Source organism: Bos indicus, chromosome 16 (assembly GCF_029378745.1).
Source record: "Bos indicus isolate NIAB-ARS_2022 breed Sahiwal x Tharparkar chromosome 16, NIAB-ARS_B.indTharparkar_mat_pri_1.0, whole genome shotgun sequence".
NCBI lineage: Eukaryota > Metazoa > Chordata > Mammalia > Artiodactyla > Bovidae > Bos > Bos indicus.
This window is the reverse complement of record NC_091775.1, coordinates 79986485-80128606: the sequence shown is the minus strand read 5'-3', so window position 1 is coordinate 80128606 and position 142122 is coordinate 79986485. Positions and strand designations below refer to the sequence as shown.

General features: G+C 47.8%; 2 protein-coding genes, 1 long non-coding RNA gene and 1 other non-coding gene across 9 annotated transcripts; 2 read left to right on the top strand and 2 right to left on the bottom strand.

Moving 5' to 3' along the window:
- Positions 1-22162: 22162 nt before the first annotated feature.
- LOC139176467 (uncharacterized) lies at positions 22163-37367 on the bottom strand. 3 transcript variants are annotated; one of them, XR_011560977.1, is made up of 4 exons: positions 37263-37367; positions 26029-26261; positions 23071-23985; positions 22163-22953 (listed from the first exon to the last, which is right to left on the bottom strand). It is a non-coding gene; the product is annotated as an uncharacterized lncRNA (long non-coding RNA). The 3 variants fall into 3 exon arrangements; XR_011560978.1 differs by lacking the exon at positions 37263-37367 and adding an exon at positions 24985-25145 and having other exon boundaries at positions 26029-36937; XR_011560976.1 differs by lacking the exon at positions 37263-37367 and having other exon boundaries at positions 26029-36937.
- Positions 37368-37497: 130 nt separating this feature from the next.
- On the top strand, positions 37498-54928 carry DDX59 (DEAD-box helicase 59). 4 transcript variants are annotated; one of them, XM_070768743.1, is made up of 8 exons: positions 37498-37626; positions 38690-39507; positions 40655-40822; positions 44662-44751; positions 49102-49353; positions 50261-50413; positions 50949-51077; positions 54463-54928. In XM_070768743.1, exons 2-8 carry the CDS (start codon positions 38701-38703, stop codon positions 54724-54726), a joined length of 1863 nt encoding a protein of 620 aa, XP_070624844.1. In that variant the 5' UTR covers positions 37498-37626; positions 38690-38700; the 3' UTR covers positions 54727-54928. The 4 variants fall into 4 exon arrangements, with proteins under 4 accessions (XP_070624844.1, XP_070624846.1, XP_070624845.1 ...); XM_070768745.1 differs by lacking the exon at positions 37498-37626 and adding an exon at positions 37859-38009; XM_070768744.1 differs by lacking the exon at positions 37498-37626 and adding an exon at positions 37900-38073.
- A 15633-nt stretch (positions 54929-70561) lies between these two features.
- On the top strand, positions 70562-120127 carry KIF14 (kinesin family member 14). Its single transcript, XM_070768742.1, has 30 exons — positions 70562-70604; positions 76675-77863; positions 82089-82343; positions 82868-82955; positions 84620-84718; positions 88814-88866; positions 89993-90023; positions 90445-90552; positions 91681-91797; positions 92646-92761; positions 94634-94806; positions 95528-95675; positions 95926-95989; positions 97326-97510; positions 99551-99653; positions 101217-101377; positions 101628-101775; positions 102406-102558; positions 103905-104031; positions 105704-105797; positions 106312-106444; positions 107600-107700; positions 109581-109675; positions 112507-112731; positions 112902-113083; positions 114858-115016; positions 115684-115806; positions 116719-116793; positions 117788-117926; positions 118272-120127. Exons 2-30 carry the CDS (start codon positions 76788-76790, stop codon positions 118661-118663), a joined length of 4923 nt encoding a protein of 1640 aa, XP_070624843.1. The 5' UTR covers positions 70562-70604; positions 76675-76787; the 3' UTR covers positions 118664-120127.
- Positions 117485-117591, bottom strand: LOC139176581 (U6 spliceosomal RNA). The gene has a single exon (XR_011561038.1). It is a non-coding gene; the product is annotated as a U6 spliceosomal RNA (small nuclear RNA).
- Positions 120128-142122: the final 21995 nt, after the last annotated feature.

The following is a 142122-nucleotide window of genomic DNA, read 5'->3' as shown; positions in this document are numbered from 1 at the left end:
GTGCGGATCGGGGTGTGTGAGACAGTGCAGAGGCAGAATCACCACATCCAGGGGCCCTGGGCTTCGAGTCCTTCCAGCTCTGCACTTACCTGCAGGGCGACTCACCTCTCTGGGACTCGGTTTCCCCATTTTGAAGTAGGGTGTTGAAGAAGGCGTTAGGAATGGCCTACACTAAATTAAATCACATTTGGCACCTAAGTCTGCCTTCTAACACGGTCTCTATAATTCCATAAAGATTTCCCCAGTCTATATAGACAATGGAATACTACCCAGCTACAAAAAGAGTGAAATAATGCCATTTGCAGCAACATGGATGCAACTAGCGGTTACCATATTAGGTAAACAAATCAGACAGAGAGACAAATACATGCTGTCACATGTATGTGGAATTTAAAATGAGCCTATTCTGTAAAACAGATCCCTGGACATAGAGAGCAGACTTGTGGGTGCCAAGGGGGAGGCATTGGAAGACAGGTGGGATGGAGATTTGGGGTTAGCAGGCCCAGGATATTACATGTAGAATTAGAACAAGGTCCCGCTGTACAGCCCAGGGAACTGTATTCCATAGCCTGTGATAAAGCAAAATGGAAAAGGATATTTTTAAAAAGAACATGTACAGACACACAACTGAACCACTCAGCTGCCCAGCAGAAATTAACACGACATTGTAAATCAACCATACTTCAATGGCTCACTTTTTTGCTTCATCGTTCCCCCAGTTTTATGAAATACTACTGTGTCTTCAGTCTTTCAACCTAGTGAAGTAATTTCAGAAAACACTGCTTGCTTTTAAATGATTTATTCATGGGCCGTGTTGTTAGTAGAAAATGCTGGTACTAAATCAATGTATCATAAGACACTCCTGCTCAAGTTCAAAATGTTAGAATAACAGGACTTGTCTTCAGCAACCACTGCAAATATTTGCGGGTGTAAATCAGGCAGGACTGGTTTTACTTTGGTTTAAAATATTGCTTGTCTGGTGGCTCAGCACTAAAGAATCTACCTGCAATGCGGGAGATGCTGGTTTGATACCTGGGTCCAAAATATCCCCTGGAGAAGGATAAAGCAACCCACTCCAGTATTCTTGCCTGGAGAATCCCATGGACAGAGGACCCTGGCGGGCTACAGTCCATGGGGTCACAGAAAGTCAGACATGACTGAGTGACTAAACCACCTAGGAAACTTAGAATATTTCAATAACTTTACAGAACATTACAGAAAATAACATAAGGTACAGACCTCTGATCTTTGTCAAATCTGAATATTTGGCTGTATTTGCTTCAAGTTTTTTAAAATAAAATGTTACAGGTGCAGTTAAAGCCTTCTATCTACTTTCCCCATCTTGTTTCTCACCTCTGCCTCCCACGTATGAATTATTATGCAACGAATGTTTTCTCCTTTGCATATTTTTGTAATTGTAATACATGTGAATATATAACAAATAAAGCACATTACTGACACATACTTGTAAACTTTATGTAGATGATAACAGACCATCTTTCAGTGTTGACCTTTACCCGTGGTAGCCCACTTACGTTCATGCATTCTGATTGTTGTGCAGCATGCTTTTATGCGCGTGTACTTCAGTTTATGTACCTAATGGCAGAAAGTGAAGAGAAACTAAAGAGCCTCTTGATAGAGATGAGAGAGGAGAGTGGAAAAGCTGACTTAAAACTCAACATTCAAAAACTTAAGATCATGGCATCCAGTCTCATCACCTCATGGCAAATAGATGGGAAAAAAATGGAAACAGTGACAGACTTTATTTTCTTGGACTCCAAAATTACTGTAGATGGTGACTGCAGCCATGAAATTAAAAGATGCTTGTTCCTTGGAAGGAAAGCTAGAACAAACCTAGATCAAACCAGTCCACCCTAAAGGAAATCAACCCTGAATATTCATTGGAAGGACTGATGCTGAAGCTGAAGTTCTAATACTTTGGCCACCTGATGTGAAGAGCCGACTCACTGGAAAAGCCCCTGATCCTGGAAAAGATTAAGGGCAGGAGGAGAAGGGGACGATAGAGGGTGAGATGGTTGGATGGCATCACTGATTCAATGGACATGAGTTTGAGCAAACTCCTGGATATAGTGAAAGACAAGGAAGCCTGGGGTGCTGCAATCCATGGGATGGAAAAGAGTCGGACACGACTGAGCTACTGAACAAAAACAATCTCAGTTTATGAATCCATTTTACTATTAGTGGATATTTAAATGGTTTCTAATTGCTTGCCGTTGCAAACAGTGTTATTAACACAATGTTCTCATACTTATTTACTCGGGCACCTGTGTGAGAGTTGCTGAGATGAAGATGCACCTTTTCAACCTAAATACGTATTTCTCAACGTTCTCCAAAGTGTGGGTTTCTCTGCTTCCCATCCTTACCAGCACTTGACATCATCTGATGTTCACATTTTTTCTGATCCAACTATGTAAATGCTACTTCATTTTCATTATAATTTGTGTTTCTCTGATTGCAAGTGAGTTGGAGTGCTTTTGTTTCACGTTAATTGAATTTCTTCTGTGACCTATTTGTATCCTCTGCCCATTTGGCTTTTGAGTTGTCTTTGCTTAGATTTTTCCTTTGTGCCTTGCATGAGGTAGGTATGTAATTTTTTCCCCACATGATTAATCAGACTTTACACCATCATTTATTGAAGCATTTGTCCCTTCCACCTCCCCACCAAATTTGTAATGTCATATACAGTTTCCATGTAGGAATGGTTTCATTTTGTAAACCTTTGTTTGCTGTTACTGGTCTATTTTCCTATTACTGAACCAATATTGATTGTAATAGCCGCACTTAATTATCATAGCTTATAACAAGCTTTCTTACATGGCAGAGGAAATTCCTTTACCTTGTTCTTTATTCTTTGAAAGCATTTTTTCATGTAAATTTTAGACTTAATTTGCAAAAACTCTGTAGAGATTTTGGTTGGAAATATAGTGAGTTCAGATATTAATTGGGAGAGAATGAGATGTTTTTACAATATTGAATCCTCCGAAAAATAAGATATAGCTCTACTTTTATGACTTTTTTATTTATTTTAACTAGTTTCAGATTGTTTTAAAAGGTCCCCAACATGTTTTGTTAGATTTACGACTAAGAATCTTATGGGTTTGGGTACTAGGCCTTCTCAAGTGGCTCAGTGGTAAAGAATCCCCCTGCCAATGCAGGAGATGCAGGAGCCATGGGTTCAGTCCCTGGGTCGGAAAGATCCCCTGGAGAAGGAAATGGCAACTCACTTCAGCAGTCTTGCCTGGGAAATCGCATGGATAGAGGAGCCTGGTGGGCTACAGTCCATGGGGTTGCAAAGAGTCAGATGTGACTGAACATGTTTCATGGAAGAAGAAATAAATTCAGTTTTTAAAAACTCTCTCATTAGCTCCATATTTGTTGATTCTCTGGACTTTCTGTGATGACTGTGGGGAGTTATGCAGTTTGTTTCTTTTTGTTTTTCCATCTTTTCACTTTTCTTTTTTCATCTCTGACTCTGAGGCTTAAATTTCTAATACAATAGGATATGAGCAGTGGATGGTCATGGCCTCTGTCGCTCTTGGCCCCTACGTTTCCTCAGTAACAGCATTCATTCTCCATCGTGTGTAGCACGGAGTAGTCTGCTCTGGCTGCCAGAACAAACACCGTAGACTGGCTGGCTTAAACAACAGAATTGTATTTTCTCCTAGCTCTGGAGGATAAACGTCCATGATCGAGGCTCCAGATGACTTGGTTTCTGGTGAGCATTTACATAGTTACCTGGCCTGCAGACAGATGTTTTCTTGCTGTATCTTCACATGTGCTCTCCCTTGGTGCCCAAACACGTGCATGCACACACATATACACACACATAACACACACACAACACACACGCACAACACACAGACAACACACACGCACACACACACAGACAACACACAGACAACACACAGACAACACACAGACAACACACACAGACAACACACACACAACACACACAACACAAACAACACACAGAACACACACACACAACACACACAACACACACACAACATGCACACAACACACACGCACACACACAACACACACGCACACATACATAGACAACACACACACATAACACACACACAACACACAGACAACACACACACAACACACGCGCACACACACACAGACAACACACACACAACACACACACAACACACACAACACACACAGACAACACACACACAACACACACGCATACACACACAGACAACACACAGACAACACACAGACAACACACACACAACACACACACAACACACACAGACAACACACACACAACACACACAACACAAACAACACACAGAACACACACACACAACACACACAACATGCACACAACACACACGCACACACACAACACACACGCACACACAGACAACACACAGAACACACGCACACACACAACACACACGCACACACAGACAACACACAGAACACATACACAACACAAACAACACACAGAACACATACACAACATGCACACACACACACACACACACACAAGCCCCCTGATGTCTCTTCTTAAAAAGAAACTAATTCTATCAGGTCAGGGCCCCACCCTTATGACCTCATTTAACCTTAACTTTTCCCTAAAGACCCCATCTTCAAATAAGCCATAAAAAAGGTTGGAGGAAAAACTGCAATATAAGCAGTGAGAGGTAAGGTAAATGATGCAAGGTTATTAATAAATTTAGAGAATTTATCAGAAACATTTAGTCAAACATCTCCTAATAAATTTGGTATGAAGATCTGATAGTGAGCCAAGACAACCGCTACACACAGCACTGCGAGGGCATGTGTGCCCAGGCATGTCTGACTGTGCGACCCCGGGGGCTGCGGCCTGCCAGGCTCCCCTGTCCATGGGCTTCTCCTGGCAAGAACACTGGAGTGGGTGGCCACGCCCTCCTCCAGGGGAGCTTCCGCCCCAGGGACTGAACTCGGTTCTCCTGCACTGCAGGCAGATTCTTGACTGTCTGAGCCGCCAGGGAAGCCCACACAAAGCCGTATCATTCTGTTATTACTCTAATGTCAGGCAAGAAGGTTTCCATCTTGTATAACATCTGTAGTATAAAGCAGATGAGGAAATCATCTTAATGCATTCTGTAACTCATTCTTAAAAATTGAATATCAATTATAATTGTTTTGCTAAATTCTAAGTATCTCTTAAAGGAAATGTGAAATTAGAACTCATTCAATATTCAGAGAGGAAAATTTTGATAGACAAATCAATAACATAGTGCTTTAAATATTTTATAAAAAGTGTTTTAAATAAGATACATGAAATGAGAATCATTCTGTTAGTAACCAATTTCCAATACTTGCATTTAGGTGTAACTTTACCTACAAAACATTTACACTAGCAATAAAAACTATCATAAGTCCTTTAGTGATGCTTGGGTGAAATCAACTTCTAAATGTTCAGCTGCAATGACATGGCAGAATTTCTTAATCAGATGTTTTGGTTTTGAGCAATAGAAATCTACTCAAGCTATCTTGAAAATATGCTGTATAAAGGGTTTATTATATGTAATTAGGTTTATCACAAGGAACCTCAAGAATGCAGCAACATGAAGAATTAGACAACTAAACAAGAAAACTGAAAAATAAGTGTCTACATTCGTACTCGGGGACTCTGCAGCTTCCTGTGTTCATCACATCTCTCTCTCCCCAGAGCTCTTTCCTTGTGTTCATGGTCAAACATTTGCTCCCTATCCTGCCTTCAGACCGCGCCTCATTGCATGCATCTCACAGAGGTTGACCAGCAGCTTAACTTCAAATCTCTAAGGGGGAGACTCTCATTGGCTGTGAAGGTCAGGGCAGTCCCCACAAGTGGACACACTGACTTCCAGGAATAAAAGGGGGCTTTGGGGTTGGTATCATTTGGAAAAGGCACACTCGCTCAGATTTTGTGTGTAGATCACGCAGTGCTGTTGGGAGTTTCAGAAATGAGACTTGAATGTAGGAAGTCCTCAGTCTGTGGGGCCTAAACAGCTGCCCGTCTCCCTCCAGTGGTTACGTTTCTACATCTCCAGCTTAATTTCAGCGTAAACCTGAACATGCATGTAAGGAAACTCTTTAATTTTGTATTCACATCTAAAAACTAGGCCCAAGGCTCTAGATTAGGTGATTTTTTTTCCAACAATTATCTGAAAAGCTTAGAATCATTTTCACTCACCAAGCTCTTAGGAGAGAAACTATTAATTTTTGAGTTGATTTATTGCTGGAGCTTCATGAGATCAAATGCAAGTCTGAGGGATATGATGGGTTCTTTTTCCAAACCACCATATCTGGAAATATAAGACAGGCTCCAATTTTACAAAGAAATCTGTCACTGGGAAAATTAAATACTTGTCATCATACATGCATTGACCCTGCCTGGCTGTCCATCCCTTCTCCCCAGGACCCCTCATTGGTCCCCAGCCTCTGGCCCCAACTGCTCTTCACCTACATCCCAGGCAGCTATGCCTGCTCGGCACGCCTGGTCCCTCCCGTGTTCCTCGCTGAGGTCAGAACCTGGGCTTTTCACCACTGGAAACAAGGGTCACATGTTGGACCTAAAGTAGCCAGAGAATTAGCATGGCAATCAAAACCCACCAGGATTAAGACCCGCTAGATAATCTCATCACCTTTCATTTGGCAGTTTCTAGAGACAAAGTATGGCTATTTGCTTCTTTGGGGAAGAATGTTGATCTTGTACTTAACCTGCCTGGGCTGGCATAGGGCACAGAAGACTCCTGGTACTACCAGAGAGAGAATTGGAAAACGGAAGTTAGTATACAAGTCTCAGCCTTTAAAGGAAGCAGAGCCTTTGGGTTAAGGTTTCTCTACGTTTATTTAAATCTTTGAAATGAGTCATTACTGATTCATGGCCCAGCTATTTGATTTCTAAAGGACTGACTTCTTGATTTTTTTTATAGGTTTCTTTATTATAAAACTTATCAGGACTATATATATTTTTTTGGTCATGCCCAGAGGTATGTGGGATCCTTGTTCCCCAATCAGGGGTTGAACTCGAGCTCCCTGAACTGGAACCGCAGAGTCTTAACCACTGGACTGCTAGGAAAGTTCCCGACATCTTGATTTTTAAATTGACAGCAGTGAAAAGTGAAAGTTTTTCTTTGAAAAACTGATGTTCTTTTAGGTCATTTCTGTCTCTCTCCAGAAATGATGTTTTAAAAGGCTAATGACATTAAGTTACAGAGCAAAGCAGTTCACATTATCCCATTTGGTTCTACTAATAAGCTTAGTGATTATGTGGACAAAAATATGTTATTGTTCCCATTTCAAAAATAGAGAAAGTGGCACAAAGCCCTTTAGAATCCTTGCCCACAGATCACTGGCCAAACAGGAAGTGAGCCAGTGGCGCTCTGCCCTGCCTCCCATGGTTTGAAGCTCTGCCCTCTTTCCTATTTCCTGGCTCTTCTGTGTTGAAACGCTTCGCGCCTTCAGCCAGGAAATTCCTCCACTGGAAACACAGTTAGCCAGTCTGGCCTTTTGGAAGCAGTTGTGAAATGACCGGTCCTCGTGGTTCGGTTTGTGTTGGTATATCTCAGAGCTGGGCGGTCCAGATGATAACTTTGGGGCAATGAGCACCTTCCCACTCCTAGGAGGTGGGAAAGCCCTGAATAGCAACATCACCACCACCAACAAACAGTCCCAAGAATCTTCTACAGTCTGGAGACACAAGACCAAAACAAATGAGCAAATGATCACCACATAAACCAGGAGCTTCTGATGAGATGCAGGGCGTGAAATGAAAGAAGCTGACAAAGTAAAGCAACAAGGCAGCGTGTATGGGAAACACATTTGTCAAATGAAATGCGGGTCGTGTGAACTAAGGGAGTGGAATTTCTTATTCTATTGCTGATCAGCAGCACGGAGCTCAGAGGAAGGAGGGATTCTGAAGCATCTGGGCTGGTTGGTCAGACCTGGTGGAGGAGGCGTGGCTTGGGGGAAGCCTTCAAAGAACACTGGTGTGTAGACAAGCAGGAAGGATGCAAGGAAGGTGTGACGGCAGAACAGGAGATGGCACGGGTGTGGGGCATCCTTGTGATGTACGTTGGAATAGAGGGAATCAGTCATTTAAAAAATCAACTTAAAGAGCATGCAAGGGCCAGGTGGTAGAGGTCCTTGAATGCCAGCTGAGGACAGACGACTTCATGGGCACCAAATGGGCTGAACTTGGGTGGATGCAATTAGGAAGTGATTTTACTCACCAGCACCTCCTGAAAACACAATCCAAATAGGATTTCCCTTCTTCACCCCTTGAGTGACTTTTTGAGCAGCTTTCTGGGCAAACTTAGGGCTTTGACTAAACCTAAATAAACATGCCAGTCCCTCATGAAGTCAGAGCTCGTCTCTTGCCTTCAGCTCGGGCAGACCCGAGGTTTGGGAGCCAGCACTGGGTGGGGGGCTAGTCTGCTCTTGCTCCGGCCCCTCCCCACCGCGGCTTTGGGTTGCTTTAGGGTTGGAGACGAGGGCAGAGAAAGGCTTAGAGGGGAGGAGGCATCCACCGCCAGGATGTTTGTAGTTCTCATTTGGCCACCTAACACGTGGCTGGCATCCAAAGGCTGGCATCCAAAGGCTGGCTCCTCCCCACGGCATGGCACGGCAGCCAACGTCCCGCTGGCTGTCCTGACACAGCACTGTTCCTGGCTGGCCGCCCACTGCCTCCCTCTGTTAGGATCCAGGCAGGCAGCTCTCTCGGATGGGATCCTCCAAGGCCGTCCTTCCCAGCTACTCCCCGAGGTACCCAGGGATCCACAGGGAACGCTGCACGTCTTTGTTCCAGAAAATGGATGGCTGCTCCCCAGGACAGCAAGCTGCCTTTTTTCCCTGCCCCGACTCCACGGGCAGTTAGCTCACCTCCTCACCTTCATCCTGTCTGATCCAATTTGCGGGGACATTTTCCCCCAGAGTTATGTTCCATCGTTGTAGCAAAACCTCCAGCTGGAGTGTGAGATGCAAGGTGCCCCCCTTGCAGACAGCGCCAATCTCTGCAAATAGGTGGACTGAGATACCTTTGGTTTGGAGGTGGGAGGGGAAGGAACGCGGCGAGACTCTCTACTCACAGGAGTTCCCCGACTACCAGGAATCTCACTAATGAGCCTCTGTAAAGGCTGGACACAGGGGATGGTATTGATTATTGATGGATCCATTTGGTCACCTCCTAGTTAGTCCTAAAATGATGGATCTAGTCTCTTTCTTAAACGTGAGTGCGTTTATCATCCGTTGTCCCTGCCTTGAGGCTTTGGCTGAAAACTCTCCTTTCACGTCCTGTGACACGGGCACTGGGAGTCCGAGGAAGAGGAAGACTTGAGGAATGGGGAACAGACAAGTGTTCTGCACTGCACTTTGCCTGGGAGCCTAGTGGTCTGTCTGTGAGCCTCTGCCCGCTGTCCTAAGTGGCTTGCTGTCCTTTGGCTTGCTGGCTTGTTGGGCTGTGGCTGCCTGAACTCAAGCGGGCACTCACAGGCCCTGAGGACTGCAGTTCCGTCTCCTTGCGTCATGGGTACTGCGTTTCTGTGTCGGTTGGACTCCATCTCCCTTGCTCCGACTTTGCCCTGGGGATTGTTCTGATGCTTTATCTTCTGGCAGTCGCTGTCTAATATTCTTTCAAGATGAGCTTAAATAAATATTTATCACCTAAAGTTGGGTATTGATTTCTCTCCTAATTTGTGGTCCTCAAAGTAAATCCATTTTCAGCCACGAGTGCTTGCATCCCACCTCCAAGATGAGTATTTGATGTGTGTTGATGTGTGTTCTCTGTCAAGTTCATGGCAGACATTTGAGGTGTCATGTGGGAAAACTTGGGCTTTGTGTTTTTAATTTTTTTCTAAATGTTTTGAGCATTAGAGCAGTAGCCCATGCTTCTAACAGATAAAATAATGTGGAGCAAACAAAGCTAGTTATCTCCTCTTTTCCACCTCTGCCCCAGTGCTGTCCATTCACTGATCCTCCCCTGAGATAACTGGTGTCAGTGTTTTGTTAATACACAGTCAAATATATACTTGAGGGGCTATCTCTTATCATACTTCCTGCAGCTCCAGATGTTCACAGGACTAGATGCCACTTGAAGACTCCCAGCCCTTGCGTCCTGACCTACTTTTTTAAAAAACATTTTTGATGTGGATCATTTTTAATGGCTTAGTCAGTAAAAGAATCCACCTGCCAATGTAGGAGGCATGGATTTGATCCCTGGGTTGGGAAGATCCCCTGGAGAAGGAAACGGCAACCCACTCCAGCATTCTTGCCTGGGAAATCCTGTGGACAGAGGAGCCTGGCGGGCTACAGTTCATGGGGTCATAAGAGTCGGACACGACTTAGTGACCGTCACCACCACCACACTGAATTTGTTACAACACTGCTTCTGTTTAATGTTTTTTGATTTTTTGGCCGTGATGCATACGGGATCTTAGCTCCCCAACCAGGTATCGAACGCACACCTCCTGCACTGGCAGATGGAGTCTTAACCACGGGACCGCCAGGGACGTCCCCCAACTTACTTTTTTCATTAGACAGTTTATCATAGATTTTTCTGCAAGTTAGTAGATCTATAATAATGTTAATTTCTTCATACATAATTATTTCTCATATGCATTATTTTACATAGAAGAGAAAAAGTTATACCAGAGTATGTTCCATATAGTCTAGAATATGTTCAGTTTGCTCAGTCTTTCCATCTTATTTATTTACATCCTCTCCTCTTCTCCTCCCCTCTTCCCTGATCCTTCTGCCCACCCGTTTCTCCTCCAGGGAATTTGTGCAAATAAGATGATACATATTTTTCTGGGTTTTTCTCCAGACTCATATAACCATACTAAGATAGGTAGATTGAAAATCATTATTTGCTTTACAAAAATGAGATTGTTGTATACTCTGCTCTCACATCTTAGTTTTCTCATGCAATAATGTCTCATCCAAATTCCTTTATGCTGACTAGCAGAATGCGAATTCATTTTTCTTCATGGCTGCATAATATTCCACAGTGTAGACGAATGTAATATATGTAGCCATCACTCTCTCAGTTGACATGCACTTTGTTTCAAATCTTTTTCACTGTAAATGATGCTGCAATGAACATCATTGTACATATACCCTGGAGACTTTTAAAAACTGAAGTACAGTTGACTTACAATGTTGTGTTAGTTTCCAATGTACAGCACAGAGTGTGTAAATATATATATATATATATATATATATATATATATATTCTTTTTCAGATTTATGTTGGGGACTTTTGCTTTTAGGAAATAGATTCCCAGAAGGATTGCAGGGTTGAAGATGTGTGTGGTTTCCATTTTAAGAGATATTACCAGATACCTTTCCAAAAGACTTTACATTTCCACCAGAAATAGTTTTCCCCAGTCCCAACCAGAAATAGGTGTTATTATACCTTTTAACATTTGACAGTCTAATGACTAGAACGTGTTAGTTCTTTTAATCAGTATTTCCCTGACCACTAGAAAGCCTGAGCGTCTTTGCACGCGTTTTTGGCTTCTTGTATTTGCTCTTTGACGAGGGAACATAACCTGCCCGCTGGGGGGTTGTGTGTGTGGTGTGGGGTTTCCTCCACAGTTTGTTATAGCTCTTTGCGTATTACGGACATTGGCCCTTTCCCTGTCAGAAGCACAGTGAGTGTGTTCTCTGCTCCATTGTTTATTTGTAGATTTGTATGTGGCACAGCCTGCCATTCAAATGTTTCCAATCTTTGTACTGCTGGAAATGTCTTTTTGAAAACTAACATCTGGATTTCCTATCTTAGCTGAGAAGGCCTCTCACTCTAAGCCCACATATTGTAACCTAACTATTCTCATGGAATTTTTGTTGTTTTACAACTTTACACGCCATGGCGTAGAGTATGATGGTATTCTTTCCAGATGGAGAACCAGTCCCGCCGGCATCATATGGCAACAAACACTTCTTTCCCTCCAAGTGGAAATGCCAGCTCTGCTCACGTCAAGTGCACCCGTGCCTCGGGCACTGTTCCTGGGCTCAGATGTGTTCTGCTGGCCTGACTGGTCCCAGACCAGAGCCGCAGCGACCGGACTGCAGTGGTCTTCTGGCTGCGTTCTGACGCTGGGGGAGGCAAGCTCTCCATCACTAGCTCTCATCTTTACATGCTTTCCACGTTCTGGAGCTGTATTCTTCCCTGTGAGCTCTAAGATATTTTGATCCTACATCCACCCCCGCTAAAAACAACAACCACAAATCTTGGCGAGAATTCTAACTGGAATTGCACTGAATTTCTGTCTTAATTTTGAGAGATTTGTCGTTTTTAACATGTCTTCCCACTCAAGGGCGTGATAAATTGTTCCGTTTTGTTCAGATGGTGAGCCAAGCCCTTCAATAAGGTTTTACTCTTCTTCATATAGGTCCTTTGCCTTTAAAAATATAGCTCCATGTCGCCAATAACAAATGGCATCTATTTCTCTCATTTTTAGTGGCCTTTGAAATACTGAAAAATATTAGAAGTGATTCTTTTTTATTGAAAATTTAATTGAGATAATGATAGCTTAGCACGCAATCTTAAAGCGATAATACACAGAGATCCCATAGACTTTTACTCAGTTTCCTCAATGGCTGCTGCTGCTGCTGCTAAGTCGCTTCAGTCATGTCCGACTCTGTGCGACCCCATAGATGGCAGCCCACCAGGCTCCGCTGTCCCTGGGATTTTCCAGGCAAGAACACTGGATTACGGAAAACTGTAGCACAGTATCAAAAGCAGGGCATTGACATTGTACGACATAGACGTCCCCAGTTGTCCTTGTATTTGTGTTTAGTTCTATACAATGTTATTACATGAGTAAATCCATGTATCCACCTTCATGGTCAAGACTGGGGGGGGAGATACTGAATAATTCATCACCACAAGGAATGTTCATTTTGTTCTTTTGCAACCTTCCCCACCCATCTCTCTCATTCTTAAGCCCTGGCAAGAGCGGAACTACAATTTTGTCATTTCAAAGTGATATATAAATGGAATTATATAGTTTGTAATATTTGGGGATTGATTTTTTTGCCCTCAGCATAATTCCCTGGAGATCAATCCAAGTTGCTTCGCACGTATCAACAGCTGATTCATTTTCGTGGCTGAGCGGTATTCCACAGCACGCACACACCAGTTTGTTCAGTCACTCACCTGTTGAAGGGCATCTGGGCTACTTACAGGTTTTGGCTGTCTGGGATAAGGTTGCTATGGACATTCATACTTAGACTTTTGTGTTTTTGTTTTGCTGGGATCGATGCTCCAGAATGCAATTGCTGGGTTGTATGGTAATTGCATGTTTAATTTTATAAGACACTGCCAGCCTGTTTTCCAAAGTGGCTGTACCTCTTACATTCCCACCAGCAGTGCAGGAGTGGCCCAGCTTCTCTGCATCCCCATCAGCATCTGCTGTCGTCACCGATACTTACTTTCACAGAGACGTTGGGTGTGCAGTGAAATGTCATCACAGCTTTAATCTGCATTTCCCTGAGGACTAATGACATTGAACACCTTTTCATGTGCTTGTTTGATACAAATATATCCTCTTTAGTAAAATGCTTGTTCATGTCTGCTCATTTTCTAATTGGTTTGTTTCATTTTTTTTTTTAACTGTTGAGTTCAAGAGGATCTTTATACACTCTAGCTGCTAGTCCTTTGTTAGATATGTGGTTTTAAAATAGTTTCCCCTGGCCGATAGTTTATCTTTTCATCCTCTTCACATGGGCTTTGGAGAGTAAAAGTCGTTAAATTTTGTTGCAATCCGGTTATTCAGTTTTCCTTTTATGATTTATACCACACTTTAGTTGTAATGGGCTTTGGAGAGTAAAAGTCTTTAAATTTTGTTGCAATCTGGTTATTCAGTTTTCCTTTTATGATTTTACCACATTTTAGTTGTCATACATCCTGCCTAGCCCTAAGTCGCAAGGATTTTTTTTTCTGTTTTCTTCCAAAATGTTTCATAATTTTACACTTTACGTTTATGCCTGATGCCCGCTTATAGTAATTTTTGTGTAAGATGTGAATTTAGGTCCCATTATTTTTTTTATACTTGTCCACTTGTCCTAGCAGCATTCACTGAAAAGACTATTCTTCCTCCGTGGACCTGCCTTTGCATTTTTGTCAAGCCTACGTGGGCATATGTGTATGGGCCTGTTTCTGGGTTCTCCATTCTAACTCACCCAGCTACGTATATTTCCCTCTACAAGTCCCACAGTCTCTTGGTCACTGTAGCTAGATTACAGGCCTTCCCATCAGGCAGGGTAATTCCTCCCCTTTTATTCTTCTTTGTCAATATTGTTTAGCTATCCTAGAACCTGTTCCATATAAATTTTAGAATAAGCTTGTCTATGTCTACCTGACCTGCCTCTTGAGAAATCTGTATGCAGGTCAGGAAGCAACAGTTAGAACTGGACATGGAACAACAGACTGGTTCCAAATAGGAAAAGGAGTACGTCAAGGCTGTATATTGTCACCTTGCTTATTTAACTTCTATGCAGAGTACATCATGAGAAATGCTGGGCTGGAAGAAGCACAAGCTGGAATCAAGATTGCCGGGAGAAATATCAATAACCTCAGATATGCAGATGACACCACCCTTATGGCAGAAAGTGAAGAGGAACTAAAGAGCCTCTTGATGAAAGTGAAAGAGGAGAGTGAAAAAGTTGGCTTAAAGCTCAACATCAGAAAACTAAGATCATGGCAACCAGTCCCATCACTTCATGGGAAATAGATGGGGAGACAGTGGAAACAGTGTCAGACTTTATTTTTGGGGGCTCCAAAATCACTGCAGATGGTGACTGCAGCCATGAAATTAAAAGACGCTTACTCCTTGGAAGGAAAGTTATGCCCAACCTAGATAGCATATTCAAAAGCAGAGACATTACTTTGTCAACAAAGGTCTGGCTAGTCAAGGCTATGGTTTTTCCTGTGGTCATGTATGGATGTGAGAGTTGGACTGTGAAGAAGGCTGAGTGCCGAAGAACTGATGCTTTTGAACTGTGGTGTTGGAGAAGACTCTTGAGAGTCCCTTGGACTGCAAGGAGATCCAACCAGTCCATTCTGAAGGAGATCAGCCCTGGGATTTCTTTGGAAGAAATGATGCTAAAGCTGACACTCTAGTACTTTGGCCACCTCATGTGAAGAGTTGACTCATTGGAAAAGACTCTGATGCTGGGAGGGATTGGGGGCAAGAGGAGAAGGGGATGACAGAGGATGAGATGGCTGGATGGCATCATTGACTCAATGGGCGTGAGTCTCAGTGAACTCTGGGAGTTGGTGATGGACAGGGAGGCCTGACGTGCTGCGATTCATGAGGTCTCAAAGAGTCGGACACGACTGAGCGACTGAACTGAACTGAACTGAACTGATGTCTGACAAAATTGCTGGATTTTAACAGGAACTGCATTGAAGCTATAGATGAATTGGGGAGAATTGATGTCTTTACTGTTGGATCCTCCAGCCCATGAACACAGGATGTCACACATTTGTTTAGGTCTTTGATTTATTTCATCAACATTTTATAATTTTCAGTGTAGAGATCATGAACACATTTTGTTAAATATATTCCTAGGTATTCCATTTTCCTTGCGGTGATTGTAAATGGTATTTCACTTTGAATTTCTTTTCCACGTGTTCACTGTTAGTACATAAAGATACCCAGGGTTCCATGTGTTGGTCTTGCTTCTTATGACTCTGCTGAAATTAGTTCTAGGGTTTGTTTGTTGTAGTGTCCTTGGGATTTTCTATGTAGACAATCACATTGTTGCAAGTGGTGTGTGTACTCACTCACGTCTGACTCTCTGCGACCCCATGGACTGTAGCCCACCAGGCTCCCTGTCCTTGGGATTCTCCAGGCAAGAATACTGGAGTGGGTGCCATTTTCTCCTCCAGGGGATCTTCCTGATCCAGGGATCAAATCTGAGGCTCCTGCACTGGCAGGCAGATTCCTCACCACTGAGTCACTGGGGAAGCCCTATCTGCAAACAGGGATAATTTTATTTCTTATTTTCTAGATGGTATGCTTTGATTTTATTCTTGCCATAGAGCAGCGATTAGACTTTCCAGCACTATGTTAAATAATGATATAATAATAAGTGGACATCCTTGTCTGGTTCCCAGTCTTGAGGAAAAAGCATTTGGTCTTTGACCATCGGTATCATTGCAGCGGTAGGCGTTTGCAGAGTCTTTGTGAAGTTAAGGTCATTCCTATCTTGATGAGATTTTTTTTTTTTTTGTCTTTTTGTTTGTTTCTTTGTTTTTTAATCATGAATGGGTGTTGGATGTTGTCAAATGCCTCTTATTTGTTAATTGATAATTATGATTATGACTTTTCTTCTTTAGTCTGTTGCTGTGCTGATTACATTGTGGATTTTCAAATGCTGAACCAGTCTTGCAGACCCAGAGTAAATCCCACTTGGTCATGGTGGATCATTTTTTAAAATACTATGCTGCAAGCAATTTGCGGATATTTTGTTGGGATTTTTGTATCCAAGTTCATGAGAGATATTTGCGGTTTTCGCTTGTTTTACTGTCTTTGTCTGACTTCATATTAAAGTAATACTGGCTTCATAACACATGAGTTAGGAAGTATTCCTTCTGCTTCTATCTTCTGGAAAAGACCGTGGTATTAATTCCTTTTAAATGTTTGATGAAACTCCCAGAGAAGCTATCTGAGACTGATGATTTCTTTTAGGGGACTTTTAAATCAGAAATTCATTTTTTAACGGCTATAGAATGATTTAGGGGCTTGCAGGTGGCTCTAGTGGTAAAGAGCCGCCTGCCGGTGCAGGAGGCGTGAAAGAAGTAGGTTCAGTCCCTGGGTCAGGAAGATCCCCTGGAGAAGGAAACGACAGCCGACTCCAGTATTCTTGCCTGGAGAATCCCGTGGAGAGAGGAGCCCGGTGGGCTACCGTCTACGGGGTCGCACAGAGTTGAACACAACTGAAGCGACTCAGCACATGCACTCGTAGAATGACTTAGGTGGTCTGTTTCATCTTGATTGAATTTTGGTAACTGGAGATTTTAAAGAAATGGATCCATTTCTCTTAAGCTGTCAGCCTTATGACCATAAAGCCGCTCCCCGGCCCGGCCCTGCCCCCAGTGAAGAAGGGCTCACGGAGGCCTGAGGTCCCACCCCTGCTGCCGACTGAGGGGCCCTGGCAGGCGGAGTCAGAATTCATCTGGAGCTGGAAGTGGAGGGAATGTGACAGACACTAAGCTGCCACCTTCCCCTTGCATAAATGTGAAACTGATGGTTTTTTTCACATTCATCCAGATATTCTTTCATGCCAGATGGATAGTGTGCAAATAAGGTCTCCATGAGTCATCCACATATAAAAACATACTTGGAACTCAAACCCCAAGGAACGTGCTATCGACTTCGTAGAGAGGCCCAGCCAACCGGACAACTTGTGTTCAGGCTCCCCGAGGCCGAGGTTTCTACGCAGACAGCGATCATGAGAAACGTCGGACCTGGCACAGAATCAGCACAAGCGGCAGAATGTATGGTTTTTAGAACAGAATGGTTATTTGATCTCTGTGCAAACCTCAGCATATTTCTCTCTCTCTCTCTCTCTTTTTTTATCCTCTAGAAAGCTATAATTTGACTTTAAGAGCAGTAGTTAGGAGCAAAATGCTAATCAAGTCAGAAACTGGTGCATTACAGCCTCTCACGAGAGAAGCATTGTGTGGAGGGAAAACGGCTCCGTCTTGAAGACTCGAAGCACTCTGTCCATCCCAGGCCTCCTCTTGCTGGCCCGGGGGTCTCCCCAGGTGGCTCCCCTTCTTGGCCATGACCAGTCTGCCTCTTCTTCCAGAAATCTTTTTTTTTCCGAGATTACCCTCAAAGGGCCTTACTCCTGCCATTTTTGAAGGCAGACACAAGTCTTTTCATTTTAAAGGTTTCAGTGGTCTGTGTTATTGAGAAACAGGGAACCAAAAGTAAACAAATGTTGGAAAAGTTACAAAACTTTAAGAACTTGCCCAAATTTATCTTAAACATGTGTCCCTAGGCTGCAGTGAGACGCAGCTGAGGCTGGGTGGCCTCTCGCAGCGCCTTTCTCTGGCCGTCATGTAGAACGCCATCAGCACTAGCCTTGGGGGCTCCCCCTCCTGCTTCTGTCACCCTAGTCCCCCGGCTACAGCTCCGGGAGACTTCCTTTCCTGCCCCCACCCCAAGCCTCTCCTCTTTGCTCTCAGGCTCTGATATCCTGATGATCTTATTGGAGCAGAATTTGGGCCCCCCTAGTAATTCACCCAAATGCCCACATGCATTTGAAGCGGGTCATTTATATCCCCGGAGAAGTTCTGTGTCTGTAACCTTCATGCAGGACCCGTCACTTTAGCTTATTCCCTAACAAGTATCACAGACGGAGGGAATTAGGAAGTGTCCTTAGTTTTCAGTAACAATCAGGCTCACGTGTGAAGTCACAGCTCCAAATCCAACTGGGGCAGTGTCAGTTGGAGAAGAGGCGCAAAGCAAATTCAGAGGATTACTAAAGGCCTGGAAAATAAGAGTATAATAAGAGAGGCAGCAGAGTTCCTCAACATGGGCACTGGTGACCGTGGGGGTGATTCATTGTAGGGGGCTGTGCATGTGTGTGTGCGTGCGCGCACCATCTGTGCGCTGCAACAGCACCCCGGGCCTCTACCCCCTGGATGCCAGTTGCATTTGCCCTCCAGCTGTGACAACCAAAAAAATCTGCAGACTTTGCCCAATGTCCCATCACCCGGTTGAGAATGACTAGATGAGAGGGGTTAAGATAGTCCCCTCGGGGGAAGAGACCAATTAGTCTCTCTGGGATTAACATGTGCATACAGGAGAGATAAACAAGGACCTGGTATATAGCACAAGGAACTATATTCAATACCCTGTGATAATCAATAATGGAGAAGCATCTGAAAAAGACTCGATATATGTGTATATATACAATTGGATATATTGAGTCACTGTGCTACACACTTGAAGCCAACACAAGCTGTAAATTAACTATATGCTGTGCTCAGTCACTCAGTCGTGCCCAACTCTTTTCGATCTCATGGACTGTAGCCCGCCAGGCTCCTCTGTCCATGGCATTTTCCAGGCAAGACTACTGGAGTAGGTTGCCATGCCCTCCTCCAGAGGATCTTCCCAACCCAGGGATCAAACCCAGGTCTCCTGCATTGCAGGCCAATCCTTTACCATCTGAGTCACATACTTCCATTTAAAAAATGGATTTAGGGCCTTTCCTGGAGGTCCAGTGGTTAAGACATCGCCTTCCAATTAAGGGGCTGCGGGTCTGATCCCTGGTGGGGGAGCTGAGATCCCCTATGCCTTGTGGCCAAAAAAAACCAAAACATTAAACAGAAGCGATATTGTAACAAATTCAATAAAGACTTTAAAAATAGCTCACATCAAAATATATACAAAATTTTTTTTTTTAATCATTAAAAAGAGATATGTAGCCCAAAGCAGAGCATTTAATTGTAGGATCCAAATACATGAAGGACCCTCACACTGATGACTGTCAATAGCTTTCCCTTTCCACTGAGGACAGTGGAATTTCAACCCGAAGGATTTGGATAAAATGTGGTTGATTAATTTCTTGTGAGGCGGGTTATGTACCTCCATGGGTTACTAACGAGGAATGGAGTTCCGCCCCGTCTGTGAGAGGAGGCAAGCCCCGTGTTTCTACAGTAACTCTGTCGTGGTCGTGCATGAGCAGAGAAGCTGGGACAGAGAACTTTCAGCTCCCCTCCGCTGTCGTCCTGGCACCCAGCTCAAGTCAGGCGCCACTCAGGGCTCGTGTGCACCCACCAGTACCACCCCGTCGATCAAACGGGACTTTGCCAGGCAGACACCGTGAAGACTGTTCTGTGTTATTTTGATATCACTTAGAAACAACACAGGAATCCAAAAAATTGCCCTTCAGTGTTCTCTTTTGAAGATCTGTCTTCAAGGACTTGGGAGAGGTTTATCAGTTTGAAGTTCCACTGGGTATTATCTTACTCTGAATTATTTATTCACTCTAAGTGGTAAGAAGAACTATTGTTGGTGCTTTTTAAGAACCACAGGATGAGGACAAGGAGTCTGTGTAAAAGGACTCTGACTTCTTAGAAAAGAAGCTGTTAGAAAGAGGAAGGGATGGCGTGATGCCTTTTAAAACTTATTTATATTCCCACCTCATTCCAGAAAGATTTAAGGCTGAATTCTTGATAATGACCTAATTTTTAAGCTCTCAAATCTGCAGTAATCCAGATCGTCACACAGCAATGTGTGACAAAGAATTCTTCCAGCCTGTGATCAGACCGGGGCTTCAAATTCTGGCAGTACAGTAGAGAACAATGGTGCCTTGTCTGTTCTGCTATATGATAGTAGCTCATTCATTTAATTATATGAACTAGTCAGATATTTTACTTGGCTTTTAATTATCTTATTTAATTATTTAACTGTTTATTGTGTAATTTTCCATTCAGGAGACTCAGGAATAATTTCAAATGTATTGGTTAGGATTTTTTTCTATTGCACATTACAGAAAACCCACTACGAGCCAGTATAAGGAGAAGAACAAGACAGGGATGGGAAAGAGGATTTGCCAGGTTTCTTGGCTAAGAAGCCCCAGTGTACGGCAGACACCAAATGTGGCTGGATCCTGGGCTAAAGAAATAAGTTCTTTTATTGTCATGCTCCATGTGCCAAGATGGCAGGACAATGAAAGGAACCTGCTTTCCCAGCACCCGGGATGAGTCAGGCACCAGTCCTGATCCAGGGCCTGCTGTCCAGGGACGACGGGGCTCTGAGAGGCTCCACGGGTCACGAGCCACCCCTGGACTCGAGACCGGAGCCGCCCCGGCCCCCAACCACACAGAGAGGAAGACTAGATTCAAAAACAAACAAACAGAACTGACTGCAGGTGCCTCGAAGGGCGTCAGGCCGCAGGAACACGCGTCCTCCACACCCAGGGCGTGCATTTGAGTGTTTCAGCGAAACTTGGGGTTGAGGCCGGTTGCGCTGGGGTGTACACTCCGGTTCCTACACACCTGGTGTGCAGCTCCTCGGATTCAAGCTTTGTTCAGCCGTCATTGTGGAGTCACAGTGACCACCAATGTCAACCACCAGGCTAGTTGTTCTGAAAAGTCCAGTCATGCCTGCGAGGGCCTCTGTGTGCTGAACTAAGAGTATCCCTTCACAGGAGGACTTTGGTTTTTGTTTTGTTTTCATTTTGATTTTTAAATTTTTATTTATTCTTAAAATTTTTATTTTATATTGGATCATATGACATTACAGTGTAAGACAAACATCATATGATATTGCTGATACGTGTGGAATCTAAAAAAAGTGATGCAGAAAAACTGATCTACAAAACAGACTCACAGACTTAAAGAATGAGCTTCAGGACTTGGTTTTGTAACATCATGGAAACCTTCACCGGCACAGAGGAGCTGATGGAGACGTGAGGTCTCGGGGCAGCCCCAGCCCCGCCCCGGGCAGACTCCCCCCGAGTCAGACACCGAGGGCTCACGGCTGGAGGACCCGTGCCCCCGTTGCTGAATGGTCCAGATGCGGCCTGAGGCCCTGTCTGAGCTCACAAACGTCCTGAGACCATCACCTACCAGGGACCCGGCCGGGGCTGAGACGCCTCCTTCTCGGCACAGATGGGGCCCCTTCTGTTCTCGCTGCTCTGACTGAACTGTGCTGGGCGCTCACCATGGGCACTGAACCCTGGAGTCAGGACTGGCTCCGTCCCGTGTGTCTCCAACCCTGTGCCCTTCCTGGGCCGGGCCACTGGGCCTGGGGACAATACCAGGACACACTGTCGCTGTGCTCTGGGGTCACACAGCTTCCGTTCAGAGCTGTCGCAGCAGAGATGCCCAGGCCCACCCTGCCGCCCCTCATTCCAGAGCAGGGCAGGTTTGACCCCCTGGGTCCCCGGACACTATCTCTCCCAGCCCCCTGCTGGCAGGGGCGGCCACGTGGCAATGTTCCAGCCCATGAGATGTGAGTAGAAGTGATGTGTATAGTTTCACCATATGTGAGCGTGGGTTAGATACTCTTCACTAATAATATACATATATTTTTAAACACCTATACTTATTATTTATTATATTTATATGGATAAGCATGTATTATCATTATTTCCTTTACCCTGAGGAAGACAAAACTTAAGACAGTGATTTTATTTTTTTTAAAGCCCTTTTTATTTTGTATTGGGTCACAGCTGATTAACAATGTTGCAATAGCTTCAGCTGAACAGTGAAGGCATTCAGCTGTACGTATACAAGTACCCATTCTCCCCCAGACTCCCCTCCCATCCAGGCTGCCACATAACACTGAGTTCGCTGTGCTGTACACTAGGTCCTTATTGGTTATGCACTTTAAATATGGCAGTGTGTACATGCTCATCCCAAACTCCCTAACTATCCCTTCCCCCCAGCAAGCTTAAGTTCATCCTTAAGAGAGTGGTTTCAGAACCATTTTTAAATATATTAGCATATGCTCTCACTCTCTAACCACTGAAATCACATTTTTGCTCAACAAGGCACCACGGCATCTCGGGAAAAGCCCCAACTACTCGCCTTGCCTGCCCCCAGCTGCTGATATGGTCTGACCGGAGGGCTGTCCCCTCAGCGCCCCCGGACCCCAGGTAGGAGTCAGGTCCTCTGGAGGCTGAGAACACTGTCCTGGGAGACGCCACGGGGAAACTTCATACCCACGTGCCGAGCGTGGGATGCGTCAGAGATTTCCAGCTACTGGACGCGCTCCCACAGAGAGGGAGCGGATGGTCACCTACCGGGGATGCTGGCGAAGGGCCTTTCTCCTTCCTTCCCTCTCCACTTAGACTTCAACTTTCACCTTAATTTGAGAAGTGACCCCAGGGCACAAGGCGCTGGCCACCAGGAGGCTGCCTTCAAACGGCTTCGCTGTTTGGTTTGAAATGTTTGGTCTTTTGAATTTGTGTTCATTCCTATTGAGACAAACAGAAAAAAAAAAAAAAAAAAATTCTAAGGACAAAACAAAACCCCAGAACCTCAGCGTCTTCACCAGGCCGGCCCCACCCCTCCCCGATCGAGTCTTCTGCTACCTGCTCTGAAGAGCCTAGAGGGAGAAGACCAGGGAGCTCAGGACACTGCTGAGATCAGCGATACTTGATTTCCGAGTTTTCTCTCTCCTTTTGTCCTGGTATTATCGCCCCCTTTCCAGGGACTTTTAAAAAACCATCTTCAAGCTTTAAATGCCTCACTGATACCCGCCCTTGGGAAACAAGCTCATAGTCCCAGCCATCTGAGAATCAGTGATTGATGAGGTTTCAAGGGTGTTAACTCTGGGCAAGAAGGTTTAACTAAAAGGTGCAGCTCTTTAATTACATGATTTATGCAAAAAAAAAAGTCAGAGAGTGGGTGGGGCTTGTGAGCCTGTTTTTGCCTGTAGAAGAGAGTCTTCTTGGCAGTTCTTGAATTTTTTTTTAAGACCAGTTTTTTTAAGTCAAGAGTCAAGAAAGGGTCACACTTTACATTTAATTTATTCGCCTCTTCTAGAGCATGGCTTCCTCCTCTGTTTCTGTCGATCTCACTTTCTTTCCCCCGAAATGTATTTGTCATTTTTTCCCTGTAAGTTTTTCCACAGTCTGAATTTTGGTAATTGTACACCACCGGCTGGGGCTGTTTAAAAGCCTCCTCCTCTGTCTCTTATATCTTCTGGAAATGATACATCCAGAGGCTCAGTCTTTTAGGCTCCTTTATCCGGCACGGACACCGTGTCAGTCAGTGGTCTCCTGTACTTCCGCTGGGAAGCACGGGACAGACGACGACGCTGGGATTGTTCAGTGGCTTCGGGCCCTGCCAGGCTGACTCATGTGTGAGGAAGTGCTGTCCGTGTCTTCACCTGATGCCTTTTGCAGCGACTGATGATCTTCGCTCACATCCACGACTTCACTGGAGGCTGCAGCCCTGTGATGCTCTGAGGCTGCAGGGCCCCTTCACTCTCAGCTGGGCTGTCTCTGCAAAGAGAAACCAGCCCGTCAACGAGTGGTTCCCCTCAGGGACAGTTTGTACAGGAAATACAAAGAGTGTTCAATTCTTTCTTTTTATTTATCATTGACAGAATGATGAGTTGGTTCCTAAAAGGAAAGTATGCCTATTTCTCTCTGCTCACAATACTTCTGAGGCCAGATGTATGGGATTTTCTGTCTTATTATGCAATTCTGACCATAACCGCCCAGAGTTAGTGCAGACTGGTTAGGGGCTCAGTCCCAGAAGACGGTGCCCAACCTGAGGTGCTAGCTGCAAATCCCAGCTGCCTGTACATCTGAGGAGCCAGCTATAAATTGGGGACCCTACAACCCTTTCCTCAGCTTGATCATTTGCTCTCAGAACTCGGGACCACTTACTATCACCCCTTTATTACGAGGGGCTTCCCAGGCAGTGCAGTGCTAAAGACTTCACCTAACAATGCAGGAGACTCAGGTTTGATCCCTGGATCAGGACAATCCCCTGGAGAAGGAAATGGCAACCCACTGCAATATTCTTGCCTGGAGAATCCTGTGGACAGAGGAGCTTGGAGAGCTACAGTGAATAGGGTCACAGTTGGACACGACTGAGCGCGCGAGTTGTTTGTCATAAAGGACACAACTTGGGAAAAGCCGACAGGAAGAAGGCGCCCAGGCCAGGCGTGGGGGCGGGGCGGGGCATCCACGCCACCGCACAGAGAGCTCAGACACCCTCAGAAACCTGCTGTGGGGGGCTTTACGGAGGCTTCCTTCCTTGGGCACAACTGATTAAATCACCGCCTGTTGGTGATGAAGTCCAGCTCCAGCCCCTCGCCCCTCCCCTTAGGTCAGTGGCTGGGGCTGAGAGCTCTGACCCTCTCATTCCATCCAAGGCTGGTTTCCCTGACAACCAGCCCATTCAGTCCCACCCTTAGGGTCTTTTCTAAGTCATTGCATTGACATAAACTCAGATGTGGCTGAAAGAGGCTAGTTATAAACAAGCAGAGATACCTTGTTTTACCCTAACACTCCAGAAATTCCAAGTGTTTTAGGAGCTCTGTGCCCAGACGCCGGGGCAGGGACCAAATACCCATTTCTAACTATGTCATAGCATCCTCCGTGGTTGACCCACGAGTCTTTCTTCTTTTCTTTTTTGTCATCATGAGACCTATCTACATAAAAGATAAACACAAGAGAGGCTAAGTAAGATTATTTATCATACTCAGTTTTCATTTTTTTACATCATAAAAGGGGATCGAGTCTACATCCTAGGCAGGACACATTTCAGCTACTACTGCATCTTAGCCATCTCTGGGTGCTCTAACAAAATCCACAGACTGTTGTTCTGCAAACAGAAATTCAGATCTCATGGTTCTGGAGGCCGGCAAGCCTAAGACCGTCACAGGGCTGCAATCCGGTGTCTGGGGAGGTCGCGTTCCTGGATCACAGATGGTGCCTCCTCACCGTGTCCTCACAGGCTGGAAGGGGTGAGGCAGTTCTGTGGGCTCTCTTCGACGAGGGCTCTAATCCCACCCACGAGGGCCCCCCTCATGACCCCAGCGCCTCCCCAGAGTCTTACCTCCTAGTATTGTCATGTTGAGTGTTAAGACTTCAACAGATGAATTTGGGGAGGACACAAACATTCAGATGCCAGCATATGGTAACTTTTTAAAAGTAATAGAAAGATAAACTAAATACTGATTTTTCACTAACAAGACGAAAACTGTAATTAAAGAGATTATAGACATACAAACTGATACTTGCCTATTTATAAAAAGCAAGTGAGCTAAGATGCATCGGCCATATTCATACTAAAATTTTATTTGACTTAGGAAATGTATTAGTAGCATCTTCACAGTTCTCAAAATTCAATCCTAATCCACAAATATCTGTAATGCTTTTTTGGGGAATAATCCCATAAATCCACATTGATCTAAATCTAGTGCCTTCCAGAGAAACAGGTTGGCCAGACTTGTGCCATCTTTTGTAAGACCCACTCTCGCAAAAAGCACAGACACTGGAGAAGGGAAAGGCAACCTACTCCAGTATTCCTACCTGGGAAATTCCATGGACAGAGGATCCTGGCAGGCTGCAGGCCACCGGGTCGCAAAGAGTCGGACACGACTGAGGGACTGAACAACAGCAACTCTCAGCGCAGGGACAAGAGCGTGAAGGCGGAGGATATCAGGGGCCAGGAGCCCCGCCTTGGTGGCTTTCTTCCCCAGAGAGGATCTGCAAACGGCTCCTGTGAGCAGCTCTCTCTACTGAGGCCCGACGACCACCTGCAACTGGAAAACAGATTCCTATGCTTTAGGCAGTACCTTGGTAGATGATTAAACCCTTGCAAATCATTCAAATGTTTTTGGACTGCAAAGGTATTGGTGACATGAAGGGAAAACTCCAGGGTCTTTGCCCTCAAGGAATCTGAGCAGAACAGGTGAGGCAGACGGGACACAGGCGGGCAATCTTAGCAAAGGGCTCTGATAAAGCCTGTGTCATTTTCTCCTCCGATGTAACTATTACCTAGCAGTCCTGAGTGGAAACGTGTGACATGTGTTGGCTCTGATGGCATCTCCCCCACGCCCTGTCCTCTGGTCCTGGCTTAAGCCAAATCTCCAGGGCCCACACACGGCTACAGTCTGGGCTCTCCACACGTGTCTGGGCTGTCCTGTCGCGAACACTTCTGACCCCGGGTTCGAGCCCAGCCGTGGTCTGCCTGCATCGCCATATAAAGTGAAGTGAAAGTGAAGGTGAAGTCGCTCAGTCGTGTCCGACTCTTTGCGACCCCGTGGACTGTAGCCCACCAGGCTCCTCCGTCCATGGGATTTTCCAGGCAAGAGTACTGGAGTGGGTTGTCATTTCCTTCGCCATATAAGGGCCTTCCCTTCTCCACCTCAGAATTCAGGGCGGGGGTCGCCACTGACCAATTAATACTGCAAAGATGTAGACGTTTACGAAAGTGGCCACTGAAAACCAGCACTGGTTTCTAAGTTTTTTTCCCACTTTTTTTTTAAACTCCTGACCCGGGACTGAAATGAAATTACCCCTTGGTAGAAAATTGAAGGCTGCCACCCACATTCCCCATTTCCAAGAGCCTCTGCAGAACTCCTGCTGTTTTTCACAACATTGACTTCAAGGATACAAATTCAAACATGAGCAAAAACCTTAGACTTGAAGTTTTTTGCAAAATTTCATGCAAATATATCTTTGTGCTTCACATAATAATACTATTTTATAATGCTTTAGTAATTATATTTTATAATGCTTTCAGCTTTTGGAATTGCCTTTCAATGAACTGTATCAGATTTTGTGATGTGTGTCCCCCTGCCACCAGTATTAATGTAGTCATTTCTAATTTCATGGTTTCTAAGAAGAAAATCTGATATTATTACTTCTTCATGGATTTTTCTGTTTAAGCAATGTAACCTTTCGACTAAGTATATCTCTTTTAAGCAAGTATGACTCCACAGTTATTTTCCTTAAGCCCAGTGATACTGACTGATTCACCCACCTGCCAAAAAGAATTAATCAACATATTAACTTATGCTACAATAAAGAGAAAATCTCCAATTCTTCAAAATACTTTTATATAATCTTTCAGACTATTTATAATCTATTTTAACGCAGTCATTTTAATTCCCACAGTATATTATTATACTGTCAAATTTAAATTTAAGATTTTTTTTTTTTGGCAAAACACATTCACTGTTGCTTGTATTTATCACTGTGAAGGGACTACCCCAAAGGCTAGCTGGTCATGGAGTGAGGGAAGGATTCACCCCAAATGCTAGCTGGTCATGGAGTGAGGGAAGGATTCACCCCAAATGCTAGCTGGTCATGGAGTGAGGGAAGGATTCACCCCAAATGCTAGCTGGTCATGGAGTGAGGGAAGGATTCACCCCAAATGCTAGCTGGTCATAGAGTGAGGGAAGGATTCACCCCAAAGGCTAGCTGGTCATGGAGTGAGGGAAGGATTCACCCCAAATGCTAGCTGGTCATGGAGTGAGGGAAGGATTCACCCCAAATGCTAGCTGGTCATGGAGTGAGGGAAGGATTCACCCCAAATGCTAGCTGGTCATAGAGTGAGGGAAGGATTCACCCCAAAGGCTAGCTGGTCATGGAGTGAGGGAAGGATTCACCCCAAATGCTAGCTGGTCATGGAGTGAGGGAAGGATTCACCCCAAATGCTAGCTGGTCATGGAGTGAGGGAAGGATTCACCCCAAAGGCTAGCTGGTCATAGAGTGAGGGAAGGATTCACCCCAAAGGCTAGCTGGTCATAGAGTGAGGGAAGGATTCACCCCAAATGCTAGCTGGTCATGGAGTTAGGGGAGGATGTGCTGAAGTGGAGTAAAGTCTTAAACCCAATTTGTGAAAGCACACTGAATGCATTACCATCCACACTAAGATCTTAAAGCTCGAGGTTCTCGGAGCAGCAAACAATGAAAAGTCAAAAATGGAAAGGCGTTCAGCCGGAATGAATCACCACACAACATGAAAAAAGTAAGAACACCCACCAGGTTTCATTATTTGATGGATAAAAAGAAAAACCATCCTCTCCAGTAGAGGACAATGAGATGCGGGAAATGGTCTGGGAGAAAGGAGCAGTTTCCTCTGCAGTTACTGGTCTTAAACCCATGAACTTCTCTCCTTAATTCTAAGAAGTTACCTCGCAGTGACAAGCCATTTAAACTAATAACTTCCCTTTTTCTGACAACTAGAAACACTTGCTCACTGTAGAAGACACAGATGAGCAAAAAGATAAAAAGCAAAAAAGCTCAGCATCCAGGGAGAGCCGCTAGCTCACTTTAAAAACCCTTCTGGAGATTCACATACCATACGACGCACCCATTTTAAGTGTATAATTAAGTATTTTAAGATATATGCACTCGGCTGTACATCACCATCGCCACAGTCTAATGTTAGAACATTCCATTACCCCAGAAAGAAACCACTAGCAGTCACTTCCCATTTCTTCCCACCACACATCCCCCGCTCCTCGGTCCTGGGCAACCACTGACCGGCTTCCTGTCTCTGAGCATTTGCTTAGTCCAGACCTCTCAGATAAGCGGAGTCATAATCTGGGGACTTCTCTGATTGACGTCTTTCACTTAGCTCAGTGTTTCCCAGGCTCTTCCAAATTGTAGCCTGTATCAGTACTTAGTTTTTTTATTGCTGAATAATATTCCACTGTAAGGATAGGCCACATTTTATTTGTCCATTTATAACGGACACTGGTCTCCGTGTTCTGTTGGAAATACTGCTCCTCTGAATATTTCGGTGCAAGTTTTTGTTTGAACACCTGTTGTGGAGTCTCTTGGTATCCAGGAGTGGGGTTTCTGGGTTACGCGGTAACTCTGTGCTTAACATTTTGAGGAACCGCCAGATTATTTTCCAGAATGGCGTGCACCACTTTACATTCCCACCGGCAATCTGTGAAGGTTCCAGTTTCTCTATAGTGAAAGTGAAGTCGCTCAGTCGTGTCCGACTCTTTGCGACCCCATGGACTGTAGCCTACCAGGCTCCTCCATCCATGGGATTTTCCAGGCAAGAGTACTGGAGTGGGTTGCCATTTCCTTTGCCAGGGGATCTTCCTGACCCAGGGATCGAACCCGGGTCTCCGCTTTACCGTCTGAGCCACCAGGGAAGCCCAATAAATACTGGAGTGGGTAGCCTTTCCCCTCTCCAGGGGATCTTCCCAACCCAGGGATCGAACCCAGGTCTCCCGCATCGCAAGCAGATTCTTTACCACCTGAGCAACAAGAACACTTACTATTTTTTAAATACACTTTTGGCCGCATTGTGTGGCACGTGGGATCTTAGGTCCTCCACCAGGGGTCAAACCTGCGATCCCTGCATTGGGAGTGCGGAGCTTTAGCCACAGGCCCCAGGGTCACGTCGATTTAATTCTCAGACCACTCAGAGGACTCAGAAGGGCAGAGAAAAATTTTCTTTATCCGTGACAACAGCTCAGTATCAGTCTGATTCTTCTAACCATCTAGTGGCATCTTCATAAGTTCAAGTTTTAGGATGAAATTTTAGATTTGCAATACAGACCTAGTTTTAAGTAGACACCTCCTCATTTGGTGTCCCAGAAACTTCACTGCCAAGAATTATGTAGTTCTGTGACTATACTTGTGCCAGGAGTTTGGGCAGAAGAAATAATATAGATCAATGAGACCATCAACTCTATGACGTGTTCAAGATTGGTAGGAAAATGGTTCTAAAATTATTAACAATAAAATATTTATCATGCTGTTGTGCATATTAAATTAATCTCTATAGAAGCTTTAATCTTTCTGCCCTTTTCTGTGGTTAGAATAAAGCAACTTGGGTGTCGACCATGGCTCCTTTCTTCCACCCTCCAAGTCTCATCAACCAAAAAGAGCTAGCAACTCTACTTTCTATGCATTTCTATTTTTTTGGCCATGCCCTGCAGCATGCAGAATCTTAGTTCCCCAGCCAGGAATTGGCCCCTGTGTTGGGAGCTTGGAGTCTTAACCACTGGGCCACCAGGGCAGCCCCTCTATACACCGTGATCCCATCCACTGTTCTGTGCCCCCATGGCCACTGCCTGAGTTCAGGCCACCGTCTTCTCCAGTCTGAATTACTGCCTTGCTTCCTCCCTCAGTTTCATCCCTCCCAATCTTCTCTCCACATTACAGCAGGAGTGGGAAATAAACTGCTGCTGTATGGTTGTCAAGTGCCACGGAGACTTGGGGTCACTTGTTACTGCAGCATAACTTGGCCTAAGTAGATGACACCTAACTTCTTTCAGCTCCTTGGATGTGCCATACTCTGACTTTGGGCCTCTCCCTTCCTTCCCCTGTTTGGGCTGACCCAACTTCTCCTGGCCTTCAGGTCTCAGTTTAGAGGTCATTTTCTCTGCAAGGCCTTCTCTTTCTCCCGACTGGTTTGTGTGTCCATCTTACACACTCCTCGGACAGTCTGTACTTCCCCCATCACAGCACAGAATCGTCCCCCTCGTCTACTTCGAGACAGATACTACAACTTCCTCGTTCACCGTCAGATGCCCAGGCTGGCTATGTGGTAGATGCCATAAATCCGTGTGAGTGAATCAATCTTTAGAACTTGAAAACTTTGTCACACTACTTCTCAGGGGAAGTCACTGAAGGCAGAAAGTAGTTCAGTCCAAGCTGTGGTCTGACTCATCACGATGACACAAGCCAAGAAAAATATCCATGGCTGCCAGATGCTTCCCTGTCTTCACCTTGATGTAAGTTCTACGGGTTTTCCAAGCCTCCCACATTAAGCGAGTGAGGAGTAGTTATAAACAACAGGAGTGAGACTGAAGCTCCTTGGCAGGAGAGAATGATAGGCACTCTTACTCTGGTACGTGTCTCAACAGTGCACAAGAATGCCGTACGGGTCAGCTCAGAGTCTTGAAGCATTTCCGGTTCTCAGACAAGCTCTGGGCATGGCTGTGCAGGGTGTGCACATTCCACAACTCCGGTCTAACCGAGTCACCCTGGATATTTTCCTGCCCCTCCCTGCCATAAAGCATAATGCGTAACAGCCCTGCGTGCGTCATGCCCTCTGATTCCCTCGTGAACTAACACAGGTAAGGCTTTCCACAGCCCCACAATTAAAAGACCACCCCAGAGCCATGCTGGTGCCGACTCAGAAAGAGGAGTCTCAGTTTAGGTTGATTAGACTGTGCTCTGGTGACACCAGAGAAGAAATCTGAATCTGAGCTCTATCGAAGAGTGTGCGGTGGGGGAGAGCCACATGTGAGACCTGAGTGGTCCTGAGATGAAGAACTTCATGTTGAAATACTGCGCTTCCTCTACCATGCCGACTCACATGCAGAAATGGTTTAACTCACCAGGCTGCACATTAAGAATGAAGCATGTAAAGACTGACTTGTTTTTAGAAAAGAAAAAACAAGACTGACTCCTTTTCCAAAAGTCATGGTAAGGACAGGCATGTCTATGGCAAGGGTCCAAGCTTCTGTGAGGAAACTGATGAGAGTTGGGCAGAGCTACGTAACACATATTAGCTTCAACTACTTCTGAGGTTTCCAAGGGACTACAGTGCTGAGAATGCTTGAAATGATGGTTAGAGCCAGGTCCCATGGTTGGAAGTGAAAGGGGCATGGTTTTAGACTCAACGTAAAGATCAGGTAGTGCAAATGGTAAAGTACCTGCCTGCCAGTGCAAGAGATGCGGGTTTGATTCCTGGGTCGGGAAGATCCCCTGGAGGAGGGCATGACAACCCACTCCAGTGTTCTTACCTGGAGAATCCCATGGACTGAGGAGCCTGGTGGGCTGTAGTCCATGGGGTCGCAAAGAGTCAGACACAACTGAGAGACAAAACAACAGCTGAGAATTAAACATGATAATGTTTGTAAAGCGCTTTGCATAAGGCTGGCTTTAGAGTCTAATCAAATGGCAAGTATAATCAAGCAGAGATTGCCAACGAAGAACTGGACTTTCTTGTGAGGGAAGGAGTTCACTGCCTCTGAAAGTCCTTTAGAGTCAATTGGCCATGTGCTGTGGAAGAGTTCCTCCTGCCTGGGCATGGAGAGTGGCAGGAACCAAGACTGGACTCCGGCGAATGCATCCAGATCTAAGACTCTAGGACACAGCAATGCTGAAATTGCTTTGCACATACTGATTCTAAAGTAAAACGGCTCCCAAATACACAAAACTAAAACTGCTGGAACTATAGGGAGAAATGGACAAATTCATCATTGATGAGTGACTGATCTACTTTATTATGTGTTAGTGGATGAGAGGCACACTGATAAGGTAAATCTCAACATGAGGTTAGTAAAAATCTAGAACATCTGAACTACCAAGCTTGATTTGCTTGATATACATCAGTGCACCTATCTACCTATTGGTGAGATCAGGACTCTTCTTTGGCTTAGAACAGTTCTAGAAACTGACCATGGACTACCCAATAGAGCACGTCTCAAGGTTCCTTGACTCCATCCATAGTGTAACAAATATATGCATAAAACACATAACTACATTTTCAATTAAAAAGTCTTTAAATAACTGACAGTTTAAAGAAGAAATAATATTGCATACTAAAAAATACCAGAACTGAGTAAAAACACTGTGTATCAAAACTTGTGGGATGCAGAAAAAGTAGTAATTTGAGGAAAACTTATAACCTTAGATGCTTATATTAGAAAACCAGAAAGATTAAAGATGAATATACTAAACTCATTTAACTGAAAAACAGAATAATCTGAAGACAGTAGTAAGAGAGAGAAATTACATATAACAATGAAACAGAAAACAAATTTGCAACATGTATTAACAAGGTCAAAAGTTGATTCTTGAAAAGCATATAATGAAACAAACTTTCTAGTGAGATCTAGTAGGAAAAAAAATTAAAGATATAGTATCAATAAAAAAGAGACATAATATTATATATAAAACATTTTAAAAAGATAAAATGAAAAACTTTTTAAAAGTAAAAATTAAACAGTTGAAAAGAACATTAAAAAAATATATTTTTCTGGAGTTGAGCTGTAGGAGTTGCTTGTACATTTTTGAGATTATTTGTTTGTCAGTTGCTTCATTTGCTATTATTTTCTCCCATTCTGAAGGCTGCCTTTTCACCTTGCTAATAGTTACCCAATCAAAAAATGGGCCAAAGAACTAAATAGACATTTCTCCAAAGAAGACATACAGATGGCTAACAAACACATGAAAAGATGCTCAACATCACTCATTATCAGAGAAATGCAAATCAAAACCACTATGAGGTACCATTTCACGCCAGTCAGAATGGCTGCGATCCAAAAGTCTACAAGCAATAAATGCTGGAGAGGGTGTGGAGAAAAGGGAACTCTCTTACACTGTTGGTGGGAATGCAAACTAGTACAGCCACTATGGAGAACAGTGTGGAGATTCCTTCAAAAACTGGAAATAGAACTGCCTTATGATCCAGCAATCCCACTGCTGGGCATACACACTGAGGAAACCAGAAGGGAAAGAGACACGTGTACCCCAATGTTCATCACAGCACTGTTTATAATAGCCAGGACATGGAAGCAACCTAGATGCCCATCAGCAGATGAATGGATAAGAAAGCTGTGGTACATATACACAATGGAGTATTACTCAGCCATTAAAAAGAATACATTTGAATCAGTTCTAATGAGATGGATGAAACTGGAACCTATTATAAGAGTCAAGTAAGCCAGAAAGAAAAACACCAATACAGTATACTAACGCATATATATGGAATTTAGAAAGATGGTAACAATAACCCTGTGTACGAGACAGCAAAAGAGACACTGATGTATAGAACAGTCTTATGGACTCTATGGGAGAGGGAGAGGGTGGGGAGATTTGGGAGAATGGCATTGAAACATGTATAATATCATGTATGAAACAAGTCGCCAGTCCAGGTTCGATGCACGATACTGGATGCTTGGGGCTGGTGCACTGGGACGACCCAGAGGGAGGGTATGGGGAGGGAGGAGGGAGGAGGGTTCAGGATGGGGAACACAGGTATACCTGTGGCAGATTCATTTCGATATTTGGCAAAACTAATACAATATTGTAAAGTTTAAAAATAAAATAAAATTTAAAAAAATATATAACAGAAAAACTGACTCAAGAATTCCTAAGAAATGTTGAAAACATCTGTGACTATTAAAAACAATAAACTAAAGGTAAAAATCTTTTACTCATACAAAGAAACTCCACACCAGACAGTTTTATAGGGAGTTTCGCCAAACTTTGCGGAGACAGGTTATCTCAGAACTGTATACATTATTCCAGAGAAAAAAGAAGGGAAAAAAGGAAATATTCCCCAACTTATTCTTTGGTGCCTGTAAAACCAGGGATAGTGTAAGAAAGAAAAATTATAAATCAATCTCACTCATAAACATAAACATCCTAAATAAGATATCAGCTAAAAGATACTATGTGTATTATGGCCAAATTAGGTTTATTACAAAAACCCAAAGGTATTTAACATTGGAAAAACCTATATTCTTAATACTGACAGATAAGGGGGGGGCAGTGTTTTTGCTGACTTCAACAGATTAAAAGAGAAAACAAAGCATGTGATAAAATCTAATACTCACTCATGAGTACATTTTTAGCAAATTCAGAATGAAAGAGAACTTTCTTAACTTGGTAAAGGGTATTTGAAAAAGCCTGAAAAATACATGATTCCTAACAGGGCAACATGTAAACTAAGGTATTTTTAAATCAGGAACTGGACAAGAATGTCTGCTATCATCACAAACATTCAACTCTGTACTGGAGACTGTAGCCACCGTGATAAGGTAAGAGAAAGAAAAGCAGATGAAACACAAAGCCGTCGTCACTTAACATGGGACCCTCTACCTCCTGCACAGCACAGGGAGCTCTGCTCAGTGTCATGGGCAGCCTGGACGGGGCGGGGCTTGAGGAGAATGGGTATGTGCGCACACACGGCTGCGTCCCTGCGCCTCTGCCTGAAACCATCAGTGTTAACGTTGTATTGGGCTATACTCCAATACAAAATAAAAGCTTAAAAAAATGTGACCCTCTAAACAGAAAACTCTGTTTAACTTATATGCAGAGTACATCATGTAAAATGCAGGGATGAACCACAAGCTGGAATCAAGATTGCCAGAAGAAACACCAACAACCTCAGATATACAGGTAATACCACTTTAATGGTAGAAGGTGAAGAGGAACTAAAGAGCCTCTTGATGAAGGTGAAAGAGGAGAGTGAAAAAGCTGGCTTAAAACTCAACATTCAGAAAAATAAGATCATGGCATCCGGTCCCATCACTTCATGGCAAATAGACGGGGAAAATGCGGAAAACAGCGTCAGACTGCATTTCCTTGGGCTCCAAAATCAATGTGGATGGTGACTGCAGTCACAAAATTTAAAGACACTTGCTTCTTGGAAGAATAGCTATGACAAACCTAGACAGTATAGTAAAAAGCAGAGACATCAGTTTGCCAACCAAGATCCATCTAGTCAAAGCTATGGTTTTTCCAGTAGTCATGTATGGATGTGAGAATTGGACCATAAGGAAAGCTGAGCACCAAAGAATTGATGCTTTTGAACCGTGGTGTTGGAGAAGACTCTTGAGAGCCCCTTGGACAGTAAGGAGATCAAACCATCTCAGTCCTAAAGGAAATCAACCATGAATGTTCACTGGAAGGACTGATGCTGATGCTGAAGCTGATGCGAAGGGCCAACTCTTTGGGAAAGACCCTGATGCTGGGAAAGACTGAGGGCAGGAAAAGGGGGTGACAGAGGATAAGGTGGTTGGATGGCATCACCAACTCCATGGACATGAGTTGAGCAAACTCTGGGAGATAGTGAAGGGCAGGAAAGCCTAGCATGCTACAGTCCATGGGGTCACAAAGAGTCAGACTTAGCTACTGAACAACATGACCATGGGAACACATTACCAATGCTTCCCTTAGGACTATGGAAGAGACCCATGGGAGTGAGGGGCCCTTACACGCAAATTTCATTAGCTTCATGGTCAGTCTGCCTCCAGTAACAAAATAGTGAAGACAAGTGAAGTGTCCACAGAAAAATGCATAAACAGGACATAAACTACTTCACAGGGTCAACATTACAGCAGCGAAAATCAATGATCTGCTTCCTTACACTTAACAACTTGCAAGAATCAGAGAAACGTTCCATGATAAAAGCAAATCCCACAAGACTACGTGTTATCTTTATTAAGCTCAAAAAGAGAAAAATGAAAACAGAGCGTTTGGGAACGCCTCCAACCATGATAAACCGACTAAGAATGGCGGAGACCAAGTTCAGGGCAGTGGTGGTCGAGCGAAGAAGCAGGGGTAGGATTCGGGAGGTACAGGCTTAAGTACTTAGTACGGATAACCTCACGGAGTAACGGACTTCTGTTTCGTTGGTGTGCTTTCAGACTTAGTGTGATTTCACTGCATCGGGTATCAGCTCGCAAGAGCTCAAATCCTGGAGTTCTGCGCCCTCCTCCCTGCCCCCTACCTTTGCCCTTAATTTAATGCCAGCGTCTCGGGGACCAGCTGCAGAGAAGTGCGACCCCCGGGGACCAACCCAGCACCGGACAGCGCGCCTGTCCTCGGTGTCGGGGGCGGAGGCGTGTGTGGAAAGGCCCAGCGTATCCACACGCAGACTAAAGCTGCTCCGTTAATTCCCGTTATTCGCCGGCTGGAATCAGATCGCAGCTCTGGGCCCGCCGGGCGCCGCCCTCCCCGGCACCCTCCCACCCCGCCTCCCAGAGTGCGGGCTCCCCGTCCCCGCCCCACTCCTGGCGCCCGGACTCTTTCCCTCCCGCCCCGCCCACCTGATGACGCTAATTCTTCCAGGATGCCCGAGCCTGCCCTTCTCCTCGGAACTTGCCCGTTCCAGAGAGGCTCAGGGACATACCGCCGGCCGGCAAACTGCCGGCCCCGCCCCTCCCCGGCCGCTCCCAGCCGGGCCCCGCCCCTCCCGGCCGCCTCTCCCAGCTGGGCCCCGCCCCCCGCGTTGGCCCCGCCCCCCCGCGCGCCGCGGCGCCTCCCAAAACCCGGAGACGTAGATCCCGCCCTCCACGCCGTCCCCACGCAGCAGGGTGGCCGCACGCTGCGGGCTCGTCGGCCGGAAGCCCGGCCCAGTGCCTCAAGGGGAACCTCCCCGAGCCGGAGCTGACACGGCCGCAGTCCATGCGGGTGAGCGTGGCCCCGGCCCCGCGGCTTCGGCCTGCCTCCCGTCCTACTCCTTTTGTGCGGACCGCGGGCGCCAGGTCGCGGCGGCGGGCTGGGCCTTGCGCGGTCCCGTTCCCCCTGCGCCGCCGTCCCTACCCCAACCCCGCGTGCGGCCGGCGCCGTGACGTCACGCGCCTTTGCGTGCGTGGCCGCTGGGGGCCGACGTCGGAGGAGGAGAGCGGCGACGTCGGTGGGGGGGAGGAGAGGGGCGCGGACCTGGGCCGCGGTTTAGCGGCCGCGCACGCGCCGCATCGGTTCCGCCTGCAGGACGGCAGTTCCGAGCTTTCCCCGCTCGCGTGAAGCCGCGCCTTCCTCACCCGCCCCCTCGACCTTTTCGGAGACTTGAGGTTGTGACTAGACCGTCACTTGCTTTTCTGTTGGAATTTTTCCGGAAAAATGGAACCTGGCAATGTATCCTAAGAATTTTTTTTTCTTTTGAAAATTGTTTCTCAGCATATTTAACAGCCCCCAAATTAGGTTAAATGCCTGTTCCCAATTTCTGTCATTTTGTAAAACCCAGTTTCTGTTGTAAATAGGAAAAGCTGTGGTTGGGAGCAGTCCCTCGGCCCCCAAGTGCTGAGTCCCCGCTGAGACCTGAGCTTGTAGCACAGGTCACAACAGAAGGACGTGCGTGTGCCCTTGGGGCGACCCTGGGACCTAGTAACCTCTGGGCACGTGTTGCTGTTGATGCTTGCACTTTGTTGTAAAGATTCCAGTTGCGAAGTAGCCCTCTTCTTGTATTTTCTGTGTGGGCGTGTAACAGAAAGGTCTACCCCAGAATTTCTGTGATGTCTGGTTATGTCAGAGTGCAAGGCAGTCCACAGACAGGTCAGTGGTGCGAATCCGTGTGCAGCGTGGAGCCAGGACTGTCTTCACCAGGGGGACTTGGAGGGTGGGAGGGAAGCCTGAGGTCAGCACTGTCTTTTCTGTTCTTTGGAGGCATAGCCCAGGGACGTGATGACTTTAGGGTACTTTATCCGTGACTTTAATGAGGGTAAAATAAATCAGGGTATAATTTCCTCCGCAGAGTATTGAAGGATGTTCGTTCCAAGATCCCTGAAAATCAAGCGGAACGCTAACGATGACAGTGGAAATTGTGTAGCCAAGAAAGTCAAAGCCGAGGCAGAAGACCGCGGGCTGGATGCAGGTGGGGACGGTCTTGCAGATGCCTCGGGTACCGAAGGGGCTGCCGCAGCGGCCCACCAAGGGGCCCAGCCGCACCCTCTCCCCCGGCCTACTGGCCCGGTGTCTGAAGGGACTCTGCCTGACTCCGAGCCAGGGACACAGGCTGGCGATCTCCCCGAAGAGCCGGTGAAGTCCTTCTCCAAAACCCAGCGGCAGGCCGAGCCCGGGGAGCCCATATGCGTGGTGTGCGGGCGGTACGGTGAGTACGTGTGCGACGAGACGGATGAAGACGTGTGCAGCCTGGAGTGTAAAGCCAAGCACCTGCTGCAGGTGAGGGGCGTGGAGGCAGCGTCCGAGCCGAGCCGCCCCCAGAAAGCGGGCTCCGAGCCTGCAGCGCCGGGCCCTGCCCCCTACGTCTACACCGAGCATGCCTTCGTCTCGCACCTTCGGGAGGACCAGATTGAGAACCTCAGGCGGCAGCTGGGGATCACGGTCCGAGGCCGAGGCGTCCCCAGGCCCATCGTTGACTTTGAGCACTGCGGCTTCCCCGAGGCCCTAAACCGCAACCTCAAGGCCTCCGGTTACGAGGTGCCCACCCCCATCCAGATGCAGATGATTCCGGCGGGCCTTCTGGGCAGAGACGTGCTGGCCAGCGCGGACACCGGCTCCGGAAAAACGGCCGCCTTCCTGCTTCCAGTCATCCTGCGAGCTCTGTCTCAGGTGAGTTAGAGCTCACCTGTGTGAGCTCAAACAGGCGAGGGGTTTATCCAGCGTCAGCCTCAAGCTTGTTAAAAAACTGGAACTGGAACTGAATACCTGGGTCGTTAGTAACTGGGACTCAACTGTATTATGTTGAACCAATGTCTTCACTGAAGGTCTGAAAAAAAAAAAATCACTTCCAAAATGGTTTCCTCTTAATGAAATTTCTATTTAAGGAGCTTTCATGCTTTGGCTTTGGGGGGAAAGTCCTGCTGACCAGATGGGCTGTGATTTTGGTGTCAGTCTAGAGTCCTTTGAGTTTGTGTCTTGAAATACCTAATACTAAAGTCACAAGTCTATTGTGGAGTTTCAGCATGTATCCTTAAGGGTGATCTCTGTTTCATCTTAAAAATGATAGCACCTTGCCTTTCTTGCTCATTTATAAGCATTCCCACACATAATGAGACTAAAAGACATTCTGAGTGATTATTCACCAAGTACTGGTGAGTTTGTGAGGTTTGAAGTATGGCAAGAGGGAAAGGAGTGAGAAATAACAGGTGAAGGAAGAAGAGAGGGAATTTCAGAAAACTAAACTGTAGTAGAAGATCATGTGAGAAAAAATAAAAGGAAGGACTAGATGGTCAAGATATAGATGAAAATCAACCCAGAACTTTGGGTTGGCCAAAAAGTTTGAGTTTTTCTGTAATCTTATGGAAAAACACAGATGAATTTTTTGGACAACCCGATAGAATATTTGTACACTATGAGGTTTTTGGACAGAGACAGAAGTGAATCTACAAGGCACTAAGGGGAAACCGGCGGGCGATGCCGGGCCTGACCCGGCTCTTCATGGAGACCAGCGGGCCTCTTCCTTGGAGGAGGATGGCCCGAGATCACACAGTCCTGCTGACGGGAGCCAAGCGTCCAGGTTGCCGCCTCGGTTTTCGCGGGCGCCTCCCGCTGGTCCCCGTTTTGATGTTTCTTTGTGCACCCGTGTTCGTGGGAGATGGGTGTAGTTTCTGAGGGTTTTGGAGGAGCACTCTGCAGGGAGCAGGAGGCAGTTGGGCTGGTGGGATCTGTTTCCGAGGGGAGGTGCTCCTGGGATTGCCTCGCAGACTGGAGTCCGTAGCAGCGGCAGCTCATTGCGGGTGTGTTTCCATCTTTGCAGAGCAAATCGCCGTCGGGGCTGGTCCTCACGCCCACGAGGGAGCTGGCCATCCAGATTGAGCGGCAGGCCAAGGAGCTGATGAGTGGCCTGCCCTGCCTGAGGACCGCGCTCCTGGTGGGAGGCCTGCCCGCGCCCCCCCAGCGGCACCGCCTGCGCCAGCGCATTCAGGTGGGCCCGCTGGACAGGGCGCCTTTGCAGAGGACCGAAACAGTGCAGGAACCAAGGCTTTTCTCCCCAGGAGGAGCTTTAGAGTGTGGCTTTAGGTAGCCTTGAAACTCCTGTTCTGTGAGCCTTAATTTTCAGGTTGGGCTGTGTGTGACAAAGGACAGGAGCACAGTTGACCGCTGTCCGATGGTCTCACATCCGTTTATGTCCTTCAGTCCCTGAACTTGCTCTTGGATGTGGGTGGGCGTATCCCCTCTCTCCCAGCTGCGAAGATGCATCTCTGAAAGGTGGGCTTCGTCTCACGATCGTGGCTGGTGCATATCAGAGAGTGAATCCTACGAACAAGGACATCATGCTTCATAATCACAGTCCGGTGACAGACTCGGGAGATTCCCGCCTCCTGGCTGGAATGCATCGGGCGTGAATGTTGCTGTCAGTGCCTGAACCCCCCCGCCCCCGCCCCAGGTCTCGGTGTCCCACCGGCTTCTTTTCATCAGGTTCAGCCGTGTTGCCCGTAGCTGTCGTGCCTCTCTCAGCACCTTCAGTTTGGAAACTACCATTCTTTTTTTCTTCTGATCTTGACATTTTTAAGGATTACAAGGCTTTTGAAGAACAGCCCTCAACTGCTGAGATTGGTGTTTTGTGTCTTTGATGGGAACATCACGGGAGAGGTGCTGTGTTCTTCTCATTACATCCTTTTACGTGGCACACAGCTTCAGTTTGTCCTTTTCACCGATGCTTTCGTCTGTCAAGTCACAGTAAAGTTTGTACCTTTCATATTGAGTAAGTGCTTTAGGAGGAGTACTTTCAGTTGGTAAATTTTTTAAGCTTCACCAGACTCCCCAGTTATTTATTTTTTTACGTGGACTGATGGTTCCTTTTTATTTATAGGATTATTACTGGGGTGGCTCATGGAGGCACCTTCAGGTCGGTTTCTGTGTCCTTTGATCATATCCCTGTCCTTGTTTGAGTCCTTTCTTTCTTTTCTGTCTGAAAAGCGTGGTGTGCACTGAGCTCATCCTTTCTTTGCCTCTGCCCTGAACTCCTCATGGAGCCCTGGCTCCTTTGTGTAGAGAGCGGTGTTCGGAAACTGAGACCTGGGCTCTCCTTGGGCTCCTTGCTCTTGAGCCGTCACTGCTCGGGAACCTCGAGACCATGAGTTCCTGTTAATAGTTACAGTTCTCGTTCGTCACCAGGTTCCTTTTATGCTCTGTGTTTCCATGTTTATTGCTCTCACCATGAGAAACCTGCTGCCCTTATCCATTACGTGTTATCCCTCTGCCTGGCCCCCCTGTGTGTCCCCAGCGCCCCCTCCCCCGAGCAGGGCCTTCCTCCCTGGGCGCTGCACAGCCTCTCCGCCGACTCCATCCGGCCTCCTCCTCCCGCCCACACCATGTCAGGCCTCGTGGACATGCACCCTCTGGAAGGAAAACTAACAACTGTCTGTCTGCTCAGCAAAGCTCTTTCAAGAGGAAGGACGAGGCGAAGACCTACTCAGATAAACAAAACTGGGAGGGTATTGCCAGGGGACCGTCTGCAGGAACTTGCAGAGGAAGCCATCCTGCAGATAAAGAAGATTCCAGAGAGGAAGGTGGGGGCAGAAGGAAGCTGGTGCAGAGGCGGCAGTGGGCGTGTGGGCAAAGTAAATGGACAGGCTGATGATCAGTGACCAGGAGCAAGTGTGGGGTCTGGAAACCAGGGTGGACACTGTCCAGCAGTAGGTGTAGTGCAGGTGAGATGGGGTCGCGGTCAAAGCATCGCCCTCCACACCTCGAGAACAAGCTGAAAGTGTCCATTAACTTTATGTTAAGACGCTTACTCCTTAGAAGAAAAGTTATGACCAACCTAGATAGCATATTCAAAAGCAGAGACATTACTTTGCCAACAAAGGTTCGTCCAGTCAAGGCTATGGTTTTTCCAGTAGTCATGTATGGATGTGAGGGTTGGACCATAAAGAAAGCTGAGCGCTGAAGAATTGATGCTTTTGAACTGTGGTGTTGGAGAAGACTCTTGAGAGTCCCTGGGACTGCAAGGAGATCCAACCAGTCCATTCTGAAGAAGATCAGCCCTGGGTGTTCTTTGGAAGGGCTGATTCTAAAGCTGAAACTCTAGTACTTTGGCCACCTCATGCGAAGAGTTGACTCATTGGAAAAGACTCTGATGCTGGGAGGGATTGGGGGCAGGAGGAGAAGGGGACGACAGAGGATGAGATGGCTGGATGGTATTACCAAGTCAATGGACAAGAGTTTGAGTGAACTCCAGGAGTTGGTGATGGACAGGGAGGCCTGGCGTGCTGCGATTCATGGGTGTCGCAAAGAGTCGGACACGACTAAGCGACTGAACTGAAATAAACTGAACTGATAGATGTACTGGCATTCCAGGGGCAGCACTCAAAGAGCGAAAAAAAGTTCATAACTTCCAAATCATCAGAGGGGAAGATGGAAGAAAAGGAGTGAAGTCACGTCAGCATAATTAAAAGCAGCTTGATGTTTGTGGGTGTGTGACGGACACACAAGCCAAGCTAAGCTCTGTGCGCTAGGGTTCCAGGCCTTTTATCACGCACAGCAGGGTTAGCACTGGGCGGTGTGGACCGGAAAAGTGGGTGCAGCTGAGTGTGTGGGCTTATTTGCAAGTCCACCAGGGTCACCCCGGCCCTCCTCGTTCGATCGTTACTGTGGCTGTTCGTGTTTGCGCCTTAGGATGGATGGGAGGACAGACTCAGGCCCTGATTGTGCGCCCGAGCCACCATGCCTGCCCAAGTTTGGCTGAGGAGCCCCTGCTTCCTTTATGTTTATGTGTAGCCTTTGCGTATTTGGCTGTGCTGGGCATTAGTTGTGACATGCGGCTCTTGAGTCACAGCATGTGGACCCTTAGTTCACCATGTGGGGTCTGGCTTCCTGACGACAGATTGAACTTGGGTTCCCTGCACTTGGGATCATGGAGTCTTAGCCACCAGACCATCAGGGAATTCCAGAAAGCCCCTACGTGGACCACAACTTCAGCTAATATCGTACTACACTGCTAAGAGCCTTGATGGAGAAGGCAATGGCACCCCACTCCAGTACTCTTGCCTGGAAAATCCCATGGACGGAGGCGCCCGGCAGGCTGCAGTCCATCGCTAAGAGTTGGACACGACTGAGCGACTTCCCTTTCACTTTTCACTTTCAGGCATTGGAGAAGGAAATGGCAACCCACTCCAGTGTTCTTGCCTGGAGAATCCCAGGGACGGGGGAGCCTGGTGGGCTTCCGTCTGTGGGGTTGCACAGACTCGGACACGACTGAAGCGACTTAGCAGCAGCAGCAGCAAGAGCGTTGAGCGACCTTGAATTCACTATCCACAGCCTGGTAATTTGGAAGTGAAGTGGCAGGCCCAGAGAGGGCAAGGAGGGTGCCCTTGTTCATGGAGCCAGATCAGGGTCAGCGTGTCTGAGGTCGCCCCCAGTCTGGCCCCTGCCACACCTTGGCCTCAGCCACGGGTTCTCCCCTCTGCCGTCACCTCCCTGCCCCCCAGCCTCACCACCACGACGCCCTCCCCTCTCCCTGGTCGTCCCTGCGTGCTCATGCCCGCTACTCCCGTGGGCGTCAGCTTAATGTCTGAGCTGGGGCCGGTACGTCCCTCCGTGTGCAGCCTGTCCTGGTCACGTGAGCACGTGTGTGTTCTGTCTCTCCCTTCGTGTTGCGGCTCTGATGAGAGCAGGGGCGAAGTCTGATTCACTCACCGTTGAGTTCTGAGGACTCGCACAGGGTCTGGCATGCCTCAGCCACTCTCCAGTGCAGAATGAAGGAGTAAATGAATGAACGGATGTCAGCCGACTCTAATTTGCCTTTTTTCTTTTATTCAGGTTATCATAGCAACTCCTGGGCGACTTCTGGATATAATAAAGCAGAGATCTGTAGAACTCGGCAGTATAAAAATTGTTGTAGTGGATGAAGTAAGTGGTGGTGTTTAAAAACATAATTTTATAGAAGTTATGAAAAGCACATTATAGTTATGTAATTGTATTGTGTATTCAACCAATTTCTCCCCCAAAGGAAAACAATTCAGGGATTTTTTTGTTATTTTTTAAATTGGCGGTAGTGGTTCTTAAGCTAGTTCTCGTGTCGGTTGGGTTCAGTCACTCGGTCGTGTCTGACTCTCTTTGACCCCGTGGACTGCAGCACGCCAGGCTTCCGTGTCTACCACCAACTCCCGGAGTTCTTGCGTAGACTGCAGCTAAGCTGAAGTTAAACCACAGCTGTCTTTTCTTAATTGGGCTTGCTCATAAACTGATGAGGTCTACTGTATTCTCAGTGATAAGTTTTTAAAACATGCTGTCTGTCATTTATCTGCAAAAAAAGAATTGGTGCAAGTCACGATTAGCAGGAATTTTGGAAGTAGTTAATGATGTTTAGTAGGAGGAGCTTTTTAAATTTTTTCTACGTGATCAGAAAATGTGGGGTGCTGGGTGCTGACCCGTGACAGCAGCCTGCCTGCCTCCGTGGCCCCAGTAATTAGCACAGCAGACGTGGGTTTGGAACCCGTGTCCCCGGTCCGCGCCCCAGCTCCTCAGCACTGTGGGGCCCTGCGTCACGCGCCTCAGGTTTTACATCTATAAAACAGGGCCTGCCAGTGCCCGTCTCCCTAGAGTGTCCCCTGAGACACGCCTGGCTGGCGTCTAGGGAATGCCCAGCACACAGGGACAGTCGGTCACCCTTGGCAACGAGTTAAGGCTCGCTGAGTGGGTGGGTGAGCGTTTCGCCCGGGCACTCTCAGGAGTGAAGTCAGATTGTCTGGGAGTGAGGGCGTCCATGCAGGTGACGCCAAGGATGGCTCCCAGAAGATGAGGCCAGGTTTGGTCTTGATTCGGGGATGCCACGTCCACCTCTTCCTCGATCTGCGCCCCCCACTTATCTGGACCCAAGTTCTGTCTCCCCCAGGGGCTCTGCCGCGTTTAGAGTAGCCTTGTGTTCATCGTGAGCGGTTCTAATATTCGAAGCACCTTAAATGTAGGTAGTGCTTTTAATTCTAAGAGCTTTTAAAAGTACGTTTTCCCACACTTCGCACTCCGTTAACACCCCTTCAGGGTATGTAGGAAATAGACTCGTAAGTGGAAACTGAGGTGTGGAAAGAATAAGATTTTACCAAGTTCTGGTTGATAATGGTTTCCAAAAAATGCAGTGTAGATGGGAACCGGTCATGAATATTGTGTATGTGTGTGTGTGTGTGTAAATGAAACAGAACTTTCATATAACAATGCTTAGCCTTGCAACATAAGATTTTCCTATTCCTTTATTTTTTATTCTGTTATATTTTAATGGCTTTGAAAAAGTACTATTCATGGTCCATTCTACAGTTTGAAAAGCAACTGTATTCTGTGAGTAATCCATGTGTTAAATGCGTTAAAGACAAGTTGGAAATAGGAAAAACACCCATATTCCCCTTGAGATAACCAAATATAACCATGGAGATTTTATTTCTTTTTCATTTCCTCCTGGCCTTGGGAATTCAGACTTTATTCTGTAGACATGGGGAAACTTTAAAGGATCCTAAGCCTGCGTGTATTATAATCAGGCTCATGTTGTCAACGTGCAGAATAGCCTTTAAGCAAGAAGGCTGGTTCCTAGGCGTTGGGGGTTGTTGAGGCCGGGTGGTGGCTGTAGTGGGGGGAGGAGATGGGAGGTAAGGGAGGTGGTGGGGTGTCAGGTCAGGGGTGATGGGTGTTATTTTCTTACACTTTGTTTACCAGATTTTCTGCAGTGCACTTGTTAGTATTTAAAAAATAATAATAATGGTAATAATTGCATCTTACAGAGTCAGATGAAGACTAATGATTGGCTGTAGAATTTGGCACCCGGGGAGTGATTGATGACCCAGAGGAGCTGGTGAGGGGGAGGGAGGTGAGCGCTGGACTGGACAGCGGTGGGAGGGGAGGAGGCAAGGAAAGGTGACGGGGCTGGGCAACCCCTCCAGGAAGCTTAGGGAGGTGAGCACTGGACTGGACAGCGGTGGGAGGGGAGGAGGCAAGGAAAGGTGACGGGGCTGGGCAGCCCCTCCAGGGAGCTTAGGGAGGCGAGCGCTGGACTGGACAGCGGTGGGAGGGGAGGAGGCAGAGGAAAGGTGACGGGGCTGGGCAACCCCTGCAGGGAGCTCAGGGAGGTGAGCGCTGGACTGGACAGCGGTGGGAGGGGAGGAGGCAGAGGAAAGGTGACGGGGCTGGGCAGCCCCTCCAGGGAGCTTAGGGAGGTGAGCGCTGGACTGGACAGCGGTGGGAGGGGAGGAGGCAGAGGAAAGGTGACGGGGCTGGGCAACCCCTCCAGGGAGCTCAGGCCAGAAGAGAAATGGAAGGGATCTATTTCTTGTGGTCGTAATTTTTTCTGCACCAGGAGAAGCAAGGCAGATGCTGAGATGCGTGGGGTTCCGCGGGGTCGCTGAGGAGCGGGGGGATGTTTACACACGCCCTGCGGGTGCGTTTTCTCCTCTCACAGTTAATAGAACCGAGAAGGACCATGCTGGTGCTTTACACGGGCTTCCCAGGAGGCGCAGGTAAAGAGTCTGCCTGCCAGTGCAGGAGACGCAAGAGACCTGAGTTCGATCCGTGGGTCGGGAAGATCCCCTGCAGTAGGAAATGGCAGCCCACTCCATATTCTTGCCTGGGAGATCCCATGGACAGAGGAGTCTGCCGGGCTGCAGTCCGTAGGGTCACAAAAGAGTCGGACATGACTGAGTGCACACACACACGCTATATACTTTAACTCATTGATTCTCATCACATTTCTTGGAGGTCGTTACTGCTATAATTTCACCTGTAAGAGGAAAAACTGAAGCTTAAAGCTGTTAATTAACTTGCTTGAGGTCATGCAGAGCCAGGATCAAACCCAGACCATCATGATTACTTAAGATTTTTTAAATGTTACAGAGTGAGAGATATTAAAACAGGTCATCAAACTTCAGTCTAACTGACAGCACATTAGTGGACACCAAAATGATTAAGTATCTTATTTTCCAAAATTATAGACACCAAGGTTATATTTGAAAATCAAGGTAGCTTTAATCTTTTGTTATTTTAAAATTAAAAACCTAAACATTTTTTTCTATTTTTTCAGCAGTACATTCATTGTTATTGAAAAACCAGCAGCAAAAAAAAAAGAAAAACCAGCAATGCAAAGGTTTATACAGAAGTGAAAGCCTCCAAATTACATGTTTTAATTTATTTAAAATCATGCTTTATTATAAATACATGTTCGTGGTAAAAAAAAAAAAAAGTCAAACTTTGCAAAAAAAAAAAAAAAAAGCCATAAAATGAATTAAATTGTATCCCTAACCCCTGCTTAGGCTTCCCTGATAGCTCAGTTGGTAAAGAATCTACCTGCAATGCAGGAGACCCTGGTTTGATTCTTGGGTCAGGAAGATCCGCTGGAGAAGGGATAGGCTACCCACTCCAGTATTCTTGGGCTGTCCTTGTGGCTCAGCTGGTAAAGAATTTGCCTGCAATGTGGGAGACCTGGGTTCAATCTCCAAGTTGGGAAGATGCCCTGGAGAAGGGAAAGGCCACCCACTGCAGTATTCAGGCCTGGAGAATTCCATAGACTGTATTCCATGGGGTCACAAAGAGTCGGACACAACTGAGTGACTTTCACTTTCACACCCCAGCTCATAAATCTTCTCCCCAGAGTTAGCAGTTAAGTTTCCCGAGTATATATACAAATGGGCTCATGGTATACAGTGTTCTGTCTGTATTTTCCTTCTTTCCTTCTAGCAGTGACTCATTATCATTTAATAAAGAGCTCCTGGTCATTTTTCATGGTAGCATAGCATTGTATTGTGTGGATTTACCATAATTTATTTAACAAATCCTCTACCGATGTACATCTAAAGTCTGTGCCTTTTTTGGCCACTGTTAATGACACCATGATAAAATCTTGCTGGGATTTCTCTGGGAGTCGAGTGGTTGGGAGTCTGCCTCCCACTGTGGGGTCGCAGCTCCCATCCCAGGTCAGGGAGATAAGATCCCACCCGCTGAGGGAGCTGAGCCCGCGTGTCTCAACTAGAGAACCCAAGGGTCACAATTAAAACCTGACGCAGCCAAAAATAAGCAAATTTTGGAAATCTTTGTATATCACTAAACAGTTATACAAGCTTGAAATAAACGTGTGTTTTCCCCAGTTAATCCCGTGTCTTTTGACGTCGTGGTGTATTTTTCCGTGTAGAGAGCATTTAACGTTTTAGGTTCTTAACTGTGTCCGTTTTCCTCCAGGGTGCTCTGGGTTCCGTGTAAGACTGACTTGCAGTGGTCTCATTCCAGGCTGACACCATGTTGAAGATGGGCTTTCAGCAGCAAGTGCTTGACGTTCTGGAGCAGCTGCCTCACGACTGTCAGACCGTCCTGGCGTCGGCCACGATCCCGGCCAGTGTAGAGCAGCTCGCCTGCCAGCTCCTGCGAGACCCCGTGGCGATCACCGCCGGAGAGAGGAACCTGCCCTGCCCCAGCGTGCGCCAGATCGTCCTGTGGGTGGAAGAGCCAGCCAAAAAGAAAAAACTGTTTGAAATCTTGAACGTGAGTGGGAGAGCGGTCAGCCCCGCGTTGTGCGCGGTGTTGGCACTCTCCACGGCTCTGGAGACGGTGCTGTTTGGACGTGGCTCTGGGGGAACCTGCTCTGGGAATCTCATCATAAACTGCTTTGCTTCCTTCAGAATTCTGTGGGGTTCAGATACATTTTTGTGAAAACATGCAGTGTAGACACAAGGTTGGTTTTCTTTTCTGTTTTATAGAACAGTATTTAAAGATCAAGGTCATTGCAGTGCTTCCCTGGCAGTCCAGGGCTTAGGACTCGTCACTCCCCATGCGGGGGACCTGAGTTCAGGCCCTGCCTGGGGACGTAGGATCCACGTGCCACACTGAGTGGCTAAAAAAACACAAAGACAAGTGCTTTTTTGGCTGTTCTTGTTCTGTCCTTGAGAAATAGAAATTTTTGACAGTAACTAGCTTAAGGGAGAAGGAAATGGCAGCCCGCTCCAGTGTTCTTGCCTGGAGAATCTCAGGGACAGGGGAACCTGGTGGGCTGCCGTCTGTGGGGTCGCACAGAGTCGGACACGACTGAAGCGACTTAGCAGCAGCACCAGCAGCTTAAGGGAGTGGTGTGTACTAGCCTAGTTACCTAAAGATACAGTGTTAAATATGGTTTGTACTGACTTCTGAACAGTATTGGAAACTTTAAATTGCACTTTAAGTCGTAAAACTATTTTCGTAGTATTAATGCGGTGATGGAGAAATCTGAAGGACATACTGTTCGGCTTCTGTTTGTGCATATTTTAAAGAAAGCAGTCATTTGAACAGAATGTCCTTTTCCCTCCTTGACAGTGTTGATAAACCAGTGGATAACCAGCTCACACGAGTGCTTTCAGAAAAGCATCCCGTTGTAAATTATAGGAATAACCTTCAATATGTGCTGTTACTATTTTAGGATAAGAAACTCTTTAAGCCTCCAGTGTTAGTTTTTGTGGACTGCAAGCTGGGAGCAGATCTGTTGAGCGAGGCCGTGCAGAAAATCACGGGTCTGAAGAGCACCTCTGTACACTCGGATAAGACTCAGATGGAAAGGAAGAACATACTGAAGGTGACACCCAGCATTCTGCTTTGTTCTCTTGCCCCTAAATCTGCTTTGCCTCATTTTCAAGAGGTACCATAGTATCAGCTGTTTTTTTATTTTTATTTACTTACTAAAATTTTTTTCCAGCTGTTTTTAAAGCTGATCCTTTTTTTTAATGACTCTGAGAATTTCAGGCAAGCAGTGGTGTGATGTTAGTTGTCCCTCTTGCTAAGGCTTCTGTGTTTTGGGAGCAGTAAACCTGTTCGCTTGGAATTGTCCCCTAAACAGATTAATCATTCAGAATCGGCCGTCTGTGAAATCAGGTCACTTTGGACTGGGGCAGAGAGTGGTTCACTTTTGGAAAAGGTTTGCCTGAATCAATTAATAGAAAAGGTTTGGGGTCGGAAGGGACGGAGGCTGCCTGTATCACCTATGTGTTCCAAGAGCTTTACACCCTGCAGAGGTGGTGCAGCCACAGTACTGAAGAAGGTGTTGCGGAGAGAACGGGCCTGAATGACAGAAAACCACTCACGATAATGAGTTTTGTTGCTGTTTTGGAAAGGGGCTGCTCGAAGGAGACTATGATGTTGTGGTGAGCACAGGGGTCCTGGGAAGAGGCCTGGACTTGGTCGGCGTCAAGCTGGTCGTCAATTTCGACATGCCCTCCAGCATGGACGAGTACGTGCATCAGGTAAAAGGTTTACTCAGCACCACCGTTTTGCTCATGAATTTTGTTTTTTAAAAAAGAAGTTTATTTTTGGCTGTGCTGGGTCTTCGTTGCTGTTCGGGCTTCTTGCATATTGTAGGGAGCGGGGACCTCTCCCTAGCTGTGGTGAGCGGGGGCTCCTCTCTAGTCGTGGGGAGTGGGGACTGCTCCCTAGTTGCAGCGTGCAGCCTCCTCGTTGCAGTGGCTTGTCTCGTTGCGGAGCCCAGGCTCAGAGCACAGGCTCAGTAGTTGGGGTGCAGGGGCTTAGCTGCTCCGTGGTGCATAGAATCTTCTCGGAGCAGGGATCGAACCCGTGTCTCCTGCAGTGGCAGCAGATTCTTTACCACCAAATCACCAGGGAAGACCCTACTCGTGCATTTTCTTATGCAAGGTATTGTCGATATAGTCGTGAGTTTTTTTTTAAGCAGAACATAAAACTGCATATATTTTTGCTTCTAAAATATATGTATTTAAGGACTTCCCTGGTGGTCTAGTAGTTAAGACTCCATGCTTCCACTGCAGGGGACTCCGGTCTGATCCTTGCCTGGTGTGGGGAACCAAGATCCCACCTGCTTTACTGTGCGGCCAAAGGGTAAAACGATAAATGTATATAAACTAAGTATGTTTTCTCAGAAGAACTATGTGGATGCCTGGAATGCATTAAAATTTAGTTGGGGGCTCCCCTGGTGGCTCAGTGGTTAAGAACCTGCCTGCCAGTGCAGGAGACACGGGCTTGGTCCCTGGTGTGGGGAGGTCCCACCCACCTCGGAGCAACCAAGCCCATGCACCACAGCTATTGAGCCTGTGCTCTGGAGCCCGGGAGCTGCAGCTGCTGAGCCCTGGTGCCCTAGAGGGGCACCAACAGGAGAAACCATTGCAGCTAGAGTAGCCCCTGCTCGCCACAACTAGAGAAAAGCCGGTGCAGCAGTGAAATAAATAAATAAAAATTTAAAAAAATTAGCTGGAAAAAACAGCCCGCGATGTTTGTTAGAAAAATTTAAGTGGTTGGCTTTTGGTTTAGTTTTTTCTTTGTGTTTTTTGTTTTCTTCAGTGAGCGTATTAAATGGCCTTTATAAGGAGAAAAAGAGGGCTTTATTTAAAAGGTTGTTTTAAGTTGCTACATCTGGCCAAAACAAAGTTGGTCTGTTGGAGTGTCTGTGTTTCAGGAATCGTGTCTTCCGTCGCCTCTCCATGTCCCTGTTTGCTCTAGACCTTCCCCTCTCGGGGTCTGTCCCCTCCCTTTGCTCTAGAGATAAGCACCTCTCCTCTTTCCGGCAGGAACAGAGCCTCTCTCAGCGCTGTGTTATCTCCCTGGCCGCTGCCTCCTTCCTTCCCAGCGTCACTTGCAGCCTCTTGGAGTGAAGTCTTTCGCTGCTGTTCTTAGAACCACCTCTGAGTGTCGCGTTTGCAGGGCTCACCCACTGAAACGCCCGTAGCGCCTTTACTGCGCCGCTGCTTTATTCCCCCAAGACTTGATCATCTGGCCGTCTGCCCGCCCTCCCTCCCTGTTTTGTCCACACCGCCTCATTTCCCTGTGCCTCAGAGACTTGGTTATTCCACAGGGCTGACTGTTCAAGTGCCTGAAGCTCATATTCTTCCAGACTTTCAGTTTGATAATTTTGTGGATAGAAATCTGTCTGGAATGTTAAAATACTCAAGAAGCCTCTTAAACAAGTGTGCTGGTTGTAACTACGTACTCATCTCTCCCTCGTCCAGGTCAGCCCCGTGGCTGGCAGTTACTGTGGGCACCGCTGTGATGCTGTGTGTGTGTGTGTGTGTGTGTGTGTGTGCGTGCGTGCGTGCGCGCGCGTTTTCAGGCTCTTCTCCCTTGTAGGTTATCACACGATGTTGAGTAGCGGTCCCTGTGCTGTGCTGTGCGTCCTTGTTTTCCTGTTTTATGGGCATTAGTGTGTATCTGTTAATCCCAATCTGCTAATTTATCCCTCATCCCACTCCCCTTCCCCTATAGTAACCACACGCTCGTTTTCTGTTAGTCTCTTTCTGTTTTGGACTTAAATTCATTTGTATCTTTTTTTTAGGTTCCACACATGAGTGACATCACACGGTGTTTGTCTTCCTCTGACTCTCCTCACTTAGTGTGATCATTTCTAGTTGGGTCCATGTTGTTACAGATGGCATTGTTTGATTCTCTTTTGTGGCTGAGGAGTATTCCATGGGGCTTCCCTGGTGGCTCAGTGGTAAAGAATCCAGCTGCCAATGCAAGAGATGTGGGTTCAATCCCTGGATCGGGAAGATCCCCTGGAGGAGGGCATGGCAACCCACTCCAGTATTCTTGCCTGGAGAATCCCGTGGACAGAGGTGCCTGGCAGGCTGCAGTCCACGGGGCTGCAAAGAGTCAGACACGACTTGAGCGGCTGAACAGCAACATGTGCGTGTGCCACGTCTGCGCCAGGCCTCCTCCCTTTGTTAGTGAATGAATCTCTGACGTCTTGCCTTCTCACGGCTCACCCGAGGTGCCTTCACCAAGTGTTAGTATGTACTGAGTGCTTAGCCGAGGGCAGGCACTGTTCTGAGCGCTTTAAAGGCTTTTCTTGTTGAATCTGGCTCGTTCTGTTTTTGTGGTTGCGTGGGAGTGTATTACATGGATGTCCTGTCATTTGTTTAACAAATCCCTCGCTGCTGGATGACCAGATGTTTCCAGCGCGGTGGTGGTAAACACCCAGGCACTCAGCTGCCGGGGCCTCTCCTGCAAATACATCTGTAAGAGAAATTCCTAGTGGGAGGAACAATCGATTCATTTAAATAATCTGAATATACTTCATTTTCAATTAAGGAGCAGAAATTGACCAGGATTGTGTCTTTCTCTCCCTTTTGAAGAGTTTCTCAGTATATTTGGAGACATGTCAGTTTTCTTCCTTATCATAGGTCTCCACAAATTTGTGTGTGTTTAGTTCTGTCAGAAAGAGAAATAACTTCATGCAAAAGCGGATTTGCTTCAACCTCAGACCTCAAGGCATCTAAGTGCCCTGAAGAAGGTAGTCCTTTCACCCCTAATTGTAGTAGCTTTCGAAAAGTTTTTACCATAACTCATTCGCAGTAAGAAGCATCTTTGTGTCCTTACTCCTGCATGTACATACAAACACACACACACACACACACACGCGCGCGTGACCGAAACACAGGTTTCACAGACAGTATTCTTACTGGTTTTGTTTTCTATTTGGACTGTGCTAATGGCAGCCCCCTAAATTGATGTCACAGGTATATTGGGAGGACCAACTCAGCAGATGCCATCTGGACAAATACTCATCGTAGTGAAGCCTCTTTAAATACTACTGTTCAATTTCTTTCAAGAGACGTGAGGATTTCGTGTGAGCATTTTGAAAATGTCCTTTGCTTTTCATTTCAGATTGGAAGAGTGGGGCGATTAGGTCAACATGGAACAGCGATCACTTTCATCAATAACAACTCGAAAAGACTCTTCTGGGACATTGCAAAACGTGTGAAACCCACAGGGTCCCTTCTCCCCCCACAGCTGTTAAATTCCCCTTACCTTCACGACCAGAAGAGAAAGGAACAGCAAAAAGACAGACAGACACAGGACAGTCTGGTTACGGGGGCCAATCTTATGGACATTATTAGAAAGCACGATAGAAGTAATGCTCAGAAGTGACTTGTTATGCCACCTTGAATCATTTTTATTGTGTATCGTCAGTGAAACTTCTGTACACTGTTACTGTGTGGGTTGATAAATGTGACATGGACATGAAAAAAAATTAACACGATGTAAAAAGTTTTAATAATTAAGTTTATACAGTCATATTGTATTTATTTACCTTTTTAATTTTCCTAAATTTAAAACATCAGAAAGTGAATTGCTAAATAAAATTTTTTTCTGTCTGGGAAAAGTCCTTTTTTTTTTTTTTCCAATCAATATTGCTCCTAGCTATCGTCAGAAGCAGAAACCTGCATGGCCTGACTCAGATGGTGATTCTTCTGTTTCGTATCCCTTGTGTGCATGCGTGTTGGCACCTGGATTATTGTTGAATCAGTGAATGTTAGGGAAAAGTAGATGACAAAACAATGGAAAAACTGGTCCGCACTCCTTAAAAGAAACGTAAGATATCTGTTTTCTCTCTCCGTTTTCCTTTCGGCTGGGTAAACAAACTCTCCTTTAACGTGGGCTGCTTAGCAAATGGGCTTCCCGGGTGGTGCTAGTGGTAAAGAACCCGCCTGCCGGTGCAGGAGACAGAGGAGACGTGGGTTTGATCCCTGGGTTGGAAAGATCCCCTGGAGAAGGAAACGGCAACCCACTCCAGTATTCTTGGCTGGAGAATCCGTGGATAGAGGTCTGCAGTCCACGGCGTCACAAGTAGGACACGACCGAAGGGACTTGGAAGGCGTGCGCGCTGATTGAAATAACGAGTTACGTGAATGCTACTTTGCAACGTTTAGTTTTATGTTGATGCTGTTTTCCTAGTTTAGTTGGCTTATTTAAAAATTTAAAAATGTATCCGTGTACTCCACACACACTCCCTGAGCTCACACTCTGTTCTGGATGCGTGTTCAGTGCTCAGGACACAGTGGCATTGTCCCTGCCCTCCGTGTGCAGGCTGCATCATAAACCAGCCTTAGAGTCTGGGTAATTGAGGGAAGCCAGGGCGTGGCGGCCCTCCTCCGGGGCTGAGCTCTTCCACCTCTTGGTGGCACCTTCTTAAACATGAGGCCTCCAGGGTTGGCCCGTCTAGGGCCAGGCGTTCCAATCCCTCAGCTGATGATTTTAAACTCCAGGAGGAAGGATGGAGTTTTGCTCTGATCCATCAGCACTTCGTTGCTTTGAGAACCGTTATATCTGCATAGTTGGGTCAGTTACACGGTGTGTTACGAAAAGGCTGGCGTTTAGGCTTTGTATCCTCTGCATCCTCTTGGGCGTGAGAGTGATGAGTAGAAAGCCTAGTGTCTGTCGTCTCCACCCAAGGCGAGCAGTGGGGTCACAGTCTCCCCAGAGTGTGCCAGCCCTCAGGACGCCCCCTCGCCCCGGCCCTCTGTGTCTGCCCACCTAAGGAAGCAGGTACGGCCCGTCTCCAGGCTCCGTGCAGAGGGGCAGTGAGCACGAGTGCACTCCTAGGAGGCCACGTCCGCGCTTCATTGATGATCGCAAAAGGAAGGGCAGCTTTTCACGAGGCTCAGACTTGTTGGCAGATGGAAGCAGTGTGGTCAGAAAAGCAAGGCAGCTTTGCAAACCTTGTCTGCAGGAGGCCCGCTGGGCCACACCACCACCTCACTCGGCAGCCTAGCGTGTGGGCGCGTGGCTTCTGCCCCCGCCGCGGGTCCCCTGACCTTGTGTCTCTGTCAACGCCTCTGTTAAGCTTCGTGCATCCACTCGCCCTGTCCACTCTCTCAGGTTCAGCTTCCATATCTCGTGGGGCACGTGGAACTCCTTTTTTGAAGGCGGCAGGTGGAGGATACAGCGGAGAGGAGGAGCCCTGACTCACAGGCTGGCCTGTGCAGAGCTGGGGGTAGGGGGCTGAGGAGGGGGCGGAGGGAGGCCCTGGCCGCCTCCCGCCCCCACCCCCCCGCCCCCCGCACCACCTCTGATCCTCCTTCAGTTCCTCCCGATTCCCTGAATCTCAGCCTCTCACTCCTTGAGATATCACCTTACCCCCTCCTCGCACCTTCCTCCCTCCTGTTGGGGGCAGGCGGCTGCGAGGCAGTCCTTCCAGACCATTGTTTTCAACGGTCCCAGGGGTGCTTGTAATTTTTCCTAATTTAAGATGTTATTTTTCTTAAAAGGCTACCATCTCTCATTTCATGGAAGAAAGAAGATGAACTATAGAAGAAGGAAGGGCATACACTCTGAATGAGAGCCAGCGCCCCCAAGAAGGGGCGGATGGCAACCTTACACCGCAGAGCCGTGTGATCAAACTTTAAGTCATAGATGTTTGTGACAAATTATTGTACAGCTTGAAATGTTAATGAGCTGGGATAACTGGTCATATGTGGTCTCAGATGTTTGTTTTGCCCTTCTGCTAATTGTGATCTGTGACCGGGATACCAAATTCACTTCTCAATTGCTTTGTTGCCATATGGGAAGCAAACACCTCTTGTGTTTAGACACCTTAATGAAATCTAAGTGTCTTTTAGACTCTGCAGTATGCGGTGCTGTTTTTCATAAGATACTTTCAATGCCATTCTATTCATATTTCTAAGACCAAGAATATTTTTAAATCAAAACTTTTTTCTAGTAATAGACCACATTTTTAAAATCAGAATTTCTTTCCCCCAAAAACCCAAGCTTGTATGTGTGTGTGTGGTTTTCATAACATCTTTATGAAGAACATCACCACATACTTGAACTATGACTCACACTGATGAATTTTAAATCTAACTGGGCTCCATGAACTGTCGTATTTTCCAATCAGTACAGTTCTCTGTCGGCAGGCTGAATATTACCCAGGCTGTGCCCTTCTGTGTAATTAATATCAACAGTCCTTATTGCCTTGCTGTATTTTCTGCTCCCCACGAACAGCACAAAAGTGGCTCCATAATCTGGGTAGGTGTGAAACCGGAGGCAGCCGGACATTTGAGGTGACTGCTGGCGGCTGCAGGTAAGCTGACTCCGCAGAGACGGGCCTCTTCTCTTCTCTCCCAGAGTGACCCCAGAGGCTCTGGGGGCCCCGCCAGCGACAGTCGCGGAAGCACACTCTCTCGTTCTGCTGTGGGTGTGGGGACCTGTTTTATAACAGCACATGTGCTGTTTGTTATTGGACAGAATTACTAATAAAGTCAGGATCAGGCGGATGTTTACGTCTTGAGTGTTGACAGTCGTTTATAAAATGTTTGCAAACAATGATTTTAAGCGGAATGTAGCTTTCTGAAAAATTTGCATATCCTTCTTTTTCATACTTCGTCTTAGAAAGATGAAAACTTGGCAAAGCCTTTTGCAAATATTTTTTCCATTAGAGAAAATGAATTACTAACTCTGATCTTGAGCTTTACTCAGCTGTGAGATGAGAAGTTTTGCTTTAAATTTCCCTGAGGTCTTACCAAACCTATGTGTTCTGTGTTTCCTGCTTTTATATCGCCCCTTGCCTGGAATATACTTCAGAATCCTATAGGGCGGGGGAGTCTGGAGGAAACTCGGTTGGCCAGGAGTCGATCATTACTGAAGCCTGGTGCTGGGGACATGAAGTCCACTGTGGTTTGGTGTGTATTTCATGAGTTTGAAATGCTGTATTCTACAGTAAAACTATGTGAATGCAGAAACCCTCCAGTCCTGCCCTTGGATTTCTGCGGCAGCTGCCTTTGTTGTTCAGTCGCCCGGTTGTGTCCGACTCTTGGGGACAGATGTGTGTCGTAGTTATAGATCTGTGGTTCTCCACTGAGTCTTGGCTCAAATTTGACTTGTCTAGAGCCAAACTGGGGCTTCCCAGGTGGTGCTCATGGTAAAGAACCCACCTGCCAACGCAAAGATTCGGGTTTGATCCCTGGGTCGGGAAGATCCCCTGCAGGAGGAAGTAGCAGTGCACTCCGCATGTTTGCCTAGAGAATCCCATGGACAGAGGAGCCTATGGGCTACAGGCCGTGGGGTCACACAGAGTCGGACACAACTGAAGCGACTTAGCACACACAGGGCCAAACTGACAACCTTTCTTATGAAATCCTCTTTCCAATTTGCCTGTCGCCTGTGGTGTGGCTGCTTCCTGTGCTCCAGGTCCAGGGAGAGTCATCCAGACAGAACAGACCTGTGGCTGCCTAGGGGAGTTTGGGATTAGCTGCTGCAAACTAACCTATATATAGAGAGAGTGGATAAACAAGGTCCTCCTGCACAGCACAGGGAACTATATTCAACGCCCAGTGATAAAGCATAATGGAAAAAAGTGCATACGTGTGTATTGTGTACATGTGCAAAAGACTGTACACGTGCATAATTGAGGCACTTTGCAGCACAGCAGTAATTAATACGTCATTGTAAATCAACTATACTTCAATTTTTAAAAAGTCAGGGAGTCGCCATCAGCTCCTTTCTCTCTCTAGTCTCTGAATCAGCTCGGTCACCAAGTCCTTCTATTTTTTCATTCGAAATGTCTACATTCACGTGCTGCCTGGAAGCCAGGGGAAGCCATCACCTCAAGTCTAATTCTCCTAGCTGCTTCTGAACCGGATGAGCTCATTCTAGGAACCCTGTCTCTCTGGAGCTGTGCAGTCGGGAGCAGGAGGAGGTTTTCAGAGGATAACTGCATGACTTCCCTGACACTTCCTTGTACAGGAACTCACAGCTCTCTGCTGACGGCAGACCTGAGGCTTGTCTGGCATCCCTTCTCCAACTGAGTCCATGGGACAGCGGTCACCGCACTGCCCCCAGCCCCGACCAGGACCGCACTGCCCACCGCTGCTATGAGAGGAGACGTGCCTTGTTGCATCCAGGGACACGGCTCAGCCCCCCAAACGGCAGCCAGCCGTCAGGAACGCGTGTGTCGTGGGTGGTGCTCTCACCGCCCGGCACAGCTAGAGGAGAGCCAAGAATCTGCTAACGGAAGGACAGTTTGACATTTTGTTTGTTTTCTGTTTTAATGCCTGGTGATATTTACTTTGGGATCATAGAGGATGGTAAATGGTTGGAATTGGGAAATAATGACAAAGTGATTCTGAAACCAGGCAGCATCTTAGAGTTGACAAAGCTGCTGCCACGTGAGTTAGGCAACGGGGTACATTTAATTAAATGTGGTGCTTTGGGAAGGAAATTACGATGTCAGGGTTTTTAAGACGTTTCCCACAGAGTAGTTTATGACTTTTACAAATGAAAAAATATAAAAGATGCAGAAAATTCCTAACTGAAAATAACGTTTTACATATATGCATGACAGAGGATGAGACGGCTGGATGGCAAAACCGACTCAGACATGAGTTTGGGTAAACTCCGTGAGCTGGTGATGGAAAGGGAGGCCTGGCGTGCTGCGATTCTTGGGGTCGCAAAGAGTCGGACAGGACTGAGCGACTGAACTGAACTGAACTGATGTTTAAAAAAAGAGGAAGTATGTTTGGAAGAATAGTAATAAGGCAAACATGCAGCCTATAAGGAGAGAGCTGCAAGATTTCCACTGCACGCCCTTTTAAAACTGCACAACACGGGAGCGGAATCCGACAAGCGCATGTACACGTGTAACTGATGGGCTTTGCTGCGTGGCGGAAAGTGACAGCACTGTGATCAACTACACTCCCCAAATAAAACATTTGAAAAAGAAAAACAAACTACTAGATACAAAATAAAAAGTTTGTTAATACAAGGAAGTAATGTTATAGCATATGGAATATAGCCAATATTTTATAATAGCTTTACATAGAGCATAATCTGTAAAATACTGAATCGCTATGTTGTACACTTGAAACTAACATAATGCTGTAGATTATATCGAATTAAAAAAATAGTGTTCAAAAAATAAAATAATACAGACTTCATATTTATTTATGGATAAATGACTAAATTTCCTTGTAATTCTGTTAGATTTGGGGGTGGAGGGGGAGTGTGGAGTAAGTGTGTTTGTAAGGTTGGGGGGCGCCAGGAGCCGGTAAGGCGGAGCCCAGGACACAGGCATCAGCCCAGGGCCCCAGACCCGCAGGGATCAAAGCTGCACTGACGGATGGCCGGTGGTGGGGGTGAGGGAGGCCCCTCCGGAGAGCAGGGGTGGGGAGCAGAGAAAGGGAAGCCCCCTCACTGCCTGTCTTATTTCTCAGGGAAGACCTCTCCCCTCCTAGAAGGGGAAGCAGAAAGGAGACTTTCGCAGGGCAGAGGGCTACAGCAGGAATGGAAGCCTGGCGTTGAGAGAACGCTGGTCTGTCCGTGTGGACTCCACCTCCCCTCCCTGCACCTCCAGGGAGCAGGGTGGGGGGGCAGGCAGGAGCACCGCCCTCAGCCGCTCCCACCACCCTGCGGGCAGACCCTTGCCATCCTGACGACCCCACCCTGGCACACAGACAGCGCTCTGAGCCCATTGTGCCCTCGGGGAGGAAGGTGAGGAAGGAATATCAGGTGCCATGTTCCAGGAGAGGGCCAGATTACTAAAGACTCCGCCAGTTCAGGGAAACGACAGAAACCAGGCTAATGAAATTCAGTCTCAACGCTGGAAGGTCAGGTGTTGGGGCAGAATCCTTAATACGTTTAAATGGAGCTTTAACAGGGAGACTGCTGAGCTTGGTGAGGAAGGAACCCGGGGGCAAGATCATAACGTCATCCAGAGTCTAGCTGCCCACAGGGCTTCCCTCCAGGCCAGAGGGGTCCTGGGTCCTCGAGTACAGTCGCCTCTCACGTCTCATTGAGAATCCGGGGTACAATGCTGGGCTTGCAGCTACTCAGAAACGGAGTCTTATGTCACAGAGCAACAGAAGAGATAAGCGGGGCGGTTGGCCCGCAGCTCTGAACCTGGTGTAGTGTTTCTCAAAGGCATTCCACCCTCTTCCCCAGCTGGGCACAGAGAGAATCTGTCCCCTTTGGCTCATGTGTCGCGAGTTTCGAAGACGGGTCCCCGCGATTGCTCCCACTGGTTCCCTCCCTCTTTTGCTGACTCGGTTCTTCTTTTGCAACAGAGTTCCTAAATTAATTGCAGGGAGAAAGCCAGGGATTTGAACCGAGAAAAAGCATATGGAATGAATTTTGAAATTAGTATTGACTGAGCAGAGTCAGGTACATATGAGCTGCGAGCAGGCTACAACTTCGTGAAATCAGAAACAGCCTCAAACTACAGACCTGTCATCAGCAGGACCAATTAAAGCCCAGACACACGAGACGAGAGGCCACGGAGTGTGTGGCCAGAGATCGGAGCTGCAGGACTGTGCCCCCTTCGTCCAGCTAGAATGCCGTTATCCCACGACTGATTCTGAACGCACGTCATAAGGTCCTGCTCTCTTATCTCTACGTGCAGTGAGGGAGAGGGTGCCTGTACCCCTGCCCTGTCCAATACGGTGGCTCTCGGGCACTGAGGATGCGGCCGGCCCTGTAAGTGCAGGATACACACTGGGATGTCTGAGAGCCCAGAATCTCTCACTAATCATTTTGATATTGTCTGTCAGTGGATCAATGGGTAAAGAAGCCCACCACGTATATATGTACATACACAATGGAATACTACTCAGCCAGGAGAAGAACCAAGTTCCGCCACGTGCAGCACAGACGGACTTGTAAGGCGCTGAGTTAGGAAAAGACAAATGCCGCGTGGGGTCACGTGCACCGAGAGTCTGAACAGTACAACCGACTAGCGAATGTAACAAAAAGAGACAGACCCACAGATACAGGGAACAAACCAATGGTTAGCCGTAGAGGGGGGGGAGGGGCGGGACATAATAGGGGCCGTAGAGGGGGGAAGGGGGCGGGACAAAATAGGGGCCGTAGAGGGAGGGAGGGGGGCGGGACATAGTAGGGGCCGTAGAGGGGGGGAGGGGGGAGGGGGGAGGGGGGAGGGGGGAGGGGGGAGGGGCGGGACATAATAGGGGCCGTAGAGGGGGGGGAGGGGGCGGGACATAGTAGGGGCCCTAGAGGGAGGGAGGGAGGGGGCGGGACATAATAGGGGTGGGGGGTAAGAGGTCAGACTACTCTGCATAAAATAAATAAGCTCCGAGGATGTGTTACACACAGGGGGTGTAACCAATGTTTTATAGGAGTTATAAATGGAGTGTGGTCTTTCAAAAGTGTGATCACTGTGGCACACTGTATGTGCAATTACGTTGTTCACAATTATATAACATTGTAACTCGGCGATACCTCAATTAAAAATTTTAGGTTAATTATGTATTGAAATGGCATTTCTGATATGTTGGGTTAAATAAAATATATTATTAAAAAGAATTACCCTTTTCTTTTCCTTTTCTTCCTATGGCTGCTCTGAGATTTAAATTTCTTTGGGCCATGCCCTGTCGCGTGGGGAGTCTTAGTGCCCCGACCAGGGGTCGAAGGCAGCACCTCTGTATTAGCAGCAGAGAGTCTTAGCCTCTGGACAGCAGGCCCGTCTCTGCTTTACGGTTCGCAGTTCTCATTATACTGCACAGCCTGCTTTCAGCATTCACACAGGGGGACAGATTTCTAGGCCCGCAGACTTCATTCCCCTTGTTAAACTCAGGAGACGGAGCAAACCGATCAGTCAGAAGTCTGTTTTCGCTTTCTTTTCTCAGGAAGATAAAGTCAGACTGCTCAGGCCTGATATTGTTGTCCTCTGGAGTGGACATTTGGGGCCAGTGAATGGTGGTGATTTAATTAATAATATTGGAGACACGCAGCTGGGAGAAATAAAGGACAGTGGAGAAGACTAGTTCTTTGGGCATTGTTTCATATCATTTCATATGAATTAAACCCATAAAGTGCACACAAACCCATCACGGCGTGGGCAAACACTGTCATCACAGAGAGCAGAGAACTCCACCCTTATTCATCCCCGCGTCGCCAGAACTGAGAAACATTAATCCAAATGGAACACTACACTCTCTGTTGCATCCGGACCGTTGGATCTGAAAAAGAAACGCACAACTCTTTCTGATGCCGGATTTCTTTTTTTCCTGCCCTGAGTGACTCAGAGAACAGACTGTGGTCTAAGAGAAAAAAAAAAATTAAGCCTTCTGCAAACAAGCAAAGGCCTCTGGACGGGTGTGGAATCATTCATGAAGCTGCACGGCTGGTGAGCACGCCCTTCTCCCACTGCAAGCCTGTGATGGATAATTCTTGCTGTCCAGGTGGCCTCTTGTTTGGCAGCTGCCCTCTGAAAGCCACAAGTGAGGCAAGCAGTCACTTGGCACAATCTTTTTTATGCTGTTTTTTAAGTGAGAAGACTGATTAATGTGAACAGACTAACTTTGTATCAGTTTAGACAGTTCTGTATCCTCAATTTACCAGTGAATGCTGGTAAATTACAATTTACCAGTAAATGCTATGTAAATATAAACTACCTGGGGCTTAAGATGGAGAGCTGAATATTTATAGAATTCAACATTCTTACCGAGACCATGTTTTTAAACTTGTTGAAAGTTAAGTGACACCCAACTCATTCCCCACTTCAGAAAAACAGCTCCACTTGTACTTGGAAGCGTCAGCAGCGTTTTTAACAAGATGTCAGAAGTGACCTTGGGCCGTGTTGGCAAACCACCGTGGGGAGAAGACACCTGAGTGAAGGTCAAGCTCAGTCTTTTTTAAAAAAAACAGAAGCGTTCTTCGTGAGTCCTTCCCAGAGCTCCCTTTAGGTAGAAATAGGTTACCCGGTAGGCTTTGGGTTGCCGAGGGATCTAAATCTTCCTAATCTTCTCTGGAATGAAACCAGCAAACCATTCAAAGAGAAAAGAGTGTCTGGAACATTGACTAATCCCTGAGTCCTTTTCTTTTTCTATTAAAAAAAGGATTACTTGCTTAATGTAATTGTTTCTTTTTAAAATTCCTGGCAGTGTTGCTAAACGTATTTCGCTGATGTCGCTGAGTTATAATAAAGATTTCATCAGGCACATACAAACGCAAGCCTGTGATGTGCCTGCTTCTAAGACTCTCGGTCTAACGTGTATCAGAATTTAGAGAGAAAATACAAAATACTACAGATTTAAAACCACCCTTGAAAGTGAAATCGTTCAGTCGTGTGCGACTCTTCGTGACCCCGTGGACTGTAACCTGCCAGGCTCCTCCATCCATGGGATTCAAACCACCCTTACGTTTAACTCCTGTGCTTATCACAGTGTCACAGAAATGTGAGACCCAGAAAGAATCTTTGTAAAAACAGCAGTTCAGGGCAGCCCTGCAGGGCACCAGGGAGGAAGCCCCATTCTCTGAGTTCTGAACTTGGCTCTGTGACTTAAACAGGCCAATACTACCAGGCAGATGATCTGACTGCCTGGAAACTCAGTCTTCTCATATGCAAAACAGCAGTAATATGATCATCACACCACCCGTATAGGGTTGTGGAGATTAAATGAGATAACGGGCACACCTTAAATAAAGAAGGGATTTAGGAATTGCTGGCTTATTGGGTAATTTAGAGACTTCCCTGGTGGCTCAGATGGTAAAGAATCTCTCTGCAACACAGGAGACCTGGGTTCAATCCCTGGGTTGGGAAGGTTCCCTGGAGAAGGGGACAGCTACCCACTCCAGTACTCTTGCCTGGAGAATTCCATGGACAGAGGAACCTGGAGGGCCACAGTCCATGGGGTCGCAGAGAGTCTGACATGACTGAGCAACTTTCAGCCTCACTGGATAACTTAATGCAGAAATTGGTTTCAGAGGTGAGGGAACTAGACAGGGAGACCTGCCTCGGGTCCCTCCACGGGGCGGTGATGGAGCTCAGCTCTGATCACTTTTCCTCCACGGCTATTCTGGGCTTTAAAACTAATTCCCATAGTCCTGTTGCACTTTTTCCTTATTTTTTTTTTATCACGGAGACTAAAATGCAACCAAATACAAACATCTGTAGATGTTGTTTTTTTCTCTTTTTTGTACAGCCAGATAACATACCCTTATTTTAATAATTTAAAAATCATGAATTTGGATAAATTGCAATAGATTTGTGTGCTATGACCATAAGAGGAGAGTGAAAAAGTTAATCAGTTTTCTTTATCTTAACATGATAGAAGTCTTTGAATGTGCTCGCTTTACTTCTGAACACTTTCTACATGTTTTCTTTTGGTTTGTCTCCCTCTGGTGGATTAAAGAAGTTCAGTTCAGTCTCTCAGCCACGTCCGACTGCGACCCCATGGACTGCAGCACGCCAGGCCTCCCTGTCCATCACCAACTCCAGGAGTTCACTCAGACTCACATCCATCAAGTCAGTGATGCCATCCAACCATCTCATCCTCTGTCGTCCCCTTCTCCTCCTGCCCCCAATCCCTCTCAGCATCAGGGTCTTTTCCAATGAGTCGGTTCTTCACATCTGGCCAAAGTACTGGAGTTTCAGCTTCAGCATCAGTCCTTCCAATGAATATTCAGGACTAATCTCCTTTAGGATGGATTAGTTGGATTTTCTTGCAGTCCAGGGGACTCTCAAGAGTCTTCTCCAACACCACAGTTCAAAAGCATCAATTCTTTGGCGCTCAGCTTTCTTTATAGTCCTCTCACATCCACACATGACTACTGGAAAAACCATAGCTTTAACTATGACCTTTGTTGGCAAAGTAATGTCTCTGATTTTTAATATGCTATCTAGGTTGGTTGTAGCTTTTCTTCCAAGGAGTAAGCGTCTTTTAATTTCATGGCTGCAGTCACAATCTGCAGTGATTTTGGAGCCCAGAAAAATAAAGTCAGCCACTCTTTCCACTGTTTCCCCATCTATTTGGCATGAAGTGATGGGACCAGATGCTATGATCTTAGTTTTCTGAATGTCAAGTTTTAAGCCAACTTTTTCACTCTCCTCTTTCACTTTCATCAAGAGACTCTTTAGTTCTTCGCTTTCTGCCATAAGGGTGGTGTCATGTACATATCTGAGGTTATTGATATTTCTCCCAGCAATCTTGATTCCAGCTTGTGCTTCTTCCAGCCCAGCGTTTCTCATAATGTTCTCTGCATGTAAGTTAAATAAGTAGGGTGACAATATACAGCCTTGACGTACTCCTTTCCTATTTGGAACCAGTTTGTTGTTACATGTCCAGTTCTAACTGTTGCTTCTTGACCTGCATACAGATTTCTTAGGAGGCAGATCAGATCATCTGGTACTGCCATCTTTTTAAGAATTTTTTAAGAATTTTCCAGTCTGCTGTGATCCACGCTGTCAAAGGCTTTGGCGTCGTCAATAAAGCAAAATGCATCAATTAAGATTTACAGTCATGTGCCGTCTGTTTCTAATAATTTCTCTTACATTGTCTGGTTTGGGTTTTCCAGTTATTATTGACATCTCTTCCTTTTACAGGCTAAGAAGCCAAGGGATAGAGAGGTAAAGTGATCCGAGTGGCAAGCAGATTGTATGACTTTAGATTCCTGGAGGAGCTATTATTTTAATGAGTCAAATCTGAAGACAGGTTTGAACTACAGGGCGTTTTAACCAGCAGCTGTGTCATAGTGAGGAAATATTCCGTCTGCCTGAACCGGGGGGAGGGGCAGTGCTCTGAGACCACATGTATGGATGTTGGAGGAGATGACGTGTCCCCAGAGTCTAGGCTAGAGGCCCCAGGGCTTGAGATGAAGTGCAGTGCCTGCGGGCTGCTCACCCTTGAACCTGTTGTGGTCACATCTGCATTTTCTAGACTCCTTTTTATTTTTAGTTCAATATTATTTTTTTTAAATTAAGTATAGTTGATTTACAATACCATGTTAGTTTCAGGCGTATAGAGTCCTTTTTCTTGTCTTCCATCAAAAAGCATAGAAGATCTGAAGTTCTAAAAAATGTTAATCATATCAGAGCAGAATGGAGATTAGTTCTGCTTCCCCTTGAAGATGGTTTTTCATTGCTCTCTCCTGATTTTTAATAGGGTCCAGCAAGTCCAGCACAAAAGAACGAGCTATTTCATCTTGCGGTTATTTCTAGGGATTAAGTCATAATCCTTAACCTTCGTAAAGTAAAATGTGTCATCATTGTAGCAGACGGCCTGTGCATGCATGATTGCAGCTCGTCAGCACTGGCCAGGGCTTTGCAGCATTTTGGAGAATGTTTTTAGGTGATGCAATTTAGTAGCTTACATTTGTAGAGCATAATCCTGTACCCAGCTCCGCACTAAGCACTTTGCATGCATAATCTAATTTAATCCTCACATGACTCTCTAAGGTAGGTGGCATTTGCATCTGCAATTCCCAGATGCAGAAGCGGAGGTCCCCCAAAGTGACTTTCCCTGCTGGTGAGCTGTGGGCAGGATCTGAAGAGAGGAGCACCTTCTCAGTGTAATAAATAAAAGACCGAAATCCCTCTTGCGTAACCTGGAGCCGGCTCACAGGGGGCCCTTGATTCTGTTGAGGATTGTTCCCATAGTTGGAATTAAATCAGGAGCTTCATGCAGAGCAAGAAGGAGAAGAGGGAAGTGTGTCCAGGAAGCGTGTCCTGTGAAGGGGCTCTGTGCCAGGCACAGGGGCCCAGGGCGACACAGACAAAGCCCTGCTCCGTCCTGTGCTCACAGTCTGGGGCGGAAGCAGGTCCTTAGGCCATGCACTGTCTGCTAGTAATTTGTAATTGTAATTGTAATGACTTTAATTGTTGTAATAGAATTTATTATCTTTCTGCCTTATTTTTAACCATTTGATGCATGCTCTCATGGTAACCCATGGAGAGTTTTTCTGTTTGGGGCCCACAAACTATTTGGTTTCTACTGAAACATTTTCTAAGAATAAATTTTTGTAGTTCAGTAACTAGGGAAAAGAATATGAATCTCTTTATGTTTCCTTCTATAAATGATCATATTGCTTTCTAGAGGGGTCTGGTATTTACTCAGCAAGTATTTATTAAGCTTCTTTTACATGTCAGACCTTACACTAAGCAGTAGGGATAGAAGTGAGTGGGTGTACACACAAAGATAATTCAGATAAAAATAAACTGTAAAACCCAGCCATTAAATACAACTGTAAAAAAAAAAAAGTTTAGGTATAAGTGTAAAAAAAAAAAGTTTTAAAATTTCAGTACCAGTGATTTTTGCATCAGAATTAAAAGTGCACATTTCTAGCAACAGAAATTGGTAAGCTGCTTGAGAGGAGGGTCCACAACCACTCACTTCTACCCTTACTGCTTAGTCTAAGGTCTGACTGTAAAAGAAGCTTAATAAATACTTGTTGAGTAAATAGTGAAAGAGGAGAGTGAAAAAGTTGGCTTAAAGCTCAACATTCAGAAAACTAAGATCATGGAATCCAATCTGGTCACTTCATGGCAAACAGATGCGGAAACAGTGGAAACAGTGGCTGACTTTATTTTTCGGGGCTCCAAAATCACTGCAGCTGGCGATTGCAGCCATGAAATTAAAAGACGCTTACTCCTTGGAAGGAAAGTTGTGACCAACCTAGACAGCATATTCAAAAGCAGAGACATTACATAGTCAACAAAGGTCCGTCTAGTCAAGGCTATGGTTTTTCCAGTGGTCATGTATGGATGTGAGAGTTGGACTGTGAAGAAAGCTGAGTGCCGAAGAATTGATGCTTTTGAACTGTGGTGTTGGAGAAGACTCTTGAGAGTCCCTTGGACTGCAAGGAGATCCAACCAGTCCATCCTAAAGGAAATCAGTCCTGGGTGTTCATTGGAAGGACTGATGCTGAAGCTGAAACTCTAATACTTTGGCCACCTGATGTGAAGAGTTGACTCACTGGAAAAGACCCTGATGCTGGGAAAGTTTGAGGGCAGGAGGAGAAGGGGATGACAGAGGATGAGATGGTTGGATGGCATCACCAACTCAATGGACATGAGTTTGAGAAAGCTCCAGGAGTTGGAGATGGACAGGGAGGCCTGGCATGTTGTGGTTCATGGGTCACATGAGTCGGACATGACTGAGCAACTGAACTGAACTATTTCTACTTATAAACTTCTCTTACTTGTAATATTGAAAGGTATCTTTATATCTTGTCATATTTAATGTGTTTTTCTAGCTTACTACATTTTATTTTCATTGTTTTGAACTATATATGAGTTTAGAATTTTTATGTATGTGTTTGTCAGTCTTCTCCTTTGCTGTATCTTCCTTTGCTCTCTAAACTTGATTACTTTCCCATTGACCTGATAAATACTACATTCTTTTTTTCTGATGGTTGCTCTATAACTTAATGTCAATAAATTTTAGAATGATTTTTAGAGAGAGTTTTAGAATGAGCATTTTATTATACATTCAATTTTTCTATACATTCAGAGTCCATTCTAATTTCTCTTTCTATCCCACTGAATCTAATTTCTTTATCTGCACTTTTCGTTATTTAAAAAAGTTACTTAAAAATATCTTTTCGACTAGAGTTCGTCTCGTTCACCTGGTTAGTTTTCAGCAAGTATACTTATTTTTTCGTGCTTCAAAACCTTATTAGGATATTTCTAGAAACTGAGTTATATTTCACGAGGTGGGCTTGTAATTCTAGTTGCACCGCCAGCTAGTTGTCTAATTTTTCACAAGTTTAACTGTAAACCTCAGCCCATCCTTGGTAAACTGGGGGATCATGTTAATATTCACCTGGTAAGGGATTCAGGATTAAATGAAAAACTTCCATCTAAGACATTCAGCGCACTTCCCATCACTAGGCTTTGCACAGGAAATCCTAGAAAACCGTGAGTGGCTCTGGCTACCGTGGGGGCAAGCGGTTATTTCTGCACAGAGAAGTCCTGGGGAGACGCGGACGGACGGTGCTCATTTTGCTCCGGGGCTGGACAAGCGCATCAACGTCCGGGTCCTCCGCCAAGCCCCACGAGCGCACCTCCGCTCCCTCTCGAGCGCGTCCCCGCCGCCCGCGTCCCTGCTCCAGGACGGCAGCGCCCCGCGCGGCGCGCGCAGCCCGGGGGGGCGGGGCCGTTGCCTAGGAGATGCGCGCGCGTTTCCTGGAAGACGTGCGTGCGCGGCGCCCGGCAGCCAATCGGAGGGCGGGGCGCGCATTCAAACGCGGAGCGGCTGCGAAGGCGTGAGCCGCGCGAGGAGGCCGGAGCCTGCGAGGTGGGGGCTGCGGTCTGGGGGCGGCGCGTCGGTGCGGGCGAGGGTGGGGTGGGTGGACAGCTCGGGAGTCCGGGAGGGCCGAGGGTCCCCGGGGACGGGTGCGAGGGTCCCCAAGTGGGGCGGGCCGGGGTTCTCCCGGGAGGGCCGGGGGCGGGATCGGGCCGCGCCCTCCCCGCCGCCGACTCCTCGGAGGGCGTCTTCGGGGCGCGTGGCCGCCGGGCGGCGGGGTGGCCTCTCGGAACCCACTGCGGGGTCTGGGCACCCCTTCCCTCCAGTGTCCCGGGGCACACCCCCGCCCCTCCTCAGACCCAGAGCTGTCCTGCTCCTTGTAAATACCAGCCGGTTTTCAGCTGCGGGTCAAGTCCTCAGTCTCTTCTTGCTTCTGTATTTACTTCCGCATCAGGAAATCATTAACTAAAAGATTGCCTGCTTTTAGTTAGAAGGTGATGGGAGATGCTTCGATCCTGGCATGATTGTTAATGATTTAGAACTTGCACAGGTTACTTAAAAATGAACCTCTGTTGTTTTGTACCTCCAGAGTCATGATCTCTGGGGTTGAATTTAAAAATACGATGGTTAGTTGCTGTATTAGCAGGAAGAGTCTATGTGGGACCAGCAGAGAGCTGCAGCTCCGGGCGAGCTTCAGGTGGGGACCAGCCCAGGAGAGGGGCAGCTGGTCCCGCCTCCCAGATTGTGTGGGCTCAGGGAGACCACGCAGCCAGTCTCCTGAATGTTTTGTTTCATTGAAGAGTTATACCTGTGCTATATTGTAGCCCGTTATGTGTGCAATAGTATTATGTCTAAAGAACAATGTATATACCTTCATTTAGAATACTTGGTTGGTAAAAATGGTAACCATCATCAGAACCTTCAGGGAGTCCTCCTACTAACATCAAAGACCTCTGGCCACAGATCACCTTGACCAGTAGCATCTAATGGAAACGTTTAAAGTGTTGTGAGAATTTCCAGAGTGCGACACAGACCTGAAGTGAGCAGATGCTCGCTTGGGAAAATGGCACTGACTTGTTGACACACGGTTGCTACAGACATCCACTTTGTAAAAAAAAAATGCAGAAGGGGCAACAAAGTGAAGCCCCTAAGCCAGATGAGTCCTGCCTGTGGAGAGGAGAGAATTCAATGACAGTCCATCGGAGGAGAGGGACAGCCTGGGTGGTGATGACCTCCTAGTGGCTGAACTGCTAGTTTTTCATTGACTGGGCCGTTGCTAGGTGAGGACGAAACCTTTCTTCCTCTTTGCCCTGGGATGTGAAGTAGCTTCTTCCTGTAGAGTCTGTGAATATAGCAAGGGATAAAACATGAGAGCTCCTGTTCAGATACCCTCCACCCCTGCCCCTCGCTCTGTTTTAAATGAGGGTTCCTTTATTTGCCTTCACAATGGAATAGTTTCATCATATGTCATTTTGCAAGTTAGAATCAGACATGCAAATTTAAAGACTTATTTACATCAGTATAACCAGTTGGTTGCAGCGTTGACGGGAAGCCAGACCTCTTCGCTGTCTCTGTTGTTCTCTTTTCTTCTCAACATGACTGTTGCTGCTGCTGCTGCTAAGTCGCTTCAGTCGTGTCCGACTCTTGTGCGACCCCGTAGACGGCAGCCCACCAGGCTCCGCTGTCCCTGGGATTCTCCAGGCAAGAACACTGGAGTGGGTTGCCATTTCCTTCTCCAATGGATGTAAGTGAAAAATGAAAGTGAAGTTGCTCAGTTGTGTCCGACTCTTAGAGACCCCATGGACTGCAGCCCACCAGGCTTCTCCGTCCATGGGATTTTCCAGGCAAGAGTACTGGAGTGGGGTTGCCATTGCCTTCTCCTTAACTACTGGATAGATATTGTTGACATATATTTGCTTACATACCTGTCAACTGTGTTGTCTAACTGCTAGAGGGCAGGCTGAATACTTAACTGATCTTGCACAAGTTTTCTCAGCACAAGCAATTACTTTACAGTGCTTGTGTTTCTTGGCTCTGGTACTTACTTGGGTATGCTCTGCCTTGTGACACTCTCAAACTCATTGCCCTGAGGCATTCTTGCATGTCATGTGCGTTCAGCACGTGCAGAAATGCTTCACTCCAGTCTTTAACTTTGGTGCTGGGGTGTCTGTTAGTCCCCCTCGCTGCTCCCCAAACTGGGGGGCACTTAAAAAAAATCCCTGCTGACATGTTCTCTTTTCTAGCATTTATCATTTTAACCATTTTAAATGTACATCCTTAAATATATGGTCATCACTGCCATCCACCCCATAACTCTTGTTATCTGGTTTATCTGAAATTCTACATCTATTAAATAATAACTCTCCATTCTCCCTTCCCTAGCCACCACCATTATACTTTCTGCTGATGATTTTAAGTACTATAAGTACTTGATATAAGTGGTATCATATATTATTTGTCTTTTTGGGACTGGCTTATTTCACTTAATATAATGTCCTCAAGGTTCACCAATATTGTAGCATATTGCAGAATTTGTTTCCTTTTTAAGGCTGAATAATTTTCCATTGTATGAATATACCACGTTTTGGTAAGCCATTCATTTGTCAGTGGATATTTGAGTTGCTTCCCCATTTTCTCTATTATGAATAATGCTGCTGTGAACATGGGTATGCCAGTATCTCTTCATGTGAGGCCCTGCTCTCAGTCCTTTTTGGTGTATACCCAGAAGTGGAATTGCTAGATCATATGCTAATTTGGTGGCACTAGTAAAGAACCTGCCTGCCAGTGCAGGAGACATAAGACAGGTGGGCTCGATCCTTGGGTTGGGAAGATCCCCTGGAAGATAGCGTGGCAACCCAGTCTAGTATTCTTGCCTGGACAGTTCCACAGACAGCGGAGTCTGGTGGACTACAGTCCCTGGGGTCGCAAAGAGTCAGGACACAACTGAAGTGACTTAGTATATGCTAATTTTAATTTTTTGAGGCCATCCATACTGTTTTTCACAGTAATCCAAGTCTATGCCCTAACCAGTAATGCTGAAGAAGCTTAAGTTGAACGGTTCTATGAAGACCTCCAAGACTTTTTAGAACTAACACCCAAAAAAGATGTCCTTTTCATTATAGGGGAATGGAATGCAAAAGTAGGAAGTCAAGAAACACCTGGAGTAACAGGCAAATTTGGCCTGTGAATACGGAATGAAGCAGGGCAAAGACTAGTAGAGTTTTGCCAAGAAAATGCACTGGTCATAACAAACACCCTCTTCCAACAACACAAGAGAAGACTCTATACATGGACATCACCAGATGGCCAACACCGAAATCAGATTGATTATATTCTTTGCAGCCAAAGATGGAGAAGCTCTATACAGTCAGCAAAAACAAGACCAGGAGCTGACTGTGGCTCAGACCATGAACTCCTTATTGCCAAATTCAGACTGAAATTGAAGAAAGTAGGAAAACCACTAGACCATTCAGGTATGACCTAAATCAAATCCCTTATGATTATACAGTGGAAGTGAGAAATAGATTTAAGGGCCTAGATCTGATAGATAGAGTGCCTGATGAACTATGGAATGAGGTTCATGACATTGTACAGGAGACAAGGATCAAGACCATCCCCATGGAAAAGAAATGCAAAAAAGCAAAATGGCTGTCTGAGGAGGCCTTACAAATAGCTGTGAAAAGAAGACAAGCGAAAAGCAAAGGAGAAAAGGAAAGATATAAACATCTGAATGCAGAGTTCCAAAGAATAGCAAGAAGAGATAAGAAAGGCTTCTTCAGCGATCAATGCAAAGAAATAGAGGAAAACAACAGAATGGGAAAGACTAGAGATCTCTTCAAGAAAACTAGAGATACCAAGGGAACATTTCATGCAAAAATGGGCTCGATAAAGGACAGAAATGGTATGGACCTAACAGAAGCAGAAGATATTAAGAAGAGATGGCAAGAATACACAGAAGAACTGTACAAAAAAGATCTTCACGACCCAGATAATCACGATGATGTGATCACACACCTAGAGCCAGACATCCTGGAATGTGAAGTCAAGCGGGCCTTAGGAAGCATCACTACGAACAAAGCTAGTGGAGGTGATGGAATTCCAGTTGAACTATTCCAAATCCTCAAAGATGATGCTGTGAAAGTGCTGCACTCAATATGCCAGCAAATTTGGAAAACTCAGCAGTGGCCACAGGACTGGAAAAGGTCAGTTTTCATTCCCATCCCAAAGAAAGGCAATACCAAAGAATGCTCAAACTACCGCACAATTGCACTCATCTCACACGCTAGTAAAGTAATGCTCAAAATCCTCCAAGCCAGGCTTCAGCAGTACATGAACCGTGAACTTCCTGATGTTCAAGCTGGTTTTAGAAAAGGCAGAGGAACCAGAGACCAAATTGCCAACATCCGCTGGATCATAGAAAAAGCAAGAGAGTTCCAGAAAAACATCTATTTCTGCTTTATTGACTATACCAAAGCCTTTGTGTGGATCACAATAAACTGTGGAAAATTCTGAAAGAGATGGGAATACCAGACCACCTGACCTGCCTCTTGAGAAATCTGTATGCAGGTCAGGAAGCAACAGTTAGAACTGGACATGGAACAACAGACTGGTTCCAAATAGGAAAAGGAGTACGTCAAGGCTGTATATTGTCACCCTGTTTATTTAACTTCTATGCAGAGTACATCATGAGAAATGCTGGGCTGGAAGATGCACAAGCTGGAATCAAGGTTGCTGGGAGAAATATCAATAACCTCAGATATGCAGATGACACCACCCTTATGGCAGAAAGTGAAGAGGAACTAAAAAGCTTCTTGATGAAGGTGAAAGAGGAGAGTGGAAAAGTTGGCTTAAAACTCAGCATTCAGAAAACAAAGATCATGGCATCCGGTCCCATCACTTCATGGGAAATAGATGGGGAAACAGTGGAAACAGTGTCAGACTTTATTTTTCTGGGCTCCAAAATCACTGCAGATGGTGATTGCAGCCATGAAATTAAAAGACGCTTACTCCTTGGAAGGAAAGTTATGCCCAACCTAGATAGCATATTCAAAAGCAGAGACATTACTTTGCCAACAAAGGTCCGTCTAGTCAAGGCTATGGTTTTTCCAGTGGTCATGTATGGATGTGAGAGTTGGACTGTGAAGAAAGCTGAGCGCCAAAGAATTGATGCTTTTGAACTGTGGTGTTGGAGAAGACTCTTGAGAGTCCCTTGGACTGCAAGGAGATCCAACCAGTCCATTCTGAAGGAGATCAGCCCAGGGATTTCTTTGGAAGGAATGATGCTAAAGCTGAAACTCCAGTACTTTGGCCACCTCATGGGAAGAGTTGACTCATTGGAAAAGACTGATGCTGGGAGGGATTGGGGGCAGGAGGAGAAGGGGACAACAGAGGATGAGATGGCTGGATGGCATCACTGACTTGATGGATGTGAGTCTGAGTGAACTCCGGGAGTTGGTGATGGACAGGGAGGCCTGGCGTGCTGAGATTCATGGGGTCGCAAAGAGTCGGACAGGACTGAGCGACTGAACTGAACTGATACTGTTTTTCATAGCGGTTGTACCATTTTACATTCCCAGCAACAGTTAACAAGCCTACCGATTTCTTCACGTCCTTGTGCATACTTGTTGTCTGCTTTCTTTTTTTTGGATAGTTTCCATCCTAATGGGTATGATGTGGTATCTCATTATAGTTTTGACTTGCTTTTCCCTAATGACCCATGATGTTGAGCATCATCTTATGTGCCTATTAACTACTCATATCTTCTTTGACATGTGCTTTTTACATCTTTTTAAGTCACCTCGCACATTTGACCTGATACAGTCTTTATCTGTACATTTCTTTCTAGACGAAGGAAATGAAAATAGAGTTTTGTCTTTGAAATTCATAGTATCCACCAGAGGGCCTGACACCTCATGGGATCTTGGCACGTATTTGTTGAGCAATGACTGTACAATCTTTGAGGTCAGAGATTTGTCTGAAGCTGCTTGGGAACCATATCTCAGTGGAGATCATGACCTAATGTATGCCCCTGAGAAGTCACTTTCCCATGGAAGGTCCTCGTGTTTTTAAAGCCTGTTTGTAATCTGTGCAGTCTAAATTTTATTTATTTATTTTATTTTAGCAGATAATTTTGGAAACTGTTGCATAAGAAATGGCCGGAAGTCAAATGAATGTCTAAAGAAGAGCTTGACATTTCTTCAGCAGCATTCTTTTTAAAAATAACTTTCTGCCACCATGTCAGCCTCCACTGCACACAGCAGAAATGACAGCGATCTCCTTGGCGTTCCTTCCTCCACGAAGACGTCATCCCTGAGTGTCATCCCCCAGGGCAGCAAGCTGAAGCTGCATCCGAGGTCGGACTCGTCAGAGGGTGAAAATGACGATCCGTTACTGAGATCTACAAGTAAAGTCAGAGACATCAACAGCACTTACGTTATTTCTGCCTGTAAGAAAACAGGAGACACACCCCTCCTTCCTAACCCTGTGGGCAGGCTGACACTTCAGAGGAGAGCGACCAGGAGCAAGGAACCCTCTTTGCTTGGTTGTGAGTCGGGAGACGCTGGTGCGAGAACGGCAGGAACATGCCTTGCGTTACAGCGTCGGACTAAGACAGGTTGCGTGGAAAAGTGGAAAGGAACGCAGAATGTGGGCGGCAGAACAGAAAATAGTCAGCCTTCACCAGAAACTGGTATAAATGTACAAACTGTAAACAGTGATAAAAACTTGCCTTCAGTACCTTTAACTCCAGACCCAAAAGACCTTGAAATGAAGGCTGATGGAAAATGCGCAGTGATGCGTTCTGCCCTCAGTGGGGCAGGTGAGAACGTTGCCCTTGAGTCCCTGCGTGAGCGAACGCCCGCCGGTTCCCAGAGTCAGACTGAAGCGGTTCGCGTAGGGTGCGTGGCAGTTAGGCCCACTGAGAGCAGGTTAGAGATCAAAGTGTCAGGAGCAAGGGCCTCGCATCCCAGGGGTGCTGAGAAGGAAGCCGTGAAACTTCCACGTAGATTTGAAAGCTTAGAGAAAAGGACACCCTCCAAGTGTATTTCAGAGCCCAGGTCGACACCCAGGCGTGGCGTCCTGCAGCCTCGGAGCCCCGCTGCCTTCGTTCTGAGAAGCAGGAGGCCCACCCTGCAAGTTAAACAGACTCCCCAGAGCTCTCTTCTCGCAAGTCAAAGGGAAAGGTCGTGTGAAAATACATTCCTTCTCAAGGAAGAAACTGCACTTCAGAAAACCTCTGCAGAAACAGAGCCCCTGAAGGTGGAGAGCAGCCAAGTGACCGTGGCGGTCAGGGTCAGGCCTTTCAGCAACCGGTAGGTGACCCGAGTTTTATCCGAGGCCAACCTGCTGAGCTTGTTGGTACGTCTTCATGCCGGCTGGCACTGCCTTTTTATAGATGGAACTTCCCGGTTCAGTGGTAGTATGTGGTTATTTTCGATGATTGGCTATAAAACAAAAAAATCGGAACCACCGTATTTTGCAAATGTAAGTTTCTCCAGATATATCTGTGTTTTAAAAGTCTGACTAACTTCTATCTCTAAGGCAGTCTGCTTTCAAATCTGTCATATATGGTGGTGCCTTCTACCTTTCCCTTAAAAAGAGCAACAGCTGGTCACTCATTCCCCAAACAGGTCCTTCCAAAACCCTTTCCAGGGTGGTGGCCATTGCCTTATTGTCTGTGACACGTCACGGTTGTACACACACTGATCTGTGAGGTTTGACTTTGATGGCAAAAAAATCTCTCCCCATGAGTGCCTGTGGGAGAGAAAAAGACGGGCTCTCCTGGTGTGACTGTAGCATCTGATTATCTTTAAATGCTTTGAGGACAACTGTGAAGACTTCACAGAGTCGGTAGTTTTTTTTTAACTCTGTTGTGGACCTAAGTGTGTTGGAGGAGGGTGTGCTGACCCTGCGGCTTCCCAGGTGGCTCAGCAGTAAAGAATCCACCTGCCAACGCAGGACACACAGAAGCAGCAGTTTCGACCCTAGATCGGCAAGGGCCCCCTGGAGGAGGGGCAAGGCAACCCACTCCAGTATTCTTGCCTGGAGAATCCCATGGATGGAGGGGCCTGGCGGGCTGCAGCAGAGAGTCCAGTGTGACTGAGCCGACGCTTTACACATGCGTGGTGACTGCAGTGTGGGCAGTCAACTGAATGGCCAGCGGTTAAGGCAGGTTCCATAGGGCTGGGAGCCTTTTAGTGAGAATGTGGGGTAGTGATAAGGGACGAGAACTCAGGGAGAGCCTCAGGACTGCTCAGGGCAGAGAAGCAGCGGGACAGCCCGCACGGCTGGCGGCCCTAGAGGGACAGAGCGTGGACCCCAGAGCAGCCTGCAGCAGGGCCACTGGGAGGGCGAGAAGGGTGGATTCCACAGTGAATTCTCATCTAAGCAGCTGCTGCTGCTGCTGCTAAGTTGCTTCAGATCAGATCAGATCAGTCCTCAGTCGTGTCCGACTCTTTGCGACCCCATGAATCACAGCATGCCAGGCCTCCCTGTCCTTCACCAACTCTCAGAGTTCACTCAGACTCACATCCATCGAGTCAGTGACGCCATCCAGCCATCTCATCCTCTGTCGTCCCCTTCTCCTCCTGCCCCTAATCCCTCCCAGCATCAGAGTCTTTTCCAGTGAGTCAACTCTTCACATGAGGTGGCCAAAGTACTGGAGTTTCAGCTTTAGCATCAGTCCTTCCAAAGAAATCCCAGGACTGATCTCCTTCAGAATGGACTGGTTGGATCTCCTTGCAGTCCAAGGGACTCTCAAGAGTCTTCTCCAACACCACAGTTCAAAAGCATCAATTCTTCAGCACTCAGCCTTCTTCACAGTCCAACTCTCACATCCATACATGACCACAGGAAAAACCATAGCCTTGACTAGACGGACCTTTGTTGGCAAAGTAATGTCTCTGCTTTAGAATATGCTATCTAGGTTGGTCATAACTTTCCTTCCAAGGAGTAAGCGTCTTTTAATTTCATGGCTGCAGTCACCATCTGCAGTGATTTTGGAGCCCAGAAAAATAAAGTCTGACACTGTTTCCACTGTTTCCCCATCTATTTCCCATGAAGTGATGGGACCGGATGCCATGATCTTTGTTTTCTGAATGTTGAGCTTTAAGCCAACTTTTTCACTCTCCACTTTCACTTTCATCAAGAGGCTCTTGAGTTCCTCTTCACTTTCTGCCATAAGGGTGGTGTCATCTGCATATCTGAGGTTATTGATATTTCTCCCATTAACTTATATGCAGAGTACATCATGAGCGTTTCTCATGATGTACTCTGCATATAAGTTAAATAAACAGGGTGACAATATACAGCCTTGACGTACTCCTTTTCCTATTTGGAACCAGTCTATTCCATGTCCAGTTCTAACTGTTGCTTCCTGACCTGCATACAGATTTCTCAAGAGGCAGATCAGGTGGTCTGGTATTCCCATCTCTTTCAGAATTTTCCACAGTTTATTGTGATCCACACTGTCAAAGGCTTTGGTATAGTCAATAAAGCAGAAATAGATGTTTTTCTGGAACTCTCTTGCTATTTCTATGATCCAGCGGATGTTGGCAATTTGGTCTCTGGTTCCTCTGCCTTTTCTAAAACCAGCTTGAACATCAGGAAGTTCACGGTTCATGTACTGCTGAAGCCTGGCTTGGAGGATTTTGAGCATTACTTTACTAGCGTGTGAGATGAGTGCAATTGTGCGGTAGTTTGAGCATTCTTTGGCATTGCCTTTCTTTGGGATTGGAATGAAAACTGACCTTTTCCAGTCCTGTGGCCACTGCTGAGTTTTCCAAATTTGCTGGCATATTGAGTGCAGCACTTTCTCAGCATCATCTTTGAGGATTTGGAATAGTTCAACTGGAATTCCATCACCTCCACTAGCTTTGTTCGTAGTGATGCTTCCTAAGGCCCGCTTGACTTCACATTCCAGGGTGTCTGGCTCTAGATGAGTGAACACACCATCATGATTATCTGGGTCATGAAGATCTTTTTTGTACAGTTCTTCTGTGTATTCTTGCCATCTCTTCTTAATATCTTCTGCTTCTGTTAGGTCCATACCATTTCTGTCCTTTATTGAGCCCATCTTTGCATGAAATATTCCCTTGGTATCTCTAATTTTCTTGAAGAGATCTCTAGTCTTTCCCATTCTGTTGTTTTCCTCTATTTCTTTGCATTGATCGCTGAAGAAGGCTTTCTTATCTCTTCTTGCTATTCTTTGGAACTCTGCATTCAGATGTTTATATCTTTCCTTTTCTCCTTTGCTTTTCGCTTGTCTTCTTTTCACAGCTATTTGTAAGGCCTCCTCAGACAGCCATTTTGCTTTTTTGCATTTCTTTTCCATGGGGATGGTCTTGATCCTTGTCTCCTGTACAATGTCAAGAACCTCCATCCATAGTTCATCAGGCACTCTATCTATCAGATCTAGGCCCTTAAATCTATTTCTCACTTCCACTGTATAATCATAAGGGATTTGATTTAGGTCATACCTGAATGGTCTAGTGGTTTTCCCTACTTTCTTCAATTTCAGTCTGAATTTGGCAATAAGGAGTTCATGGTCTGAGCCACAGTCAGCTCCTGGTCTGGTTTTTGCTGACTGTATAGAGCTTCTCCATCTTTGGCTGCAAAGAATATAATCAATCTGATTTCAGTTGTGTCCAACTCTGTGCGACCCCATAGACGGCAGCCCATCAGGCTCCCCTGTCCCTGGGATTCTCCAGGCAAGAACACTGGAGTGGGTTGCCATTTCCTTCTCCAGTGCATGAAAGTGAAAAGTGAAAGTGAAGTCGCTCAGTTGTGCCTGACTCTTCGAGACCCCATGGACTGCAGCCCACCAGGGTCCTCCATCTGTGGGATTTTCCAGGCAAGAGTATTGGAGTGGGTTGCCATTGCCTTCTCCGCATCTAAGCAGAGTTGGGGGCAAAAAGAATTGTGTGGCCAGACAAGAACTTGTGTTTTTCTGCAGCGGTAGGTCAAAAAAACTTCCTCCTGAGTCTGAGATAGAAGCGGGGTGGATGCGAAGTGTCAGAGTTTTAAGGGAGATGATTTAAAGCAGGAAGGACCTTTGGAGTCACAGAAATGTACCTTGTGCTTCCATTCAAACTTGTATCTGACGGAGTCTGTTGAAACTGTGCTTTTGTTTCTTGGCAGCTTTGTATAGATTCGTACCTCCAGAAATTCTTTATGATGTTTTCGAATACATTTCCAGTTCGAACTATAGGTACAGGTAGATTTCAGCGGACAGGATGAGAAAAGGGAGAACTTAAGAGGAAAAGGAAGAAGATGGAAAATCCTATACAAGTAGGGGAATTTTCCAGACAAGAAACCTGGAATTCCGTTTTTCCTTTGAGCAGTGGCATTGGAGCTGCCGAAATAGGTTTTGGAAACCCGCTATTATGATGTGTGCGCTCTGCACGTTCCACATAAAACTAAAGAGCCGTCTTGCCCTGGAGGAACCTTCTGCTGTAGTCTGAAGTCCTTATTATTCTGTGGAAATAATACTCAGAATGATTGCAAGGACGATATTTGTCTCTGTGCTTCTTTTGAAAGGGAGAAGAGAGAAGGAGCACATCAGGCGGTCTTCCTGGACGGGGAGGAAATCGCTGTGGAGCACCCCGGCACGCGACAGGTGTACAGCTTTGCCTACGATCTTTCCTTTTGGTCCGTGGACGAGCGCCACCCGCGCTTCGCGAGCCAGATGGCCGTGTACCAGGCGCTGGCGGCCCCGCTGCTGGGCCAGGCCTTCCAAGGCTTCAACACCTGTCTGTTCGCGTACGGTCAGACTGGCTCTGGAAAGTCATACACGTAAGTTGTGTTGTGAATCTGACCATCCTGAAGCATTTATGTCTTTTGTGAGAAGAGCACAGTTTGATAGAATATCTTTTTGAAACTGTACCGCTCTGGGCTCAAGTCTCATCCATTTTACACCCCAGTTCTGCAAGTTGCTTTATCTCTGGGCTTCTGTTTATGCGTGAGATGCTGTTTACCTTGTCAGTGCCATTGGCCCCGTTTTACTGTAAATTCTGTCTCTTGTGTACACTGAAGCTCAGAGAGGTTATTTTGGAAGCCATGTTGTGAGAATCACAAGCAAGTCATCTCATCAGTGGTCTGGCTGTACTGCCCGTACGGGAGGAAATACTTGAGTTTTAATAGTAGCTGACATTTATCAAGTTCCTACTCTATTCCAGGCCCTGTGCTAGAAGGCTCTGAATTAGATAGTTCTTACTTACCCCACTTTATAGAAGAGGAAATTTAGGTTTACTTTCCCCTCAAAGAATTTTAAAACCTAATTCGTTTTACTCCCCCCAACTCATAAATGTATTTTCTAGGATGATGGGCTTTAGTGAAGAACCAGGAATAATTCCAAGATTTTGTGAAGATCTTTTTGCTGAAATAGCCAAAAAACAAACCCAAGAGGTATGTTCTGATGGTCTCTGTAAGCCTTCGTATCTGAGTAGAGAACAGGCAGACCGAGTTAAAGTCGGAGCCGTGGCCACTGAGGCCGACTCCGCAGACGGCATGCGCTCTGGCCCCTGGGCCCTGGGACGGGGGTGGGGAGCGGGTTCAGACGCGGTGCGGTTCCTCCCGGTGGGCAGAGACGGAGGGCCCCCTCGGGCTTCTCCGCTTCCTTGGCTCTACCACCTGTGCGGGTAGCCCCGCCCGGTCGTGCGTGTCTGCAGTCGGGGGCCACGGCCCTCCCTGAGGACAGCAGGGTCAGTGTTATGCCAGCAGCAGCAGGAGGCTGGGGAGCGGCCTGCACACTCAGCCCAGGGTTGTGGCCCCAGCTGCTCGCGCCCGCCCTGTCCAGGCACCGGGGGCCCACGCCCTCACCCAGTCCCGCCTGCCGTCAGCTGTCTGCAGGCAGCCTGCAGGACCAGTCTTTCCCATGTTTGCTTGATGACAAGAGCCCCCTGGAATGTGTCAGGAGGCGGTCGTGTGCATGTGTGCACGTGTGTGTGTGTTTACTTGCTGAAAAGCTGCTGGAGATCCTGATTTGGTTGGTTGGGAGGGTAGTCTGGGAGTTTGTAATTTTCCTATAGTTCTGGACATTTCCTGTAAATGGAGTATCTGCAGCCTGAGGTTCATGAGGGTACAGCAGGTACTGACTCTTCGTTCCTCCTTGTGGCTCAGTAGTATTCCATTGTATGTATACACCGCGTGCTCTTTATCCATTCATCTGTTGATGGACACTTCATCTGTTGGACACTTAGCTGTTGGACACTTATCTGATGGACACTTAGCTGTCTTTATCTTTTGGTTATTGGGTTGGCCAAAAAGTTGATTTATACCATCTGATGGAAAACCCAAAGGAACTTCTTGGCCAACCCACTATCTAGTGCTGCTATGAATATTGGTGAACAACTTTTCTTGACTAATTTTTATTTGAATTTATTTGTAATTATTTTGGGTAGATGTGAAATTGCTGGGTTATATATAGTAAGTCTATGCTGAACCTTTTGACGAACTGCCAGCTGTTTTCTGCGACACCTGGACCATTTTACATTCCCACCCGCAGCCCCAGAGGTTCCGATTCCAACTCTGAGCAGCTTCACTATTTTCCATTTCCTTGATCGCAGCCGTCCTCGTGGGTGTGAGTGGTTTTTTGCCATGGCTCTGACCTGCTTTCCCTGCTGACCTGCAGTGTTGGGCACCTTTTCTTGTGCCTGTTGACTCTGCATCTGCTTTGGAGACATGCCTGTTTTTTAATTGATTGTTTGTCTTCTGTTTTTGAATTGTAAGAGTTCTTTATATGGAGAGGTGTGCATGTGTGCTGCCTGCTAAGTCGCTCAGTTGTGTCCGACTCTTTGCGACCCCATGGACTGTAGCCTACCAGGTTCCTCTGTCCGAGGGATTCTCCAGGCAAGAATACTGGAGTGGGGTTGCCGTTTCCTCCTCCAGGGGATCTTCCCCACCCAGGGATCAAACCCGGGTCTCTTGTCTCCTGCCTGGGCAGGCGGGTTCTTTACCCTGAGCCACCTGGGAAGGCCTTGTATGGGGATCCTACAGCCTTAAGAGATCTGAGGTGTAAGAAGCGCAAGGACTTTCAGGTAAACTGCTTGCTTTGTTTCCGTCTCTGCTAGGTCAGCTACCACCTTGAGATGAGCTTCTTTGAAGTCTACAATGAGAGGATTCATGACCTTCTTGTTTGTAAAGGTGAAAATGGGCAGAGAAAGCAAACGGTAAGATTTAAAAACTTAAGTGTTTTTAATTTGTTTTTATTGATGCATAGAATGATATTAGTTCTCAAGATGGTACATGGCTTAATTACTGCAGTGCTCTTACATGATAGCAAATGCTTCCACGTGCGGTCTAACTGTGTTGCCACTTACTGAATAAGCCCAACATTATTGTTCAGATCAGATCAGTCGCTCAGTCGTGTCCGTCTCTTTGCGACCCCATGAATCTCAGCATGCCGGGCCTCCCTGTCTAACACCAACTCCCGGAGTTCACTGAGACTCACGTCCATCGAGTCAGGGATGCCATCCAGCCATCTCATCCTCTGTCGTCCCCTTCTCCTCCTGCCCCCAATCCCTCCCAGCATCAGAGTCTTTTCCAGTGAGTCAACTCTTCGCATGAGGTGGCCAAAGTACTGGAGTTTCAGCTTTAGCATCATTCCTTCCAAAGAAATCCCAGGGCTGATCTCCTTCAGAATGGACTGGTTGGATTTCCTTGCAGTCCAAGGGACTCTCAAGAGTCTTCTCCAACACCACAGTTCAAAAGCATCAGTTCTTCAGCACTCAGCCTTCTTCACAGTCCAACTCTCACATCCATACATGACCACTGGAAAAACCATAGCCTTGACTAGACGGACCTTTGTTGGCAAAGTAATGTCTCTGCTTTTGAATATGCTATCTAGGTTGGTCATAACTTTCCTTCCAAGGAGTAAACGTCTTTTAATTTCATGGCTGCAGTCACCATCTGTAGTGATTTTGGAGCCCAGAAAAATAAAGTCTGACACTGTTTCCACTGTTTCCCCATCTATTTCCCATGAAGTGATGGGACCGGATGCCATGATCTTAGTTTTCTGAATGTTGAGCTTTAAGCCAACTTTTTCACTCTCCGCTTTCACTTTCATCAAGAGGCTTTTGAGTTCCTCTTCACTTTCTGCCATAAGGGTGGTGTCATCTGCATATCTGAGGTTATTGATATTTCTCCCGGCAATCTTGATTCCAGCTTGTGTTTCTTCCAGTCCAGTGTTTCTCATGATGTACTCTGCATATAAGTTAAATAAACAGGGTGACAATATACAGCCTTGACGTACTCCTTTTCCTATTTGGAACCAGTCTGTTGTTCCCTGTCCAGTTCTAACTGTTGCTTCCTGACCTGCATACAGATTTCTCAAGAGGCAGATCAGGTGGTGTGGTATTCCCATCTCTTTCAGGATTTTCCACAGTTTATTGTGATCCACACAGTCAAAGGCTTTGGCATAGTCAATAAAGCAGAAATAGATGTTTTTCTGGAACTCTCTTGCTTTTTCCATGATCCAGCAGATGTTGGCAATTTGATCTCTGGTTCCTCTGCCTTTTCTAAAACCAGCTTGAACATCAGGAAGTTCACGGTTCACATATTGCTGAAGCCTGGCTTGGAGAATTTTGAGCATTACTTTACTAGTGTGTAAGTGTGTAAATACTTTACTACTTTACTTTACTGGAAAAGGTCAGTTTTCATTCCCATCCCAAAGAAAGGCAATGCCAAAGAATGCTCAAACTACTGCACAATTGCACTCATCTCACACGCTAGTAAAGTAATGCTCACAATTCTCCAAGCCAGGCTTCAGCAATATGTGAACCGTGAACTTCCTGATGTTCAAGCTGGTTTTAGAAAAGGCAGAGGAGCCAGAGATCAAATTGCCAACATCCGCTGGATCATGGAAAAAGCAAGAGAGTTCCAGAAAAACATCTATTTCTGCTTTATTGACTATGCCAAAGCCTTTGACTGTGTGGATCACAATAAACTGGAAAATCCTGAAAGAGATGGGAATACCAGACCACCTGATCTGCCCTTGAGAAATCTGTATGCAGGTCAGGAAGCAACTGTTAGAACTGGACAGGGAGCAACAGACTGGTTCCAAATAGGAAAAGGAGTTCGTCAAGGCTGTATATTGTCACCCTGTTTATTTAACTTATATGCAGAGTACATCATGAGAAACGCTGGACTGGAAGAAACACAAGCTGGAATCAAGATTGCCGGGAGAAATATCAATAACCTCAGATATGCAGATGACACCACCCTTATGGCAGAAAGTGAAGAGGAACTCAAGAGCCTCTTGATGAAAGTGAAAGTGGAGAGTGAAAAAGTTGGCTTAAAGCTCAACATTCAGAAAACTAAGATCATGGCATCCGGTCCCATCACTTTATGGGAAATAGATGGGGAAACAGTGGAAACAGTGTCAGACTTTATTTTTCTGGGCTCCAAAATCACTACAGATGGTGACTGCAGCCATGAAATTAAAAGACGCTTACTCCTTGGAAGGAAAGTTATGACCAACCTAGATAGCATATTCTAAAGCAGAGACATTACTTTGCCAACAAAGGTTCGTCTAGTCAAGGCTATGGTTTTTCCAGTGGTCATGTATGGATGTGAGAGTTGGACTGTGAAGAAGGCTGAGTGCCGAAGAACTGATGTTTTTGAACTGTGGTGTTGGAGAGGACTCTTGAGAGTCCCTTGGACTGCAAGGAGATCCAACCAGTCCATTCTGAAGGAGATCAGCCCTGGGATTTCTTTGGAAGGAATGATGCTAAAGCTGAAACTCCAGTACTTTGGCCACCTCATGTGAAGAGTTGACTCATTTGAAAAGACTCTGATGCTGGGAGGGATTGCGGGCAGGAGGAGAAGGGGACAACAGAGGATGAGACGGCTGGATGGCATCCCTGACTCGATGGACGTGAGTCTCAGTGAACTCCGGGAGTTGGTGATCGACAGGGAGGCCTGGCATGCTGTGATTCATGGGGTCGAAAAGAGTCGGACATGACTGAGGGACTGATCTGATCTGATCTTACTAGCGTGTGAGATGAGTGCAATTGTGTGGTAGTTTGAGCATTCTTTGGCATTGCCTTTCTTTGGGATTGGAATGAAAACTGACCTTTTCCAGTCCTGTGGCCACTGCTGAGTTTTCCAAATTTGCTGGCATATTGAGTGCAGCACTTTCTCAGCATCATCTTTCAGGATTTGGAATAGCTCAACTGGAATTCCATCACCTCCACTAGCTTTGTTCATAGTGATGCTTTCTAAGGCCCACTTGACTTCACATTCCAGGATGTCTGGCTCTACGTCAGTGATCACACCATCGTGATAATCTGATGAACATTATTCTTAGTGGACATTAAATGAGTTATTAACTATAACCTCATTTTATTTAAGTATTGTGTCAATATTAAACATCATATATTCCAAGATTTAGTTGGATCACACATGTCAAATATCAAATGCCTAAAAGTCTGTGAAGCCAAAAAAGTAGAAGTTTAAGAAAACTTTTTTTTTGAAGAATATGTATTTCACTGGATTATTTAGCAAGCTGATGTCTTATAGATAATATTTTCTATGCAATAGAAAGTTTCACAAGGCATAAACTTTTTAAAAACCTATTATAATGAAAAAATTTTTAGTTGTGAAAAGAACTGTGGAGATTGAGAAACTATAATCTGAAGAGGTCGCTTGCTCTAAGTCACTCCGTCTGCCTTTGGCAGCATCTAGAGACTTAAGTGGGAGAAGGCAATGGCACCCCATCCCAGTACTGTTGCCCAGAAAATCACAGGGATGGAGGAGGCTGGTAGGCTGCAGTTCATGGGGTTGCACAGAGTCGGACACGACTGAAGCGACTTAGCACCAGCAGCAGCAGCAGCAGAGACTTAAGCAAAACTTGGCATTTCCTTCTAAGACTTCTATGTGTTTTAAAATTTCTGCTCATAAAGTGTAAAATGTATAATGTAAAACTAAAGAAGATGTTAACTGAAATTAATTGTTTTGTTGAAAGCCATTTACAAGCACATGAGCAGTAGCCGTGGCAGGACTTGAGAGTAACAAACCTGTAAGGTATTTGGTGTCATAGTAAATCTACTGTCGGACGCGGCGAATGCGACTGGTTTGTGATCCTGAGGCAGTTTCCTGGTGCCTTGCAGCTTAGCTGTGTTTCTGTGAGAACCTTTTGTTCATTTCTGGGCAAAGTGGAGACAAGTCTTTTTACTGTAGACTCAAAATATAGAAAAAAAGATGATTGGAAGTCCATTTTATATAGAATATTTGTATCGTGCTAACGCAGCTTGTGTTTCCCACAGCTGCGAGTGCGGGAGCACCCGGCCTCGGGTCCCTACGTCGAGGGCCTGTCCACGTGAGTGCGGCATGCGGGCCGGTGTGGTGGGTGGGCGGGGCCTGTCCACGTGAGCCTGGGTGGCTGGTGGGTGGGGCCTGTCCATGAGAGCATGGGTGGTGGGTGGGCGGGTCCTGTCCACGTGAGCCTGGGTGGCGGGCGGGCGGGCGGGGCCTGTGCACGTGAGCGCGGGCGGTGGGTGGTGGGCGGGCGGGGCCTGTCCACGTGAGTGGAGGCGGTGGGCGGGCGGGGCCTGTGCACGTGTGCACGGGCGGTGGGCGGGCGGGGCCTGTCAACGTGCGTGCGGCTGGTGGGCACGGCCTGTTGTGTTCCTGAGTGTCCCCCCCAGCCGGGAGGCGCTGCCTCCCAGTTGTCTTGTGGCCTCAATGCTCTCCAGTTAGACATCCTTCCTCTTTCTAAATGGAGAGTTAGCTGCTTCTCGTGTTTCTCTCTCAGGGCGCCTGTGAAGCGCTCTCATAGAGGACTGATCACACCGAGTGGAAGTCACCTTCTCTGACTTCTCTCTCTCTCCCCCGCTTACCCACTGAGTTCAGCCTGCCTCTCAAGCCTCTTGATTTATGTGTCTCTGGAAGCCGCGGAGGGGAGGAGGTGCCGAGTTCAGTGCTTAGAGTTGGAACTATGCTGACAGTCATGTGTTTGGCTTTCAACTCCAAATGCTTTTTTAAGGGAACAGAAAAGTGGTGAGAGAAGATTTAAATCCATTTAGTAAATCTGGAATTGTGCTGAGACCCACGACACCCGCAAACCCACACCCATGCGTGCCTGTACTTGTACATACACCTTTGCCGAACCACACCCTATGTGTGTATACGGGTACCTGTGCCAACATGGGGGTTAAAGTTTATGTTTTGGTCTCATGACTTGGATATTCCAATGTTCAAATGCTAAGGTTCTTCATTATATTAAGAAAAACCATATTTTTAAAAATTTGATAGAATTAAAGCATTATATTTTATTTCCTACCTTATAGAATGGAAAAAATGACTGTCAAATCAATATAATAATATCTATTCCATTGTGATATCCATGGAATAATTATATAATTGAAAGGTGGTTCTTTTATAAGAGCAGGAGTGTGATTGATCATCAGTAAAATGGATTTTGTCTTTTTGCTTTTTTAAAATAGGAATGTTGTCAGTTCTCATTCTGATATCCAGGTAAGGTTGATTGTATTTTGTCTTCTCTCCACTAGATAGAAAGATCAGAGTCATAAATACTTATGAGAATATTTCCCCTTACTTGCTGTTCTCATAAATAAAAGGTTAATCTTGTTAATTTCTAATCAGTTGATTTTGTTTGTGTAAACTTTAATAAAAAGAATTACTTTTCTAAACTAAAAACAAATTGATAATCATGTCAGTTTAGAGTTGTAGAAATAACCTTTTCACGGTATTAACTTCTGATTTAAGTTTCTGAGACAGAGAAAATGAACAGCTAGAAAATGGTAATACAAATGAGTAAATAAATATGTATTGATAATTTTATTTTGCAAAGTGATTATTGGTGTGTGTATATGTGCTTGCTTCACACTTGGCCCTGGTTGGCACCATCTGAGCTCTGGCCCGCCTTCCTCGCCAGGTCTGGCTGCAGCTGGGGAACAAGCAGAAGGCCACGGCGGCCACCGGCATGAACGACAAGAGCTCACGCTCTCACTCCGTGCTCACGCTGGTGATGACGCAGGCCAAGGTACCACGTCGCTGAGGGCTTTCTTAGGAAAGATGCCTGCTATATTCAAGTTGTATGTTGTCCCTATTTCCTCCTTTAAATCAAAGGTAAAAGCATAGTCACATAAGTATGTAACATAATTGGGTTTTAGCGCATACACACGATGACTCCCGTCATATCAGTGTATGGTAATATATTATCAATAGTACATAATACTTGTGTTTGAAAAGACATCTCAGAAAGTAAAGGATTTTAGATAATGTAGGGACTCCCTTGGTGTTCCAATGGATAAGACTCTGCGTTCCCAATGCAGGGGACCGGGTTTGATTCCATATATTGCAGCTAAGACCCAGCACACCAAAACTACTGAGCTGTCTCACTCTAGAGCCTGCATGCTGCAACTTGAGAAGCCCATGAGCCACGGTGAAGACCCAGCAGGGCCAAAATAAATTTAGCCATAGGTTCCACTACTCAGATAAACCCCCTCAACAGTTTGGTATATAATCTTTCAATTGTTTTACAATCACACATCACAAATTTACAAAATCTGTAACAATTTCATGCCTTTAAAATTATTTGCAAAATATTGTTTTTCATAGCTACATAGTATTCCTTTGACTATCAAAAGTCCTAGGTTTTTCTCTGATGTTGGACATTTATGTTGCTTTTAAACATTTTGCTACTTCAGTGCTGGGATAAACAACGCTTTTATAAATTACACTTCTTCTCTATTTATTGTTGTTTCCTTCATGTCACTGAGTAGTTACAGGCTTTAGCCCTTGAAAGTCGTCTCTCTTATTCTGCTTCATGTAACTGAGTAGTTACAGGTTTAGCCCTTTAAAGTCATCTCTCTTATTCTGCTTCATGTAACTGAGTAGTTACAGGGTTAGCCCTTTAAAGTCATCTCTCTTATTCTGCTTCATGTAACTGAGTAGTTACAGGTTTAGCCCTTTAAAGTCGTCTCTCTTCTTCTGGCACAGTCTAAGCACTGCTCGGTGTGTTCTGACAAACTGTCATGGAGTCAAGGAAGCACAGTGTCTTTATCCCTTGTGTTTGCAATCTTGTGTAACTTCCTGTTTTGCAGACTTATGGTGATGGCAAGTCATGATAGAACTTATGATGTATTATTTTAATGCCCTCTTGCTCCAGACAGAATTTGTGGAGGGGGAGGAGCTGGACCACAGAATTCGGAGCCGCATAAACCTCGTGGACCTGGCTGGCAGCGAGCGGTGCTCAGCGACCGGGACCAGCGGGGAGCGGCTGAAGGTAAAGTGCCGCCTCGTGTTGGGAAGCTCAGTCCTGTGCCTTGTTTTTAGGAGATTATAAGCTCAGCATACTTAACCAAAAAAACCCCTCTCTGAACCTGCACTTCATAGACTGCAGTCTGAGGCTCAAAAAGGAACCCATAGTTCTTGGTTATGATTGCTTTCAGAAACAGTAGACTTTGAATCCAAAGGAAATTGGCAGATTCTGAAAGAAAGTATTTACTCAGTGATTATCAGTTCAGTTCAGTAGCTCAGTCAGGTCCGACTCTTTGTGACCCCATGGACTGCAGCATTCCAGGCTTTCCTGTCTTTCACCAACTCCCAGAGCTTACTGAAACTCATGTCCATCAAGTTGGTGGTACCATCCAACTATCTCATCCTCTGTCCTCCCCTTCTCCTCCTGCCTTCAATCCTTCCCAGCAATAGGGTCTTTTCCAATTAGTCAGCTCTTCACATCAGGTGGCCAAAGTACTGGAGCTTCAGTTTCAGCATCAGTCTTTCCAATGAATATTCAGGACTGATTTCCTTTAGGATGGATTGGTTGGATCTCCTTGCAGTCCAAGAAGACTCTCAAGAGTCTTCTCCAACACCACAGTTCAAAAGCATCAATTCTTCTGTGCTCAGCTTTCTTTATAGTCCTTCTCTCACATGCATACATGACTACTGGAAAAACCACAGCTTTGACTAGATGGACCTTTGTCGGCAAAGTAATGTCTCTGCTTTTTAATATGATGTCTAGGTGGGTCATAGCTTTTCTTCCAAGGAGCAATTAGGGAAGAAATATATTTTGTGAAACAAATTTATTCTGGAGCAGTTACGTTTGATTAAAATGTTTGATCTTGTCCCCAGGAAGGCGTGAGCATTAACAAGTCGCTGCTGACCCTGGGCAAGGTCATCTCTGCACTGTCCGAGCAGGCTGGCGGGCGGAGCGTGTTCATTCCTTACCGCGAGTCTGTCCTCACATGGCAAGTAGCTCTTGAAGAGTAAAGAATGTACAAGATACAGAGAGTAGTGTGGGAAAGGGGCATAGACCGACTCATGTAACTCTCGTATGGATTCAAGAGCCAGGCTACCTGGGCTTGACCTTGCTAGCCCCCCCACCTGTCTCCTCGCCTGTAATAAGGGGATATCCAGACCTGTCTTTTAGGGTTGTGTGTGTGTGTGCTCAGTCGCTCAGTCATACCTGACTGCAGTCTGCTGGTGGACTGTAGCCCACCAGGCTCCTCTGTCCATGGGACTCTCAGGCAAGAACACTGGAGTGGGTTGCCATTTCCTCCTCCAGGGTATCTCCCTGACCCGGGGACTGAACCCTAGTCTCCTGCGTTGGCCAGCAGATGCTTCAGCACTGAGCCCCTGGGATGGTGAGGGTCGATGGTGGGTGTAAAGCTCTGGGAGGCTGCCCAGGCAGTGCAGTGGCAAAGAGCCCCCCTGCCCGTCAGGAGACAGGAGACGCACAGGTTCGATCCCTGGACTGAGAAGGTCCCCTAGATAAGGAAATGGCAACCCATTCCAGTATTCTTGCCGGAAAATCCCATGGACTGAGGAACCGGGGCTGCAGTCCCTTCATGGGGTTGCAGAGTCGGGCATGGCTGTGTAACTGAGCTTGCACACACAGAAGCTCTTGATGGGCGGTGTGTGCTGCGTCATGTCGGCCTCTGTTCTGTGTTTGCTGTTATTCGTGCCTGATGTTTGAGCACGTGTGGTGTCACCAGACACACGACTGTGTGTGTAAAGTGAAGCTCAGCACACACTGGCTGGTTCAAAAAGTATTCATGAATGAGTGCGTATGTAACTTCAGATATGTTCCGTTTAGATTACATCTGTGTAGATTTAATATTCAGTGTTGAGAAGGACGTCTCTCTCCTTGACAGCAGCGTATCTTTATATACTTTATTATATTGTAATCGCCACCTCAAAACCTGTCAGAGAACAGTCTGATTTTCTTTAATGCCTCTTGAAAATTAAGAATAACTTTTGAAAGTTGAGACTGATTCATTCTGTATTCGTAAAGATAGGCTTTTTAGTCTCATGCTTGTTTTTCCCCTCTCAAATAAGGGTTTTGCGTATGTTAGTAACAGAGAACAAAATTTGTGTTTATAATGTTCATCCATCATTTTCTGCACTTCCAAGCAGGTGCTTTGAACCATCATGGTGGCTCCAGAAACCCAAAGACCACCAGCACGGTCCCTCCCTGAAGCAGTTCCCAGTCTAGTGCGGGGAGAGGAATTTCACTAAGGATAGGATAGTTACCCACATTTTAAAATCTCTGCACAGACTGTTGTTTCACAAAACAACATAGAAAGCGTGGGAGGAAATCAAGTGCTCAGAGACCTACGCAGAGCTGCGAGTCCAGAAGCCTTGCCCGCGGCCTTTGCGTGAGGGGGCGCCGGGCCCGCTGTCCCGCGGTGGGCGCTGCGCCTGCCCCGCGCCCGGTGTCGCGGGGTCACCGCTGGGCGCTGCGCCCGCCCCGCGCCCGCTGTCGTGAGGTCACCGCTGGGCGCTGCGCCTGCCCCGCGCCCGCTGTCGTGAGGTCACCGCTGGGCGCTGCGCCCGCCCTGCGCCCGGTGTCGCGGGGTCACCGCTGGGCGCTGCGCCTGCCCCGCGCCCGCTGTCGTGAGGTCACCGCTGGGCGCTGCGCCCGCCCTGCGCCCGGTGTCGCGGGGTCACCGCTGGGCGCTGCGCCTGCCCCGCGCCCGGTGTCGTGAGGTCACCGCGGACGCTGCGCCCGCCCCGCGCCCGGTGTCGTGAGGTCACCGCTGGGCGCTGCGCCCGCCCCGCGCCCGGTGTCGTGAGGTCACCGCGGACGCCAAGTCTGACGGGGGCTGTTCTCCGCGCAGGCTGCTGAAGGAGAGTCTGAGCGGAAACTCGAAAACCGCCATGGTCGCCACGGTCAGCCCGGCGGGCAGCAGCGTGGAGGAGACGCTGAGCACGCTGAGGTACGCGGCGCAGGCCCGCAGCATCGTCACCGCCGCCAGGGTCAACGAGGACCTGAGCGCCGGCCTCATCCGGGGTGAGCGGCTCGGACGTGAAGGGCGCTGGGCGGGAGTTTCGTCTCACTCACTCACTCCAGTCGTGAAAACAAGCGGTTTTAGAGCCGAGGCTTTTCCTCTCAGGCTGGCTGCAGCAGCGCCTCGTCACCTTCCCGGAAGGCCGGCGCCGAGCGCGCAGGGAGCAGGCAGGCGGGGCCGGGGATGGGGCGGGCCGGGGGGCTCTGGGAGCAGCGGCGCCCCGCCCTCAGCGCCGCAGCCCGCGCTTCCCCAGCCCTGCGTCCCTCCCGCCGCGGCTCGATGGTGCATGGCGCCCTCGGGTGCGGGCTGGCTCCCGCTCAGTCTTTCCCCCTTTGCATCTGCTCTCTTCTACCAGTGGGGCCATTTCCATTAAACGTAGGTCTTCTGAATTCCAGCTGGGAAAACCTTTGATCTCTGTCCCCAGTCCTTATGGGTACGGTGTGCCGGGGCAGGGCTGGTTCGCACCTGCCGTCCCAGATGGGTGCCCGGTCCCCCTCAGGTGCCCTGTGTTGGAGAATACATTTCGTGGCCATCCTGCTAAGAGGGAGGGATTCATTAACAGGGGAGCGGTTTTTCAGGTTAAGGCTAGGTAGGGATTTGTAAGTAATTAAAGTAAAATTTCACTTAGTGGTTCTTAAGATTTCAAATGGAAGAGCAGATGTTCATGTCTAGTGGACTGTATATCAAATGTTATTAATCAGGCCCTTTTTTACAAATGTTTAGAACTGAAAGCGGAAATTGAAAAGTTAAGAGCTGCCCAAAGAAGCAGTCAGAACATTGACCCTGAACGGTACAGGCTCTGCCGGCAAGAAATAGCATCCTTGAGAATGAAGCTGCATCAGCAGGAGAGAGACATGGCAAACATGCAGAGGTGGGCTCTGGGCCCCAGGCAGTCAGACCCTGTGCTGCCCGGGCTCCCTGGGCTGGTGGGGGTGGGAGGGGGGCCGGCGGGGAGGCACCCCTCCCTCCCATACGAGTGGAGCAGCTCATCCCCAGACCATGATGTTTGAATACTCCTGAGTGGTTTTCTAAGTTTTGTTGATTATCTCTTGATTCTTAATCATTTATATATCTAGATATTTTTTTAACCCTTTTAAACTCTTTTGTTTTTCTTTGAAAAGAATGTGGAAAGAAAAACTTGAACAAGCTGAAAAAAGAAAACTTCAAGTAACAAAGGAGTTACAGGTATCATTTCAGCTCTCTAAACTGAAGATTTGCAAAGAGATATGCCAGTAAATATGCAGATATAACTTCTCAAATGCTCATTGTATACCAACTGTACGGAGCAAAATCTTAGAGGGAATCTTGTGAGGAGCTTTAAGATCAGGATTGTGATGGCTTAGAGCCTGTGAGCTGGTTGGAAAGTTAAAATACAAACAATCTAGTTCTCTTCACGTTGGTTCAATCGGTTCAACAGATGTCACATGTTGCTGCTGTGCCAGGCCTGGGGAGGCCGAGGTGAATCCAGAGAACGTGTGACCCAGAGGGAGGTTTACTGAAGTGTCGTGTGATTGGAGGGTGAAACCACGCATGTGCCATCTATTAGGTACACAGTGGTGGGCACTGGTGGGCACTCACACTGTGCCGTATGAGTCACCCTAATGCAGTGGCCGAGGAGCAGCAGTAATTCCCCATGATGAGGGCGGTCACTGGGAGGACTTCAAACAGAAGGGACAACTAAGCAAAATCTTGTACAGTGAGCAGGAGCTTGTTGGTTTCCAAAGTCTAAACGTCTAAGCAAAGATGCAGCCTGATGCCCTGAGAGTTAGGAACAGATGCGTGGCTGCTGGGATGGGTCAGACTGGAGAGGGGGGCACAGCTGGGCCACAATGCAGTGAGGACCAGTGGGCGGGCCATGGTGGCTTTTAGGTGGAAGGACAGGGACAATCCTCCTGGGTCTGGACAGGTTCTCCTGGTGAGGGTGTGAGAGAGGGTTCAAGGGAGGGAAGAGGAAGGCCGGGAAAGGGACCCATCTCGGAGCTATGGCTGGGGTTACGGGAGGAGGTGACGAGAGCTTGGGGCAGGCGGTGGGTGGGCTGGCTGGTGGGGGTGCTGGGTGCAGGGGCTGGAAAGGAGGGAAGCTGACAGGCTCAAGAGGGTTTTCCTGAGGTGTGTGTAGACAGGGAAGTGGGGAATGGTGCCTGAAAGGTGCATCCTGCATCGTGCGATCAGGAGGTTATTGTCACGGTACGGGGACCTGGTGGTGGCCGCAGAGACGCGGTCTCAGGACCCGACCCGCTGTGGACGGTTGCGGGTGAGGACAGGTGCATGGAGACACCAGGCTGAGCCCCGAGTGGGCTGAGGGTGGTGAGGGACACAGGGTCAGCGTCACCCTGCGAGGCTTCTAAGAGGTATGCCAGCCACACTTACGGGGCCGTCGGGAGGAGAGGGTCTAAGAGACCGTTAATTACCAAGTCACATGTCCTGTGACTTTCACGTTTAACACAGACCTTTCATTTTAGGTGGGTTTAACAGTTTCATGCTCCTGATCAAGGTTAACTATTTTTCTGACTTGTACTAGAAAGCAGGAATTACCTTTCAAATGGACAACCATTTGCCAAACCTGGTCAACCTCAACGAAGACCCTCAGCTGTCGGAGATCCTGTTATACATGATAAAAGAGGGGACAACCACGGTCGGAAAGTACAGACCAAGCTCCAGCCACGACATTCAGTTGTCGGGCGTGCTGATTGCCGACGACCACTGGTGCGTCCCTCAGATCTGCCCCCTGCAGCTCCCTTCCCACACGTCTCCATTCACGCTGAGGCGCTGGTGTGTAACTCTGAGAGGGCCTCTGCTGGCCAGGAAAGCCGACGGTGGGGGCGTTCCGTGAGGACGGCAGGTCCTCTGCTCTCCTATGAGGAGTGACGTCGGGGTGGTGTTGCTGCGTTTCTGTTTTGTGCGTGTGATGTGGCCACGGGGTCATTTCCTGGAGTTACAGTCTCAGGCATGACACTTCTATCCATCATTAAGGCTGGAGTTTTGGTTGGATGATGAATTTAAACTTCTGCTCCTGTGAGTGGAGCGATGCTGCGTGTGTTGCTGGGGTGACGGTTCGTGTGAACTGTGTTAGCTCCATAGTGTGTTTTCATGACTTGTCTCTGTTGACACACCTGCGTTTTCCCGGCTGCAGAGTGTCACGTTGGTGTGCAGTTACCGGTCTATTTTGTCGGTAGACGTTCGGTGGTTTCTCACATTCCACCCCCACAGCACTGCTGTGAGCGCGTGGACACGTCTCCTGGTACAAACGGGTAGCGCGTCCCTGGAGTGTCAACATGCGAGACGGCCCTTGGGGCAGCCTGGCGCCTGGGCCCTTCTGTTTGCCCCGCGTGCTGTATGAGCGTGGCGACTTTGCAGTTACCGTGTCACGATAATTCCCAAGTTTGGGAAGCAGCCCTAAGCGTGTGTCTAGGAGGGGAGAGAGCAGCCTGCAGGATATGTGCGTATTCACTTTTATGAGGTGATTTCAGATTGCTTTCCAGAATGATCGTCAGTTCTGCCACAGTTGGCACTCAGACTTCCTGTTACCCTCAGATCCTTGCCAACACTTAGCACTGCTGGGTGGATGCAAACTGGCGACTCGGTGGGCATTTGTTTGCATTTCTTTGACTAGTAATCCTCACATATTTTGGCCAATTTTGCTTGCTCTTTTGTAACTTGTTTGTAACTTGGTCATGTCTTTTGTCCATTTTTCAATTGTATTGTATTGTTTTTTCCTTCATAATTTGTAGCAGACCTTTCTGTGTCTTGGTTGGCAGGTTTTTGTGAGTTTCATGCGTTGTAAATAGCTTTTCCAGCGTGTGGCTCATCTCTCTCTCTTATGGTACCTTTCAATGGATCAAAGTTCCTAGTATATCACACAAGCGAATCTTTTCCTTTATGGTTGTCAGTTTCTGTGTCTTGTTAAAAAAAACCCTTTCTGTATTGAGGTTATAGAGACAGTCTCCCAAATTTTCTTTTAAATGTTTTGAAATTTTGCTTTCACATTTAAATCCTTAAGTAGTCTGGAATTTTTTGTTTGCTGTGAAGTAGAGATCTAAATTCATTTATTTTCCTTGTGAATAACCAATTCTACCAGTACCATATCTTAAATAAGATGTGGATTTTTTTTTTTAATGTGGTGTTCACATTAAAAAAGTTTCTAAAGATACAGAGTGCGTGTTCTCACTAATATCGCGTGGTCTTGGTCATCTGAGCTCCACGATGTCTTTGTACCTGGTGTGGTTTGGCTCCTTGATCTTTAGTTCCTCTTGGTCTTCTCTTAACTGTTTTCTGTACCACATAAGTCCAGCATTATTTACACTTGTGGCAAAGATACAGAACATGCCCCCAAAGAGTGAAGAGTCCAGAAGGGGGCCAGGAAGTCCCCGACTCGCCTGGCCCTTGGTTAGAGTACATGGGTCAGTGCTTGTAAGTATTTTAATGTATTTTCCCTTAATGTTTGTGTATTCTTTTTTCATTTTGGGAGGAGAGGGGTTAGTGTTTTTTTAAGTAGTTTTAATCATAATACATACAATGAAAAATTTTCCTATCACTGCTGGATAGAATTGTTAGAGAAGCCAGGCTTTTTTCAGCAAAGGTAAAATCTAATGGAAGGAAAATAAGGGGATTCTTGTACGTTACTATTGTCATAAATTGACAGGAACCTTCTCACTGAAGGAGCACCCCAGGGAGCATTACGTGTCCTGCTTTTCCTTCCTCGTCAGTCTGTCCATCACCGTAACCACGGGCTCCCTGTCTTCACAGCACCATCACCAATTCCAGTGGGACAGTGAGTATCGTCCCGGCCGGGGAAGCAAAGACATACGTAAACGGAAAACTGATTTCGGAGCCGACAGTGTTGCACCATGTAAGTTGGCCGCTGCTGAAACGCAAGAAGCTGTTGCGCTTTGAGCACGGGATTCAGTTTTGCTGAGCCTGGTTCTCTCCTCTGTGAGATCAGCAGAGAGCGAGGGGGAGGACTCTCTGGCTCTCACACTCTCTCTCCTGGTGTTTCACAAATCGCCTGCCTTTGTGCAGAGACCAGCCCCTGGGAGCTGCCCAGGCAGCACCGTTACATGTCCGGGGCAGAGCTGGGCTTGGGTCAAAGCCTCAGCCCTGCCAGCTGCTGTTTGACCTTTGAGACGTTATTCAGCCCAGGTGACTGTGTGTTACCCTCCCCAGGACTTTAATGACGACATTAGGGGAACAGGCACAAATGCTGTTGCCGGCGAGGCGAGGCCTGTGGCCACATGGTGTCTGTCTTTCTGTCTCCCAGGGAGGGTGGAGATGGGGCTGCTGGAAGCATTAGCTTGTGCGCGGTTCTTAGAGCAGTGTCTGCAGACTGAGCTCAGCCGGTGCTTAGCGCCGTGACTGTCGGCCTCTGTGCTCTATTAGCGTCCTCATTCCTAGAGTCGGGTTAATAATAGGCACGTAGGCAGCGTGTCTGCCCCAGTTCTTGGCTTATGGACTGTGCGGTAGCTTACGGTGAATGATGTCGGATTCATGATCTCCGAAGAAGATTGAGCTTCAGGACCAGGGACCAGGCTTGATCACTCAAGAGCTTTTGTGAAGCAGAGTTTTATTAAAGTGAAAAAGGGACAGAGGAAGCTTCTCACACAGACTCAGAAGGGGGGCGGAGAGCGCCCCTTTCCAGTGTTAGCAAGGGAGCTATATACTTTTTTAACTGGTTATTACAGTAAATTAAAAGAGTGTCTCAAGGTTGTAAACATCTTACTAGACCCGCTCCCATAGTTTACATTTTAAGATAACAGGATTAGCCAGAAGGTTTTCAGGAAGGAGAAACTGTCCTCAGCAGGATACATTGTTGTTATATAATCCTCAGTATAGAGTTTAAACTGAGTTGTTTGTTGTGTAATCATCAGTTCTGTATCATCCTGTGTGTTCAGTCTCCTCCGACTCTTTGTAGCCTCTTGGACTGTAGCCTCTGTCCATAGGATTCTCCAGGCAAGAATACTGGAGTGGGTTGCTGTTTCCTCCTCCAGGGGTCTTCCCAACCCAGGGACTGAACCCAGGTCTCTGGTGTCTCCTGCACTGGCAGGCGGCTTCTTTACCAGTAGTGCCACCTGGGGAGCCCAGTTCTGGGCTTAAAGAAAAAACATTTTATGTGACTAAGAGTAAGGAATGTAGAGGAAAAACAGATGTTTGTCCTTTCCTCCTCCTTGGGAATTCCAGACCCCTATCTCCTCTTCGAGACCCCCAGACCCCTTTCTCCTCCTCGGGGACCCTGGGCTTCTTATCAGCCTGCCTAGGAATTGACTCTCTCAGGTATTGCATAAACGTTAGCTGCTGTGATTCTTGTGTTCATCGTTAGTGATACTAGACTGCATTGAATTGTTGAGCACGGCGATTTGTCCCATGGTGATTTTTGGTTTGGACTCACCTCCAGTGGTCAATTTTTTGTGTGCCTTAGGGTGATCGGGTGATTCTTGGTGGCGATCATTATTTTAGATTTAATCACCCAATGGAAGTCCAGAAAGGGGAGCAGCCACCCAGCAGAGAGAATCCTGTGAGCAAGCGCCCAGAAGACTTTGAGTCGGCCAAAAACGACTTGCTGACGGCCCAGAGGTTACAGTGAGTACTCGTGTGTGTAGAGCGGAGTGGCCTAGAAATAAGCGAATTTTCATCCTTTTATATTTTCTCTTTTATATTTTGTGTAAACAGTTCTCGAGCTAATAAACATTTAAGAATGCTTTTGAGAGAAAGTCCGAAATTTAAGTTCTGAGGTTTGAACTTTGGTTTAACTGAAAACATCTTAATCAGTTGAGAGCTCCTCTGGTGTGAAGGCTGACGGCACACGCTGTGACTGTTCGCTGCCTTGCAGGCTTGAGGCAGAAATAAAGGAGGCGCAGGTGAGAGCCAAGGAAGAAATGATGCAAGGAATCCAGATCGTGAAAGAGATGGCCCAGCAAGAGCTCTCCTCTCAAAAAGCTGCGTACGAGAGCAAGATCAAAGTGCTGGAGGCGGAGCTGGTAGGAGGCCGAGCTGTCTTCCTTCCCTGTCAGGGTGTCCCGAGTGAACTTAGGATTCTAGGTGGGCCTGGGGCGTCCCGGGGGAAACGCGGCTTTCGGGGAAGGGGAGGTACCAAGGGGCTCCATCCCCTCCTCGGGCCTCGGCTCTCCTGTCTGCTGGACATCAGCTTCCCCGAACCGTCCAGGGGCCAGCGGTCGGGAGGGTGGGCGAGTGGTGGGGTTCTTTCCAGTCGGTCAGTCAACCTAGACGAGGTGGAGACGCTCCAGGGCCCCTTTTCCATCCCTGAGTCAATTTCTTGTGCATTGATTTTAAAAATGGAACTTTTGTACTTTTTTGATGTTTTTCAAGAATTGTTCTACATTTTTGCCCTATTTGTGTGTTAGTTGCTCAGTCGTGTCCGACTCTTTGCGACCCCATGGGCTTTAGTCCACCAGGCTTCTCTGTCCGTGGAATTCTCCAGGCAAGAATACTGGAGTGGGTTTCCATTTCCTTCTCCAGGGGCTCTTCCTGACCTGGGGATTGAACCCTGGTCTCCTGCATTGCAGGCAGACTCTTTACTGACTGATCTTGTTTTTGAAGAATTGCTCTGTATTTTTGCCCTATTTACTTTTTACTATTGTTGCTTAAAGAAAGAAGAATCTCAAAGGAAGAAGATCCAGGAAATAAATAACCAAAAGGCGAATCACAAAATTGAGGAACTGGAAAAAGCGAAGCAGCGCTTTGAGCAGGAAATTCATGTCAACAGAAAGCGGCTGGAAATGGAGGCCCTGGCGACAAAGCAGGTGACTTCATCATGCAGCTAGTGTGACTGTCTGGAGGGAAAGCTGGATTTTTAAAAAAGTATTTATTTGTCCATTTGTTTATTTTTGGCTGTGCTGCATCTCCACTGCAGCGAGAGGGGCTAATCTCTGGGTGAGGAGTGCGGGCTCCTCATTGCAGGGGCTTCTCGTTGCAGAGCGTGGAATCTAGGGGCGCGGGCTCAGTAGTGGTGGCGTCGGGCCCAGCTGCCCCGCAGCACGTAGGGTCTTCCCAGACCAGGGATGGAACCCGTGTCCCCTGCACTGGCTGGTGGATTGCTAACCCGTGGACCGCCAGGGAAGTCCCTGGATTTTGTTTTAAAGAACTTAGGCTCTGTTGAGGGCTATGGCCAGCTCCAGGTCTGAGGGTGACCGGGGTCTCCCTTGAAGTGTCCCTTTTCCCCCAGCATCACACCGTCACACGGATGCCGAGGGACGCTACGGCACAGGGCAGAAGGCGCGGCTCACTCCTGTACTGGTTGCGTCCCGGCACCAGGACAGGAGGAGCAGCGGGCAGCCCTGGGGCACCAGCGTCCCTTGTCTCTCTGAGGGCGGAGGCATCTTCCGGGTGGTGCCCTCCAGGTGCTGGACCAGGGGCCCAGCGTCGCCTGGGGGACGTGAGATTCCGGTGCCTCCAGCACTGCTGGGTCAGGGCTCCGAGGGGGGCCCTGAATCCCTCGTGAGCGGCCCCGGAGCAGGCACCGCTGATCCTGGAGGGAGAGCCCCTGCTCTCATCTCCGCTTCGACTTCTTGTGCCTTCAAGTTTGATTCTCAAGCAGCAGCTTTATTTGTTTTCTTTCTGAGTTTATAGTGGAGGTGGGGGTAGAGAGGGATACCGTCAGTAACCTAAAAATACCCCTACCAGAGCTTGGTGAGAACATGTGTATTAGCAGATCTAGAACTGGAGTGGCCAGTGAACCACCGCAGAGAGTTTTAAGAACAGTTTACATCTTGAAAACAATTACCAGTAGACTATTAGATAGCTTATTGGTGTCAAACGAGGTTTTTAGGTGGTGTTTTCATTTAACTGTTTAATTTAGTCAACAGTTGTTCTTGAGTGTGGGCTTTTTGAGTAGTTTTTTCCCTGAAGATTTTTATACTATCAATGGGAAGAAAAAGGTTATGTCATCAGAAATTCCTCCTGATTTTGTGGAGGAAAAAAATTGTTTTCTAAAGATACTGTATAAGTTGTTTTTTAAAGCCTTTCCTGCTTAATAAAATGCGTCCTGTGGAACAAGAATTATGTCGTGTGCTGGCGTTACCAATCTGGTTCACAGTTCCTCTCTTTGCATGCTCTCGTGTGTGGCTCCACGTGAATGAATGTCACCCAGGCTTTAGAAGACCACAGGATTCGCCACGCAAAAATTCTGGAAGCTCTAGAAACAGAGAAGCAGAGGATTGCTCAGGAAGTGCAGAGTCTACAGCAGAGTCAGAGCCACAGGGGCAAAGCCTTCACAGGTGAGTGGAGACCTTAGCAGGCACTCTAAACGTGCACTGTTTGATACAGCTACTAAGACGTTAGCTATCCTTGCATATTCAAATGTTTTATTCTACGTGTTAATGGACTTCTCTGGGTCTAGATAAATTTGTATGAGCTATTATTTTTAGAATATTTACTTATAGGATCAAATAGTAAACAGAATTCTAAGTATTATTTTCATGTGTATCATGTTTTATAAAATGTCTTAATCTAATTCTGAATTCTTATTGTATAAGAATTATCTAAGTTGTGTGTAGTCATTGCACACATCACTTTCTTTCTTACTTGGAAGTATTTTTTTGTACATTTCTACATTCCTCTGTAGAACACAGCATGTTTTCAATGTAAGTTGATTTTTTTTAATTACAGAAAATCTCAAATAAACTGTGAAAGCCCAGAAATTGCTTCAGTGAACCCTTACATACTTTTCGCCATCCTCAGCAGTTCCCCACGCAAGTGCAGTTTTGTTCCAGCCCCTGCTCAGTCTGCTGCCTCCGTGGAGCGTTCTGAAGCAAAAACCCAAACAGCCTATCACTTGATCTGCAAATACGTTCCCATGTGTCTCCAAGTGAGAGAAGGCCTCTTCTCTGTCACTCTCTGAAGCTTAACTCTGACGTTGTTCTCACGACTAAAACATTAGTATTAGTTTCTTATACTCACTAGAGATCTAGTCCATATTCAACTTTCCTGGATTATTTCGTAATTTTTAAGATACATCTGTTTGCGTCGTTTGGATCCGCGTACAAACGTGGTCCGTGCCTTGCCCGCTCGCTCCGCCCCTTGTGACTTGTGGCCGGGAGCGTCCAGGGGGTGTTCCTGGAGGGCCTTGCTTCCAGGCCTGTGGCGGCCCCCAGGCTGCCGCGCAGCGGGTTCCCGCAGGGCGTCGGCCAGGCTCTGTCTTTCACGAGGCAGACCTTGTAGTGGTGCCAGGCTCTCCCCACAGCGTTTATGTCAAATTACTCTGCAGGGATGCTCCTTATGTTTCTTGCAAGAGATAAGAACATTTTGTTAATTCATCTTTTTGTTGCTCTTAGGTCCTAAAATAGTGCCTTGCCACGAATACTTGATTTTTTTTTTAATTCACCTGAATAATGAACTTTATTCTTTGAAAAAAATGCTTCTAATGGAATACTGGTTATAAGTTTGACTGAACAACATAGAGAGTGTCTGTGATAAAATCGTAAATCTGAATTAGGAACATGGAATTGTGGACTAAAATTGTTTTTGTTTCCTGATGTATTTCTATCTCTGTCTATATCTATCTATATACTTTTAAAATTTCAGGCAAAATATAAAAGGATTGTGGTTCTATGTAAGTTAAAGCTGTAGTATCCTTCATCTAATGCTTTAACGTAGTCATTAGGAAAAAGAGAAGATCTGTAGAAATGATGGAGGAAAAGCAGCATCTGTGGCATTTCCTGTCTGTAAACTCTACTTTTCTTCCCTGCGTCCACGGGTGAGAGACCTCGTTTTGGGTGAAGAGTGTTTTTTCTCGCCGTGAGGGTTGTAGAAAAGTCCCCGAGTTAGCGCCCTGCCCGTCTCTGATGCACAGTTGACACCGTTCGTGCGAAGCCGGGTTTCAGGAGCTGTGCCCGGGGGTGTGTCGGTGCTCATACCCTGTTCTCAACCTCCTCTCTTGCCTCCTGCCAGTGCAGCCCAGTTGGAGCTCCATGAAGCTGTCCGTCATGATTCAGGAAGCCAATGCCATCAGCAGCAGGTTAAACAGGAATTATGTTTTTGGCAGGTGAGCAGTTATCTTGTTAGTAAACTCATTCTTTGTTTTGAACTAGTTGTCCTCTGTGTGATTTTGTTGTTGTTGTTGAGTTTCTTTAGTGCTCTATGTGCCCGGCTAGGAGTGAGCAGGTGTCAGGATCCCCAGGGGGCACTTCAGACTCCCCTTTCAGAGGTCATTCTGGAGTGAATAAGGCTTTTAAAAATATTTTATAAACAGATTAATTTTAGCTGGTTTAGGAATTTACTAATTTTCTTTTGAGTTGAGAATTTATTAGTATTCCACATTTTAAAAGAAATGTGCAATATTGAATTTTTAATTTAAAAAGTTATTATGTAAGAAGTTATTTTAGTATGTAGTATATCCTAGACCTGATTATAACTAGAACAGAAGTACTTAACTCTGGAGAGACTTAATTGGTGGACTGAGTTTTATGGGAGTTGTTCTATTTCCAGAATCTCTTGGTTATGTGTATTTGTTATGTGTATTTTAGGAGAAGCATTTTTTCCTTTGGTTTCTCTTTCAGACATGTGGTGTCAGATAAAGGAAGCAGTTCTGATACTTGTATTCAGGTCCGTAATCTGCAGCTTGGGGTCTCAACTGTCTGGAGTCTGGAAAAGTTTGAGTCTAAGCTTGCGGCAATGAAGGAACTGTATGAGGTTTGCAGTATCATCAAAATCTCTATAAACTTTCGAAATGAAAAATACAAAACTGACATGTTCTCATTAAGGAAAATTTGACAAATATTAATAGAAGGCTATCCACATTAGCCAAACCAACCAGTATTAACAATGTGTTTGTTTACTTTTGCCTGTAGAAGGGATTTGGGGGGTTTTAATATATTTATAGCTGTGTGAGGCGCGCTTCCCTGGTGGCTAAGACGATGAAGAACCTGCCTACAATTCAGGAGACCTGGGTTTGACCCCTGGGTTGGGAAGATCCCCTGGAGAAGGAAACGGCAACCCTCTCCAGTATTCTTGGCTGAAAAGTCCCATGGACAGAGGAGCCTGGTGGGCTGCAGTCCATGGGGTCTCAAAAAGAATCAGACAGGACGTAGTGACTAACACTTTCACTTTCATAGCTGTGTGGAGAAGTTTAGTACTAAATCTGTTCAGGTATAGCAGCGTGATCTTTAAATTTTACGCGTGAGTCGAAGGGGAGGAGGGTGTGACGGACGTGGCGCAGGGCAGCGCTGGGCCCTCTTGGCGCTGGTGACGCCTGTGTTCCCAGCTGACTGCTGTGCCCTCGGGGGCTTCGGCGGTTTGCTGCTGGAAAACTCACAGCTCTGCACGTTGGTTTCTAATGTCTTATTTCCTTGTCTTCCATTTTCTGACACTGTACCAAAAAATACAAACTTTTTATTCTGTTTTTCTCACCGACAAATTGCCCGCCAGGAATATTGCCATTTACCAGTGTCCCTGGTTTAACTTACATTTTCATAACTAGTGACTGAGGATTTGTTTGCTTATTTGTAAAGGGTGTGTTCGTGTCCTCTGAATTTTTTGGCAAGTGAAGTGTGAGTACTGAGCTAACATCTGTAAGCTTTCTTGACATATTTTGATAATAAACCTTGATTTAAAAAAAAATAACCTTTATTTTATATTTATCATATACATTTCCCCCCGGCTATGTTGACATCTCCAGGGTTTCATTTTGTTGTGCAGGCATTTTTAATTTGGCTCATTTGAACCTATTAATCTGCAGATCTTATTGAAAAAGCATCCACTTCTCTGCATTTTTGCTTTGATAAATGCAGCGAAGTATTTAAACCTTTTCCCCCTTTGTAACTGGAAATTCTGTATTTATTTCCTTAGAGCCATGGGAGTAGCCAGGGTGAAGATGTCTTTTGTGACCCTGAAGATGAGTGGGAACCCGACATCACCGATGTTCCTGTTTCTTCCTTTTCCAGGAGGAGGTGAGGGTGCGGGCGCTGCTGGCTCTCTTGTCCTGGGTGTAGACGTGCGTCACTCCCTGTCCACAAGAACTGTCTGCTGTCACCGCGGTATCTGTGGAGGGAAGCCCGTGTGTTAGTGATCAGATTACAGCCGTTAGGGCATTAGATTGCTTATGTTCAGTTAGTATATGAAGGAAAAGTCCTCAGTATTTCACCATAGAAGTTTTAAGAGCAACTTGGACTAGCATAAATCCAATTTCCTATAAAAGCGAGCAGTGTTTATTACTTTAAGTCAGCCTTTCTCAGAAGCCTGGTGTACTCTGTGATATTTTATCGTCGTTTGCGGAGTGTGAGATGCAGTCAGGTTAGTGTGAGCGCCTCTGCACTCAGTCGTGGTGACCGAGGACCTCCGTGCGTGACAAGTGCCGCTTATTAACTGAGGCAGACAAGACGCACGGCTGCCCCTCTTTCCCCGACCCTTGGGCTACAGAGGCGAACGTGCCCTGGAGGGGGCCTTCGCCCCGGGGCCCAGCCCCCAGCGTGGTTGGAACCAGGACTGCGGCTGCTGGGTCTGGGGGTGCCAGAGAAAGGCCCAGCGCTCCCTGTCGTCCAGGGCCGGCGGGAGGAGAGCAGGGGCAGGGCCGGTGACAAGGGCCCAGCCTGGACCTGAGGGAGGGCAGGCTTCACACACATCCTAGAGGCCGGACCCCGGGCCTGGGCATGGGTGACGAGGATGCGGCCACGGGACGGGCAGGGGAGCAGGGTGCCCTGAGGTGGGGCTGGTGTGGACGCGGTGAGGCTGAGGTTCCCGGATGGGGGGCTCCTGTGGTTTAAGGCTTCAAGGAGGAGATGGGGAGCTTTCAGGATGTGGAGGTCACAGCGGTTCATCCACCGGAAGCATGGTCACCGGGGAGCGTGTGTCGAATGTCTGCTGAGCAGCAAAGGCCCTCCTTAGCCCCAGTTCACAGATGAAGTCACCGAGGATTTAAAGAGATGAGAACCTTATCCAAAGCCCCTCAGCTGCTAAGGGAAGGGCTGGTCCTCAAGCCCAGGTCTGAGCGACGCCCGAGCCCCCGACTGCGACTGTATCACAGCCTCTCTGTCGCAGAGAGCAGTGTCCTTCTGGGTAACATTCTTTTTAACTTCGTTGCCTTCAGCCGCAGCTCAGAATCCATCTGGGCCCAGCCTCCTCGCGAGCCTCCCTCTCTCCCTGCAACCTGCCTGCCTCCCCGTGTGGCTGACCCCCGCTCTGGGGGTGGGGGGCCTCTGGGCTCTGGGGCTGCGTCCTTCCCCAGAGTCTCCGTAGGCTGCCCCCCACCCCCCAGTACTTTCACAGCTGAGTGTAGTTACTTGCCTAACTTCTCGCTCTTCCTATGGCCCTTAAGCTCAGTGAGCCCAGAAGCTCACCAACGTGCTCTTCCTATGGCCCTTAAGCTCAGTGAGCTCAGAAGCTCACCGATGTGCTTCAACCACAGTGTCCAGAGCCCGAGACTAACGGGACGTTTGACCTTGAAGGACACGGGTTTCCAATAGGAAACCCTACAGGCCTGGCGTTGGTTGGGCCCACAGATGTGGAGGAACCTCACACACCAGGGCTGACTGTGAGGTACACGTGGGCTTTTGACCGTGCCCAGGGGGTGTGACCCCTGTCTTATTCAAGGGTCAGCTGCATTCTATAGATGTTTATTCTGCTCAGTAAAGTGGGGGTTAGAATGCTACCTAGAGATAGTCAAATTCTTATTCAGTGGACCAAATTCACTTAGCCCTTGAGGAAAATGTCTCCACGGGAAGCACACTCATGGATATCCATTTTCTTTAGGATATTTGACAGCAAGCGTTCTAGCGTTATTGCACGTGGCGTATGAATGTAGCTGCTAACCTGCTGGGGTCTGTTGTTGCAGGAGCAGGAGTCTGATGAACAACAGGAGGGTTTCCGGCTGTCTACACGACATCGAGGCCCACGCGGGCCAGGACCTGCGTTCTTCAGGCTCCGCAGGTCCTTTTTCCATCGGGTTCTATCGTTTACCAAGAGCAGCTCCAGGGCTTGTCTCTGCCACCGTCCCTCTTCCTGTGCTTGTGCGAATCCTCTCGTCTCCTGGGAGCTCCCGCCGCCTCTGTAAACAGGAGGGCTCGCCAGAGGCCCTCCCGCTTCTGAAGCTCTGCGCTCTGTGGTGTATTTCCAAGTGTTAACTGAGTGACTGGATCAGATGGGGAAGACGTGTGTGTGTTCACAAACGTATGAGGATACTGTTTTCTTCCAAGTGGAAAGAGGCCAAGTGTGGAAGATGGTGTGTTACAGGATGTCACTTGTGTGAGGAGGAGGAGTGCTGCACACACGTGCTTGCTCGTGAACAAGGTCTCCGGGAGAGCTGCCCTCGGCCAGAAAGCACCGCTCGTCCGGCGTGACGCAGGACAGGGCCAGGGCGTCCTCGGCACAACACTCCCTCGTGTCCTTTGGGATTTCGCGTAACACACACATATCATCTGTCACAAAATTACTTCCAGTTTTAATGGTTTAAAAGAAAAAGTTATAGAACTTTTTCTCCTGAATAATTATTTTATGCCAATATTGACTATAATATTAGTTTTCATAAGAGGGGGGGATATACTTTATATGTGTAAGTACCTCTAATAATTAAAGTCACTACTTGGTAGCAACAAACTACTACGTGGAGACAGAAAAGAACCCCACCCGGGTGAGCCCGAAAGCGCCACGTGAGGTGTGGGCGCGAAAGTCGCTCGGTCGTGTGCAGGCCGCAGTACTGGAGTGGGTAGCCTTTCCCTTCTCCAGGGGAATCTTCCCAACCCAGGGGTCCCAGCCAGGTCTCCCGCGTTGCAGGCAGATTCTTCACCAGCTGAGCCATGCTCCATGTGAAGTATCAGAAACTATATAATAAAGAGTACATCCCATATGATTCTGTTTATGGGAAGTTCAAAGATAGGGGAAATTGAGCTGCAGTGACAAGACAGAGGAGTGGGCCACAAGGGCGCCTGTCAGAGGGGCGATGGGCTGGAGGTGTGCGCCCCCCAGTGGCAGGCAGAGGAGCGGTGCGCTGGCGGTGTGCGCCCCCCAGTGGCAGTCAGAGGGGCGACGCGCTGGCGGTGTGCGCCCCCCAGTGGCAGGCAGAGGAGCGACACGCTGGCGGTGTGCGCCCCCCAGTGGCAGTTACGTGGTGTGCACGTGTGTAAAAACGCTGTACACTCAAGATGCGAACACTACAGAGTGTTACCTGTACCCTAGTAAACTGAGTTTAAAAATTGCTACGTAATGTAATAATCTATAACGATATCAGTGGGATATGATTAGCCATGAAAGAAATTATCTCATCTTGACTATAAAAGACACTAGAGGTATTTTTTTAATCATAAACTTATCTTTTAGGAAGGCATTTATTATCCTACTGCTTGTTTAATGTAAGTCAAAGCAAAATAGGCCATAGACTTTTTGTTTACCAGCAAAATAAAAGGCTGTGTATCTGTGGTAGCAACTTATTTATCCAGTACTACTTAAGAGTAAGATGTTTTGTAAGCGTACCTTTTCCAGATAACTGAACGTATCTCCTCTTGGGTCTTTTTTTTAAATTGAAGAATAGTTGATTTACAGTGTTGCGTTAGTTTCAGCCACTCAAGAGTCATTTTTAAGTGCCCTTTAAAAAAATTAAGGTGTAAGGGGAAGTCAGACGTAAGAGGTCTTTGCCTATTTGCAGTTTTCCCAGAGGGAGATAGAAGCCCACCTGTGTGTTTAGTGTGACCCCGCCTGGGTGGTTGCGCGGTGGGAGCAGGACCAGGCCTGCCGGGGGCTAGTGGGGGCGGCACCTCCTGACTGTAGAGAGTCAGTACGTGTCTGAACTTCTCACCTGAGGGGCTGTGTTCTGAAACTAGACTTGCACAGATGTTTGTGACAGGCTGCAGCTGGACTTGATGCATTCAGACTGGCGTCTCATGAAGCAGGTGGTGGGAGGTCACTGTCGTCGCGAAGTTGATTGTCGTCACCCGCAGTGACAGCTTCAGGCACGGCCGTGCTTCTGTTTTCTCCGCCCACATCGAGCTCTTGTTTTGCCTCTCCACTCAGTAGTCCCCGCCCAGGGCTTGCATGTACTTTCTTTTGTAGTTTGCTGTTTCTAGTCGCCTGTGGATTGGACCAGAAGACCAACTGTGTACGTTAAATGAGAGCCCTGCTCAGGGGCTGGTGTTCTGGGTGCAGTTATTTCCAGAGGTGCCGATGGGCTCTTTCACACTTTCTGTCTGCCTCTGGCTTGGACGGTGCTTAGAAAGTTGTTCTGAGAGGCTGTCTCCCTAGAACGTGACACACTGACTGTGGACAGTTGTTGGGCTTTCTCCTCTTCCGGGTGTAGGACAGCTGAAGCAGGAGGTGTTATAGGAGGAGCTACCGGGACCCTCCTTCCGTTGTTTGCTGTACGACTGCCTGCTTTTCCAGCGTGTGGTTTATTCCTTATGTTTATTGTGTTCATGTTATTTTGCCTTATGCAGCTACCATTGTTTTCACCAATTCACACTTCCTTAGGTGTTGCCAATAAGTAAATTAAGAAGGAGATGCAATCAGTGGTTACGTGGGATCTCTGGTTTCCCTGTTATCTGGTTCCGTAGCTGCTGGGCTGTGGGTGGGTGGATGCTGTTGAGAAGCTGGTGGAGTCCCTCTGCGGGGCTGTCTTCCCCTTGCGTAGAGGAAGGAGGGTGTCTTGAAATGGGAGCGGCCTGCTTGGAATGTGTGCCTGGCGTTGTGCAGTGGCTGCACTGATGCTGTGTGTGTTTGCAAGCGTTGTCCCTGGAAACGAGCCTTATGATGGCTGTTTTCTGTCGACACAGGCTTAGTGGGGAAATCCAGCCCTGTTTACCTGGACTCAGCGGAACCCTTCCTTCCTGGCATTTGCAAAGAGTTGATCAGCTCGTCGTTAGAGCTTCTTGGACAGAGTGATGATGAAGAAGGCACCGTGGCAGACAGCCTGATGAGTAATTTCCTCAGAATCCACGACGGGGTACTGGCCGTGTCCAGAGCCCACGAAGAGCAGGACGAGGACAGTCAGTGTAACCGTAAGCGTCCGCACCGACCCGCCCGCGGGGACCGCTGTGTCCTGCGCATCCTCGGTGGCATGGTCACCTCTGCCGTGTATTGTCTGACGCTCGTGTTTGCGTGGCGAGCGTCTGTGAGCTCTTTTACTGGGAGGTCGTTTCTGCTCATCACTTTTCTTCTTCTTTCCAAGTGTTCGCTGACCGAGCAAACCAATCGCTCACAGTCCAGGTGGCAAGCGCGTTCCAGCAGCTCACGGTGCTGACGGCACCCTGGGTGAGCGGTGTCCCCCTGGAGGCTGGCCGGGCGGCCCTGCTGGCCGAGCTGCGGCGGGAAGTGAGGACGCTGGGGGGCCGCTTGCAGCTGTTTCTGCAGGTAACGGGGCCGTGGGTCCCCCTTAGGACTCCTCTGCTCAGCAGGTGTTTGTTGACTTCCTCCTGTTTGTGCTTCGCCCAGACCCAGACCTCTAGGGTTTTCAGAAGCGCTTTCTGTGTGAGATCACGAGACTGGGTGTTTAATAATGGACTTAATGAACCAGGACTTCCAGGGGTTTCTGTGGGCCAGGCTGTGGCAGTGCTGTGTGGTTTATGAATATTAACTCCTCTAGTTTTCGCTGCAGCCCCAGACGTGCGCACTGGTTTGTCTCCTCTATAAGGAAGGGAAGGCCAGGGAGGATGTGTCCACTGTTCACCACTGGTAGGCCATAGCCTTGAGTGCAGAGTGCTCCTGACCCCCAGGCCGCAGCGGGGCTGGGAAAGGGGGCGGGGCCTCGCTCTGGGACTGGGGAGGGGCGGGGCCTCGCTCTGGCGCTGGGGGAGGGGGCGGGGCTCACTCTGGTCAAAGGTGGTGAGTTGGTCACAAGCCTGCTGACCTGATCCAGGGCGAAGAGTATTTCTGTTGCCTCTTCCCTTAGATGAGGTTTGGCTGTAGGAAGATGTAAGATAGAAGCTTCTTTTCTCTCATAACATCTGGAGGTGGGCTTGGCTGCCCCACTTCCTTCAGTGCAGCCTGTGGCTGGCCTGAGCTCCATGTCCACCCTGTGGCAGGGCCCCGGGCTCTGTGTCCACCCCATGGCAGGGCCCCAGGGGAGGTCAGTGCATGGGATGGGAGACGGAACAAAGAAGGTCGGGGCCTTGGGGGTCTTCATTCAAGGAGGTTTCTGGAAATGGTCATGTGACATTTCTTTTCACACATCTTTGGCCAGAGCGTCATCACATGTAGGGCCGGGGTCCCTGGGACCTGCGTTTTTATTCCAGCAGCCACGTTCCCAGTGAGGATGGAGGAGGGCAAGTGGGAGCAGAGGCCCTGAGTCTGCCGATGCCCAGACCTCTGCCGAGAGAGGCCCGCACATCCCAGGGGCCAAAGCGGAAACCTGGAGAGACAGTGAAGCTTCTGGATGTTGGCCAGACCCTCTGGTGCCTCCCAGGCCTCCCCAGTCCTCTCATCTAGTGGACACTTTGTCATGTCAGGTGCCTCCTGCGAGGGACTCTACCACACTGACTGTAGGGTATGGAGTTAGAGACGGCAAGATTCAGAAAAAGAACGAGACCTGCACTTTACAGGAACAGATGACCTTTAATGAAGCGAGAAGGGGCAGCAGTCAGATTAGTGAGCTGTTGCACTAACCCAAGGAGAGTAGGTACATATAGGCGTATATGTGGAAAGCTACTGTCTTAAGGAGGCTTGTTCCTCTCCAAGGTTGTTTGGAGTAGTTACCTCTTAAACGGCTGGGGCAAGATTTTTGGAGATCGGCCAGAGGCTGGACCAGCTGGGAGCTGGGCGTAGTCAACCTTAATGTCCATTTTTTTTTTCCTTCGGGTGACAGAGTTCTTTGTTTTCCATAGAATGGTGGGGAGGACCTGGAGGGCAGTTCTAACTCCAGGCTGTTTTGAGCCATGTAACTTTCCTTCACTGATCTGGAATCCGCACACCTCGCTGCGGCCTGCTTGTCTGTTGGTGTCCTCCTGTGTCCCTGTGTCCTCCTCATGCCCTCACTGTCAGAGGCTGCTGGGCTGCACGCTGTCTGGCTCTGATCGGACTCTTGTGAAGCACGGCTGCTGTAGGAGTGGGCGCAGAACCACATCTTCTTGTTCTTCCCTCCCCTGGTCATCTCAGGTACCTGACACCTTGGGCCATTTTTGTCTTACAGGGATGCTCTTCAGATATTTCACCGATGGTCAAAGAGGCTCAAAAGCAAGTGATCCAAACCGTACACCGAGCCGTTGCGTGCGTGGGGCGGTCAGTGGCTCTTAGCGGGGACCGGCTGCACTTCCTGGAGAGCAGTGCTCACGGGGCCGCCGGCCTGCAGGTAATGGGCCGTGCTTGCTCATGCTGACAGCCTTCATCTCAGGGAGCAGCAGCGTTTCCTGTCAAGGGGCCACGGAGCAGGAGAAATGTTTACTTTTCAGAGCTGCTCGTACCTTACTAGTTTAGCAGAAGATGAAAGCTGTTACAGTCTGAGTGGATAAATGTACCCGTTGATTTGGGATCCTGCCCGTACCTTCTGGGTCTTTGGCTTGATGGTACCCGTCTGCTCTGAAGGGTGGGTGCTCAGCCAGCCAACACGGAGAGTGTATTCATAACTACATTGGCGTGTGATTCTAGAAAATGTGTGTTTGCTTTAATTATTCATGCTACTGAAAACACAGTGTTATATTAAGATGTTTGTTCTAGCCACATGGTATCCTATTTAAGATGACAAACACCCTCTGCAGTATATGTAGAATACAAAAGTGTTTTTTTTTCTTTACATACTGTTAGGTCTTATTCTAGCTTTAGTTGGATTAATAAACTAGGAATGTGTTCAGTTCAGTCGCTCAGTCATGTCCAAGTCTTTGCAACCCCATGAATTGCAGCACGCCAGGCCTCCCTGTCTACAGTCCTAAAATAAGCAGAATATTTAACTTAATTATTTGGTAACTTAAAATATATATAGAAATTGAATTTGCCAGTTAATGCTTAAAAACTTTTTCTAGGATGATTTTGTGGGTGCCGTTTGTGATGGTGTGGACCTGGGAATAAAGAGTCTTCTCAATTCTGGGATAGAAAAAGCAAAAGAGCTTGAGCATGAACTCCTAAGACAGAGTCCCCAAGCTGAGGTAAGACAAAAAGAGGAGCGTCCTGGATAGTACCAGAGAGTAGGTCAAGTTGGTTTCTAAAAATAGTTTAACTCAGTGAATGAGGTCTTTATAAATTTATGTATTTTAGTTGGGTTATTTTTTATTGAAAAGGCTGTTGGCATCATTTCTCCTGGTGATTTTCTCAATTTTACACCTGAGTCATGGCAGCCCCTCTCGAGGGTAACATTGTGGGTCCTGCCCGGGCCGGTGGTTGCCAGAGAGATTCAGCCTGCAGATGAATCCGAGAGGACGGAGTGTGTCAGTGACCCCTAGTGGCCACTTGCCGCCTCTCTTTTTCCTCCTTCAATTAGGGCTCTGCTTTTCCACTTGAGAATGGGAACTACTGTTTATTTAGTTTTGTTCTTATAATTTCTTTTTTTTTATATAGTTTTATTTATTTTTGGGTCTTTGTTGCTGCGTGGGCTTTCTCTAGTTGCAAAGAATGGGGGCTACTCTTCGTTGCTGCGCGTGGCTTCTGGTTGCAGAGCACAGGGTCTGGGTGAGTGGGCTTCAGCAGCTGCGGCTCCCAGGTGCTGGAGCCGGGGCTCAGCAGCTGCAGCACACGAGCCTAGTTGCTCCGCAGCATATGGGATCCTCCCGGACCAGGGATCGAACCGGTGTCCCCTGCATTGCAAGGTGGACGCTTAACCACTGGACCAGGAAGACTCAGGTATCCACATTTAATGTGGGACCAGTGTGCAACTTATTTAGAAAGAAAATCCACTTCTGTGACTTGGACACTGGCTACTTACTTGTAGTCTCAGTAACTGAGCCCCAAGCTCGTGACTACTGGACAAAAACTCTTCTCCCTGGCAGATCCCATAGAATGCCAGGATTTTTATACTTCTAAACAGTTATTTGTATAATAAAATATTTTACCATTCTCTGTAGGTTACCAAACAGATGAAAGCTAATGCCCTGGGACTGATCGAATCCCTCGGAAACCTCTTCGCTGAATGGAAAACAGTAAGAGAAGCTCTTGTCTTGGTGTTTGGTTTTGTGGAGTGTATTTTTCATCTCACTGGGCTCTGGCGCGGATGTGCTTTGGTTTCTGTCGCTCGCCGGTGACTCCTCTCTGCCTGTTTACTGGAAGCAGGGGCAGGAGCTCTCAGGCATCTTCCTCTTGGTGTCTAACTTGTTAGGCTTAGTGATGGATGAAATCGTGTGCAGAAACTGAGCGTATTAATGTGTCGTGCCTGTTTCTTTCTGTTGCTGTCAGCTTTTGCTTGAATAATCACCATAGGCTAAAAAATTATGTTTAATAATCAGTATGCACAAAGATTTTAAGACAGGCAAATTAGACAAATTATTTTACTCATGTCACAGGTAAATAGAAAAATATGAACTAAGTATGGAATCAAAATTTCTATAGCTTGAAAATGTCTGTTAAAATAAGCAGGAGATATAAAGTTGAGCTCTTAAAAATTAAACAAATTTATCTTTTATGATATTGGGTAGTAAACGGAAGGTACTGTTGTTTTATTTCATTTTCATAAAATAGGAAATTGGACTTTATTTTTATTTTTATTTTTTTATTTTTATTTATTTTATTATTTTTTTTGTGTGTAATTTTAATTTTATTTTATTTTTAAACTTTACATAGTCATATTTGTTTTGCTAAATATCAAAATGAATCCATCACAGGTATACATGTGCTAAAAATATGGAACGCTTCACGAATTTGCGTGTCATCCTTGCGCAGGGGCCATGCTAATCTTCTCTGTATCGTTCCAATTTTAGTATATGTGCTGCCAAAGCGAGCACTGGACTTTATTTTTAAATTATTTAAAACTTTTTGTTTCTTTTGAATATAGTAATTGTTCATATCATATTTTGGTCTCGAAATTTAAACTCACTGTCATTTTGAAGGTAAAATTCTGGCAACTAAAATTATTTTGACTGAGTCTTTCCTCCATGTAACCTATTATATATTTTTTAAACTATGAACTTTTTTACGCAGAAAAGCTTCAGAACTCAAGTACAAGAAGAAAATTCTGAATATGAAGATTTGAAGAAGATGATCAATCTTGCCCAAGAATTCTTCAAGTTAAAATGTGGCTTAGAGCAAACTATTCAAATTATTATTTCTGCACTGAGAGGTATGTAGTACAAATGGAATATGCAGTTAATTAGGACTTGACAGTTTGAGGAATCTCAGGCATCTTCTCATTTCTGGTTTGATTCACTCACTGAGGCCTCATCAGTGCCCCTTGTTGGCATTAATGACCTGCAGGAACTAGTATGATTGAATTCCTACTTACCATCTGTGAGTTCCTCTGCCTAAACTACTAGATCCTGAAGAACAAGCTGCTTATCTGACAGATGCACTGAATGCCCTTATGTTGTCTGGAGTGTCCCAAGGGGTCACTTTGGTGTAGATGTCTCGGGTCACACCCCCTGGGGAGGGATGGCGAGGTGACCATCTCTCCCCTCTCCTTGCACAGGGCACTGTGGGGACGTGGCCCTCCTCCAGGACTGTGTGCAGCGTCTCTGCAGCTCTGCCCGGGGTCTCCATGGCGACTGGGGCGGGTGCCCTGAGGACAGCAGAGCCCAAGCCGGCCACCGGGAGCTGGAGTCCTGCGCTACCTCACTGCTCTTGGGTTTTGAATTTGAAGAAGGACCTGGTTTGTGGGGGCCCTGGGAAACTTGTGATCAGGGTCCCAGAGCAGCAGGACAAGAGCAGCCCGGGTCGGACAGGCCCGGCCCCCAGAGAACCCGAGGAGTGCCCAAGCGGGTGTACGAGCTCCCGGGCCTGGCCCTGGGGGGCTCAGAGCAGGATGTGTTGCCCACCTGTGAGGGCGCCGGGGAGGGATCTCCTCCCGCCAGAGAGCAGTAAGCCTGCTCCAGAGCCGTCCAGTCTGTGGGTGGCCTCCTGTTGGGTGTGGACGCTGATTTCAGATGCCTGAGTGTGCAGCCGCAATTCCCTGCAGACGATGTAAGACAGGTACTGACCATGTCAGAGTTTCGTGGCAATCGGATAGAATTGGAATTCAAAACCAAGTGAGTGGTCCTTGTCCGTTGCCTGGAAATGTCAATGTTCATCTTTAACAGGAGTGTGCGGCCTCGGGCTGGCTCAATAGTCTATGTGTAATGGTTCTTATGGGGACTGTGGTGACAGAGAAGTTATTTCCTGGAAGTGGACACCTTCATGCCTGTATCTTCACTCCCTTGCAAATAGATAACTACCATGAGTTTTATGGTGAAGCTGCCATAGCAAGTCTAACCAGGGCAGCTTAACCTGCCTTGTTGAATCGACAGCCCTTTTCTTGGAAGATTAACTGGTTGCCATTTTGAATGGTGTGTTCAGGACACAGTTTTCTGTTTCTTTGCAAATTATGAGCAGCTTCCTAATATAGTATAATTTATATTAATAACCTGGTTTGCTGGCATGCTAGCTCACTTCTATCTGCCAGGGGTTTCGTGTTAGGGGCTGTGTGAATGTAACTTCAAACCCACTGAATATTAATTCAACTATTGGATGGGGTTGGGGAATCAGAGGCCAGGTCTTCCCTTGATAACTCTTGTCTGATGAAGGCATAGGGAGTTTGTACATGATTCAATGAAGATTTAAGACCTTTATTATATCTCTGAACTTAAACCCTTTATTTACAATCAGGAAATAGAGGTAATATTGCACTTTGGGGCTCGTCCCTCAAGGAGATCGTTTGACATTTTCGGCTGCAGAAATGTGTGTAAATTGAAGAGATACCCAGTGACCTGGCGGGAGTGAGGTCGAGCAGGTCTTGGGCAAGAATTATTTTGAGTAACCAGATTCCGCCTTGTCCCCTGCGTGTGCAGATGTGCTGTGTGCCCTGCACGGCTGTGGGAGTTGGTGCCAGGGGCAGACATATTCTCACAGTGACTGGTTCTTATTTATGATGCCAATGAACCATGTGTTTTCAGGTGCTTTAAAACGGTGCAGTGTAAAAAGTGTGCTTTTGTTTTCTTTTTTCTTTTCTTTCTGGCATTTGAGCTTGTTTTCGCTCTGAGGGTCCATATGCATTTGTCATAGTGCTCTGCCAAGTGGCTCTTTGCTGTCAGGTTTTAGGAAGAGCAGGTGTACAGGCAAGGACCTCTCCTGAAGGTTGTTCCTCTTGGAGGAACATCCTACAGTATTAGTGTGGTAGTTTTTAATCTTGATGTTCAGTATTTAATCCTTACTTTCTGTTCTCTAAACTCAGGACTTCATTGGTCAGAAACCTTTTAGTGTCTTCGTAAAATTTTGTATGTACATATATTTATACTCTGGATTGTTACACAATATTTAAACCAACTTTGGTAAGTATATTTTCTGTTGGAATCATGTACGCTGATGAGATGTGTTATAATGACTGGATGCCTGTGAAAAGTCGCTTCTGGGTCTGTGGTCTCGCTCCTGTCCGTAATGTCGGTGTCCAACTTTCCCGTTGCCAGTCATGAGACCCCGTCCTGTGCCCACCAGGTTGCCCTCGGGAAGGCCCCGCCTCGTGTGGACAGTCACTGTCAAGTGTCAGAGCCAGCCCCGCTCCACCGCCCTGCTCATCCTGGCCCACGAGCCAGACACTAGCCCTGCCGCCCGTCCTCCACAGAGACCCCACCTGCCCCTCCGCTGCGCTCCCTCGGGGCCCCCCGTCACTCCCCATCACTCCCCGGCCCTCATCACTCCCGGGTCCCCGTCACTCCCAGGTCCGTGTCACTCCCGGGCCCCCGTCACTCCCGGGTCCGTGTCACTCCTGAGTCCCCGTCACTCCCAGGCTCCTGCCCGCTCTGCCCCGCACCAGCCTCCAAGAGACTCTCCTAATCTCTGAGCTTATCTCCTGGCTGCTCCACTGAAGAACTGCCTCCAGAATGACGCCCAGTCACACGTGGCTCACTCCTGCCGTCAGCCTCACAGAGCTCAGTCTGCGCAGGCCGCGCGGGGCCCGTGTGCCTGGCCTGGGGTTGGTGACAGGAACCTCCCTCCTCCTCTGCAGCTTGTCCGGTCCTGCCCGGCCCTCAGATCTGGAAGTCTCTCCATCTTGTTCCCTGAGCACTGGTGATGGGCGGGCCGGGCTTCGAGACGCCGGGAGACAGCGGCCTTGGGCCTTCGGGAGGGGACGGTGGGTCACTGCAGCGGTGAGGTGCAGTGGCCGGTGCCCGGACGGGCTGGGCCGCAGGCCCCCCACCCACAGGTTGAGACGTGTGAGGTCTGACCTGGGACACGGCGGGCTGTTGGCCCGGTCTGGGCGGAGCGAAAGCCGCTGCAGGAACTGCGTGAGCTTGACTGCAGAAGGCGGGGCCTGGGGGCGTGGCCAGGCAGGCCGGGGGCGGGGCCTGGGGCGTGGCCAGGCAGGCCGGGGGCGGGGCCTGGGGCTGGCGGCTCACGGGCCATCAGGACATCAGGAGAGACCTGGCTCCACAGCCTGGCCCTTGCGCGGTTAAGCCGGGAAAGGCTCTCAAACGTGGGCTCTAGGAGCATCCCTCCATGTGGGGGACAGGGCGTGGGGTGGGATGGCCGAGGGGTGGTCGGCAGAACGCCTGGGCCAGGGTCACTCACTGTCCAGCTGGACAGTGAGTGAGTCCTAGAAATGTTCAGGGGGGCAAATGGACCAGATGTGGTGACCTCGTGAAGGGAGGAGTAGGGAACGGAGGGAGAAGACGAGTCCAGGTGTTGGGCCCAGGCGGCAGGTGGGGTGGGTACTGCTTCCTGGAGTAGGAGACAGTGAAGGGAGGTGGGCTTGCTCGTCCTGGCTGCCGTGACAGGTTCCCCACACCTCACGGCTGAAACAGAGGGCAGTTAGCGTCTCCCGGTCTCAGGCCACTCTGGGTACCGTCAGGAGAGCATCAGCTGTAAGGCACTCAGGGTTTAAATGTCTTCTCATTTTCTACCTGTACTTGGTGAGACATACTCCCTGGCAAGCTCAGTTTTCTTCAAATGGACTTTTTAATTGAAGCATGACAAATACATAAAATGCCCAGGTCATGTGTCCTGCAAGGATTTTCACCTTGTGAAGACATCAGTGTAGCCATGACCTAGATAAACAGAATACCAGAGACCTCCTGTCACTGCCCCCAAGAGGCGAGCACCACCCGACTTGTGACACTGCCCTTCATTGCGATGGTTTGACCTCACGCGGATGGAGCTGCACCTGTGAGCTCTTTAGAGTCTGGCTTCTGCTCGCTGTTACGTTTGTGACCGGCAGCTGGTCACTGCTTTCACTGCTGTATAGTGCTCCACCCTGTGCCCGTATCACAGCTTCTACGTGTGTGGGTGAATTGACCGCTCCCACCCTGGGTCCCAAACCCTTGGGCCTGTAACCTTTCAATGCCTTCGCCCTGAGGCCGGGTGAATTCCCTACCACAGCTGTGGCCAAGAGGACAATAGCAGAAGTGATGTACAGCCTTGGAAAAGCGCTATGAAGGTGGGCTGGTCAGCTCGTGCCACCACTGTCGCCCGGGGACCCGCACATACAGGCTGCTTGTAGGAGGAGGATGAGAGGGGCTTGACAGAGGCTCTGACCCCGCCAGTCCAGACCACCTGGCGGAATATTACCAATTCATGACCTAAAACAAGTGCCCGCTGCTGCAGAGCCTGAGCACAGCTGGCTCCGTGTCCCACCGCGCCCCACAGCCCGTCCCCGGGGCAGGCGGCTTCTCCCCAGCTTTGGTTATTATCATAATGATGACACGGACTTTCCTGAACCTGTTTGCTGGTGCACATATCTACAGCTCCCCAAATGGCCCAACATTTTAACGTTGAATAGAAGAAAGAGAATGCAATTTCCTTTAATAATTTTATTATAAAAATATACTGTATTCTCCAAAGTAAAAGTTAGGCCTTTGGTTTCATCCAAACCTCCAGGAAGATGCATGTTAATCGCAGACAGCCCGCCCTAAGGGCAGAGGTCGCTGGTTAAGCACTCTGTGCAGCTGCCCACTTGCCCGCAGACGGGAGGGGCTGGTGGGAGTGGGGTCCCAGGGATCCGCGTGGGGCTTCTCTCTGCCCCTACAGGCTGCACCAAGCCCACCTGGACTGGTGCTCCCGGTGGGTGTGCTCGTGGGGACCATCTGCCACCTGTGCATCCCCCAGCGGCCCCCAGCTCCCTGTCACCCTGGGAGCAGGGCCTCCCTGAAGCGTGGCCCCTACAGATCTGCAGAGTGAGCTGCGGCCCCATCACCTCTTCATGTGAGACGCCACTGGGGTGAGAACACGGGAGGGCCACGCTGGTCCCCGTGAGCCGGGGGGTCCAGGAGCTTGGGTCAAGAGAGAAAGGTGGGCTCAGGTTGGACTGATGTGGCTGTGAGTGGTATTTGATGATACAAAGTTTACCTCTGATTTAGAAAGGAATTTCATGTGGGCGACAGCTCGGGTTCAGGCTGAGAGAGGTGGACAGGGTAGACGTCCATAACTCTCGGAAGATGTGTTACTGTTCTTGATACCTCCATTTCGTTTCCCAGTATGCCATTGGGGGCTCTACAAAACTGGCCTCCAAGCAGAGTGTTGCACATGAGCAGAATGGGCTGGTTCTGCTGCCACCAGGGAGATCAAGAGAGCTGAGCGCTGGCTCTGCCCCCTCTGTTTCGGTGGCTGGAGCTGTGTCCTCCGACGGCCTTGCTCTTGACCTCATGTTTAGAGTGGCAGTCACGATGCATAAAGTGTTAACAGCTTCCACAAGACTTTGGACCTAAGGAGACCCATCGTGTTTGGGCAGAGGAGGAACAGGGATGTCCAATGATCCAGAGCCAAGAGGTGGCTGGAATAAATCAGGACCCAAGTCGGGGGGCATGTATTTTTGTTGTTCAGGAGAGAAGACGCTTTGTTCTCTGGCATGGATGTCCCACTAGATGTGGACAGCTCCCACTAGATGTGGACACAATGTTCTGCTGACTCGAGAGTTGTGCCCGACTTCATAAATGGAAAAGCGATGCTCAGCGCTGACTCCTCATCCATTATCTCACTGAATCCTCACAACAGCCTTGCAAGTTAGCTATTGTCATCTCTCTCTCAAAGTTGAGAAAAGTGAAGCACGGAAAGGTTGAGTGACTTGCCCAAAGTCACAGAGCTGGTAAATGATGAACACAGGTGGTGTGGATCCAGACATTCTGCTCCAGACCACTGAGGGGGCTGAAACATGGCAGCACCACCCAGGGAGATTTTAGAAACTATGAACTCCTGAGCCCTGATGCCCAGAGGCACAGAGTGGGAATGTCCATTGTCGTTTCTCGGTCACTCAGTCATGTCTGACTCTCTGCGACCCCGTGAACTGCAGCACACCAGGCTTCCCTGGCCATCACCAACTCCCAGAGCTTACTCAAACTCATGTCCATCAAGTCAGTGATGCCATCCAACCATCTCATCCTCTGTCGTCCCCTTCTCCCGCCTTCAGTCTTTCCCAGCATCAGGGTCTCTTCCAGCAAGTTGGCCGGGACCTCCCTCTGGTCCCCGCCCAGGGACTCTCGATGCCGCCCCAGCTTGGCTCTCCCTGGCTGAGGGCGCAAATTCACACGCAGGCCAAATGCAGGATGGCACCCGGTCAGCACACGCAGGCCAAATGCAGGGTGGCACCTGATCAGCTCCTTCACATGTCCACTCGGCGTTCACAGAATCAGGAAGCAGCCTTTCCTTTGTGGGTTTTCTATTTCACTAGCACAGAACAAGAGTATAAATCAGCACACCAGCGGTGCACATCCTTTTGAGTATATTAATGTTTCTAATGTAGTTGAAGCACCAGAAACCATCTGAAACTGACCATTCCATTCTCAGTGCTAATATAGATCATAGATCATAGATCATTCTGAATAACACTTGATTTTAGCCCAAAGCTTTTGACCCTACTGCTACTGCTGCTAAGTCACTTCAGACGTGCTACTGCTGCTAAGTCACTTCAGACGTGTCTGACTCTGTGCGACCCCATAGACGGCAGCCCACCAGGCTCCCCATCCCTGGGATTCTCCAGGCAAGAACACTGGAGTAGGTTGCCATTTCCTTCTCCAATGCATGAAAGTGAAAAGTCAAAGTGAAGTTGCTCAGTCATGTCCGACTCTTAGCGACCCCATGGACTGCAGCCCACCAGGCTCCTCCGTCCATGGGATTTTCCAGGCAAGAGTACTGGAGTGGGGTGCCATTGCTTTCTCTACTTTTGACCCTATTAACATTTAAGTACTGAATGGGATTATAAAATACATATGTGTAATTTCAGAAGCTGAAACTGATAAGCTTTTTAAAATATGATTGAATACATGTAAAATGTGTGTGAGCTCTTAACTTCGTCCCAGGCAGCTGTTTTGCATAAAGGGTTGTACATTTAATGTCACAGACCTGTATGTGTTGTGTCAGATAATGACAGTGCTGGGGAGAAATCAAGTCGACTGACGAGGGTGGAAGGTGCCGGGGTGGTGAGGGTGGGGTTGTGTTCCATGCCGGGTGGGTAAGGGAGGCCTTGCTTGGGGGGAGCTGTGAGCAGAGAGCCCAGGAGGTGCTGAGGCTGAGCAAGTCCTGGGGCAGCGAGGGGCCTGGGGACTCGGGGTGGGGGTGAGCCCAGGGTGGGTGGGAGAGGAAAGTGTGGTCAGTAAGAGGAAGGGCAATCTGCAGAGGAAGGAGGGGCGTGGGGTTGGGGAGAGACCCCCACCACGCAGCCCTGGGGGGTGCAGAGGCCCTCGGGTCTGCTTGCAAGGAGGCGCAGGGATGAGGGGAGGCCTGGGGCCCAGGCCATCAGACTGGGAGATGTGTCTTACCACCGCATCCTGCGCATGCACACATGCAGGCACACACACGAGCGCACATGCACACACATGTGCACACGAGCACACACACACACTCACACACAGACGCAGATTTCACTGCAGGTGCCAGGCTTCAGCCCCCACCGCGTTGCTACTTTCCAGGTGGGTTCCCACCGAGGGCCGTGGGCCGTGGGGAATCAGCATTGCCCGGCCTCACCCCCAGATTCCCACCTCCGTGGCTCCTAGAGCAGCCTGTCTCATGGGTGCATGGAGGGAGGAGTGGGATTTATGTTTGTAAACATGGGCTGTGGAAGGCCTGCCCTGTGAGTCTCTCGACCCAGCCTGTGGGGCCGTAGACGGTTCTGAATCCAGTTCCAGACCAGACCCGGGGGCCGTGACCGCCCCAGGCCTGGCTTCAGGAACTCCAGGTCAGAGCAGGGGTGCTGGGGCCCAGCGCTGTGGGGGCGCAGGCCTCCCGAGTGGCACTCCCAGGCTGATTCACATGAGCACGGCTTCCACTAGCTCCTGGCAGGTGACTGAGTGGCCAGCACTCAGCTGGTGGGGACAAGCCGAGCTCCCTGCTCTGGGTGGCCAGGGGGAGCCTCCATCGCCCTGTGTGTTGCAGGAGTCGCCCTGAACCCCCACCCCACTGTCTGCTGAGGTGCGAACGTGTCCCCGGCCCTTTCTCCTTGTCTGTGACCCAGCGCTAGGAGCAATGCTATCCCACACATTTGCTTTAGATCATCGTAAGGGCGTTTTCAGGTTTTAGCAATTACTCCCACCTGGTCTAAAAGCTTGGTCACATGGCCCTTGCAAACACATTGCTCCTTTGGCATGAAGAGTGGTCGAGGAGTCACATACTTATATACCAAGACTCAGAAAATACTGCGGGAAAATACATACAAAATGTCAAGTCTAATTAAAGTTCACGTGACATTTCCAAGAAACACTGTCAGGGAGCGCAGTTACCATGCGTCTGGAGACACCTGGATACACTCGGACCTTGTGGGTCGCGTGATCGGCCAGAAACACATGAGCCCTTCCGAAGGTTCACGCCTATTGTACACATGCTTAGCGTTTTCTGGGTTAGTCTCTTTGCCTGCAAAGTACACAGGCAATTGTCAGAAAGTTCACTGGTTTCTGTACCAGAAACGGCGAGTGTTTCCGTTCCCTTTTTGTTTTGCTTTGCGTCTCATCACAGACGGCTGGAGACCAAGCACCGTGATGCTCCTGCAGTTGGCTCAGCAGGTAGGAGCCTGCCGTCACAGCGGCTGGTTTCCCTGCCTTTCTCTTGAGCGGAACGTGAAGTATTGGGGCTGACACCCTTTAATCTGCCGGCCCCCAAGCATAATCCCGGTAATAGCCGTCGGAACATGCTCACGCTGTGACGTAATGGATGCTTGACTCCCGGGGTATTTTCTAAATCCTCCAGCAGGAATGGTCTCCTTTAGAGCTGCAGTGGTTTATGCAAAGAGACTTGGCGCTTGGATTGTCCCCTGAGCCCTGAGCGCACAGCATCACAGAAGCGTGTGGGGAAGAGGCCTTTGCAGGGACGGCCTTCCGTGAAAGCGTGCACCAGGGAACCCGAGAACTCCGGGGTTTGCCTTCGCCTCTTGGTCTATAGAGCTGACTTCAGAACAGATTTGTGTAGAGAAAAGGCAGGGCCCCAGGTCATGAGGCAGCTTTTGGGGAACCAGTGCTGGTCCTGGTGGGCCTGGGGTGCCTGCCAGACCCTTCCTGGCTCTGACGCTGTTCTGCAAGAGGTGCCCCCTCCAGCTTCCCAGGGTCAGAAATGACATCCTCTCAGCTGTCGCTGGCTGCCGCTGCTCTTTTTTTTTTTTATATTGATTAATTTGGCCGCTCAATCAATAATTTGATTGATTAATTTGAGTCTTAGTTGCGGCACTCGGGATCGCCAGTCTTGGTTGGGGCCTGCAGGATCCAGTTCCATGACCAGGGATTGAATCCGAACTGCCTCGGGAGAATGGGGTCTTAGCCACTGGGCACCAGGGAAGTCCCCGATGCTGGCTTCTGTGTCCCCAGGCAGTGTGATCACAGCGGGGCACACCCCCAAAATCAGAAACTGGGCGAAGCACTAGAGTGAAAAGACAGACAGCCAGCACCGGACTTCATTTTGTTCCAGCTTATTTGATAGAATCCAGGTGTTTCTAAATTGTCGAGTTTTTTTTTTTTAATTAAAAAAAAAACTTTAATTTTTACTATACACAGTTTTCTATGGATTAGTCCTTCAGGTCTCAACAATTTTATTTTCTACTTGTAAGTTCATGAACATATACCCAACAATAGAACAACAATAATTATAATTGTCAAGTTTTGTACAGAATCAAAGGGTAAATTCTCCCGCTTTCCGCTTTCTTTATAGTCCAAGAATTGATGCTTTATAGCCAAAGAATTGATGCTTTTGAACTGTGGTGGAGAAAACTCCTGAGAGTCCCTTGGACTACAAGGACATCCAACCAGTCCATCCTAAAGGAAATCAGTCCTGAATATCCACTGGAAGGACTGATGCTGAAGCAGAAACTCCAATCCTTTGGCCACCTGATGCGAATAACTGACTCATTGGAAAAGACCCTGATGCTGGGAAAGATTGAGGGCAGGAGGAGAAGGGGACGACAGAGGATGAAGGGTAAATAAGCAGAGGCCAATGTCCAGAGAAAAGGCTAAGCTTTTCAAACTTTTGTCCCAACCTGCCTCTTCCCTCCCCACACTTCCTGCTTCTTCTTGGCGGCCTCCTCGCACTCCACCCTCCACAGGGCCTAGACAGGGCCTCCCCCCAGCTGCCAGCTTGCAAGTTCCTCCCACACTGGGGTCTGTGGTGGTTGCTCCAGGGGTGGGACGTCCAGGAGCCACTGGGGCTCGGGGCTGCCCAGCTTTGCTGAGTCCCGGGAACCAGCAGAGGCCCCTCGGCCCCAGTGCTGGGATCTGCCGAGGAGAGGAAGAGGAGGACAAAAAAGCAGGTTGGGACAGTGGTCAGCAAAGACAGGATAAGAGGCTCTGTCGACGTGCCGTTCACCGCGCTTCAGGGTTGTCCTCTTACAGGCCCCCTGGCGGGTCTTGGTCAGTCCAGAGGGCCAGGCCGGCCACCCACCTGCCTCCAGGGGACAGGGTGTGGGGGAGCCGCTGACCACAGCTGCCCAGGAGCCCTGCCTCGGACCGAGTCCTCATGAGAATGCTGACAGAGCAGGGACCCTCACCCGCAGGGGAGCAGGGCTCTAGCAAGTGGAGTATTTTGGATTTAGCCTCCTGGAGGTACTGAACTTCTTGCTAAACTTTATGGCCCCCACATCTCGCCTACATTTTTCTAAGGATCGAGTTTTTTCTGGTCTGATCATGAAAATATAAGAAGGTCTTTTGTAAAAATGTAAGATAAATCGGGGCAGTAAAGAAAATAAATATCACCTGTCGCCCTTACTGCACAGAAATAACAACTGCTCTGAAACGTGGTGAATAATAACGCGGGTCTTTTTACACACACGAGGTTTTGGCAGCATGCTGCTTTTCTCATTTACTATTTTATATTTCACGAATCCTTTCCTGTTAAGTACTTGTTAAAGACACCACCGAAGTGTCTTCGTTCGGAGCACACAGAGGTCTTTCGGCTCGGGCCCTGCAGGCCCTGGCGGCGCTGGAAAGCCCGTCTTCTCCGGGGATGTGAGGGGCGCGGGCCGAGGCTGACGTGGCGGGAGAGCCCCAGCGCGCGGCCGCGTGCACTGCAAACAGTTAATAGCCCATCTCTCGCTCTGAGGAGCTCCTCCCCGCGATGATGCAGGGTGGAATAAAAACCCTGATTAGTTGAGATCTTCCCCGAGCCCCGGGAGGCGCCCGGGACGCCCTCGCGCGCGCAGGCTCTCGCGGCTGCGGGGCCTCCAGCTCTGGCGCCGCAGATCCGGCGTCTCGACGGGAAGCCGCGTCTCCTCTCACTCCCGCGGAGACGAACCCGCTTCCTGCTCGCACGCACACCCGTGGGCTGCTTTCCTTTAGGAGGACGAAGCGGAACAGGTCGGGTTGTCACGGGAAGAAAATGGACCTGGAGTAATTCATGGCACGTGGACACCCACGAGTCCAGAGGGACCGCAGGTCAGAGGTCAGAGGTCAGCATTCCGGGCCCGGAGGCCACGTGACCGGCCCTGAGCCTCCTCTTGGTGGTGGGGGGCTCTTGGGACCCCTCCTGTCACTAAGAGTTGATTCTGTCTCAGGCTCCTGGTGGGTGGGGGCCGTGTCTGTGCAATCGCTGTGTTCAGTCCCTGCACAAAACCTCTTACGCTGTCACCAATGAAGGTGTTAGATCTAATTTATTTTCTGATGAAGCAACTCACTCACCAGGTTCCAAGTCCAAAAGGCACCAAATAACATCTGATTAAAAAGCCCTCTTCCCACCCTGTACCCCAGTCACCCAGATTCAGTTTCTTACGGGTCCTCCTGTAGATGTTATGCATTTACAAGCAAGTCCATGCATTTTTAATTTTCCTCTCTTTTAAATCAATTGGCGCATTCTGTTGACACTCAACTTTGTTCATGTAACAGGATCCTGGAAATCATCTCAAAATCAGTTCGCAAAGAGCTTTCTGATTCCATTTTATGGCTGCATAGAAGTCCTCTGTTTGAGCCAAAATTGAGCTAACAAATTCCTCATAAATTGACATTTGGGTTGTTTCCATCTTTTGCTATCACAAACGAAGCGTCAGGATAATGGTGGAACAAGTCATTTTGTACGTCTGATAGAATCATGTACGCTTTTGAATCTAAGTGGACTGGTGATCTGACGTGAATAGCTGACTCACTGGAAAAGTCCCTGATGCTGGGAAAGATTGAGGGCAGAAGAAGAAGAGGGTGTTAGAGGATGAGATGACTTGATGGCATTACCGATGCAATGAGCCTGAACTGAGACAAACTTTGAGAGATGGTGAAGGACAGGGAGGCCTGGCGAGCTGCAGCCCATGGGGTTGAAAACAGTCAGACACGACTGGGCGACTCAACAGCAAAGTGGGCTGGAAATGGAAAGGAATTAGCTGAGGGAAGGCGAATGTAGTTTCCCGATAAGGTGAGCAGGAAGCCAGCAGGTTCAGACCTTCTTCCACGGGCAAACACAGGGAGCTGCCCAGGAAGGGGTCTGGCATGTGCGGTAGTGGGGAGGCTGAATTCAGGAGCAGCCGGCTGTAGGTGCCGCATCTCCAAAGCTCCTCTTTCACATTCCCTTTAACAGCCCATCTTCGTGTATACCTGTTTTACTTACTTATTTCTTTGGCCGTTCCTCCTGGCCTGTGGGCTCTTAGTTCCCCACCAGGGATGGAACCCAGGCCCCAGCAGTGAAAGCACCGAATCCTGGACCACCAGCAAAGTCCCTGTCCTGTTTTTAAAGAACCAGGAAAAAGCATCAGACATCGCAGACGTGGAGTCCACAGTCTATCAGTGCTCTGTCTTCAGTGGCGAAAAAGAGAAGCAAAGAACCGGAAACAAAAGTAGAGCGTCCTGTTGGTTTTAATCAAGCAGATCCGCCTTCACGTTTCTTTTCGCACAAAATTGCCGAACCATCCTCAGCTGTCTGTTTTCTCAGATAGCTGTTAGGATAGTCTTGTCAAATGTCAAACGGCGGAATTGCATTTGAATTTCAGAAGCCCGTGCATTAATGGACATAGTCTTTCTCCACGAGGTTTCTCCTCTCAGCTGCATTTTGACTCTAATCCAAGACGAGGGCCCCTGTAGGCAGATGACCCGAGATTAGAGGCGGGTAACCCGCATTGAGCAGGAGCTGCTTCCTTATCAGAACAATTAGAAAGGGGAAGACGTATCAGTAGAAGCCTTGAAACCTTCCAGGGAGGTGAGTGGGCAAGCGCACGCCCTGCTGTGCAGGCGTGTTCCGGAGTGGCTTTGGTGTAAGCGCAGCACCCTGTCCCGTGGGTGCCTGCGTTTCCAAGGTGACCTAGAGGGCCCCCACTGCAGGTGTGTTTATGGGCTTCCGTCAGTGTGAGCACAGCCACCCAGCCTTGGGCTTTGGCCCCTCACCCCCCATCCTGTGGGTTGACATGTCATCAGAGAAGTCAAGCGTGGCTCACGCAGCTGAGTCAGAGTCGGAGGCCTGGGTCTGCAGGTGGACTCGGATGGTGAGTTCATGCAACACACCGAGCTCTTGGGCGCCCTTAAGTGTGGATGGAAGCTTCAGCCGTTCATGCCACCTCGGAGAACACGCTTTCTCCTTTGGGTTCATTCAGTGAAAACCTCAGAAGAAGAAAGAGAGAATCAACTCCCTTTAAGTTTCTCTGATTTAATAAAGACTCTCCCATGAGGGTGTGAATTAATTATAAGCATAAAGCTTGAGTTCTTTATTCAGTCATGGGAGGTTTAACTTAAAATGACAGCAACGTAGGATGTCTTTCTTGTACAGAAAAGGCAGGGTTTATGACTTCAAAAGGACTGCCGTGGAGTCTCATTGGTCTGGGTGGACTCAGTGCTAACAGACAGCCCTCGGGTTGTGTGGCCCACACTACAGGCCCCATGATTTCTCACCCTCTTGCGGTCTAGTGGGGGGCAGGACTCTGCTTCACGCAGCCACTCAGGGGTCCCACCCCACCCTCCTTTAGGTTCTCAGAGCCCCCTCCTTTCAGCCTGCAGAGGGGAGAGAAAAGGAGGGGAGGTTTTCGTTGGCCAGGCCCGGACACAGTGCTTCCACTGGCCAGAATTTGGTTGCTGGTCGCATTCACTGCAAAGGAGACCAAGATGCCATCTCGATGCGCGACCCGGGAGGAAGGGTCACACGGACACTGGTGAGCCGGGCGTCTTCTGCTAGACGGCTCGCTCACCCACTCGTTCTGCCGTTCCCGGACGTGTGTTGTGTAGCTGTGACGTGACGGCACTCTCTGCAGCTGAGACCCGGCAGCCCACGGGATGCAGGGGTGTCTGCCTCTAGGGGGATGGACCCCTAGTTCTGAGTCCTCACCTTGTGGGCATGTGACCGCAGCCACGTGAGCCGCTGGGAGGGCGGAGCAGAGCTGGCGGGCCTGCTGTGGGAATCAGGTGAAGCGCTCCCGGCGGGCTGTCCAGGCGCCGAGCCAGTCATCTGTGCCCTGTTGATCACACAGATAGATGCATCTTCAGGATTTGCGTGGCTCTTCCTGCAAAGTCACAGAACTCACAGAGCGTGCCTGCCTCTCAGATCTCAGAAGAGCGGATCTGTGCTTCTATGTTCAGTTTTTATCGAGTAAAACCTGGGTTTTCTGGGACTTCCCTGCTGGTCCAGCAGTTCAATGCAGGGCTCACTGGTTCAATAGCTGGTCCGGGAACATGGACCGCATGTGCCGTGACTGGGTGCTCAGTCACCTCAGTTGTGTCCGACTCCTTGTGACCCGTGGACCGTGGCCCACCAGACTCCTCTGTCCATGAGATTTTCCCGGCAAGAATACTGGAATGGGTTGCCATGCTCTCCTCCAGGGGATCTTCCCACTCCAGGGATCGAACCCATATTTCCTGCGTCTCCTGCATTGCAAGTGCTCTCTTTACCACTATTTGCCACTGGGATAGCCATATGCCGTGAAAAAGAAAGAAAGGAAGAAAAAAAGAAAAAGCCATATGCTATGAGGTGGGGCAAATAAATAGATAAATAAAGGCTGGATTTTCTTTCTGCTCAAACATGCACCCAAAACAAACACGCTAGAAAAGCCCTTCACCCTTCACCCTTCACCCTCAACCTAAACAGTCTCAGAGTTTTATTATGGCTCCTTTGTCCTATCCCTACCGAGGAAACTGAAGATGCACTCGAGGCCCGAGGAGTCCATACAGTTAGTGGCAGTACTGGTGAAGCGCAGGTCACAGCTTTGCCAAATAACCTAGAACGTGATGGCTGTGAGAGCTGGACTGTAAAGAAAGCTGAGCGCTGAAGAGTTGATGCTTTTGCACCGTGGTGTCGGAGAAGACTCTTGAGAGGCCCTTGGACAGCAAGGAGACCAAAGCAGACCATACTAAAGGAAATCAGTCCTGAATATTATTGGAATATTAATTGGAAGGACTGATGCTGAAGCTGAAACTCCAGTACGTTGGCCACCTGACGAAAGGAACTACTCTTGGAAAAGACCCTGGTGCTGGGAAAGACTGAAGGCGGGAGGAGGGGACAACGGAGGATGAGATGGGTGGATGGCATCACCGACTCAACGGACATGAGTTTGAGTAAGCTGGAGTCGGTGATGGACAGGGAAGCCTGGCGTGCTTCGATCCATGGGGTCGCAAAAAGTTGGACACGACTGAGCAACTGAACTGAACCGAACCGATGGACAAAAGGGCAGTCGCCTCCCTCTGTAGTGCTCACAGCGGCCACTAGATGGCAGCATCTCACAGGCCTAGGTGAACCTGCCCGCCTGGCTCCTTGGTCTTGGACTTGAAGCTCTGACTTCAAAATAACTAAAGATGAAAGGAGCAGTAAAAAATGTCAACATCTTTTTGTTCTTAATATTGTAAAAAGAAATATCTCCAAACACTCTCAAAAAGTTCTCCTGTGGCATTTTATATCCATTCGTTATACCTCGAGGCCAGCAGAAATGACTCAGGTGCTGTATTTCATGGACGTCGTGTGTGTGCACACGCGCCCCGTGGGGGGTTCTGGCTCCCTTTCCGAGGGCCCTTTGAGTCTGATTGCTGTGCACACGTGGGAGCTGGTCTCCACCGAGGATGCTGATAGAGCCTCATCTTTTTCCTGGTGAAATAAAGTAGAAGGAGACAGTTGGAAAGAGACATCCAGAGATGTTAAAACCAGTGGGGGAATTCCAGGAAGTTTTTATCCTTGAGTCTGTTCAGCTGGAATGGAAGCCAGGGAATGTTTTCCTGCTGTTTAGCATCTGCATGGGTTTTCCAGAGAACTGAGTAAATAAGTGGGAATGCAGAGACGCAGATGGGGATGAAGTCCGAGAAGAAAATGTCCCGGATGATGCTGCAGTCCCAGGAGCTCTTGTTTATTGAGACACCACCATGCCCTGCCACTGCACATCACTTGGTTTATTGAGACATCACCATGCCCTGCCACTGCACATCACTTGTTTGGACGGCAAGGAGAGCCAACCAGTCCATCCTAAAGGAGATCAACCCTGAATATTCATTGGAAGGACTGGTGCTGAAGCTGAAGCTCCAACACTTTGGCCACCTGATGTGAAGAGCCAACTCACTGAAAAGACCCTGATGCTGGGAAAGACTGAAGGCAGGAGGAGAAGGGGACGACAGAGGGTGAGATGGTGGATGGCATCACCGACTCGATGGACGTGCTGGGAGATAGTGAAGGACAGGGAGGCCGGGCGTGCTGCAGTCCATGGGGTCGCAGAGAGTCTGACGTGACTCAGCAAATGAGCAACACCAGCTGGGCAACAGTCAGGCGCTGTCCGCGGGGCTTCGAGTGCACGGTCTCATTTCACCCTCACACACAGAAGATACTGTTACTGTGAATTCATAGGTGAGGAGACAGGCAAAGAAAGTGTGAGTAACTCGCTCCAGGCTGCCCACCAAGTGGTAGAAACAGGACTTGAACGTGGATCTGTCTGTCTTCAAAGTCGATTAAAATCAACTTGAGCTCTTGTTTTTCTTGCGCCTCACATCCGACCCCCCAGTTAAACTCCAGGCTTCCTGTGGACGTCGGCACTCGCCTCAACCGTCCTCATAACTCACTGTTAACCTTCTGCCCCCGCCCCCAAACAAAACTTGATTTCTGTATTCACCCAAGAATCTGGCTAATGTTTGAAAAATTTTGATCCAGAGAATTCCCTGGTGGTCCAGTGGTTAGGACTTGGTGCTTTCACTGCTGAGGGCCTGGGTTCGGTCCCTGGTTGGGGAACTAAGATCCCACAAGCTGCAGGGTGGGGCCAAAGTAATAATAATAACAATACTGCTACTACTAATAAACTGGATTCTCAGACTGAAGAAAGAGAAGCAATGGAATTGGGGCCATCTTCCCCTGAAACAAGGAGTGGAGACCCTGACCTGGGATCAGACTCACCCTGGAGGCTCAGATGGTGAAGAATCTGCCTGCAATTAGGAGACCTGGGTTCGATCCCTGGATTGGGAAGATCCCTCGGAGGAGGGCATGGCAACCTGTCCCCCGCTGCGGTATTTTTGCCTGGAGAATCCCCACGGACAGAGGAGCCTGGTGGGCTACAGTCCATGGGGTTGCAAAGAGTCAGCTGAGGCTGAGTGACTAACACTTTCACTTTCTTTCATGAAATGCTAAAAATATTCAGTCACCTTTTTGACTACTCTTGAGAAATCAGCGCCATCGAGGACATTTGAATCACTGTGATCGGGACAGTGGGGAAGCCGGGGTTTGGACCAGGTCAGCAAAGGGGGCTTCAGCAGACAGCTCTGCCTTTTCTCACGTAGAATTATTACTACGGAGCTTTCAGCATCTACCTTCTCCCCTAAGTTCTCCAGTTAAACGTTCCCACTAAGGCTCTGCTTTAATGAGAAGCAGCTTTTGGTGTTCCAGCAACTGTTCTGGGGCCTCTCTTCAGTGCTGTTGGGTCTGCGGGTTTCATTTTTGTGTGTGTAATTGGAAAACTCTCCCATGAGCCTGGGAAAAGCATCAGTGTTGCTACAGAAACGGACTCCAGGCCCTGCCTACCAATCCGTGAGCTTTCGTATGCGAAGCCCATCAGCGAGGTGAGGGTCAGGCCGGTTGTCTCGCTGTTGCGGCCGTTGGACACTGGTCTTTGTTCTGGGGAAGGCGAGGCTGCAGCCAGCAGCGTGGCTCATAAAACATGTTTACGATGGCCACGCGGCAGAGCCTGCTGGGGCCTGGGGTTGCAGGGAGCAGAAGCCGCTGGGCTGTACCCCAGGGGCCGCCCCTGCAGGCCCTGAGGGACCCTCCGTGCAAAGGCCGCCTCCTGGGTTTTTCTCCTTCACGCTCCTTACCCCGCCCTCCTCTGTCTCCTTGATCTTCTTTTCTTCCCCAAAGACAGGAAGAATCCATGTCCAAGTGGATTCTCTCTCCCTCTTTTTCCTTTTTAAGGAAAATGTTTCTTACCATTATTTCTTAGAGCTTTCTCTCACAGTGCAGTGCAATTGAGTAACAACGGTGTATGGATTTCAGGCGTCATACATGTACGTACACCTGTTCTTTTTCAAGTTCTTTCCCCATTTACGTTATTACAGAATATCGAGTAGAGCTCCCTGTGCTGCACAGCAGGTCCCTGTGGCTCATCTGTTTTATATATACTTGTTGCTAAGTCGCTTCAGTCGTGTCCGACCCTGTGCGACCCCAGAGACGGCAGCCCACCAGGCTCCCCCGTCCCTGGGATTGTCCAGGCAAGAACACTGGCGTGGGCTGCCATTTCCTTCTCCATTATGAATAGTAGTGTGTATCTATTAACCCCAGCGCCTAACTTGCCCGTCCCCACACCTTCCCCTTTGGTAAGCATAAGTTTGTTTTCTGTGTTTCTGTCTGTCTCTGTTTTGTAAATAAGTTCGTTTGTGTGATTCCAAGATTCCACATAAGAGTGTTATCTCACGATGTTGGCCTTCCTCTGTCTGACTCACTTCACTTGGTAGGATAATTTCTGGGTCCATCCATGCAGCTGTGGTTCTCTGTTTTGTCCACGATTAACACCTCTCTCTTCTCCACCTCTCTCCTCTCCACAATCCTATTTTTTTTTTGAAAATTCTCCAAAGGGAATTATTTCGCACTTCACTGTTTCTCTTGCCCAGGGCTCTGTGTTATGCATGAAGCCTGGCCCCTCGCACCGATGAATAAGTGTGAGCGATTTGCTTCCGAAGCCAGGTGAGCACGCAGTTTCTGCCCGCAGCCTCCCCTCCCAGCCTCCGTGGCCAGCGTCCCTCCGGGCGTCCCCCTGTGGGGAGGGCCCCCCAGAGTGGGACTCACTTCATCTGCCTCCAGTTTTCATGCTTGGAGCTCCCCAAATCTTTGGGGCTCATATTTAATAGGTCTGTTTTTGTGTAAATCAACTATAAACTGTTCCCGTGGGGACCTGGAGCTGGTATTTTTATGACCCAAGGACAGTAAAACCCGCCTCCAGGTAGAGCAGCTGTGGGCTCTGGGACTGAGTTATTGAAGCTCCAGTTTGAGCCACCCCGTCCTGAGGGCCCGCCTCTCCTGCAGCCTGAAATTTCCCCAGTAAGAACAGGACTAAAAGCAAGCCCACCCAAGATACTCCAGCGTCTCACAGCTGCCTACAGTTTGGGAAGGAGTGTAGCTAGGGTGTCCAGGAGGGCGGGGATGGAGGCAGGGATGGGTGCAGCCTGTTCCCCATTGTCTTCTGCGGGATGATCCACTGATCTACAGCTTCGATACTTCCCATGTTCGTTTCTGACTATGTTCTTCTACAGCAGGGGATTCCGAACGGCGGCCAGGTGAGGCCTCCTTGCATGTTCTTGTCTGACCTCCTTGCTGAGGATGGGTTTGCATTTTTAAATGGTTGGAAAAAATCAAGATAGTATTCTGTGTTGTGAGAGTTGCATGGAATTCACGTTTTAATGTCCATGGATAGTGTTCTACTGGGACATGCCGCACTTTCCTGTCCACACAGTCTGGGCAGATTTGGGGCTGTCCTGGGGTGGGTATGTCATTGCTGAGAAGCTGAAAACAGTCCCTCTCGGGCCCTAAAACGTCTGCAGATTCCTGCTCTAGAAAAACAAAAGGATTCTTCGCAGAGAGCTAAAGAAGATGGTGGAGGAGTAAGACGGGGAGATCGCTTGCCTTCCCACAAACACATCAAAAACTCATCAAAACATGAAACAGCTCCCACAGAGCAGCTTCTACACAACAGCAGAAGACCCCGGGCTTCTAAAAAGGCAAGCTAGTCTCCCTGGAGCGAGACATCGAGCCAATGTTGCAAAGTGGTTATCCTCCAAATAAAAATGAAAAGAGTAAAACAGAAGGGTTCCTGAGCTCACAAGCCCCTTAGGTCTGGGGGTTCCTTCGTGTTGAGGAGAGCTGCTTGCATGATCCCTTCTGAGCTGGTTTGGTCTATTTTCTTCCCAGGGGCCTGCAGATTGGGTGATTCTGGAAGAATTCTGTTCAGTGCATAGTTTTGCCCAAATATTACCTTTCGATGGGTGTACAGTCTTCGTCAGAGGAGCTGTCATTCAGGGCTTCTCCTCCCTGTTTGTCCTCTGAATCCCTGGGAGATTTTATAAATCCCAGGGGCCGAGTGGCACCCCAGGCCCATGAAATCAGCATCTGTGAGCGTGAGGCCCAGGTGACTCTAGTGTGAAAATTCAGTTTTCTAAGGGAGACTCTCCCCGTGCTACTTTGAAATTAAGGTTTTCATTGTGATGAGCAGTTCGACCAGGAACAACATTCCTTTCCACACATATTTGTTGAATGCCCACAAAATGCTGATTGCTCTGAAAGTTGTATGTCAGAAAGGGATGAGGAATTCTCCAGTGGCCCAGGGGTTAAGGTCTCATGCTTCCAATGCAGGGGGTGAGGGTTCGATCCTTGGTCAGGGAGCTAAGATCCCACATGCCACACAATGAGGCCAAAAACAGAGAAAAAAAAGAGTCCAGCACAATATGATTAAAAAAAAAAAAAAAGGAATGAAACAGCTCTCTGCTTCCTGTGAGTTAGCAAAGAAGATCAACTCTGGACTCTGTGTGTGTGTGTGTGTGTGTGTTTGAGTCACTCAATCGTATCCAACTCTTTAGCAACCCCATGGACTGGAGCCCATCAGGCTCCTCTGTCCACGGGAGTCACCAGGCAAGAATACTGGAGTGAGGTGTCATTTCTTTCTCCAGGGGATCTTCCTGACCCAGGGATTGAACCCGGGTCTCCCGCATCGCAGGCAGACTCTTCACCGTCTGAGCCACCAGGGAAGCTCTCAACACTGGACTGAGTGGCCCCCTTTTCCCCAGTAGACTAGTGTCTAAATCGTCACTTCTGGGAGCTAGTTAAATACGCAGGGTTGGGTATGTAGATACGTGGAAATCAAAAAGTTCTTAACAAGTAAATCCTAGCTTTAGAGCCATCTCATAGCCCCTTTGGAAATGGCTGCATTTCTACTAGTTAGCATTTGGGCTGTGGTGGGTGTTGGGGGGGTTTGGGAGCTTCAGTTTCGTTTCTCTTTAGAAGCAGCAGCATGTGGGACTCTCAGGCCCTCCCCGGTACCAGCTACACGAACGACCGGGTTCCTGAATTGACTCTGGATGAGTTTTCCTCTTCTGCGAACTGGAGATGATAGTAACACATCCATCATAGGGTTGTTGGAGAGATCAGATGAGATCATTTACAAAGGAGCTCTTTTACAGTCACGGGGTTCTATTCTGATCCAAGCATCTTCGAAGGGGCTCACGCGGCCGTGAGACAGACAGAAGCAAGCAAGGAAGCGGGAACAGACGCCCAGATGGGAAGCGCCGTGGGGAAAACTGGGTAGGCGGGGTGGTGCTCAAGAGGGGGCGAAGATGCTTCAGATGGGGGCTCAGAGACCCAGTGACTGTTAGTTATCATGACGGCACTGATAGGGAGTCACGACCGCCTGATGTGACCGCTGGGCAGGTCCGAGAGAAGAAACTGACCCACGTACCCAGACCTTTCGTCTGTTTCCATCCTCGACTCCAAGACTGCCGGCAGCCACGTGCACAGGCTGGGACTTCAGAACACCTGCGAGGTGACTTCTGTCCGAATGAGAGAAGCCGAGGTGGGTACAATGACTCCCCACTTTTCCGGAGCTGCGTGCTGTGCCTGGGTCGCCTTAAGCACGGGCAGTGCCTTCACGGTGACACAGAGAGGCTCGCTGCCTCTGCACCAGCTTGCCGTCGAGAGGACTGGCAGCCCCTTAAAACTCCTAGAAGGACCTGCCTGGTCGTCCAGTGCTTAAGGATTCGCCTTCCGACAGGGAACTCTGCTCAGTGGCACGTGGCAGCCCGGATGGGAGGGGAATTTGGGTAGAGTGGATCCATGTGTATGTATGAATCCCTTCACTGTTCACCTGAAACTATCATAAGATTGTTAATCAGCTACTTTCCAATACAAAATAAAAAGTTTTTTTGTTTTTTAAAGAATCTGCCTTTCGATACAGGGGACAAGGGTTCAACCCCTAGTTGGGGGGTTAAGATCCCACATGCTGTGGGGCAGCTAAGCCTTCGTGACATAAGGAAGACGCAGCGGGGCCAAAATTTAAAAAAGTAAATAAAATAAAATTTAGAAATAGATAAATGTAAAATTTAAACTAAAACTAAATTAATTTTAAAATAAATAAATAGAAGTAAATTTTTTAAAAAGCTTCTAGAAAATGGGTCAAGGACTTGAAAATTCATAGAAGTGAATCATTAGCATGAAGGGAAAAAAATCTCATTTCCACTAGTGACCACAGAAAGACAGATTAGGTAATTTTTTTTTTTTAACCTATCAGATAAGGAAACTGCTGGTGGGAGTAGGAACTGATGTCTCCTTTTTGTGGGGGCAATTTGTCAGTACCTCTCAAAGTTCAGAAGGCATGCACATTTAAAGATGGAAGTTCCATTTTGGAGAATCTAGTCTCTAGAAATAATCACACACCAGTATACAAGACTACACATATCAAGGTAAGGATTCATCATAATAGCAAATCATCACAGACAACCTAGATACACATCACAGTACTTGATGCACATTTGTTGAATGAGTAAGTGAGCCTGTGGATGAGCAGAATAGGATAAGGCATTGCTCGTGTCCACAGCGGGAGAGGCCGCTCTCCGAGAGCGCGAAGGGCACTGGGAGCCTGTGAATACGGAGAGACAAGCCCACCTGCCCTGTGCTGAAGAGGCCTGGAAACCTGCCCACTGGACCGCAGGAGTCTATTGTGCTGACCACACCGTGGGACATCGGATGAGAAATGATGCATAAATAATAATGGATTTTCTTCCTACGCTGCAGAGTCGGGGACTGTGGGGGTGGTGAGGGAAGGTTTTCACCTTCCATCTTATACATTTCAAGATGGGCAGAAATGCTTCCAATTTTCGCAGACCACTTAGGTAAGTCTTTAAAATAATTCAATATTCCAGGTTCGATGCACAATACTGGATGCTTGGGGCTGGTGCAATGGGACGACCCAGAGGGATGGTATGGGGAGGGAGGAGGGAGGAGGGTTCAGGATGGGGAACACATGTATACCTGTGGCGGATTCATTTCGATATTTGGCAAAACCAATACAATATTGTAAAGTTTAAAAATAAAATAAAATTTAAAAAATAATAAAATAATTCAATATTTGTAAAAGCCCTTTAGAAACATAAGCATTTTAAAGTGGACAAAGCATTGTATTCTTCATTAGCTAACCAGGATTCATTTCTTTTTTTTTTTTTTTTTAGTTTTATTTTTTGGCCACACGGTGGAAACTTGGTTGCCCCAGCAGGGATAGAACCTGCATACCCCCTGCAATGGAAGTGCAGACTCCTAACCTCTGGGCCGCCAGGGAAGTCCCCATCTAGTTCTCTTATTATCTAGCTCTTGTTTCTTCACTATTGTGAGTCTTGGGAGCTGGAAGGCACCCAGGCAGTGTCAGGCTATGTCATTTAACCTTGCCGGATGGGGACATGGACGCTTCTAGAAGTTGAGGAGCTTTGCTGCATGTCGTGAGACTCGTCTGGTTTCAAAGATGAGCCCTCTTGTTCCTGTGCAGGGCTGTGGACCAG

Excerpts from the sequence above, each read along its gene's own strand:
- KIF14 (XM_070768742.1), top strand. The coding sequence starts at position 76,788 with ATGTCAGCCTCCACTGCACACAGCAGAAATGACAGCGATCTCCTTGGC. Across the intron at positions 91,798-92,645 it reads CCAGCGGGGAGCGGCTGAAG|GAAGGCGTGAGCATTAACAA; the intron begins GTAAAGTGCCGC and ends TCTTGTCCCCAG. Across the intron at positions 101,378-101,627 it reads CTGACGGCCCAGAGGTTACA|GCTTGAGGCAGAAATAAAGG; the intron begins GTGAGTACTCGT and ends GCTGCCTTGCAG.
- DDX59 (XM_070768743.1), top strand. The coding sequence starts at position 38,701 with ATGTTCGTTCCAAGATCCCTGAAAATCAAGCGGAACGCTAACGATGAC. Across the intron at positions 39,508-40,654 it reads TCCTGCGAGCTCTGTCTCAG|AGCAAATCGCCGTCGGGGCT; the intron begins GTGAGTTAGAGC and ends CCATCTTTGCAG. Across the intron at positions 50,414-50,948 it reads AAAGGAAGAACATACTGAAG|GGGCTGCTCGAAGGAGACTA; the intron begins GTGACACCCAGC and ends TGTTTTGGAAAG.